The sequence below is a fragment of the Perca fluviatilis genome, chromosome 7 (genome assembly GCF_010015445.1).
Source record: "Perca fluviatilis chromosome 7, GENO_Pfluv_1.0, whole genome shotgun sequence".
In the NCBI taxonomy this organism is placed as follows: Eukaryota; Metazoa; Chordata; class Actinopteri; order Perciformes; family Percidae; genus Perca; species Perca fluviatilis.
In genome coordinates, this window is record NC_053118.1 from 24,681,402 (window position 1) to 24,804,974 (window position 123,573).

General features: G+C 41.9%; 4 protein-coding genes and 1 long non-coding RNA gene across 11 annotated transcripts; 3 read left to right on the forward strand and 2 right to left on the reverse strand.

Moving 5' to 3' along the window:
• Window positions 1-5,690: 5,690 nt before the first annotated feature.
• Window positions 5,691-9,105, reverse strand: LOC120562604. The gene is made up of 3 exons (XR_005639796.1): window positions 8,782-9,105; window positions 7,090-7,240; window positions 5,691-6,964 (listed from the first exon to the last, which is right to left on the reverse strand). It is a non-coding gene; the product is annotated as an uncharacterized LOC120562604 (long non-coding RNA).
• Window positions 7,899-48,587, forward strand: cicb (capicua transcriptional repressor b). 3 transcript variants are annotated; one of them, XM_039806403.1, is made up of 22 exons: window positions 7,899-8,123; window positions 14,709-18,679; window positions 30,704-30,853; window positions 31,013-31,187; window positions 31,735-31,846; window positions 31,946-32,128; window positions 32,990-33,122; window positions 33,244-33,422; window positions 33,830-33,968; window positions 34,287-34,384; window positions 34,517-35,051; window positions 35,427-35,534; window positions 37,291-37,430; window positions 37,590-37,750; window positions 40,079-40,269; window positions 43,378-43,848; window positions 43,933-44,249; window positions 44,375-44,532; window positions 44,632-44,792; window positions 45,016-45,150; window positions 45,966-46,097; window positions 46,399-48,587. In XM_039806403.1, exons 2-22 carry the CDS (start codon window positions 14,848-14,850, stop codon window positions 46,686-46,688), a joined length of 7,800 nt encoding a protein of 2,599 aa, XP_039662337.1. In that variant the 5' UTR covers window positions 7,899-8,123; window positions 14,709-14,847; the 3' UTR covers window positions 46,689-48,587. The 3 variants fall into 3 exon arrangements, with proteins under 3 accessions (XP_039662337.1, XP_039662335.1, XP_039662336.1); XM_039806401.1 differs by having other exon boundaries at window positions 34,517-35,534; XM_039806402.1 differs by having other exon boundaries at window positions 34,517-35,534; window positions 44,641-44,792.
• A 188-nt stretch (window positions 48,588-48,775) lies between these two features.
• znf526 (zinc finger protein 526) lies at window positions 48,776-55,825 on the reverse strand. 2 transcript variants are annotated; one of them, XM_039806404.1, is made up of 8 exons: window positions 55,638-55,825; window positions 54,631-55,132; window positions 54,273-54,442; window positions 53,303-53,398; window positions 52,403-53,208; window positions 52,158-52,293; window positions 49,620-51,206; window positions 48,776-49,381 (listed from the first exon to the last, which is right to left on the reverse strand). In XM_039806404.1, the coding sequence occupies exons 2-8, from the start codon at window positions 54,923-54,925 to the stop codon at window positions 49,208-49,210; spliced, it is 3,264 nt and encodes a 1,087-aa protein (XP_039662338.1). In that variant the 5' UTR covers window positions 54,926-55,132; window positions 55,638-55,825; the 3' UTR covers window positions 48,776-49,207. The 2 variants fall into 2 exon arrangements, with proteins under 2 accessions (XP_039662338.1, XP_039662339.1); XM_039806405.1 differs by lacking the exon at window positions 55,638-55,825 and adding an exon at window positions 55,448-55,606.
• Window positions 55,826-56,129: 304 nt separating this feature from the next.
• Window positions 56,130-86,035, forward strand: gsk3ab (glycogen synthase kinase 3 alpha b). Its single transcript, XM_039806407.1, has 11 exons — window positions 56,130-56,351; window positions 56,457-56,642; window positions 71,589-71,776; window positions 72,026-72,109; window positions 73,281-73,391; window positions 79,502-79,632; window positions 79,929-80,133; window positions 81,513-81,608; window positions 82,202-82,388; window positions 82,524-82,601; window positions 83,210-86,035. Exons 2-11 carry the CDS (start codon window positions 56,468-56,470, stop codon window positions 83,275-83,277), a joined length of 1,323 nt encoding a protein of 440 aa, XP_039662341.1. The 5' UTR covers window positions 56,130-56,351; window positions 56,457-56,467; the 3' UTR covers window positions 83,278-86,035.
• Window positions 86,036-90,107: 4,072 nt separating this feature from the next.
• znf574 (zinc finger protein 574) lies at window positions 90,108-110,155 on the forward strand. 4 transcript variants are annotated; one of them, XM_039806679.1, is made up of 11 exons: window positions 90,415-92,152; window positions 92,306-92,337; window positions 92,499-92,656; window positions 99,416-100,571; window positions 100,674-100,882; window positions 101,204-101,383; window positions 101,616-101,710; window positions 105,376-105,470; window positions 106,900-107,048; window positions 107,356-107,643; window positions 109,135-110,155. In XM_039806679.1, exons 1-11 carry the CDS (start codon window positions 92,085-92,087, stop codon window positions 109,732-109,734), a joined length of 3,030 nt encoding a protein of 1,009 aa, XP_039662613.1. In that variant the 5' UTR covers window positions 90,415-92,084; the 3' UTR covers window positions 109,735-110,155. The 4 variants fall into 4 exon arrangements, with proteins under 4 accessions (XP_039662614.1, XP_039662616.1, XP_039662613.1 ...); XM_039806681.1 differs by having other exon boundaries at window positions 92,099-92,152; window positions 92,306-92,348; XM_039806680.1 differs by lacking the exons at window positions 90,415-92,152; window positions 92,306-92,337 and adding an exon at window positions 90,108-90,193.
• Window positions 110,156-123,573: the final 13,418 nt, after the last annotated feature.

The window sequence follows — 123,573 nt, forward strand, 5'->3', positions numbered from 1 at the left end:
TATTGTACATTTTTATTAAGGTTTCATCACATAAATGAATGTGGGGGAGGTAAAGAGGTGCCCTGGTTTGGAAAAGCTTAGTAACCACTCATTCTTCATCTTGTCTCTAATACAGGCAGGAATCTTTGTGTCCAAGAACGCCTGTCCATGAGAGGCCTGTCTTCAGCTCCGGGACATGACGTGGACCCTGAGGAACAGCTGAGTGGTGTAAAGTTACTGTGAACAAGAATGCAGTGAGCACAAGGGCCTACTGTTCTCCGTACTGCATCTCGTATGCATCCCGGCCTTCTGTGCCACCACTTAAATGATGCTATGACGTGCTCTCTTTGCTTTTCCTATAGTCATTTAGCAGTGACATGAAGCCGATCGCATCAATATACAGTGGCTGTTCAGGCTTCAGAATAAGTTTACAAAAGAAATATTTTGATATTTCTGTCTTTTGTGGTGGCATCGCCCCTTAACTCAAATCAATAAAGGTTTAATCTACAGGTTTAATACCAGTGCGGGCTGGCATGATCTCCCCGAAATCCTAAACCTTGCACAGTTTGTGTGCAGCATTTATCAGATGACTCCTAGCTGCGTCCTCCTGTAAGCCACAGGAGCAGACTTGTCCTCTGCTGACACGTGATACACAAAGAGCCCCTCCATTCCTTGAATAACACACTCTGTAAGTAAAGCCTTAAGAGCCTAAAGAGCACACACGTTCAGTGGACAAAACTAAAAGTACAAATCTGTTCCTAGACCACTTGTGTATAAAATGCTTTTATAGAATTAGCCTCAGCCCCAAGTAGACTGTATAAGTTTGATGGCTAAAAAACAAACATGCTTAAAAACCTAAATGGAAATTTGAAAAGCAGAATCAGACATAATTCATAGAATCCTAAATGTGTGCTAATTAGATGACACAATCAGGTACAATACATGTTAAAAATTAAAACATTATATGAATAAACTGAGGCTGCACTTCAGTACAGCTAAATGCTAATGTCAGCATGCTAACAAGCACAATGACAATGCAAACATACTAATGCTAAGCTGGTGTAATATTTACTTTACTAGGTTTACATATTAGCATGCTAATGTGCTAATTAGCACTAAACAAAGTACAGATGAGGTTGGTGAAAATGTCATTAGTCTTTCAGGTATTTGGCCATAAAACAAAGTATTGGACAAATTACAATTGTGGCCTGATGATGGAGATGAAAAGTCCTGACGATAACGTGAATGTGTGTCCAAATTTCACCTAGAGATTGCAAATCTAAAAAAATCATCCATGCAGACATGTGGCTAATAGAAATAAGTAATCTCAAAGTTGTGTGTCTTTGCTGAATATTTTAAATCCAAGGCCATCTCTGATAACTCCGTCTCACTTTAGGTAACAAGAATTCATAGCTGCAGGGATGGAACTGGGTGGATAATTTCATGGTAGTATTAGTTTTATTGTTGGTTTTAATCGTTTTATTGGAGCGCACCATCTCCATGACTGCAAAGCTTTTGTTTTGAGAACCTTTTAGTCTTCCAGTTTTCTATTTCCATCACTTGGCCAGGGTTTGATGGGTCATGCATGTCTGACTGGGGTGGGTGAGAGGTCAAGGTGAGGGTCAGAGGTTATGCTACTGTGAGCGTCTGCTTTAAGAGACCCCGAGGTGAGAGACATTCCTGAAGTGGTTCTGGCTTTGTGTGGAGTTAGGGTTAGTTTATGTTTAGTTTACAGAATGTGGACAGTGGTAAGAAAAAGATAAGACTACTGCTGAGCTTTAGACTAGTTCATTCAAAATAATGTACTGTTTTGGGCAAAGTATACGTTTATTTTATGTCAAATAACCACTATATCCACTCTGTCAAGCTAAGGTTATATCATGCTATTCCTTTTTCTTTTCATCCAGCCTCACAATGTTTCTCCACTTCTCCCGTTTTCCTCTGCTGCTGTCTGTACCTGAGGCCGATCTGACAGCAGAGCCCAGCAGGAGAGGAGGGTCTCTGGTGTTTGACTGACAGACCAGTGATGAGCGCCCAGAGAGAGGGTGAAGGGTGAAGGTCAGAGGTCAGGCTTCCATGGAGAGGGGGAGAGCAGAGCTGGGGGAAACAGAGAGGGGGACTCGCTAACGAGGTGGGGTGGTCATTGGGGTTGCATGCAAGGAAAAGAGATGATGAAAATCTGCATTGAAGTGGGGCAATGGAGCCACTGTAACAGCAAATAGTTATTAAAAAGAACAAAGGATAGAAGGTCATATAAACATAAGCAACTATTTTAACACCTACATATAAGTCTTACAAATATTTTAGAAAAATTAGTTTAATTTAGAAAAATTAAACTAAATTATATTAAATATTGTGAAACTGCAGCCAACAGTGTTCCTGTTCACATTATCACATCTAGAGGGCAACCCCAGTACAGTACGTACACAAAACAATGTGTAGATGCATGCTGTAAAAGCTATACTCCTCTTCGTAGGCCTACGTGTATAAAATCCAATTTCTGATGACAGAGCTAGATGAAAAGTTAAGGGATCGCCAAAGTTATTATAATTCTCCCTGAGAGGGGCATGAATGTCTATACCAAATTGCATTGCAATACATGCAATAGTTAGATATTTTACTCAAAACTTGAATATTATATATTATATAAACTTGACATTACAAGCTGCCCACTGATAACAAGCAATGGATATACAATGCAAGCAATGGTGGTGGGCCTTGTTCCTGATGATCACTTTTATATTCTCCAGTGCAGAGCCTGCATAAATGCAACAGTAGTCCAGTACTGTTCACATATGTAATGCACATGCCTGGCTAAGGAATCCTTGTGTAGTTGAGGCTGTACTGCTGTTTGGACAGTGCAGCCAGTTTAAAAGTTTGTGTGTGTTCAAGGTGTTCCCTGCCATTTTCAATTCTTTATTTATCCTTCCGTCGTATCAAATAGTCTTCCAAAGGGCACTCAACAAAAGCAATCTGCAACCTGTCTTGTACGGCACTTATAGTTTGTTGTTTGTGACACACCTGTACCTAGCTTGTAAGACTGCAGCTCCTCCATCCATGGATAGTGAAAGGCATCCCTTAACATATCCAGACTAATAACATGGCCCAAGTCGATATACTGGCTATTAGTTTATCACAGACAGACTAGTATCAGCATACAGTATGTCTGACAACAAGTGCAGGAGATTTGTTTAAAGGCGTGATAGAATGATTATATAGGGTATTTCACACTGTTCCTTATGGTCTCCTAATGGGGTATGTAACATTGGTTGGGCTGAAAATGGCCTGGTTGATATTTTATGGGCCCTTATGCATCCCTGTGTTTTGGCCCTATTTGTAACAAGAGCTTTTCTTCCAAATATGGTATGCTCATGAATATTTAGATGAGCTGCGCGCTGATTTGTTGAGCGAATCCCCATACACACATATAAGAGACGCGCGCTGATTGGTTGAGCGAATCCCCATACACACACATTAGAGACGCGCGCTGATTGGTTGAGCGAATCCCCATACACACACATTAGAGACGCGACAGAATCTCATATTCCACTTCTGAGAATTTTTTATGCGAGAAATCAACTATATAGTGCTCAAATATGGGCTGTTTTACGAAAATTGATGGCTAATTGCAAATTTGGTAAGACGTGTCGGACTTTAGGAGCTCCACACAGTCTGACGAGAAAGCGGCAGCCTGCTGGGCTCCATACCCAGTGCAAAGTCACCCTTTGTGGATTACTGCACTACGGGGCTCTGCGGCCGGCTGCCGGCATAACTGTAATATAGTTACAGTTTGAATTTCGTCACGGCACTTATATCACAGCTACTCCAAGGTCTTACAAAGCTAACGTTGTGTCAGTTTTCAATGTAAGGCATTTTTATGAACGTCAGCCGTTTTGTTAGGAGGAGCAGCTAGCTAGCTATATGTCCCATTCAATACAATGGGAAAAGATCGCTGCTAGCTAGCTACACTTTCGGCATAACTATAGTAGCTATATTTACAGTTTGAATTTCGTCACGGCACTTATATCACAGCTATCCCAAGGTCTTACAAAGCTAACAATGGTGTCAGATTTCAATTTAATGAATTTTTGTGAACACTAGCTAGGGGTTTTGTTAGCTGCGACTGTCCCTTCAATCCTATGTGTACAGATTGCGGCTAGTTAGCTTCATTTTCGGCATAATTCGAGTATATTTACAGTTTGAATTTCGTCACGCCACTTATACAACATCTACCTAAAGGTCTGATAAAGCTAACAACGGTGTCTGATTTCAAGTTAATGAATATTTGTGAACATTAAGGGTTTCGTTAGCTGCGACTGTCCCTTCAATCCTAGCTATGTGTAGCTACAAATCACGGATAGTTAGCTTCATTTTCGGCGTAATTCGAGTATATTTACAGTTTGAATTTCGTCACGCCACTTACACAACATCTACCCCAAGGTCTTATAAAGCTAACAACGGTGTCCGATTTCAATTTTATACATTTTTGTGAATTTCAGAGGAATTCTAAGAGGAGGCTAACTAGCTCTCATTGATAGAGCTCCATCCAGCTGCAGGCTCTATCAATGAGACTCGTGGACAAGAGGCGTTTATTTCACCGATCGTTTGTTTAAATAACTCAACACATTATAATTACACACATTAAAAGATTAACTGAAACCTGTGGTAAGAGATTGCTGGCGTAACAAGCTCGCTGACTGCATTCTCACTCACATACACCTGGCATTTAGCAAGAAGAGGGGAGCTGCAGGCCCTGGAGCTCTGTCCAGGCAGCGGCGGTTCGTAGTCCATTAACCCACAAAACGGTGACTTTGCGCGGGTATGGAGTGCTGTAGGCTGCCGGCCGTGACAGAGCTCCATCTACCTCACAGCAGGCCGGGGTCTGTGAAGGAAGGCAGGCCGGGCGGCGAGGCAGCTACACAGGCAGCACCAGCGCTGAACTCCGACACACAGAATTTGCAATTAGACATCAATTTTCGTAAAACGGCCCATATTTGACCTCTACATAGTTGATTTCTCGCATAAAAAAGTCTCAGAAGTGAATTAAATGGTAAAATAGGATATGAACAATGAATACAATTTCTGAGATCTGGCCGACCTAGATTCAGAAGACTAACTGATCTCAGGTCAGTTGTGTAGCCTATGCAAATGTTGGGGCGTGACAAGGAGAAAGACTAGAGCCAAATGAGGAGGAGCCCCATAGTTGACGTCAACTAGGCGGCTCGTTGAGATTTGCCCGTTTTCAGAGGCAGTTTCAAATTGTGAGATTTGCAGAGGAAAGAGGTGTCAATGGGATTTAGAGGTTCTATGTATGTCCTAGTTACCCACTAAACTGTCATTATTCAACTATGGAAAGTTAAAATTGGTTTTGCATTCTATCACCCCTTTAAGGCAGTTCAGAAACAGGGTCTCTTTACATAGTTTGTCCACCAGAGAGCACTGACAAGTCTACTTTTAAACTGTAAAATGTCCTGCTCAGTATATATCCTGGTCACGATTCTTTAATACACAAAATGAAGCTCATCAATTAAAACTCATCAAACTTACCAAAAATGTTTATGCTGTGTGTTTATCTAAAGCCAATCAGCCAATATATTTTTATTACATTTTTAGACATCCAAACATCAGTATCAATATTGACCTCAAACATTGAGTATCATCTATGATTTTTACCAGTAGGAGCACATTCATCTTACTGGATTTGAGCTGCAGATACTGTCTCCCTCCAGAGCTCCTCAAAAGAGATTTTGGGATAGAGGACAGACATAGATGACAAGAGAACGATAGAGATCTATGTAGTAAAAAGCTTGCAAAGACACATGTTCTGATTGAAATGTTTTAGTGTAGTAGTTGGTTCCCAACCTTATTGGCTTGTGACGCTATAATGAAAGAGAAGCAATGTCTACTCATGACTCATAATGACTAAAAATGTCTTGTAAGTAAGTAAGTAAAGTTTATTTCTATAGCACATTTAAAAACAGCTCGTGCTGACCAAAGTGCTGTACATAGCGCATTAGCCACAGAGTAATAAAATAAAAATAAAACACACGTACAAATCAGTGATTTAGGCTAAAAAGGACATTGAAGACAAGCACTTAATTACAAACATAGCAGGATAAGACAATTAAAATGCCGGGAAGGCCAATGTAAAAAGATGAGTTTTGAGCCTGGCTTTGAATATCACAATTGAAGGGGCATTTCTGATGTCAGGTGGCCGTCGGTTCCACAACTGAGGGCCAGCAACAGAAAAGGCTCTGTCACCTTTTTGCTTAAGCCGGGACCGTGGGACATGGAGGAGGCCTTGGCTGGAGGATCTGAGGGACCTGGGAGCTACGTGAAGATGACCCCTGGGATATTTCCCAGTTTGGAAATTGATTTTAATGGCATCCTGAGTAAAACACAGTACCTCATTTAACTTTGTGTGGACAAATTGTTCACTATTAAAACATGTAAGTTGCAGTGCTTAACAATTACAACTAGATGTCACTCTACATCAACATTTAATCAACATCAAGCCTCTCCATCCTCCATGTCTTTCCTCCTCTCTCAACACATACATGCACAAACACAGGCAAGCACACATACGTGGTAAACATATTCTTACCAAATATACAGCTTCCTTCTGCAAATCAGAACTTTATCTCTATCTCTTCTCTCCCATCATTGAGCTTGAGTGAGAGATCAGCATCCATGCATCAAATCACACCAACAGGGGGCGCTGCTCATGTGAGATCCCGCATGGCCGTCTGTCTCAGCCTGTCTGGTTTTCTACTACACACAGAACAGTGGATTATGTAATGTTTACTATTATGGCAATATATCGAGATAGTGTGCTTTCTCTTCTTCTATTCACTATACAGATGAGATGATATATATCAAAGTTATCCGACGTGCAGGTGCCTGTCTCACGCACGTGCCATCATCTCAAGCATGCACATCTTTCAGTCAGTTCTCAGCACACCGTTTTTTTCTCCAGCACCACTGCCTGCAAGATACAAACATGGGGTTAGCCGAGTTTACGCCAGACCACGCCCTCTCGGTCCAGCTGGTGGCAACACTCGTGATGACATCACCGCCGCGTGCACCCATTGGTCCTGAGACGTTGCACACCTGCCCAATCGTCTGCCGGTGAAGTGACGTCAGCCGAGACCGGTCCCGTTCGCTTTCATTGGAGTGGGCGGGGCAGAGAGATTACCGACGTCAGAGCCAGCGGGATGCTGCGCCGTGATTGGCTGATTGCGGTGAAAGTCAGCGTCTGTTGCTGAGAGAAAAGGGAGAGGGAGTGAGGGAGAGCGGTTTGCAAGGGGCACCGATACGTCGGCTGCGCCACATAAGAGTTGTCCAGCTCGTAAACAAACTTAAAACGCGCACTCATGCACAGTTTTCACCTGTGTCAATGCTTTCGCTCTGTTTGCCTAAATAATAATAATACAAAATAACAATTGTAATGCACGCAATGCAACAGTTTGGATACTGGGCCACAGAGTACAGACAACCGCATTGTGGTGCTTTAATCCTGCTGCACCAACTTCTATGTTGAGAAGCAGAAGGGTTGATGCATTATCACCGTCTGCTCAGGAATGGCACTTGTGCTGTCAATTATGGTAAACATACTCCTTTTCAGAAGGGGAGGGGGCATTTGTGCCTTTCTATTGGCTCTCAGTGATTTGATCCCTCCTCTCGGCCCTCCCTCATGCTGTTCCTATGGTTCCCAAAGCTCTTATTGGATACTGTAAAGTTTGGGACAGGACACCGGTCTGGCTCAGCATCCCCGCCACCATTGGCTGGATCCCCCCGTCTGTCAACTGGACTTTGACAGCCCGCCACGCCCTCTGGTCTGTGGCACTGGCGCTGATTGGCTACTGTACCTGTCAGCGACCTCTGATTGGTCGGCTTGCCCAGCTGTTAGTGGTTCATTCACCATTTTGTGACTGTAGTGGAAAAGAAGACCGATAGTTTTTATAGCCTTGTTTGAGTTTCTGTGGGGAAAGACATGTTTTGCGGACGAAAAGTAAAGTGTGAGTGTGGACCGCGCAGTCGTCAAAGCCGACAGCAAAGGGATGTTACCGAACGTTGTGCCAGCTCTCCTCACCAGAAAATAAGACCATAAATCTTTCTCCGGCGAGGGGAAAAGCTCTGTTTGGGTGAGTTGAAACTAAGTTAGGAAAAGGTAGTGAAGCTCCACTGACACGAATATTAAATGTTCAGGAGCAGCCATTTAGCACGAGACGAGAATCATCTGCCAACGGTCGGTCTGTTGTTCCGAGACCGTCCGAAGAAATGGAGTGACGAAGAGCCGAGAGAAAGGGGAGGGGTGGGGGATGTAACAGCCTAAAAACTTTCTCAAATGTTTTACCGCAGTCCCACGGACGACCGGGAAACATGTTCGCATTCCTCGGGTGACATTACAATATTGTGGTTAATGTTGAGTACTTTTCTTTGACCTTAGCTTTGGAGTTTTGCGTGGAGCAGCGCTAGCGTAGTAAAATCAATCGACCTATTTGCAGCATTGCAGCCCAAATGTTTACTGATAGCAACGCAAGCTAATTCGGTGTTTATAAAATAGACCTGGGACAAAGTAGAAAAACAAGACAAGGCGTACAACGTCCCGTTTCCTTGTGTTCTGGCTGACTGTGTCATTATGTGGGTACTAGTAGTCTGCTACCGTTGCGTACTACGACTACTACAACCACCACCACTACTATTAACGTTACTGAGCTGCTTACTAGAGCGAAACACCAACAAGGAAAGATTCCTGCTTTTCCCTCAAGTTTAAAAAAAAAAAAATCAGTGTCAGCTTACAGACTCCATTAAGGAAGCTTCTCCGGAGTAATTGCGTGTATGCACTAGGTATTGTGGATATTTGCATGCCAAACGTCGTTGTATGAGGAAGAATTAGGCCCGTCTTGTTGGTATAATAAAACGTCACTTGAAACCGGTTGTTTGTGTTTGTTACCAAGCGGTCTAAGTGACTGCCTCGAGTCATAACACTGCTTTGACATTGTGTAGCGCCTCTCGTAGTACTCGCAGCGCAAGGAAGCCGGGCTAGCATTCTCGGCTTTTCCCTCGCCGACACTCCACTTTTCTCCACTGCAATCAGTGTCGATGTACCGTTGACATCTCTGACTGGGCAGTTTTTAACATTTTTAACATATTTTATTTTTGGGTGGGGGGTGCATTTTCAGTCACATGAATTTAATGCTTGTTGTTTTACATTTGGACTTAAAGTGTCCTTATCTGTCCTGAAGATTCATGCTGTTGCATGCATTCCTCATATCTTCATCATTGCCCTTGTTGAGGCGGAAGACATCTCTCATGGTGTAGTGGTCATTGATGTAGCATTGGCAGTTCTGCCATTTGGTCCCAAACAGGAACAGTCACCTCTGATCTCTGCTACAGCCTCCTGACCAATATGGGCCAGAATGCACAAATTCCAGGCGTCAGTGTACCTCTTTTATTGATATAATTTCCACAGTCAAAAATGCCACCCACTAAACAGCTGCCAGTATTCATACTACGTCACAATGGATGTTCTCCATAACAAGCGCAGTCACATACTTGCATGCTCACACACTTCACAGCTTGGCCTCTTGCTACACCTTCACAAAGTGTTTTCTTTTACTTGTCTCATGTTGCATGTATGATCACGTCCCACCCACTCATGAGTGCATAAACCAAAGTCTGTGTGTCTGTGTGTGTAAGTGTAACAGAGAGCATGTTCTTATTTTGCTGTTTCATGTGTGAGTGTGTTCCCCGGTGACCCAGTTAAGGGCAAAACTGCCCTACCATGCTGGAGTGTACGAAGGGCCACGTAGGCTTCACTATCACATACGGTCTTTCTCTGTGGTACCATTGTGCGTTCTTTCCTGTCCATCCCTGTCCCCGTCACTGCAGCCTTGCACCCATACAGACACCCATAAAATGCTGTTAGGAGAGGGATGAGCTGCAGTGTGCCCGGTAACTACGTATACACTCACACTGACATATAGTGCAAATGCAGCGTTGAACAAGGTAGGCAACCTGAAGACAGCCGCATACAGTCATATCCTTGTGTACTATAAGAAGCTCAAATGTCCCCAAGTCTCACACACACACACACACACATACATGTACACATACACACACATCCTGTGCCATATTGCGGTGGGGCATAGGCTAAATTCTCTACGAATGACTGGATAAACTGGCATCAAGTTGGAGGTTTGTTATGGTTGTATAGTCCAGTATTAAATACTGAACAACTTATTCTTCTTGTAATGTTGACATTGAGATGAGATTTCCTTATGAATGACTGTTCTGTGTGTGTGTGTGTGTGCGTGTGCGCGTGTGTGTTTGGCGCATGCATGCTCCTTTGTCTAACCTACTAAGAAATCACGATCAAGATGCATGAAATTGTATATTTTTAATCTTCAAATGTTATATCATAAAAGTCATTTTTATTTATTTTTTTGTTTCTTTTTACAGAAAAGCAAAAATTATACCAGCCAGAGTGTTAGCTCCTGCATATGTGTGTGTGGACGGGTGTTTTTACGGCACAATGAATGTGTGAGTGTAAGACGATATATAGGTCCAAGGGAGATTTTAACAGTGTATGCATGAATGCACTGTAAATTCCAGGGAGAGCGTTTAGTATGTGTGTGTGTGTGTGTGTGTGTGTGTGTGTGTGTGTGTGTGTGTGTGTGTGTGTGTGTGTGTGTGTGTGTGTGTGTGTGTGTGTGTGTGTGTGTGTGTGTGTGTGTAAAGTTTGTTGTTGCTATGCTGTGGAGGGGGATTTCATTGTTTGTATGTGTGTGTGTGTGTGTGTGTGTGTGTGTGTGTGTGTGTTTGCTGTTTAAGGAGTCCAGTCCAACGTCTTTGAGACGATAGCCGTCGATTATCTGTCTATTCAGGATTTACAGTAGCTTTAGACCAGAGCAGCAAATATCTCACTCTTAACCTGCTCTAATGCTGGTAGGTGCAGACGTCTTGAGTCACCTAAATTATGTCTGAGTTCCTCTCTGCTTCGTCTGAATGCAGCCCAGAGGACAATCCGGATTCTCCAACCACTTTCTTTATATTTTTCGTCCTAATAACCTATGCAGTAAAACCAAAGAAAAGAGATTTAGATTTTGACATGGTCTTGGCATCTTGGATTGTAGCTAAATAAACATTAAAGATCTGCAGTTATTTTCAATTTAGGGGATATTTGTGGAGCACACACTGTGTTTTGTTTTTCATCTTTTGAACTATTAAAATCTGATGCATTTTATTATATGGCAGCACTGAAATTATATTATTATATAGATGCCTCCTGCATGAATTCATATACTTTCCCCTGTAATTTAGTGTAACATATTTAGTGTGTTTAACAACATTGGTATTTTGTCTGGAATTTCAAATGGAATTCTGTGGCTAGGATGATAGCTTGTGACTGATTCTAGGGGTGGGAATCTACAAAAGCATCACGATATGATATCATCATGATACTTGGGTCACGATATGATATTATTGCAATTTGAAAAAAAAATTACAGTATTCTGCGATATATTGCAGTTTCTTACTTTTTTCCAACTTCAAATTATTGCCAATTTCAAATGAAGTCCTCAAAAGGAAACTTTGTCAACATCTGTTTTATCTAAAAAGATAAATGTCTCTGTTTGTTCATCTCACTTCAATTGTATTACTGCAAAATGGGATTGCCAAGCAGACCAACTGACCAACACATATTTAATAAAAGATCGATACTTGGCATCTGTGTATCGATACAGTATTGCTACGGAAAATATCGTGATACTATGCAGTATCAATTCCCCCCCCCACCCCTAATGGATTCACAAATGGGTACACATGGTTGAAGAGTTAAAATGTTTAACTCTCAGTAACAAAAACTTATGAGGATGATAAATAAATAGTTTTGAACTTGTTACAAACTTGCAAAAAAATGCTCAGCACTGTAAATAAAGAAAGGTCCAGTTTAAAACTTCTTTGTTAGCTACATGTTGTGCAGTCCGGTACCTTCAAAGTTACAGAATGCTAATACACACAAATGCCTGCTACTGGCTTATCAGTCAAAGCCTAGAGAATTTTGGAAGGCCGTGAGCATGAACCATGTTGCACAACACATTTTTCTATGCTAAGCACAGATCCTCCCGAGTCATTCAGTCAACCCAGACAGTCAGTCAAGTGGCCCTGACTCCTTCCTGTCTTTTCCAGTGCAGTACAGCAATTACAGGACCAACACTCCCGTTCCAGGCCTCAGCGTCTACTCTAATGAAGGAGTACTTGGCCTGGTGCTGGTAGGAAGGACATTCATGCAGTCCAAATTTTCTTTCTTCTTTCCGTTGCTTTGTCTGAGATAGATGATTTATACAAAATGTACTCTAACTAGAAAGGGAGTAATAACTTTTTTTTTTGTTATCAGCACTAATATTAAAAAGTATGGCTGATATTTTGGATTGTATATATTCATTGTGTTAGTCTTACTACACTGGAAAGCTTTCAAAGATCAAACTGCTTTGGACTTACTTCATATATGTTTAGTTCTCTTTCGTACATTTAAAATGAAGTAAATGGTGATCATCGTTTTCGGTTGCAGACTCTTACAAACTGTTTTGTAGTTGGTAATAGTTAAGCACAGATATGAACAGAGCAGTGTTTTTCAAATGGCTGCATCTGCAGGAAGCATCACAGTTACAGTACAGTAGGTAAACTCCAGATGTGAAGTCACACACATGGTGCTAATTCAATGAAATTTTGAAACTTCAGTATCACTCTTATTGGTATCTACAGAATTTACCATGATAATGATCAATGTCTGTATATTTCATTACTGTGCGTCGCCAATCCGTAACAAAAATAATGAAAATGAAGGACTGATAAATTCTAATGAAATGAAAGCCTCTATGCCTGTTTGTACAGTAAATACTGTGCCAGCAATGAGTGTGTAAATGACTTGGGTTGTTTATTAGTCATTCAGGACCAGGAAGAGATGCTTTTCTATACTGCAGGAAGTGGAAGTTGTGGTGTTACTGGTTTATGTTGTGTATTGTTTGTTACAGCGAACAAACTGTTAACAACAAGGTCACCTTATGTATGTGTGATGAACTTTTCCAATGTCTAGGATGGGGACTGTGAGTATGTGTACCGTATGAATTTGTCTGTGTTCTTGTCTGTATTTTTAGGAATGCGGACATTAGCACATGTGGATGAGTTGCTAAGCTTAGTCGAGGGGAGCACATATGCACACGTCTGTGTGTGTGTGCGCATGTGTGTATTCAGCCTGTAATCTTGCATCAGTGAGTGTGCCTGATCCATTGCCATCCTTTTAATTTCTCTCATTTTTGGCATATCTTACTACGGCAGATTATTCCAATTATACTGTCTTTTTGTAGAACTGTGTGTGTGTGTGTGTGTGTGTGTGTGTGTGTGTGTGTGTGTGTGTGTGTGTGTGTGTGTGTGTGTGTGTGTGTGTGTGTGTGCGCGCGCGTGTGTGTGTGCGAGAGAGAGAGAGAGAAAGAGACAATGACAAAAGAAGACTGGGAAAGACTGAGACATCGAGAAAGACTGAGAGAGAGCCAGCGAGTGTTAGAATGACTGTGGAAATTCCCAATGACTACACAAGAACAGCCTATTTGAGCAAACAGCCAAACAGCCGCATACTCCCACCTTTCTCTCTTTCTATCTCTCTTCTCTTTTTCTCTTTCCCTCACTCATGTTGTAGGGTGACCTCACCCAGGCCAGTGCCAGCCCTTTTCCTCCCGATGGAAGTCAAAAATAAATGCTGTATTGCGATCTGACGTTGAAGACGCAGAATCTAGTCTATAATGCATAGCGTGAGAAAGCTTCTCTGTGGCATTTTGAACTAGCTGGAGGAGTACAAGTGAGTAAATCAGGCGACCTGTGTGTGTGTGTGTGTGTGTGTGTGTGTGTGTGTGTGTGTGTGTGTGTGTGTGTGTGTGTGTGTGTGTGTGTGTGTGTGTGTGTGTGTGTGTGTGTGTGTGTGTGTGTGTGTGTGTGTGTGTGTGTGTGTGTGTGTGTGTGTGTGTGTGTGCATTTGTAATTAAAGACATGTAGGCCTCATTAAAGGCACACACTTGGATACTGGAGTACTATTGGAGACAAATTGAAGCGAGTGACCTTGGATGTTTACATTTATTTCTTTCCTTTTTTCTTTCTATTGTATTTGGCCCGATTTTTTTAATCTTTTTTTCTGGCCCTTTATTTTAAAAGAGTAAACTATCCCATTAAGTGTTATCATACTCACACAAGGTTAACCATATTACATTTCAATCTCTGCCCAGGATTACCTGGGAAATAAATCAATAACTCATCATAACTATAAAAATCCACTTTTTATTAATTATTAAGTATTAGGCTAAATATGGGTCTAGAGAAGAATACTGACTTATAAGAAAAGCATGTCCTTTATTTTTTTTTAAGCACATTTTTAAAATGTTGCTGTCTGGTTTGAAAATGGTGGTTAGCAAATGTTGAAATTAAGATTTTATGTTTGGAGTGTACAAACTGGCACTTATAGACAAGCGCACACACAGACACTCTTGCATACACACTCTGGTGGATCAGGCTGACATGGAGAGTAAATGAGAGCATACGTCAGATCTTGAGCCAATGTGATAGCCCATGCAGTGTAGCATACTTCCAGGTATGACGTAATTTTTATTCTCAGCAATATTTGATTATAAAGATAATAAATGACCACCTATCTTCTGTATCTATCTCTTTTGTTCCAGCTTGCAATACAGAAGACAGAAGGACAGGAGAGAAGGAAAAGCACAGAAAGACAAAAAAAGAGTGCCTTCGAAGTTAAAAAAAGAAAAAAGAAAAAGAGGAACGCCACAAAATCTGCACTTTGTGAACAGTGAAGAGGAGATGAGACCATTAAAGAAACACAGAGGGCGTTCTCCCCCATTAACTAGAGGCAGAGGGGGGCGAAGGAGAGGGGGCTCACAGCCCCTCCAGGAGAAAGACCCCAAAAGAGTCAAGAGGGAGACACTTGTCAAAACCACACAGCATACACCCAACACTCCCACACACAAACAGACCCTGCCCACAGTTGCCAACTCTAACGAAGAACCAATCACAAACAGCAATACCCCCACGATGGAGGAGTCTACTGAGCTGAGGAAACCTGTGGAGTCAGTTGAGAAGGAAGGTAAGAAGGCAGAAGAAAAGACAGAAAAGGAGAAGATAGTGGGCACAAATGGAAATAGTGCTGTGGCCACTGAATCTGTAGCATTTCCTACCTCTTCTCCAGCGCCACTCTCCACAGCTACGCCCCCTCTGGCCACCAATCACAGCCCCAATTTAGGCTCCGTCTCTAGTAGGAAAACAGCCACCTTTAAGGCCCGCGTACCCAAGAAAAAATACACATATGAGCACTTTGCTAACGCAAATGCCCTGACTACCATTCCTACCTCCAGACCCGCACACATACACAACAGTTATTGCAATATTAACAGCAAAATAAGTGATAGTGTGAATACGCCCAATAATAATTTCAAGAGTAGTAACAATATTAGTAATAGCATTAATACAAGCATTAATGTTAGCATCAATAGCAGTACTAACAGTAACACTACAAAAGGTATTAACAACATGACTAATAGTAGTGCTGGGAGCCATAATACTTTTATCAATAGCAGTAATAGTAGAAGTAATAATTGCTCAGGTAATCAGTCATCAGTCTTAACTGTGGATAGTAGAGATACAGAAGCAAACTGTTTTGTTTCCACGGAGGATAAAGCCCTCAGGACAGCAGATTCCCAAGCTGGGGAAAATGAGTCAGAGGGGGCCCATTACTCAGTGCGCTCCTCGTCCACTGATACAGCTAGTGAGCACTCCGCTGACCTAGACGTGATGGAAGCAACAGGACAAAGCCTTCATCAAAAGAACTCCAACTACCCAGCTCCTCTCCATAACTTGCACCATAAAGAGGCCAGTCCTTCAGAGGGACTAGCCGAAGTTCTGGCTAAAGGCATGAAAAACCAGAGAGTTCTTGCTCGTCAGATAAAGAGGACTATGGAGAGTGGGGTTAGGGCTACAGGGGACAGAGGGGTTAAGGAGATTAACTCATGCCCCTTATTATCTGTGTTCAGACCAGGGGTGGTGCGTAGGGTGAGTGGAGGTACTGTTGAAGTCCAGCTCCAAGGAGAGGAGACTCTTTTTAAATACCCTTTCCATGGTGGAACCGTGATGACATCGTCATCAGGGGCTGAGAGCACTGTGGAGTTTATTTTGGATGCCCCCCCACCTGGCATGGCACCGGTGGCAGTCAGGACTCGAGTGTGCGTGCCCTTTGGTGGAGAGGAGGGGGGTCCTCTGCTGTACAGAGAGGGGATTATCACTCAGGTGGACCCCCACCCCGGTGTGTCATTTCCTTACCAGGTGCTTCTAAATGAAGACCGAGAGACTCTGGACAATGGAGGGGTGGGGGAAGAGAAAGAGAAAAGGAAAGCTAATGCTCGGACTGTGTGGGTGTCCCGACAAAGTCTGAGGCTTCTCACCCCTCCTTGGGAGGTCCCACATTTGGATGGTGGGAGGGCAAAGGAAAGAGAGCGGGAGAGGGAAAGAGAAGAGAGGGAGCGGAGGGAGGAGATGGAGGTAGAGAGGGAAGTGTGCCAGTTGAGTATTGGGATGGGGGTGCTGGGAGGGGGAGCAAGGTTAGGCCATAGTTTTTCACATGAAGGGGTTGTAGGTGGGCATCCCTATGTAAACGCACATCCACCACCCCATTCCTCCACCGTGACATCTAGTGTAGGTGGCAGCACAATTCATGGCTGCGGAGACAACTACTCTGACAGAGAGAGACAGAAACAGCCAAACACTCCAGAAGAGGACGTTGAGGTATCTTGTTTTAACATGACCCTCACTGTTGATCCCAAGCCAAATGCTGGGACCTCTCAGCAAGTAAACATCGTCTCCAGGTCCAGTTGCTACCCCCCCTCCTCCCCCAACCTCTCTTTGGTGCGGGGTCTGGAACCCCCACACTTCTCCACCCTACCTACTCCTCAGCCACCCCGTTCCACTGCCTTACTGGTGTCTGAAATGAACAACACCACTCCAAACCTACCTCCATCAAAGACCACTCCCACTCAGACCCCGACTCCCACTTCTGGTGGGGGGTCCTCCTCTACCTCCTCTCGCTCCAGGACTCCCCTCTCATTGGCTCAGCAGAAATACAAGAAGGGTGATGTGGTGTGCACCCCTAATGGTATCCGTAAGAAGTTCAATGGTAAGCAGTGGCGGAGGCTGTGCTCCAGGGAGGGCTGTATGAAGGAGTCTCAGCGTCGAGGATACTGCTCAAGACACTTGTCCATGAGGACCAAAGAGATGGAGACAGCGGGGGGAGGAGGGGGAGGAGGAGGAGGCAGCAGCTCAGGGACAGTCACCCCTGACTTGCGGGGGAGAGCAAGCAGTGAGTTTGAGTGGGACGACACATCAAGAGAGAGCAGTGAGACCGGTAGCAGAGGAAACTCCAGACCCCGCTTGGTCCTCCCCTCCCTCCTCCCCCATGACCTGTCGTCACGCTTTGACTTCGATGAGTGTGAGGCCGCCACCATGCTTGTGTCATTAGGGAGCTCCCGCTCTGGCACCCCCTCCTTTTCTCCCATCTCTAACCAGTCGCCCTTCTCCCCTGCCCCCTCTCCCTCACCCTCCCCACTGTTTGGCTTTAGGCCGGCCAACTTCTCCCCAATTACCGCCTCCCCAGTCCTCCAACACCGGAGGCACAGGCAGCCCAGTGGGACAGGGGGCAGTAAGGTAACAACCCCAGCTGGAGGAGGAGAAAGGGAGAGACACACTTCAGGTATCCAGCCCTCCTTCCACAGCAACCTGATGTTTACAGTCCCCATGAGCCCCAGCAAACGAAAGTCCGACGCACCTCCTCCACCACCCCTCCCCTCACACCACCATGATTACACACCCAAGACAGAGCTGGAGCAGGGGGACCTTAACTCTTTCAGGGTGCTGTCCCCCCAGACATCAGTTTCACATTCCCGCACACACACACCAACTTTCTCCCGACCCAGAGGAGTGACCACCCCGTCCTCCAGTAGGTCACCGTCCTCCACTGCTGTCTCCCCTCCTCCTCTGCTGGTGTCTCCAACTCCTCCTTCTCCTCTAACTCCCGATGGAGGGCCTCATCGTGTGGTCCCTGTATCCCAACAGGCCTTGCGGGACTCCCCTGTCATTGTGAGAAATCCCGAAGTCCCACTGGCAAAATTTACAGAGTGTCCCTTAGGAAGAGGAGGAGGTGGAAATGAGGGAGGGACAGATAAAACCTCATCTACAGACATCGGCCTAACACCCCTCACCCCTCAGCCAATTTCAGGCCTCCAGATTCCCGTCCCCATTAACGCTGCTGCAGCCACAGTACCAAATGGCACCGTCGTTTTGCGGAGCCCAGCCCAAACTCTGGTGCTTGTGTCCCCGACACCCTCCTCCCTGCCCACCACTGACACCCCTGACACCCCCCTGCAGGCCCTGTCAGTTACCGTCAGCACAACAGTCACAGCTCCCGCTCCAAGTAGCACTGACAGCTCTGTGGAACGAGAGGAGAACAGCGGGACAGGGTTTGGGGGTGAGGTCCAGCAGCCAGTTCCCTGTCACCCTTCTCCCACCGCTCTGCTGCCCCTGATCCTCCCAGCTGAAAGCCTTCACCCTGTCCCACGAAAGGACATCATCATGGGACGTCCTGGCACAGGTGAGAATTGCTTCATACGTGTGGATGTATTTTGTGTACAAAGTCAGTGACTTTGAAGGAACGAGGATACACTTTTGGAGGCTATGGAGATTTTAGTCGCAATTAGGAAATTGGGCTGCAGTTAGAAAACAGGAGATATATGGAATAAGCATATTTAATGCTGTATTCTGTGCACCTTTAGACATATTCCAATCACATTATAAATATGTTTAGTCTCTGTTCCAAAAGAATATAACAAAGCAAAACTCCTGAAATATATATTGTCAATGAGAAAATAATATAGATTAGAATAGAACATTAATAAGGGATAATGTGTTGAATGTATGAAATCAAATTGAATGTATTATAGGCTATAAATTCCTTATTTCAATTTTGTAAAATAATTACACACAATTCTCACACAGTATACTTTCTTTTATTATATATTTTTTACACAGTTTTTTTATATTTAAATTATCATTCAAGTCAAATTATTCCTACATGACACCAAATTTCAGCTCTGTATACAAAATAAAAATGATGGAAATACATTTTTTATGAACCCCAATTTTTGGAACCTAACAGCCTCGTGGGGAATATTTTCTGCAACATCGCCAGTTGTGTGGCATAAAGAGGTAGGGGAGTTAGGTTTTTTTTTTTTCTCTGCATAATTATTTTCATGTTTTAGTTTGTGTTTACAATTGAATTGCCTTCCATAGAGTATATTCACTAAATTCAATTATAAGAAATGTATCACACCTTTTTAAAGGATATATTTTGGTAGCTGTGTGTCTCTGTAGTGTCAACTACTAATACACAGTGTCAACTCAGAATGGACTGAGGAGAAGCTGTTAACATGTCTTGAACTAGCAGGATAACCAGCATGTTGCAGTATAATACTAAGTGTAAAAAAAAAAAAAAAAAAAAAAAAAGAGGGGCAGACAAAAAAACACAAAAAAAAAAAGAAAAAAAAAAAAATTTGAAGGGAAGGGAAAGGAAGGGGAAGGGGGGAGAGGGAAAAAAAAAAAAAAAAAAAAGAAGGAATTTTTTTTTTTTTTTGTTGTTTTGTTGTGTGTTTTTTTTTTTTGTTAAAAAAAAAAAAAAAAAAAAAAAAAAAAAAAAAAAAAAAAAAAAAAAAAAAAAAAAAAAAAAAAAAAAAAAAAAAAAAAAATTTTCCTGTTAAATACAATGTAAATAGCAAAGACCTTTCTTAGTTATTTGTTTTTTCTCTATATATTTTCTGAATAATGTATTTTTTTAATTTATTTAACATAACTTGTTTGATAACACCTACAGTGTAATAGAGGCTTCGATTCACATTACCATGCCACGACCTGTGTGTGCTGATGCCCAGTGAAAGAAGCTCCAGATAGCCAACATGCTGTTGTCCCATATGGCTTCCTCTAGTCGTCTGTCCACCATCCTCATGTCTTCTGGTAAAACTAAACTAAATGCTTAACTGGTCTTGTGAGTCCCATGTAAGCCCTGATACAGGCACCTGTCATTCACCAGGTCAGGACTAGGCTTGTTGGAATCACTGCTGAGTATCAGCAATTAGTGAGTTAAGAATAATCCAAGCCGTGTGTAACTCGGAGAAAGGGAGCTCAGTTTGTCTGATGATTTTTGGAAAAGGACTATTTTACATCACATATCATGTTTAAGAGCCAAACAGTTATTACAAAGATAAAACTATCAAAGTAACAATACAATTGTTGTTGTTTTGGATTTTAAATACAAATGGAAAAGGTACACAATAGCTGGATGCAAAATTATGTATTTGTGTTCATGTGTATGTGTGAGAGAAAGTGCAAAAGAGAAAATGTATGCACGTACATGGATGTTTTTGAGTTTTCTGATGGAATTGGACTGTACTTATACAGGATTAGCTTTGTTGATATTGGAGAGTCCCTCTTATATTCCTCGTAAGTCATTATAGACAGAAACTTCATGGCTGAGTCGTAGCAATCATACACTATATAGACAAGACACAATGCCACAGCATGGATTTATAATAGAAAGGAACAGGGAAGTTCGATAGGAATCTGAAGCAAAAGAAAATAATGGGGGAGTGTAGCTGTTCCCTGCTCTAAATCAGTGCTACACAAGACATTAACATTTAAAGCAAACGTGAGGTTTGGAATGTGTGTGTGACATGTATGTAGGCCAGTTTCCATCAACTTGTTTTTGATTTTGTTTTTTAGAGAGAGAGAGAGAGAGAGAAAGAGAGAGAGAGAGAGAAAAAGAGGATTAAATCAGAAAGAGAATGAGGAATGCCTCCAAGAGGATGACAGTGTAGATGAATAAAGACAGACGTAGGAAAAGAGGATTTAACAGCACCTTACAGTACAAATCTTGCAGTTTATTTCTTTAAAAAAAAGTCTGACCACCCGATTAACGGTGTGTGTGTGTGTGTGTGTGTGTGTGTGTGTGTGTGTGTGTGTGTGTGTGTGTGTGTGTGTGTGTGTGTGTGTGTGTGTGTGTGTGTGTGTGCGTGTGTGACTTCCTGACCCTAGCCACTATTATTTCCTAACTCACTACAAACTATTTCCGCTGACTCTTACTGTGTGTATGTTCATGTTTATTAGTGACTCATGTAACGCTATAGTGAAACAAGGTGTGGGCAGCGTTCTTGGCCTCTAATACTCAGGTGGGTTGATTGTAAATGTGTGTGTGTGTGTGTGTGTGTGTGTGTGTGTGTATGTAGGATATATGTTGTATGTTTCAGTGTATTGTGTGGGTGTGTGAAGAATTTATTTCTCAAGCTTCTGTGTGGGAAAATGCTGTACTGTGTGTGTGTGTGTGTGTGTGTGTGTGTGTGTGTGTGTGTGTGTGTGTGTGTGTGTGTGTGTGTGTGTGTGTGTGTGTGTGTGTGTGTGTGTGTGTGTGTGTAAGAACATTATTCATTATAAGCTGAAAAAAGAGCCTACTTCTCAGTTCTGTTATATATGGACATATAGTATCAGTTAGTGTAATTCACTTGACCAGAGCCTTTTGCCCTTGGTGTGTACTTATCACTGTGTGGATGTTCACGTGTGACAGAGAAGTTGACAGGAAAAGGAACGCTGTCATTTTGAGTGTACGGTCCCTCCTCAGATCCCCTTTTTTTTGCAGCTGAAAGGACGCTGAACGCTGAATGAATGAATTGCATCTCTTTATGTGAGTGTGTGCACGCTTGCCTGTGTGCGGGTACATTTTTATTTTGAAGATCTTTAAGCAAGAAGCACATGTGGGTGTTTTCTGTAAAGTTAAAAAGCGTGTGTGAGATTTTGCATATGTCGTAGGAGAGTGTGAAATAACAGGGAAAGTAGGAAACACCGCACGCGTGTGTGTGTGTGTGTGTGTGTGTGTGTGTGTGTGTGTGTGTGTGTGTGTGTAATCACACGTGTGCTATATTTGTGTTTGCAAGTTTGTGTAGGTGTTAGTGTCTTTTTAACAGCTTGTGAAATATGAGCAAAAGGTAAACAGTACATTTTCTTTTAAAGGTTAATTTAATGGTTTCCAAATTATCTCAATTATGTTTGTATCAAAATATATTATAAAAATCTTGGCAATTTTTTCTGGAGTCATAGGGAATTGTTTAACAAAACAAATTACACCTATTCAGGGATAGCTAAAACTCAATACAGTACATCAAGCCTTTTAATTAAACAGAACAATTAGATGAATGAATAAAATGTGCAAACTAAATGTTTGGTATATTCCTGTGGTCAGGTAGGAACTTTGATTTCATCAGGAGTGAATGAAATCACTGTGAAGTAGCTGGCAGTTAATAAAAGGACTATATTTCAGCAAACCAATATAGTTCTAACACTACGTAAGGCGGAGGCATCAGGTTAATACATTTTTTACAATTCAGAGATAAGTAGTCGGTGAGTTCTTCCTCTCTTGTCTATGTCTGTGTGATATACATTATAATCCTGCACATATTCATTTATATTCTGTGTTTTTGTTAATTCACTCAGATATAAGGCATCAATCCTCTGCTCCTCAAGCAGCTCCTCAACTGACGCTGTCACACACTTCTTAGACAAAGCTTGTATGTGTTTTTTTTGTGTTTGTACTTTCCCACCTAAGACACGCTACGTAAGTAAATTAAACATCTTTTCAATTGTCCCCGTAACTTCCTGTATTATCAAAACTATCAAGGGAACAGGCAGAAAAGTGTAAGCGACAAGATGAAGGATGAGACCGTTTTTTTATAGTGTCACATGTGTGTTGCATGCAGTGTGTGTGTATGAGACGGAGTAACCAAGCGTCAATCATTGAGCACCGGATATGATGTGTTAGCGCCAAACGTCTGTTGCCATGGCAACAAAGCAAACATCACAGTGATGTAGCCTGTACATAACACAGAATATTCACAAATAGAAATGGCAGTGTGTGTGTGTGTGTGTGTGTGTGTGTGTGTGTGTGTGTGTGTGTGTGTGTGTGTGTGTGTGTGTGTGTGTGTGTGCGTGCCTGCCTGCGTGCGTTCCTGCGTGTGTGCGTGCGTGCGTGTATGTAGCACGTGTGCTTGTGGCACTTTCCAATGATAGACACAACCAACACGTTATTTGTGGCTCCTCTTTAGTTCGTCTTTGGGTGTTTTAGTCAACAGAAACGAAGCTGGATAATCGGAAGGTTTCCACTAATTATTTAAGCAGCGAGTAAAGTGTTCCAGGTCAAATAGCCTTTATATTTGCAACAGCCATTTCCAGTCCTACTACGGTTTTCTTTTATTTGGAAAATTACAACCTTTATTATAAGCATTCATTTAGATACTATTTTACTTTTGTAGTATTCTTGAGTGGCAACTTCCATCAGTCTAGCTCTGAATTCAGTCAGGAAAGTGTGCATGGTGTCCTTTTTATAAAGAGGACCTAGAGGACTTTGTTGCTGTAAAGGTCTTAAATGAGTGTTGTGTATTTGTTTGCTTGTATCCAAATCCATGTTTTAACAGAAACACCAGCTTTCTTTGAATGACCACGCACTGAAACTGCTCGGCATCTCACATACTGTGCTGCATGAGATGTTTCAAAATGACTCATGTCAATATCCCACAGTTAAAAATGACTGAAAGTAAAATTACAATATAACCTTAGTATATTATTAAATGTGCATAATTCTCTATCTCTGTGTTGCTCACACATGCAGTTTGTGCAACACTGAGAAAACATGTCACACTTACGTAGACATGAATACACTTTTTGCGTGCTGTTATTTTGCACTTGGGTACATATTTTTCTCTGCCCTCTCGCTTTCCCCGGTCTCATTTTATTTATTCTTTCTAAGAAATTGTGACACTTTTACATACAATTTGTTTTAACCCTTTGCTCCATCGCATTGCAGTGTTTTCGCTTCCCCTCCTCTTCACTTTGCTCTCTTCATCCTGGTCTACCCGGATACGGATACCCGGGAATAACATCCCCACTCCCTCCCGCCTCTGCTTTACGTAACTCTTAAAGCCCTGCATATCCTCCCTGGCCATGGCAACAACCACATCTGGATCACACAGCCATCTAGACTGGCACCAAAGCACATATGAAGCCCTCAAGACTTACCACAAAAGTCATATGCAACGATAATCCTGTTTCCTATTGGACAAAGCATACTTTGGGGAGATTCTGAAAATGCATTGATGCAGTGGGACTCCTAAGTCTGAGGTGGCTACAAGACCTTTACTGCATGCCAGTAAAGTTAGACTGATATTCAGATTTGCTTCTTCAATATCTCAGTTGAACCCACTTTCATTGTTCTCAGGAGATCACAGTTTTCATGTGTTCCTCACATCCCAATGTTTGGAATTAGAAGATTTTTTATTTAGCTCAGGAATGTATTTTCTCTCCTTCATCCCACTCTCCTCTCCTCTCCTTGCATCTCTAGCTCCACAGTCTTTGCACTGTTTTTTTGCTGCTGCCCGTCTGTTGGCCATTTATCTGCAGGCTAGTAGTGCCCCCAGATGGCCAAACACATACATTACAAGTTCATTCACACTGGATGGAGGGATCTGGGTCGTCAAACACTGGTCTTAAGTTTGTCTGGCATGTATTTTCCCCAATGCTAATTCACTGTTGGGAAGAGAGACGCAGTGAATCTGCATGTGTAGCCACACAGTGGAAAGTGTGTTTTGTGGGTGATGAGCCTATTCAATTCCCAGTGATTTATCATTTTATTCTTCTCAATACTCAGCAGTACAGTCTTACCTTTGCAACATTGAACGAAATAAGGTAGGTAGGAGTAGAATGCAGTTTTTTTATACTTTAACTGAAGCTAGAACTAAGCCATGATCGAGTCCAGTGTCCTAAAAGTAATCTCCAGTTTGCGTCCCACAAAGCCATCCCTCTGGGTGTCCATAAGCCATGTAAAAAGTAATTTGTTAACTTTATGTTGATGCAAAAGATGGTGATGGTCAGTGGCAGATTGGTGACCACGAGTGGCAGATTGGTGACCACGAGCGACACAGGGTCCTGTGCCCAACATAGCTGTTGCCATGGTAACTGCAAAGGACTGGTGGATTGAGTTATAATTGGACGGAGCAAAATGGTGGGTTGTGGGAGGGAGAGAGACAGCGCACAGGGGTGGAAGATGAATTAAGGGATGAGAGAGATGGGATGGGAGGGTGAGCGAAGGCAGTGCTCCGCCTGCATGGTGCCAGTGTAGGTAAAGAGGAGGAGGAAAAGTTTCTTGTGTGTGGTCACGTGGCGTTTGACTAATGTAATTGGGAGGTAGAGACATGCATACATACGCACATTAAAAGCATGATGTCTGTAAGAGGAGACAGCCACTGAAAGCCGCTGAACACCTACACAGATATTGCACTGCCAGCATGGTAGCAGGCAGAGATAGTAAAGCTCAGCTGAGGGGGAATTTCTCTTCTACTGTTTTTTCATGCCTTCTCTCTCTTACTCTTGTCGGTCTTCACCGCTTATCTCTTTTATATATGACTAAGTCCTTGAATTCTCTCTCATCTCACGTCTACCTCACCTTCTCTGTGCAGCTTTACATGCATGCAGTCAACAGATTTTCTTAATTTACATCTTTTTGTGCTTAATAGCTAATAGCTAAATAGCAAAAAAATCTTGTACAAAATGATCTATAAAGTGACAAAAGTGTGACTTTCACAAATGTTTTTTGCAGTATATTGTACATTGTAGGTGTATTCAAGCCAGGCTAAAGGAAAAACCTGATAACTCTGCTCTGAATAATTGGTCAGATGAAGTTCATTAACAAGGGCTTGTAATGTTTGCCCAGGGTTGTAACCACTGAGCAGCCACAGTAATCTCTCATCTCCACTGTGCCCTCTTTCACCCTCTTTTTTTCCTTTCACTCACACAGTCAAGCTGTCCAACTCCCTCTGCTTAGCACATTGTGTTCACTGGGTTGACTTGTTAAAAGCTTGGTGCAGTTGATAAGCCTTAATCTCTTATTCTCTGTATCCGTTTGTCTCTTCTAATGCCTATTAGTTTAGCCCTGTCTGGAAACCCCCAGTCTTAAAAGAAGTACAGACGGGCTCCCCATATTTTTACGTGACGCAAGATGCTTTACTGATGCTAATGGCCTGACAAGACACAGCAGAAGGAGCCTAGGTACACTGTAAATGTGCTCCTTTTTGTTTAAGATGTTAGAATATTACTTATCTTGTCATGTACGGTACGTATAGTAGCACGTTTAACTTAGATTTCTCAGTGTTTTTTTTTTTTTTATTAGAGAAGTAAAACCCAGGACTGAGAGGGTTAACTTTTTTACTACTGAGGAATGCAGCTTCAAGTGGCTCTCACAAACGTATTGGTCAGTTACTGAGCCCCTGATGGGCTGTCTGACTAGTAGTGGTAATTAAGTTCCTCCCAGTTTTTAGTTTATCTTATGGATAGATGAGCTAAGCTACCGGTAAGCATGGCTTCTTGACTCATACAGCATGATGGAAAACTATATCATGCATACAAGTCTACTTCCTTTCTGCCATAGCTGTGTTATATCTAAATAATATAGGTATCTTTAAATGATTTCCCTTTGTCTCCCTTTGCCTCTCCCATCTCTGGCCCCCCACGCCCTTCCTCCTTTTAAGAGAAGTTCTGTTTTCACAAGTTGTTTTCTCTCCACCCACCCACCCTCCTCCTCCATGTCTCCCTCCCTGCCTCTTCTGCTGAAAATGACTCCAGTCTATTTTTACCCTCTGGTCCTCTCCACCCATTTTCCCTTTCTATCTAACCACCCCTACTCTCCTGTTTTCAATTCTCTTCTTCTCTTTCTTTCTCCCTCTGTCCCGTTGATTGTTGCATCAGAACATTTAAAATTATGTCTGGAGGAGGCTCATTTGCATGATGGAGAGATGGAAAAAATGTTTGGGGATTTAAAAGGGCTTTTTATGGTGGAAAGTTACAAATAATCACTTGCCTCTCACTGCTAGCTGCATTCCTAAAAGCAAAGTAGTATTACCAGAGAAAGGGTTTATAATCCATCTCAAAAGTGAATTTTGCTGATTTATAATACAGTCAGCATTTATGTTTACATGGAACAACTTTAGAAAAAAAGTAGCGCACCGAATGACCCTGCATACTCATATAGGTGTAATGGGCGTGGATGTGCATGGTCATCTTAACCTCCCCAGAACCCTCATCAGCATCCACCCCCGTGCAGATTGCATAAAAAGACCAAAAGCAGCGTGGAAAGTAGATAGCTCACCAGCGCCTTCCTGCAACGGATGGTCTTTATGGGTATTGATGCAATAATAGAGCGCTTGTAAAAGGGAGGGATCGTGTCTAACTTCTGTTAGGCCATTGGTTGGCCTACATCTTGAATGTCGTCTTTTGATTGGTGGTTTCACGCATCCGTCAAGGTTTACTACGTCTCCACTTGCACCAATGACATGACCGTGGGGTGGGCTTACTGAAAGAAACATAAAAATACAAATTTTTGATTAATCACTTGAACGCCAGCAAGTGTTTCTATATAGACACAATAAAACTATATGATGTTTATTTATTTATTGCTGTATATTTAAGATAAGTGCAGTTAATGTGGCTAGAGGAGCAGTTGGTCATAAAGCCAAGTGAAATTTGCATATGACTGGCATTCCAGTGCACACTCCGACCAATCAGGGTTCGCGGCGGGCAGATGACAGGTGGCTGCATTGGCCAATAAACAATTGGAATACGCCGAGGAGGGCGGGACAAGGCTGGGCGAGGTTGACAGGACGGGAAGAGGAGGGGGCGAGTGCAGGGAGGGGGGTAACAAGCAGCCTAGCTTACAACAAGAGGAAGAGGGAGGGAAAGAGAAAGAAAGGACCAAGGCTTGCGCGCGCGAGAGAGAGAGAGAGAAAGAGAGGGAGGGAAACGAGACAAAAATAAGGGAGTAAACTCGGGCTGGGAGCTGTGGAGATGAAATACAAGGACTTTTCTGGACCAAAACAACACTCGTGACATCAAGTATTAACTGAACTGGACGATGTGCGCACCGATGTCGTCCCTACGAAGTGGCTAGCTAACCTGCTGCAGACGGACGGATCTCACCAAAGGCTTTAACCTAACGTTGCTGTATAGCCCCCCCGTCGGGTTCAGGTCCAGTATTCGGGCATCTTCTACCAGCCACTCGTTTGCTGCTTTGTGGAGGAAAATAACTGCGATTCATCCCCATTTTTTGTCCTCGCCGACTGGAGTCAGGAGTCCTCACCGTGGTCGCTTTTATCGCTGTGTTGTAGACTCATCAGTTGCTAGCTAACGTCAGGTCTGTGGCCAGATTGGCCAGGTAGGATATGGGCTGGTCGATTAGAGACTACAAAGTGACCAGTTAAGAGCTTGGAGTAGAGACGATAGTGTTTGGTAGCTTTCTTGATAATCAAACTGATGGATAGTGGGCTTGTAAGCACTGGGTGATGGATGAATGCACCAGATTTACAGTCAACGAAATCTGCTAATGCCCAGTAAACAAGGATAACCCGAAGTTGGTCGCTATCGTTTTATAGTCGATTTCGGATATTGGCAGGCGTTAACTGAACTGTCAGGTTAAAACAGGTGCATAGTACAATTCTGAGAGCAGGTTATAGGAAAAACAAGTTAGTTAGTATTTGGTGTAATGCACTTGTCAGACAGTGCTCGCAGGATTATTTTGGCAGCCAGTACCTGTTAATACGCATTCGTAGTTGAGACATGAGAACAATTGCGTTTCTTTTGCCTCTGTCTGTGCGGCGTGTGCACGACCAGGGGCGTTCCCGAGAGGTTGGTCCAATTTGGAGCGGTGCGCTTGAGGCTCCGGTTGTTACGAGAGGCAGCTAAATTGGCGTCTCTGTTGGTTTATCATATGAATCAGAAAGTATTGAAGGGGAGTAAGTAAACAATGGCCACTTGGACAACAAGCAGTTTCTTTCGCAGCTCTTCCAAGTTAGGCTAATCACCTTAGCTTTGATCGCCCCAATTTGCTTGTTGCAGTGTAGTTTTGCCTGATCGAAACCCTCTTACAGCAGCCCTTTAGCGGTTTCAGTCGGGGGCTTTGCTTCTTAATAGCTGCCAAGCCCATCTGTATGCAGCTGTATTGTAGCGCAGAGCAAGGCTTGACATGGCCCAGAAAGACTGCGTAGTTTCCGGGCGGATGTTAAAATCCAGGCCGTGGATGGGCTAGAGGCCTTGATAACCCCTTCGAGACCAAGCTTGTGGAGTAATGTAAACAAACAGTGAGAGAGGGCATCGGGGGTAATTAGACCAAAGGGAGGAGGATCTTGCCTTCGATCACACTCGTTTCAGTGGATCGTCAATACACTGTTGCATTCTTACAAATGTAACTTAAGTATTGTATCGTTTATAGTACATTTTGTCCACTGATGTTTAAGTGTTACACGTGCGTTATTATATTGCGGCATTATGCGATACGGAGAGATGGACTCTACTTGACAGACACATTTCATTTTTACTCTCATTGGAACTAAAACGGTATCCCTCTCCAGGCCAAATCTTAAAATCCCCTTGATGCAGGTTGATGATGCTGTAATTGTTGTGAGTGATGACCGCAACCTGTAGGGATGAAACGGATACAGACACATTTGAGCACCTGTGGTCATCTGTGAGCTTCCCAGCAATATCAGCTCGAGATTTGGGATTTAAGATGTTTCTTTACCTGGATTTATGTTTGTTGTAGAAGAGCGATTTTAAAAGAACATATTATTTTTGCTGCGAGAAACATCAAGGATTTCATTCAACAATGTTCTCATCAGAGAATCCTCAGTATCTCCGCCAAGGATTAAGCATGTTTGGTTAGTCCATGTCACTTACCTTACTGTTTATATAGTATCCTTTATGCCAGATCTGTTCCATACAGCAACATTTCATTATTGTTTACTTGTAGCATAATGCAACAAAAGTGTTAATTATTAATATTGAACAGAACCTATTTTAGAAGGCGACAGATACATTCAGATTTTGTTCCTTTAAACTTTTTGGGAGAATCATCCTCAATAAAAGATTTTTTTTTCCCAAAGATGGAAATAAGGATAATATTTTACAGTCCTCCTACAGCCTCTTGCTTATTTATGGGGGTTCAGAGTGTACCAGCTTGTTATCCATCCAGCCTGTTATTTAGAACAGAGAGTCCTTTTGTACATCTGCTGTTGTTGGAGTGATTTAACCAGTTAAGTGGCTGGAGGTGGGCTACTGTGGCAGTACTGATATTCTCTGTAGTTCTCAAAGTACTGCTAATTGTTGTATTCTGCCAGGTAGTTAATTGTAATCACCTAGTATCCCAGATACTAACCAGTCGCTTACTAGATGGCTAAAATAAAAGCCAGTAGTGCTGTGCATCCAAAGGAGCTGCTGTCAAAGCAGTGAGCTTTAGTCTTACCCTGATTTTTAGTGAATTTATTTGTGGTTTGTGTCTCATTGCAAACACATTTTAAGAAATGATTAGAGTTTGTGATTGGAGTAGTAATGCATTTCTGGTGGGAGTGTTACACTGCGGGCCCTCAGCATGTAAATCTGAATGTAAGAAGGCCTGGTTCTTTTGAAAGGAGGGAAGCATTTTATAAAGCTCTTGACATCAGATGGTGTTCGTTGTAATGAACAATGCTGTTTTCCTCTGCAGTGTGGACCAATGTAGAGCCCCGGTCAGTTCCAGTCTTCCCCTGGCATTCATTGGTCCCTTTCCTGGCACCCACCCAATCAGATGCTTCTTCTCAGCCAGGAGAGGGCCAGCACCCAGTCAACCATCCCCAAGCAGCCAGTCTGAAGACAGGTACTACTGAATACATTTATTTTTTGACCTAATGACTGTGGAACATGTGTTATCACCAGTTTCATGTAATTTTCCTTGGGTTTCAATACTGTTTGTATCCCATATATTGTTTACTTTGCCCTGAACAAGTTTGTATCTTTTTTTTTTGTTCTTCCTCAGAGTGTCATGGGGTTGCAGCACAGTCACAGGAGCCTGCCGAGGCACCTCCCATTGTAGAGAGAGGTCCTCCGTCCCGGCCTCCCCCCTCTTCTGATGAGCCGCCTCCAGAGAAGGAGAAAGGAGATGCAGAGAGGGAGAGGCCTGACAGCGAGACAGAGAGTGACGTGGATGACCCGTAAGTGCAGGTTTTTTTAATAGGGATTTTATGTGCAAAGCTTTAAGGTTACATGAACACATAAAGTTAAACACTGCACATATACTTCTGTCAGTGTCTGTATATAAAAGTGGTTATGTATTTGTCCGAGTCAGCCTTCACAGTAATTTTCTCAGTGGTACTGTGTACCCACACATACAGTATGGGAGTGTGATATTTTCTGTATCCTCGTGCTAATTTGGGCAGAAGAGCTCAATACCAGAACAAAGCAGATGGGAACAAAAGCATTCCATCTCTGGGCTCTATCACTATATGAAAGGCAGTGGCCAGGCTGTCAGCCATTGAAATGGTTGAGCTATCTGCTGAATCTGCTGATGTATCTCATGGTAGATGAACTACTTGTGTTCTGTGTCTACATCTGATAGACTTACAGTTTTAAGATAAATAATACTAGTTACAAAGTAGAACATTAAGTAAGTATTAAGTGTAAGCTTGCATGTGTGTATTGTCCCCAATGAAAATATCTAATAAAGATTACAAACAGAGGGTGGTTTTTGTCTCCTTTCAGTTTCCTCCCAGGAGTTGTGCCAGAGCAGCCCCTCTCTATATCACCAGTAAAGAGACGCACTCAGTCCCTCAGTGCGCTGCCCAAAGATGGAGATAAGAGCAGCCCTGGAAAGGTAGTCTTTTCACTGCTCCCATCGTCAATATCAAAATTCTCAATGTTCTTTTTACTGAAATATGTAATATCTCTCTATCTTTCTTGCTCACTCTTTCAGAGGGAGAAGGACCACATCCGGCGACCAATGAATGCATTTATGATTTTTAGTAAGCGCCATCGTGCATTGGTGCACCAGCGGCACCCAAACCAGGACAACAGGACGGTCAGCAAGATTCTTGGAGAGTGGTGGTATGCTCTGGGACCTAAGGAGAAACAAAAGTACCATGATTTGGCCTTCCAGGTACACCGGTGCATTTACAGACAAAAAAAACACACAAACTTTAAGATTATACAAATTAAAGTGCCCATATTATGAAAAAAACACTTTTTCTGGGATTCTGGTTATTTTGTGTCTCTGGTGCATCCACACACATGCAAACTTTGAAAAAAATCCATCCATGCTGTTCTGAGTGAGATACGGTTTCTGAATGTGTCCTGCCTTCAGTGTCCTGGTGAGCTGTTCAAAATCGGCCCGGATTGTGACGTCACAATCCGAAACGAGCTGGCTAACCACAACCATTAGCTCGTAGCGTTAGCATGCTAATGCTAACGCTAGCATGCTAACGCTAGCATGCTAATGCTAACGCTAGCATGCTACCTTGTTCTCAATAGCAAAGCACTGCTACAACACACACAAGTTCACCATAATCTACAAAAGAACTACTTACATGTGCGCTCTCATTTAGAAGTCTCCCAGCTAATCCTGCCTTGTGTACCGAAGTTGGAGAAACAGGCTTTCTTTTACTCTCTAGAGTTAGCTAGCTGACATGCTCTACATCTGAGCTACTGCGCATGTGCGAGTGCAATCAAAGATAGTACAGAAGAAGAAAAGAGGTCTCACTCTGTAGCTAAAACAGAGACCAGGTGAAAAGAGGATCTGCAGCAGTGAGAGAGAGCTGTGCAGTACAACAAAAATATCGTGTTTTTTGAAAATTAAACCATGTAAACCTATTCTGGTACAACCTTAAAATACAGTTATGAACCTGAAAATGAGCATAATATGGGCACTTTAATGCTTCTGTGCTAACCTACAGTACATAAACTATATTTTTGTATTGTTTTTCACTAACTCCCTCCTTCTTATCCCTCTTCCTGTTCCCAGGTGAAAGAGGCCCACTTTAAGGCCCACCCAGACTGGAAGTGGTGCAACAAAGACAGGAAGAAGTCCAGCTCTGAGGGCCGTGGGGTACCAGGGGGCAAAGACATCAGAGAGAGGAGCATGTCTGAGTCCACAGGTTGGTTTCACTCAGCACTCAGAATATAAAACATACACATGTATATATTCCTAGCATGTCGTTAAAAGTATTCTTATACTTTTCAGTCTTTTTTAACAGTTTTCTTTTTGCCCCCTGATAGAGCCACATTCTGTGGAGCTGAAGGGGGTCGGTCCAGGACTGGTGGGCGTATCTGAAAGAAGCACAGGAAAAGGTAATGTGGGCCAGCTTACCCGTCCCCGAGCCTTCTCTCAAAGTGCCATGCACAGCCTGGAGCGGAGTGATAGAGGCAATACACAGGCCCTGGCAGAACTGGCCCAGGTAAGAGAGGAGCACAGCTCATAGACCTGAAAAGTTGATATTGTAATATGTAACTTTGCACATATATATAAATTGGAGACCATTATCACTGCATGAGCCATAAACAGTGTTCTACTGCTGTTTTTGTAAACATGACTTGAATAAAGCTAGTTTTTTTTTTCTCTCAATTGAGTCACTTTAACAGATAGTTTTCTCTAACAGAATTGCTCTTTAACATTGTGGCAATGCAATACGAGGATTTTTCTATGATAAAAGGGCATCTTTCACACTTTCACTATTTAATGCACATAAAATACACAGAAGACTGATTGACACATCTGGAATATACTAATTATTAAACATTAAGAAGAAATCACTTGTTTTAAAACCATCTCTGCTTCAGGGTCACTTACTTTTTTTTCTCCCAGATGTGTGGGGACAGTGGCAGTCAGTTTTCGAGTCATGCCCCACCCCTGTCAAAGTCCCAGAGGGGGGTCAGCGAGGACATGACCAGTGACGAGGAGCGCATGGTCATCTGTGAGGAGGAGGGAGATGACGATGTCATTGGTGAGAAATCAGACCTACTCTGCTCATAAAACCGAATGTTAGAATAGATTTAAGTGTTAGTACACTGCTTCCTGTGTTACTGACCCACTTGGTACATTTCCGACAACTGCATGTGGATTTGTTATTCAATGGTACAATAAGATTATATATAGCTCATGATGTTGCTAAATTGTGTCCAGTTTTTGACCACTTCCATGTTTTGATTTTAAAGACCTGATGGCATTGAGAGCTGACTCAGACACTAAGCACAGTTGATTGGATTATAAATGGCAAGGATTGTCAAGTGTGTAGCTGTAGTGTATTTTTTCTTTTCCACAGAGGACCCTTATCCTAGCAGTTCCATAGACCTCAAGTGTAAGGAGCGGGTGACTGACAGCGATAGTGAGAACGGTTCTGGAGACGAAAGTGATCGGAAGGTAACCGTCTTGAACAATCATTTTTCTCCTGTTACTGAGATTTTCAGTGTATCTTGTCATTTTAAAGTATTTGCCCTAAATTACTCTATATCCATGTTACCTCAAGATAATTGTCTCTATCTTTCTTTTCAGAGAGTTTTTGCTCCAGTCATTTGCTCCTCTGCATTATCATCTTCCTCACACCATACCCCTCATGGTAGGAGTGTCTCACTGTCCTCTTACCCCAGCAGCAAGTGTTATGATGAGGGGAGATCAGGAGGGGGAGGGTTTTCAGATCACAGGAGGAAGGATAGAGGAGAGGGAGAGGGAGAGGGTAAGGACACATTTGGGGGAGAGGGGGGAGGAGAAGTGCAAGCCACATCACTCTCCCTCCCTTCTGGCCATTCAGTCATCTCCACTTCTCCAGGTGGAGGGCATCCTTCCTCATCAGTAGGTTCACTGGGGGGGAACCCACTCCTGGGCATTGGCGCTGTAAGGGTGGCTTCTACGGTGGTGACCAATGTAATGCGTCCTGTTATCAGCACACCACTCCCCATCGCCAGCAAACCCAGAGATGGAGGCACATCATCTAGCCCGCATCCGCCAGAGAGGAAGTCCTTGACTCCCCATCAGCAGCCACAATTTCTGATTGGCTCAGGATCAGGAAGCGGGGTCCAAGCTCCAGGTGGTGGGTACTACTCTTCATCATCACCTAATCCTTTAGGTGCAGGCGTGGGCCCTGGTGGTGTAGTGACTAATTTGGTGTTAGGAGGAACTCTGTCTGCTCAACCTGCTGTACAGCTCATCACCCCTTCCCACCACCCTCAGCCCTGCCAGCAGCAGGCCTTTTCCTCCTCCGCTGTTTCAGTACCGCATAGCCAAACCAACGGGCCACTGCCTCTGTCCCTGCTTCATCCCCAGTTCCTTCCTGCCTCTTCCCTAGCATCCCCTGGGGGTAAGGCCATCACACAAGTTCAGTACATCCTGCCCACCCTACCTGCTAATCCCAAGAGTCCACCTCAGCAGCTCAGCCAGCCAACCAGTATCTTCAACTTGCCCACAGCTCCACCCACACACATGTCCCTGGCCAATGGAAAGCAGCAGGGGACAAGTTCACTGACAGGCTATACGTCCAGCTCAGCAGTGGGGGTGGTTAGCCCCGGAGCTAGAGGTGAGTTTTAAAACTGCAGTCATCTCAGTAATTAAGTAGAGTCATGGCAAGGTGCATATACAGTGCCTTGCGAAAGTATTCGGCCCCCCTTGAACGTTTCGACCTTTTGCCACATTTCAGGCCTCAAACATAAAGATATAAAACTGTAATTTTTTGTGAAGAATCAACAACAAGTGGGTCCCAATTATGAAGTGGAACGAAATTCATTGGCTATTTCAAACTTTTTTAACAAATAAAAACTGAAAAAGTGGGCGTGCAAAATTATTCCAGCCCCTTTACTTTCAGTGCAGCAAACTCTCTCCAGAAGTTCAGTGAGGATCTCTGAATGATCCAATGTTGACCTAAATGACTTATGATGATAAATAGAATCCAGCTGTGTGTAATCAAGTCTCCGTTATAAATGCACCTGCTCTGTGATAGTCTCAGAGGTCCGTGTAAAGCGCAGAGAGCATCATGAAGAACAAGGAACACACCAGGCAAGTCCGAGATACTGTTGTGGAGAAGTTTAAAGCCGGTTGGATACAAAAAGATTTCCCAAGCTTTAAACATCCCAAGGAGCACTGTTAAAGCGATAATATTGAAATGGAAGGAGTATCAGACCACTACAAATCTACGAAGACCCGGCCGTCCCTCTAAACTTTCAGCTCATACAATGAGAAGACTGATCAGAGATGCAGCCAAGAGGCCCATGATCACTCTGGATGAACTGCAGAGATCTACAGCTGGAGGCGGGAGACTCTGTCCATAGGACAACAATCAGTCATATACTGCACAAATCTGGCCTTTATGGAAGAGTGGCAAGAAGAAAGCCATTTCTTAAAGATATCCATAAAAGGTGTCGTTTAAAGTTTGCCAAAAGCCACCTGGGAGACACACCAAACATGTGGAAGAAGGTGCTGTGGTCAGATGAAACCAAAATCGAACTTTTTGGCAACAATGCAAAACGTTATGTTTGGCGTAAAAGGCAACACAGCTCATCACCCTGAACACACCATCCCCACTGTCAAACATGGTGGTGGCAGCATCATGGTTTGGGCCTGCTTTTCTTCAGCAGGGACAGGGAAGATGGTTAAAATTGATGGGAAGATGGATGGAGCCAAATACAGGACCATTCTGGAAGAAAACCTGATGGAGTCTGCAAAAGACCTGAGACTGGGATGGAGATTTGTCTTCCAACAAGACAATGATCCAAAACATAAAGCAAAATCTACAATGGAATGGTTCACAAATAAACATATCCAGGTGTTAGAATGGCCAAGTCAAAGTCCAGACCTGAATCCAATCGAGAATCTGTGGAAAGAACTGAAAACTGCTGTTCACAAACGCTCTCCATCCAAACTCACTGAGCTCGAGCTGTTTTGCAAGGAGGAATGGGCAAAAATGTCAGTCTCTCGATGTGCAAAACTGATAGAGACATACCCCAAGCGACTTACAGCTGTAATCGCACGAAAGGTGGCGCTACAAAGTATTAACTTAAGGGGGCTGAATAATTTTTGCACGCCCAATATTTCATTTTTTATTTGTTTAAAAGGTTTGAAATATCCAATAAATTTCGTTCCACTTCATGATTGTGTCCCACTTGTTGTTGATTCTTCACAAAAATTACAGTTTTATATCTTTATGTTTGAGGCCTGAAATGTGGCAAAAGGTCGAAAAGTTCAAGGGGGCCGAATACTTTCGCAAGGCACTGTAGCATATTATTCATTGGCTACTCCTAATACAAAGCCCATTCTCCCTTTCTTTTTCTGTGCCTCAGTGCAAACACAGTCTCCAGTGCTCCAGGGCAAAATGCTTGTTCCCATGGCAACAGTACGGACAGCACCAGCCCCTGCCCAGCAGTTTCCCATTGTGGCTCCACCTCTTCCGGTCCAGAACGGTACTCAGACAGGAAGCAAGGTCAGTAAGCACTTCACTGGAGACACTGAAATGAGAACTTTGTAAATTGTGTCAATTTTTTTCAGTAACAAATCATAAACTCACCACATACATTGCCCCCCATTTACACATTTGTATTTATCATATTCCTTACTTTATGACTTTCTTTTTGCATGCCAGATCATCCAGATAGCTCCCATGCCTGTGGTCCAGTCCCAGCTGCCTCAAGGTGGAGCAGTCCACCCTGCCAGCCCCTTCCCTGTAACAGTTGGCACAGCTGCTGTGGTGGCTCCAGGATCAGCCCCCTCCCAGGCTGTACTCCTGCCACCAGCTCCTACCAGGTAGAAAATAACAAACTACGATGAAAGAATGAATATGGATCCTATACCTCTTTGTGCTTTTCGTTCCACACCAGGGCAAGCTATACACATACCATAACAGGAATACTATGTCAAACAACTGTTTCAATAACTCCAGGCTTATAGTTTGTACTAAAGTGGTAAACGTCACCACTTAGGTGCACCAGAATAAACAAAACTAAGAGTGCATATTAGTTTTCAGCCCCAACAGTTATTCTAAACTGACTGTAAAATGCTTTTCTGTAATTGCCTGCCAAGCACCCTTTTTATTTTCATAAGACTAAATCCACCCACCTGGCACTGAAAGAAGTCTATATAAAGGCTCTTTCAGACATGCACTTCACCTTGTAAATGTATCACTTAAGCATGTGGCTATCATGTTTGCATAAGTATTTAGAGTTTATCGGAACACAAAATGTTATGATCTAAACGCCTGACTTGCTACTGCCTTAAGATAGCTGTGTAATCAATTTTAAGCATCAGCCCAATTATCATTTCTAATGCGCAAGGAAATTAAATCTGTTTAATATACCCTTTTATGAACAAAATACTGTACACGAGCCAATTTTAAGATCGGAAGAGAGGTTCTCTTCTCATTTCAGGGAATAATTTTTTTTATACTGAAGTTATTTTCTATTCCATTGCAAAACGACAAAGCAAAAAAATGTCTCAAAGTCCCATTGGTCAGATTACCAGCCTGTTTGCCCTAAACGGTTTCTTTCCTTCCAGCTGCCTAAATGATGAAAATCCAGCAAAATGCTTTACCTACAAGTTTAACAACATATGAGCAAAATGAGAAATTAGATCAGAGCCCAAACTGAACTTAAATATGTTATCTATTTTCCTTTCTACAAACTTAACTAGAACAGGGTGGGTGCTGTCGGCATGTGTTATGTGCGTTATTTTGTCTATTAAAGCGCTGTATCTCTCTCTACGTAACACTCGCTCTATTATGGAGAGATCTGTGTTTGAAAGCCCAAAAGCTTTTTCTTTAACAAATAGATGAACCTAACAATGTTACAGATCAAATGTCTAAAAGGGGCTATAAACAAATTATGTGCCAGTAAAGCTTGACTCAGCTCTGGCGAACAGGCACCCATTTATGAACATATGCCCGGCCTCACTTACCCTGGGCTAATCTCAGTAGTGGCTCCATTATTCCTTGAAAGGATTTACATAGAGTAGAGCTACAGAAAAAATGTGGATGAGGCGTACTGTTTGCATGTCCTGTGTACATGCTTAGAATAAATATTTAAAAAAAAGGAGTTCCAACACATGGGCAAACATTTGAAAAGATGGACCAGCTTTGACCATTACTGCTTTAGTGCTGTGCTTTCTTTTTTCAGAATATACTACTTTTGTAGTTATTAAATGGGAGACAGCAAGCCATTAATGGGACTTGCAGTGATTCTGAAAAAAAAACTAAAAAACCCTCCATAAAACAAGTAAACATCACTTAACCAAAGATAAATCCCTTGGAATAATCTTGGACTTGGAAATTGGGTGACCATTGCACAGAAATTGTGTACTTAACCCAAAAATAGAAAGCAATCAAAATGAGTGTTTACATGACAATTTTCAACCGCTGGACAGCTGATCAAAGGTGTATTCAACAATGTTATTGCGGTTATTAGTGGGATAAAAAGCTCCATATAAACACAGATAATCATCTAATGAAGCCTTTCCATATTACTGTTGGTGTTCTTTAAGTTACTTTAAATCTTTTTCTAATCTCTTGTAGTTTATTGATTTAATTAACTACAGTTACATTATACTGTAGTACTTGATAAATTATACTTTATATAAAGAAGTTGAATTGTTTGTTATGGCAGGGATGTCCAGATTTCTCAAAGAATAGCGAGCAGACAATACGAGAAACAAAAACTCCAGCAGGAGTGCAACTGTAGCAGTGCAGCTCTATTCTGGATGTGTTAGTCATGCTGCTGGTGGCCCAAGTTGCCTCTGCCACCCCCACACTACCTCTCAGCTCCTAACACACACACACACACACTCACACACACACACACACACACTACACAACACACATATAGCACTAGTCATCGAGTGCTGCTCACTGTGATGTACACTCACCCAGTGACCCTCACTGCAGCACTTATTTTTTGTCTTCCTCTTTCCTTGTAATCATGCCTCTGTTCCTCTTATTCCTCCTCTGGCTCTTTATTGTACCATAACACCTTCTGTCACCTTTCTTGAGATTTTCATCTTCACTCTCCTGTGCCGTCTTCATTTTTATTCCTCCTATTTCTCTCCTCTAATCCCCTCTTCCTTTTTCTGTACCTCCTCGTCCAGGATCACCTATGTCCAGTCCACTCCAGGGGTCCCATCCACTCTGCCTCTGGTCTCCACGACAACAGGTGCTTCCGCCACCCAGCAAGCCCTGCCGGTGACTGGATCTGCATATGTTCCATCGCCCCTGGCAACACTTGGGTTCACAGCCATCGCACCCCCTGGACAGACGCTAGTTCAGCCACTGATTGCGGGTCAGTGTTGTGGAGAGCTCATTGGTTCTGTTCTTTTATAAGTATTGTGTGAAATGAGCTATATGAACTACAACAGCAGTAGGAAAATGTTGCGGTAGGCCCCTTGGACAAATGTTAAAGTTTTCCATTTCATAGCTTATATTAAAACTTTTACATGTTCTTCTTATAACTGTACTGTGGACAACAATGTAAATGCAAGGCTCATTTAAAGCTCAATAAATATAACCTAATAACATCAAATACTGCGCCAACACAAAGAGAGGCATCCACACCACAGATACCATAGCAGTGCAGTGTTTCCCACAGATTAGAAAGCAATTTGTGGCAGGGGGGGGGGGGGCGTCGTCACCCCGTATACTTATTTTCGTAACAATCAGGTATCAAAAACTGAGGAGGACACGCTGTTGGATGTTGTCCTCCTATCCTACTTCAATGCTTAACAAATCTAGCTCTTTCCCGTGTTTCCTTTAGGATTTTTTTTAGCAGTGGGGGCAGGTCCAAACACCCCCCCCCACCATGAAACGGAACGGACACTTCGCTGCAACACAAACAAATATATTTATCACCTCTATTCACACACACAATGAGGCATATTTTCAGTTGTGATTGACCTGTATTTTTTGAGTTACTATATAGGCCAACTTTGATCTTGACATATAGGCTAAGCGTTCTGTAGCAAATAACAATAAACCCACTATTAATTACATTATCTTAATGCAAAAAATACAAAATACAAAATACAAACGTGAGCAAGGGCGTTGAGCCATCGCTATTATATTGAATCAACAGCCACGTGCAATTTAGCTCGCAGGTGAAGAATACGAACAACGAAAATCACCAGTTAACTTAATTTAAATTTGCAAGACCAGGCTTAAATGAACTGACAACATAAATTATACCACTAACAGTTCTCAAGGATGTACACACACAATCTCAACTGGCTTATCATCCGGACTAGGGCTGCTCCCTCTTGGTCGATTAGTCGACTAATCGGTCGTTTTGGTCTTAAGTCAACTTAGATTTCTTTAGTCGATTAGTCATGTTTTATGCTTTTTTCATGCTGAATGACTTATTTCCAAGAAACGTACGAGCACATCTCGGGTAAACACAAGAATTAAAGTGGTGCTTTTGCATGACTCTTTGCAGAGAAACTCAGATTTACAGATCTGTCGATTAAATCAACTAATCGATTAGTCGATACAATTGAATGAGTGTTCGTCGACTGAGAATTTCTTGCACAGCCCTAATCCGGACAGCGTCTCTTTTTTCCTTTCTCCCTTTTTCTGCCAAGTGACCGCGCTGTTCTCCGACATGCACTCTAAGAATGTAGCCCTATTTCTGATAGCGTGGGGGGCAGAAATGTTGCCGTGGGGGGCTGCTACGGTCAAATCAACATAGAGGAAACACTGCTTTCTCTCCCTGACCCTCTCTTTCACTGGTTGAAGCCTGAAAATATTGTAAACAAATTAATAACATAATTAATTACACTGGTCAGACTGTTGAGCTCTGTTTCAGACTGATACCTCCGGTTCAGGCTGGTCCTTATCCTCAACACGTGTCTTTTTCAGTCGTGGAAAATACTTTTCAGTGCTCATCTGGATTGAAGCAGCAAACTTTCAGTGTAAGAGTAAAAAAATGACATAACATTATTTATAATACGTTTATTTGATTCACAGCTGCTACATATAGTGTTTTGACCTCGACAACCCAACTAGATTTTACCGCAAACTTGCAACTAGTTAACATAAACTAAACATAAACTATGGTTATGTTTAGGGTAAAGGTGAGGGTTAGCTGCCTCGAAGGCGACGTTGGGATGCTAAAAACACCAAACACCGCACGGTGGGAGGAGCTGTGTATGTGAGCGAGACACAAGTGACAGAGAGACGGAGGAGAGCAGGGAAAGGAAATGCAGCTGAACGTGTTTTAAATAGCGTTAAGAAACAAAAAAAATAATAACGAAACGCAATGTGCGGCAGCCGGTGTTGATAGTGCGGCGCACCGCTACACATTAGTCTGTGTGGGAAACACTGGCAGTGTCCAAAAGAAAGTTCATAGTATCCATACTGCATCCTGAATTTATACAGTGTATCTACTGCAAACTAATCGTCATAGTACATACTTTACCATTTTATACTAACAGGACTTATGTGGGGCGTCAAACTCTGACTTTTGGAACACCACTGCCATTAAACATCACAAATAGACTTAATTCTTAATCTTCTTTCTTCCAAGATCTTTCACCACCATCTGCAATTTATTTAAATTTTTTTTTCCAGCTGTGAGCAGCTTCTCCATTTGCTGCATTGTGGGAGAATAGTGTCCATCAACAGCACACACAAAAATCTAGATTATTCAGTGTGCATGCAGTCACTTTCTTCCATGTGAAACGCTACTGTATATACTGTACATACACAATACTGTACCCTATGAATTCAAACCTATTCAAATACCACGACTTTGACTTTGACCAAAACAGATTTGTTTCATTCAACCATAATCAAAGTGGGCCAGTGTTTATCATGGGTGGATAAACTATCAGTTACATCTCCAGTCTCGTAGTGCAACACAGAACATATATTTGAATAAATGAGTAATTTCTTGCCAAATGAGTATTAACGAAGGCTGCTTGAACTCCAAAAATCTGCCCTCGGATACATTTAAAAAAAAAAAAAAAAAGTTAAATACCTCAAATTAATTCTTATATGAAATAAAATGAATAAACAAACAAATGAGTGTTTCCATTGCGCCTGTAAAACATTTGCCGTCCAATGATGATTGCTGAAACAAATGGCCCATACTTTAACTTGCTTGTTTAATTGCTGACACCTGAACTACAATATCTAAATTTTTCTCTCAAAATCTTTGGTGGTCCGTTGTTGATGTGGTGTAGGACTAGTTAAATACCTCACCATGTGTAAAAGCACATTCACAAAATCATATCTGGACCAGCAGTTGGCAAGAAGGACTGAATCACTGATTTGTTATATTAATCTGCAATAAAGAAGCAATATGGACATTTATTGATGTGAACATGTTATAGATTATCACTGTACTGAAAATAAAAAGAACATTTGGCCTCTTTGGTCTCCTGTTTCCTTCATCCAGGTCAGCCACCGCTCCTAGCCACAGCTCAGTCTCCACAGCCCTCCATCTCAGCCCCTGCCTCCGCCTCCGGGGGCCAGATAGTCACCGCCATCTACCCTCCTTCACCTAGCGTCACCATGGCAACAGGTGTGGTCTCCATGACAGCAGTACCCCCCAGCGTGGTCTACTCCGTCTCTAGCCCTTCCAGCACTTCCCCACACATCCTGTCCAAATACACAGCAACCCCCACTACAATCACGCACCCACATCCGCAGCCACATCTGGACAGACAGGCAGACAGGCACCTGCCTCCGGACAGACCTGCAGATCGACAAACTGACAGACAGGCTGAGAGGCAGACAGAACTGCCGACACATTCGGACAGACCTCTGGAGAGGCAGGCCTCCACCAATAGCAGCTCAGTGGCTCCTCCCAGTGGTTCAGCTGTGTCCATAAGGCCCTGTAGTCCTCCACTTCAGCTCCAAACACCTGGTAGGGATGCATGTATTTGATTTGTAGGGAATTCGTTTAACAATATTATATTAATTAACTTGTCTTCATCTTTGTATTTTGCAGGCAGTACACCAGGTACACCCAAACTAACCCAGCTTTCAGTCAGGACCCCTCAGAAGGTGAAGGCAACAGTGGCGAACATCCCCGTAGGCAGCTATGAAGGAGGAGGCCGAGGAAAAGAGAGAGAAAGGGAAAAGGAAAGGGAGAGAGAAGCTGCAGCCACTAGCCGCTTCTCCTTTGATCCTGAGCTTGCAGGGCAGACGGGGTCTCCATCAACTCATCCTGCTGAGGAACCGCCGTCCTCTGACAGAACCCTGGAGGGCTCCAGTGTTCCAGACTCCTCTGACACACGACACCGAGAAAGCACAAGCACCAAAGAGGTGAGAGGAACGTCACGTACTGACTTTCAGCTCTAACATAATGAGGCGAGAGTGCCCAGTTGCTGTCACTGCGCAACATCATTTGTGACTTTGTATAAAAAACTTGAATTGAACTTTCTGTGCAGACTGGATGGAGAGATTCCCTCCCCTCCTCACCTCTCCCCCCTCCATCAGCCACGGAACCCAGCCTGCCACCCCCACAGACTGACAAAGATGGTCCTACACCCAAAAAAGTCAAAGCCCGCCCACCACCACTTAAGAAGACTTTTGACTCGGTGGACAAGTGAGTTGACAACTTTATGAACCTTGTGTACAACGTTGCAGAAATGATTTATGGACGGTGTATATATACTGTATATTGTGTGTGTGTGTGTGCCTGTTGGTCTGGCAGGGTGCTGTCAGAAGTGTATTTTGAGGAGCGCTTTGCCGAGCTGCCAGAGTTTCGGCCTGAAGAGGTTTTGCCTTCACCCACCCTGCAGAGTCTGGCCACTTCACCCCGCGCCATTCTGGGCAGCTACCGTCGCAAGAGGAAGAACTCTACAGGTTTCACTCACATGATACTCTGACTTCATGCTTTTAGACTACTGTAGAGTTGTTTGGCGAGCAGCAAATGGTTGCTGTTGTTTATGGAAGCAAAAGTAGAACTCTCTCTAGTGTTTATTGACTTTAGGTTCATGATGCTCCACACAGATTTTTGTGATGACTCCTGATACATATGGAGAGTTAATCTCTGCTGATAAAGTTTGTTTCCTCTGCGTGCTTCTAGATTTGGACTCAGCCACTGACGAGCAAGTCTCTCCTAAGAGAAAGAGTCGGCGGCGCTCAAGTTGCAGCTCAGAGCCCAACACGCCTAAAAGTGCCGCCAAATGCGAGGGGGACATCTTCACCTTCGACCGAGCAGGTAACACGCAGGAAGGAGCAACGACTCTAATGTATTTCAATTCGGGTATTTTTTTTTATTTGTCTTTTAATTGTTAGTTTATTGTTGTGCGGCGTGCCTGTTGTTTTGTTTCCAGTCTAGCTAGATCCGGTGTGGTGTTGTAGTTTTCTAACGTTACTAGTTGTTGCAACAGCATGTGGAAAAAAAACTAAAAAGTTTGCTATGCCAAAAATAACATTAATCTTGCGATAAAAAAAATCGACGCCGTTCAAATGGGTTTGGGTTAACGCCTTTAATAACGTGTTTAACTGACAGCACTAGTAAAAATAATAAGAAACCGGTTAACAACACAAAGCTTCCTATTGATCTTGTAATGGAAGACTCACTACTGACCCAGTCTATGCATTACAAAGTTATTAAATCTTACTATTTTTCCTTCTTCTTTTTCCCAGCAATAAAAACATAAGTGATTGGTATAGTAAAATATGTCCGGTAGGTATGTAGGATGGCTAAGAAAAATTTAAAGATGCAGTTGAAAGCTCTGGAAAAAGTGAACCTTGAATGAAGATTTTTCTTTGTTTCTTTTTCTTTTTTTTTTTACAAACAAAAGGACTGGTTTGAAAATCAAAAAACAATCTCTGAGCTGGATATAAGAATCACTGACTAGGAGAAACGATTTCACCCAAACGTTACTATATTGCTTTCCTGCTTGGTTAGTCGCGCCTCTCGGAGTGTATCAAAGATGATGGGGCCTGAAGGGACATAAACAAAGATCCTCAGTGTTGTAACTAGTTATCTGAAGACTCAACCTCTCCACCGGTTTGTCCCTTACCCAGCCACAGACGGAGAAGACATCCTGACAGATCTGGAGTTTGATAAGGTGCCGTACTCCTCGCTGCGGCGAACACTGGACCAGAGGAGAGCACTGGTCATGCAACTGTTCCAGGAGCAGGGCTTCTTTCCATCAGGTAAGACACACACACACACACAATCTCTCTCTCTCTCTCTCTCTCTCTCTCTCTCTCTCTCTCTCTCTCTCTCTCTCTCTCTCTCTCTCTCTCTCTATATATATATATATATATATATATATATATATATATATATATATATATATATATATATATATATATATATATATATATATATATATATATATATATATATATATATATATATAGAGATATAGAGCACGCACACACGCATGGATTCAGAATGAGATTCCATTTGTAGACATTGATTTGTGTTTTTCTTTTGTTATCGTGTTCCCAGCTCAGGCCACTGCAGCCTTCCAGACAAGATACTCTGATATATTTCCCACAAAGGTGTGTCTGCAGCTGAAGATCAGGGAGGTCCGGCAGAAGATCATGCAGACGGCTGCCCCCTCTGATGTCTCTGGTTTAGGCATCCCTGACTCAATTGGCAACCTCCCTGGACCTTCTAGCTCCCAGTCAGGAGAAGGATATATGAGAGGAGGTGGGGACCTGCAGGATGAAGACATGGAGCAAGGGACAGAGGGGAGCCCAGAGGATCCTCGTGATTCAAAGGACTCTTCTAGATGAGAGATGCTGACAAATTAGATTGACGACTGTTGAAGTGACACCTTTCCATCCCCTACACGCTTTCACATGCTTTTTGTTTTTGTTTCATCCACACTCTTAACTCTCCTCTGATCAGATCCTAATTTCTTTCCATCCTCAGCGGCCAACCTGTGAGAGTGAGAGATGTCTGAATGCTATGTTGGGCCTTTTCTTTGGTAATGTGTGACACTTGTACCAAAAAAGGACGTGAAAAACTAGTGGTGTAAGAACTACCACATACACACACACTCACACACCCTGCAAACTCTTAATTCCCTCACTTGGATTAGCACTCTGTATTAACCACCTTGGAGAACGCTCCCATCGATGCCAGTGAATGAAAGACCATTGTGTACAGCTGCACTCATTTGCCTCGATAAAGAAAGGGTTCTTCTTTTGGACGGAAAGACCTGCATAACCCATTCTGAGACGGTGAAAAGTCAGCAGTTTTAAAACAAGGACATTATATGTTTTGATATTCGTTTTTTAATAGTGTTAGAGGAGCTAAAGCAGTAAGTATCTGCTTGAGGAACAACCTGTATTTAGACTTAACTGTTGTCAGCTTGTCTTGTTTCTGCTGACATTAGGGGGCTGGGCCCTCAACAGCCGGAAACTATTTGGTTGAACAAGAGAACTCGTTACTGTGGACCTGGAAAGATCTTTTTTTCTCTATTTTATTGCTCCCGTGTAGACCTTTAGGGGAGGTCTACTATTCCAGGAGTGACTGAAATATTGACTGACTTCTGGCAGTGCCATCATTCCTGAAATTACGTGTCTGGCCAAGTCCTCCCTTCTTGCGACTGACCCTATCGCATGCCAGTAGGTAGGAACTGAGCATTCCTGTGCCTCTCACTCGCTAGCCATGAAGGAAGGAGGCGGGTCAGAGTCAACGGGCACATCCTGGCTCTTAGTCGTAGAGGTCAGGCTAATGTGGTCTGAATCCTCTATTGCCATTTGCCAAGTTTTATTAACTTTTTTAAACCATTTGATTTGTATTTAACATTGTCATATTCAGTTTGTTGTTGTACTATGCCTATGGTTATTCTTATTATTACTACATATATCATTGCAGTGAACTCCAGTCCTTAGTTCTGTTCTCATTTCTGGCAGATGTTTTTCTTCATTTCTGCCAACGGTTGATTTCTTGTACTATTTGTTTTCTAAATATACTTTTTGGGGTAGGTGAGAGAAGCTGCTCCACACCTCTACAGTTCCTCCATTGTAGTCTTCCCTTGCCTTTCACCTCAGCAAGGACCTGCGGTGCAGTTATTTTTATTTTACATTTGAAAGAGGACGACAAACACGACATGGACCTTTTTATATTCTTTCAGCAGTAATAAGCCCTATGTTTTTAGACCACCCTGTATGCCTCTCTGTCCCTTGCTAAGTTTGATTCTATAGCCTCAACACTTAAACTGTACATCTCCTTCCTCCGCCTCTTCCCTTACCTCCTTCCTCCCTTTGTCACTTTATTGCTCTCTCCAGACCTCCTTTTTAGACGAGAGGAGAGAAAACTGGGGGAAGTGAGGGGAGGGTAATGAATCAAAGAGAGCTGGTAGGATCTAATACTGGTTGTGTCTTTGTGCAAGACTTGGTTGTGTATTGTAAATAATTACTGCAGAGTCAATAGACTCATTATATTATTAAGGAAAAATCTGTCAGTGAACATAAGTTGACTTTAAGACACCCATTACCGAAGGTAAAACACGTGAAATGGAAAAAAACAATAAATATGGCTATTAATGTTTTGTGTTCTACTCCTTGTTTCGCTGTTCCAGTATACAAGAGAGGAATTTATATGAATAATTTAAGTTTGTATCTGTATCTTTCAGTATGCAAATAAAAATAGGTGTTCAATTAAAGTGATTTTATCGCTGGCAATGTGAAAAGTTTTCCTTAAGCAGATATACAATACGTGGTTCTAAAATTAAGCATCATTTTTGTCCCAGCACCTTTAAAATGTAACAGGAGCTCATACAAATAGGCTACATCATCTCTACAGTGTACAGTTGACTATGTATGTGAACTTTGAACATATGGTTGTGTTGAATGAACACATGGGTTACAGGTTTATCACCTTAAAAAAAACATTTTACATTTTATTGAGTTCAACTATTTTCAACAGCACTACCAAACCTGAAGACAAATCACATCCATTTTGTATAAATGATAAAATTAATCATACAAATCATCTTCTCATCTGAGGCACAACCAATGGTCCTTATTCATGATGAATGTCATGTCCTTAATTTTAGTAAACTTCATTCCTGCTCCCTCTCATAGCTTTGTAGGGAAGATTATTTACTTTGGTCTGTTTGCTGAACTCAATATCAATTTTGACATTTTGTAGCATTCTTGTCCAGTGCATAATTATCTGGTTCCAGTAAGTCTGAACTGAATATTCAACCTCAAAGTAGTCAAATAGTCAGTATTAAGACAAGTACTTAACTCCTCAATTTGGCAGAATAAACTTAATTTTTTTTGTCCACTTAAACTCGTCCTCAGAGGATCTGCAGTCCGTCCACGGCGACTGTGTCCATAGCGAGGCCGTTCTCCAAAGCGGTGTGATAAATCTCCAAGGCCCGCTCCAGAGGCAGCGCTTCTCCCTCGCTGGTCTCAATGATGGCTATGGTCTCTCCAAACTCATTACACATGATAGTAGGAGTGCCCTGTGTCTGAGAGAAGAAAACCAAATTCAGAATAATTCAACATCAGAGAGTACACGGACACATTTACAGTTGCTGATTAAATGTCATCCTCTCACTAATTTGAACTGGCTGAACTTTCACCTGAAATAGTTTAAAGGTTAACTTATAGAGGACTAAACTTCCTCCCTGGGTCCCTATGGCACCCAGCTCGTTGTTGGCTTCACGCAGGGCTTTAGGGATGAGTGAGTAGGATGTACATTCTGACCTGCGGAAGATCTGAGGCTTGGATCTGGATGAGCTGAGGCTGCCCGTTAGCTAGTTCCACTGCCGAAGCGTCCACCACTGCCGCAGCAGAGCTGGTCTCCATGGCAGCGTGGGCAGCAGCCTCTTCATCCAGCCTCTGCTGCCTAGCGTGCGTCTTTTTGTGGTTCCTCAGGTTGGAGAAGGTCTTGAAGGCTTTGCCACACTGCGGGCACACATGTGGCCGTTCGCCTGTGTGTGTCCGACGGTGTTCAGCCAGGTGCATACTCTGGACAAAACCCTTTCCGCACACTTCACAGCGAAATGGCCGTTCCCCCGAGTGCGTGCGCAGGTGCTCTCGCAGGTGTGTGTTCTGACGGAAGCGTTTGCCGCACACTTGGCAAGGAAATGGGCGCTCACCCGTGTGGACCCGCTGGTGTAGTACAACTCCAGAGGAAGACACAAATAGTTTGCCACAGATAGGACACTGGTGGGCTTTGGGGCGCTTCCCGGTGGCGCACCGCGACCGCCCAGGGCCTAAGGCGAAGTGGCTCAGTCTGTGAAGTCGCAGATTGGCAGGAGAATTGAGCTTCTTCCCACAAACGTTACAATCTAGACCCCCCCGCACAAGACCGGTTGAGTCCCCTGATTCGGTCTCTGCTGTGGTTGAGGTGGAGGGCTCGGAAGTCAACTCTGCTTGGTCGTTTGTCTCTTTGCCCTCTTTTGTCCCTGTGCCAGCTTGCACCAGGGCCGGGTGCTGCTGCAGACAGTGGCTGTCTCGTTGCCTCCTAGTCAGGAAGCCAGCCTCACAGTGAGGACATGGGAAAGGGGCCGGGGCCCCTGGATGTTGAGTGTAGCGATGTGCTGCTAACTTGATAGGCCAGCGAAAGGTGGCGGGGCAGTCCGGGCAGCACAGTGTTGCAGCGTTGGAGTGCAGCAGGCTGTGCTGACGGAGGTTGGACGACTGAGAAAAGGAGCGGTGGCAGACGTCACAGCGGTATGGGCGCACACCGGAGTGGATGAGATTGTGCCTCATCAGATTGGCCAGAGCGGAGAAGGTTTTGCCGCAGTCAGAACACTGGAAGGGCCGCTCACCGGTATGAATGCGGATATGGTTGCGCACGTGGATTTGCTTCTTAAAAGACTTGCCACAGATGCCACAAAGAAAGCTGCGCTCGGTGACATGGGTCTTGCGTCGATGGTGAACGAGCTGTAGCTGGGAGGTAAAGGTCTTAGAGCAAGAACGACAAGAAAAGGGCCCTTTGTCCGATGGCGCAGCTCCAGCTGCGATACCTCCACCAGTGTCCTCCAGGGGAGCAGGGTGTGTAGCTACGCCAGACTTGGTGGCGTCCTCCACCTGCTGGGGGTCACTGGTGTTGCCTAAAAGTGGGGCAGACACCTCCATGTTGTTGTCCTCCCCCTGCTTCTCCACTTCACCTCCTTCCACTGTGGTCGGACAACTTTGTATTGGATCTTCTCCCAATTTTTCCATCTCATCCTCTGTGAGAGGGGCCAGCAGGCTGATCTTTGTCTCATCCGTGAGACTATTCTTCTCTCTTGCTCTCTGTAGGATGGCCAGAGCAGAGGGAGATGCTCTTCTTGGAGCTGAGACCTGTACAAATAAGCATATTGTGTCAAATTGAAATGTCATACTACTTAAAGTGATGGTTCAGAGTAATTTCACCCTAGGGTCCTTTGCACCACGACCTCAAGCCAAACAACCCCCCAGAAGCTTTTTTCACCTGGGTCTAACATTGGGAGAGTTAGCGTAGAGTAGCGTTATCAGCTGAATAGCTAAGTGCAGGCGCTAACGGATCCAAGAGTGTATCTTGTACATTACCCCACTAATAATGCCCAAAATTATACCAAACTTCTACACTAGTACAAATAGGTTATGTACTCATAAAACGATGGATTGTAAAGTTTGTAAGTACACCAGAAGTTTATGTAAATAACACTTGCCTGCTGGCTTCTGCTCTCTGCTGTTGTTGTTGCTGCTGTAAGACGAGTGCTTAGGGCCGTCTACAAATTACAACACCGAAAAGAGATGCAACAAAAATATTTTTTAATTTAACTTTTTTTTTTTTAAGTGCTGTAGTACAACTAGCAGGAGACAAGTTATAATTGAGGTAAGTTTGGAGACATTACCTTATTTAATCATTAAATTAAATATTTTTGTTGCATCTCTTTTCGGTGTGGTAATTTGTAGACGTCCCTAAGCACTCTTACTGCCCGGTAGTAGCAGAGACCAGAAGCCAACAGGCAAATGTTATTTAAAATAAACTCCTGTTGTACTTACAAACTTTCCAATCAGTACATAACTTCTTTGTACTACTGTAGAAGTTTGGTATCATTTCGGGCATTATTACATAGATACACTCTTGGATCCATTAGCGCCTGCGCTAAGCTATTCAGCTGATACACCGCTACTCCAAAATGCTTCGATCCAGGTGAAAAAGCTTTCTGGAAGTGTTTAACTCATCGGTGCAAATGACCCTAGGGTGAAATTACTCCGAACCATCACTTTAACTTGAGGTTGTGGGGGATATGCTTATTTTACTACCATGGAGACAGGGACGGGCGTGCCAGGTGGATCTCGGTTGAGGTGGATCCTACGGTGGTAGAGGTACTTGGTCATGTTGGTGAAGGTTTTGTTGCAGAACTGACACTTGTGAAGGGGATCTGCAGTGTGGGACTTCCTGCAAAAGACCGGGGTGAAAAGATGAAACGGACAGAAAAAGAATCAAACGTTCAAAAAAATATCAGCTGTTAGTTTCGCACAGTTATGTAGGCTGCTGTGGTGTTTACCTGTGCATGATAAGAGTCATCTCAGTGGTGAAGCCATTGCCACAGTCCACACACAAGTACCTGGCCACGCCTGAGTGTGTCCGCATGTGTGTCTGCAGTGACGTTGCCTTCTTGAACACCCTGCCACACTCTGGACATTCATGGGTGCCCTGCTCGTGCACACGTTTGTGAGCAGCCAGCCGGTTGACGGAGGTGAAGGTGCGGCTACAGAGCTCACATTGTTGGGGCTTGGCCCAGGCAGCTGCTTTCTTCTCTGCTACTCGAATCCTAACGTCCTCCACCTTCTCTGTAGTCTCTTCCCTCCCTCGAACCTCCTCGATGCCACTCATGACGCCTGGCTCTCCACTCTCTTTGTCCTGAGCCAGGAAGTGCTCTCCCTGGTGCTGGAGGAAGTCCTCTGGGGTCTGGAAGAGAAGGGAGCATTCTGAGCACTCATAAGGGTGGCTGACCACCGTCTCTGTTGGCTGCTGCTGCTGCTGCTGCTGGGTGTCATCCTGGATCCTGGGAGCCAACCTTAACTCCAGTCTCTTCCCCCCGTTCTCCAGGACCCCCAACTTTCTCGAAGAGCCTCGGCCCACAGCAGGCAACAGGGGGGGCAGCTTGGAGCGTCGCTGACTGGGGGTGGTGGAGTTGTCTGCCAGAGCTTGAGCTGTGAGAATCTGCAGGTGCATTGTGGCAGAGCCGGGGGTCGCGGTCACTGGAGGCAGCAGGGAGGAACGGGAGGCTGCAGCAGATTTTGAAACAGATTGACGTTTCTTCTGTTGTTGTTGTTGTTGCGGTTGTTGCTGCTGCTGCTGAGCAAGTACCTGGGAAATACACACAGGAATGTACAAACTGTAAAACCCTTCATCTAGTTCTCATTTAATTCCTCTGTTGTGATGCGTTTACAATCACAAGTACCTGTGCCAAAATCTCCCCAGCCTGCTGCTCACTCAGCACATAGTTCTGCATATTGTTCAGTGGAGTGATGGTGCCATCCGACTGTAGCACATATTCCTGTTGCAAGGGACAAAAAAAAAAAGCTTATTATATTTGTATGTAGTGCTACAGAAATTAACTTCCATTAAGAATATCACAGATGCTAACAGTTCAGTGCCGACACTCTGATTCAGGTCTTTTAGTTGAGTTTAGTTGAGTATCAGATGCTTTGGAGACTACATGTCTGCTGTTTGGCTGGGACACCCATCCAAACTAGTATTCTCTAGAGTTACAGTGCAGATGTAGCAAACCAATCTGCGCTGGCCTACACAACGCAGAGAGCCACTGAGATAAATGTTTCCCTTCAAAGCAATTTGAATGCATTCTAGAGCATAAGGGCCTGACCCAAATGAAATGAATGCAAAGTCAATGACTCAGCACAGTGAAACATTTTTATGAGTAAATTAGGGGTTACCAGTAATACTCCTCAAATTTACAGTTGTTCCATTGTCAACTTCACTCTGTAATGAGATCTGACCCAGTATTAGTCTGCCAGTTTGGGACAAAACTCCCAATACAGATGACAATGCACTTCACACTCCACATACGTAAATCGAGTTCTAGGATGTGAATGAGTTTGCAGAATATAACCTACATCATTACATCATCACACATTTGATTGTTTTTACTGCACAATAACATGTTATTGATGCAACTACATTCAATTCAGGAAGCAACCTATTTAAACAAACTAATGGTTACTGTGTCTCCTAAAGAGTGTGGCAACAACAGTTGAAAAGCTTATTGAAGTACTGCACCAGTCGGTTTATTAAATTACCAATAAAAGACTACTATAGTATTCATACAGTAAAAGGTAGATTAATTCTACTTTCCAGATTAGAACGCAAATGTTTTAGTTATTCGTTAAACTAGTTAAATAAGTTTCCCTTACCAACATGGTCTCTGTGTTACTGTGTGTGCTGCTCCTGCTGTGGGTCCGCCGGTGCTCCAGCCAGGTCTCAGGTGAGTCAAACAGAGCCAAACAGTCAAGACACTGGTACTGAACAGGTCCCGCCATCTCACCCTCTGACCGTTCCTCTGTCTCCAAAACCTCACACAGCTCTGGAGAACAAACATACACACAATATAAAAACCCATACATTTACTTCCACAGAATAGCATGATGTTGCATCATGCACATACTATCTACTGCACAATATTCATATATCAACCTATTTTATAGAGTCTATGATCTCAACACACTCCAATTTTTTAGTCTTGCTCAAAATACACACAATCAAATGTCTCACCTTGATGCTCCACCTCCATCCCCGCCTCTCTCATGTGCATCTCCTGGTGCTGCAGCAGTTCCTCTGGGTTCACGAGGAGAGCCCCACACTCCAGACACTGGTACTGCTGGCTTTGCCCCATCTCTTGGACATCCTGGATGGCCATTGCCTCTCCTTCTCCTTCTCCCTCTTGGCCAGTGTGGATCTGCTGGTGGATCAGCACATCCTCAAGGGTGTTGAAGAGCTGGTGGCACTCACTGCACATATACTGGTGCTCCACATACACACCCTCTGCCTCCTCCTGCTGCTCGTCCATGCTGGTACTCTGTGTGTGTGTGTGTGTGTGTGTGTGTGTGTGTGTGTGTGTGTGTGTGTGTGTGTGTGTGTTGGCCTATGTAGGTTGCAAGTGTATCATGGAAGACTGTGTGTGTGACAGGTGATGAGTTGTTGTACTGAAAATTCACTGCTGTGTCCGTGAATGAAGACTGCTTTTGTCATCCAGATGGCCAGTGTAAGAGCACACCTGTGGTAAACAAACAAAAAATAAAAATGACATAATATTAAATCAGCAGTTATGTAGCAGCCATCAAATGATTAGCATATGGTTTCAGTTTTTCTCTCACACAACCCAAACAGAAAGGTACACGTCATTAAAACGTAACTAAGACCCAGTAGTGTTGACACAGATATTATGGAACAACCCCGCGTACAAACATCGCAATTTTCAGCCATTAGCCAAATGAAGGCCCCCTAATGCTAACAATACGACCATAGTCAGCAGAACCTCGCTAATCATTGTCTGATTTTCCTCACAAATGTGATTCATATCTTTGTTTACAGTGTGTGATGGCATATGGAGAGCTGTTGGCGGCGCTCCCTCCGATATTGCACACCAGTTTCTCGGCACCGCGGTTTCCTGACAGCGGCTCCCCGGTTCGTCGGGCGGTCCGTCAGGCGGCGCTACCCACTTTTCCCCGAAGCTCTCTGGCTACGACGGCGGGCCCTTCTTTCCCTTTACCTCTACTTACTCTCGTTGGACAATCCCTCGTGTAGTCATCACTCTTCGTTCACTCAAGTGTGTGCGTTTTTGTTAGTCCCTTGTCACCATCTGTGGCGTGGAAATACTAAAATATGAATGGTGTCCGTGGGGAAATTGCATTTCAATGCGTGAAATGAAACGTTTGCCCGCCGATCTCCTCCATTCTTGTGAAACTAAGCCCCGCCCAATGCGGTAGTCTCCCCATTTGAGAATCTGTGATTGGACATGCTGACTGTCAATCCTAAACTGTCCTGATGGGCATTGTAGTTTTTTTTGTCGACCGTACGAGTACAATTTTCCCCGAGCCTTTTTAATTTAATTTTGATTTAATTTTCAGTATAATTTTAAGTTATGCAATTTTAAGTTAGCTACTTTATGTGCTTTGTCGGATATTTAGAATCATTTAGGCGTACATACATTGTTGCTTTGTTTGTTTAAAAAGAAACGTTGACACTGTGTTGGCTAACCGTATATGTCCATAACCCAACGTCAAAGTACCATTGAGGTATGCATTGTGATTTTCGTCGTAAACTCAATTTCATATTTTCTTTAGTACTGTAGTGTGGACTCGAAGCCCCCAATAACTCATTTTCCCAGTAACCCTTGCGAGCTTTACGTCGTTGTGCGTCAACTCCCCAGTCCCCCCACCATCACCGTTCTACAGAGGAAGAAAGGGGGAGACGGGCTACCTATACAGAACGCTGTAAGTGTAGTTTATATTTATATCGAATATTAAAATACACTTATATATAGCTTAAGTTTGTGCCGGTCTGGCTGCTAATAACGTTCAACCTTGCCCCGGCTTTAGTTCACACAAATATGAGCGGCAGCGGGCGGCCCAGGACCAGCTCCTTCGCTGAGCCTCCCGGAGCTCCCGGATCCGCTGCAGCCGGTGCCGGATCAGCAGTAGCCGGTGGAAGCTCGACAGGAAAAACTGGGGCTTCACAAGCCAGTGGAAGCAGCTCGTCGAGCTTTGGGAATTTGAAACTGCCTAGTAAGTAGTGTTTTGTAATTACATCATAAGCACAGTTTACATGTTATTACAAAGGCTCGGACTGTGCGTTACTTTTTAGAGAAATGTGTCGGGAGTGTGCTTAATTTCGATCATTGTCGCGGAGCTAACCTTTAGCCAGCAAGCTGTTAGCAAACTTAAGTTAGCTGTCCAGCTAACGTTAGCTGTGTTTTTCATTAACTGTTAACGAACCATTGCAATCAAGGGCTTTTATCGCATAGCTAGCATTATCGTTAGCTGCTGGTGGCGAGATTTGAACTATAACGTTATATATGATATTTCGACGGAAAATAATGTTATGTAAATGTTTTCGGCAACATTACCTAACATTATCTTTGCATTATAACCCAAGAATAGAAGTGGTGTTAGCCGTCGCTCTAATATATTCGTCATAATATCAGATATGGAAGCTAGCTAGCTTTCTAACGTTTGTAAAGAGTAGTTTGAAATTGTCTTAACTAACTTTTTAGGCGTCATCCTCGGTCCAGTCTGATATTGCACAAATAGTTTTTGCCAAACTAGGGTTGCGATATTATACTTCTTCTGGTAGCCAGAAGAAATAGACATTGAAATCAGTGAAAATATCCCAAACTAGTTGAGTTCCAGATTCTTATTAACCAGCACATGGTTACTTTACCTTTTTTAAACTAATCTAACTACTCCCCTGGAGGTCTACACTTATGCATATGTGAAAGCATCTATGCATGGGTTTAAACTGCTGGTCCAGTATGTCCACCTCAGGTCATCTTTCATCAAGAAAGTGAGATTTCTAGCTTAGTAAAGTGGAAACAGTTTTACAGTAAACCTTTTTTTTGGCACATTGCCTGTGCAACTCTGTCAGCATCCCCTAAGTTCTGAATTCAATTACATTTCTGTGCACCTTAGAGGAAGCCATTATTCGCTTAGGTAGGCTGTCTACTTTCGCACTGATGGTTGAACATGTTCACTATCTTCATCATTTTGAAGCCTCTACTGGAAACCCTGGCTTGCCAACAGCAAAGTCCCTACTGTTGGTTTTGCTAGTGTGATGATAATAACTTGCAGAATGCTCAGGGGTCATGTCGCTATGCAGCGGTAGCAGTTGGCTGAAGATTTGTAGGGTTGGACAGAGGTGTACAAAATGACATACTGGGAGAGACACAAGAAAATGGTATCACAGCTCTTCAAAACAGGAATACAACTGCTATTTGGGGCCTGACAGAAAATAATGTGTTATTAGGACAGGTGAATTTGCTAACAAAGATGAATGAAATGAATGGAAGTCAAACATCAAAGGCGACTCCAGCTGCTGTGTAGTAAGTCTTTGCTAAACTTAGTACATGCAGCCAATCAGCAGATCTTCATCAGGTGATTTGGCTCATTCACATCCGACTGTTCCCTTGTTCAGTTTTCAGAATATCTCAGTCGTGGTCACCAGGGTCTGTTGCATTTTGTGAAAGCATTGTTCTTGTGTCAGAGCTGCCTGGACCCTGACCACTTTCTTAATGTGCATGAGGAAAACTGAGCTTGAGGCAGGGTTATGTCTGCCTGCTCAGACCTGGTCAGATGCTGTGTAGCAGCAATGTTAAGAAGGTTGCTTTCTGCTACTCTACTCTCTGTGATTTTGCCAGTACTGCCAATCACACAAGACAGATGTCACTATTAACTTCTATTTACTTTTGTCAGACAACATGGCAGCATGTAACAGGGATTTGATCAATGACTTAAGTGCAGCAGTGAAGCAATGTCTGTACTTGATTACCGGTAGCATTAACAAGCCAGTATTGAACCACTACTTTATACTTCTTCAGTTTTCTGACACAGAAAGAGAAAAATATGTTAACCGGAATAGGGATGCACTAGGGGTGTAAACAGTTAATCGACTATCGATTAATTGTCGTTAAGAATTTACTCGATTAAATTAATTGTCGGCAAACTGAACATTGCAATCTAAGACAGTTTTCAACAGGACGTAGGCCTAATTGAACGTAACACGAGATTCTCACGGGCGGCGAGAGACCCGACACAAACTTGAGGCGGTCAAAACGGAGCGGAGTGTGGGAGCTTTTCAAATTAATTAATGATGACAAAGACGCCCAATGTAAACTCTGCGGTACTACGTTTAAGTTCAGCAGCTCTACGAGTTCGCTAAGATACCACCTTCATAACTTGCATGCAGCCATGTTGCAGGGAGGAAGTCTGTCGCCTTCACAACCTACAATCGCTGCTGTGGTGGGAAGGCGAGTCTGTGACCACAGGAAAGCGGAGGGCATTACTCAGCGGATTTGCGGCATGATCGAAAAAGATATGATGCCAATTAGCACCACTGACGGTGAGGGATTTCGGGAGTTATTACACTACATGGAGCCAGGATATAATATCCCTTCTCGGCGACCATTACTACCCACTTGCGGAAGCACGCTACAAAAACAAGAAGGCTGAGCTAAAAACACAGTTAGCCGCTGCTAATGTGGCTCTGACGACGGATTGTTGGACGGCACTGACTACAGAGAGCTACATAACAATCACTTGCCACTACATTGGAAACGACTGGCAGGTAAAGTCAGCAGTGCTTCTCACGTTAGAGAGACCTACAGCTGATAATTTAGCTGACAAACTCAACCAGGCTGTGCATAATTTATTTTGTTAAACTACATAAATGCCATTATCTGTACCGTATCCCAACTGGTACAATAAAACATCAACTGAGCAATATAACATGCATTTGTATTCAGAATATAAGCAATATTTAGCTTTTTATGTTAAAGACACTATTGATACCGTCAGAAATTTACATTCTCAGGAAAAAAGCCGCGTATCAGTTAATCGATCGATAAAGTCAGTCAACTAATGATTAATGAATTAATCGATAATTTGCATCCCTAGGATGCACCGATCCGACTTTTTCAGTCCCGATACCGATGCCCGGGCTTTGTGTATCTGTCGATACCCGATGCCAATCCGATACCGTTGTTAAATTAATAATAAAGTGTATACCTTATACCTTCTTTCCACCATGTGGAAGAGACTAAAGCCACCAGACCTTCCTAACTAAACATTACTTTCCTAAATAAGACAAAATAACATGGATGTAATGTATTGAATTCTTATTTGTTATTTAAAAAACAATTGTGCATTCAAATATAATGTAATCAAACTTCTTAAAATAAATGTAAACAATAATGGGCCACCTTTATATTGGTTTATAATGGTTTATTCTACTGTCAGGAGTACATAGAATATCACAAAAAACATGTTAATGTCATCATGTTTACTAAAAGCTTTGATTACTAAAGGGTTTGGTTCCACGACATTATACAATAACTTTATATGAAGGAGAATCCATCAAACAGTTACAGAAGCGAAACATTTTTATTGTGCAAACTGCAGAGTAGTAAAATAAACTCAAATCGAATGAATACACATACAAACAACTTTAACATTGTTTCCCTTTCAAAACAAAATAGTTGTAAGATAGTTGTATAAACACTACCTTGGCCACAGGTAAGTTAGGTTGTTGTAGTGTGGTTGTAGTGGGGGACTGAACGTAGCTCCGCTGTCAGCCTCCTTCGCTGTTTGAATAACGTTAGCAGGTTGGCGGGCGTATTTCAGCGACGCAAGACATCTTAAATCCAGTGTTTTAATCATTGCTCTGAACCCGTCTCTCTCAACGGTCTGTAGCGGGACTGTAGGTAGATTGCATTCATGATGTTGCTCCGCTGCATGCTTGAAGTGACATGTCTTTCACGTTAGCACTGTAACGTTAGCATGGTAATGTTAGCACGGTCGAGTAACGTTAGAGCAGGGGTCACCACCCTTTTTGAAACTGAGAGCTACTTCATGGGTATTGAGTCATACGAAGGGCTACCAGTTTGATACACTCTTCTGAAATAACAAATTTGCTCAGTTTGCCTTTAGTTATATATGATTATTAATGATACTCATCTATGTGAAGACACTGATCAAGTTAATGATTTCTCACAATAATTACCAACAATGACTTAACAAGGTGGGAAACGGGGCTGAAACAATTCCTCGAATAACTCGAATAATTCGATTACAAAAAATCCTCAATGCAAAATGACTCGAAGCTTCGTTAAATCAATGTTACCAACGTATCGCTGACGGACGGTGTTTCCGCACAGAGCATTATTACTGTCGCACAGACGCAGCTCAGTCTGCTGCTGGCGACACATGCCAGAGCGTAAATAGCGAGGGGCTAAGAGAAGAGACAGGCTGGAGAAAACTACAGAAAGTGTCCAAAGTTTGGAATCAGTTCAAACGTAATTAAAACTAAAACTCTGTACAGTGTGTCTACTGCAAAATCAAACTAGCTTACCACGATAATAGCACAACGTCAGTGCTTCAGCATCTCAACAGAAAACATGGAGTCTAACTTAAAGCTGCTGTAGGTAAGATTGTGAAGAGCCAGGACTTTGCTAACAAATTTGAACATCGACAACTTCTCAGTCCCTCCTCCCTTTCTGCTGCAGCCCAAACCGTCTCCTAAGCCCCTCCCACACAAGGGAGTTTGACAGAACTGCCGGCATGTCAGACAACATGTTCAATAACTAAACACCAACACACCGTTAACTTTACTCACCAACAGTAAAACGATGCTAACTAGCAGGCTAGCGTTAGCCATTTCAGCATCACATCTGACCGACCACTGTGCTAACGTTACAATTATTCTCACCAACGTAGCTTTGTGGACTTTTGACTACTAATAACCAAGTGAAAGATAAATCATTCATAGTAATTATGTTACCTGTTGAGAGGAAATGTGGCTACATCTGCATCGTTCTTCAGATCTTTAAAATCCCGCAGCTCACGCCACCTCTGAAAAGCCACTCCAATATTCACCCGAGTTTAGGGAAACCTTTCTGCAGCTCGTGCGCAGGGAGGGGGGAGGGGAGAACGCTCTTATATGCGAGTGCGTGCCTGAGCAGTGATTGACAGGCAGATAGACCCCCCCTGTGGCCCTGATTGGAGAAAATCGACCAGGAGCGGTGGAATTTTGCCAATCGCACTACAGGCTGTAGGAGGTACCAGAGGAGCTGGATTTTTTTTATTTATTTTTTATTTTTACATAATTCATGTAGTTCTACTGGAACATAGGGTCAGTTTCAGCAAATATGACAGAAAGTTAGTTTTATAAGACTTACCTACTGCATCTTTAATCCTCCATTCCACGAAGAGGACCGACAAAAGTAAATCACAGAGTCGTATGGACGGTGGAACTACACTAAACGTAACAACTACCAAAATCAACGACTAGAAAATACGTAGTGGTGACCACGATCTGATCTAAAGAGCTGACGCGTTGACTATCCCTTCGGAAAAACAGCTGATTGTTGCGCATCTCTCTCTCTCTCTCTCTCTCTCTCTCTCTCTCTCTCTCTCTCTCTCTCTCTCTCTCTCTCTCTCTCCCTCTCTCCAGAGAAACAGCTGATCAACGATCTAATAGCATAAGTGTAACAGAGCTGTGTGACATTATAATCAAATATATAAATGAAAATAGGTTGCGTATAACTAATATTTACATATAGGACTACTGTATATACAGATCAGTCTCAGGTTGAAACTTGTAGTTCTGAAAGTTAAGTTGCACAACTTAATGTAATGTTTGTGTATGTTTAATGTATGCCTTAGTTTGAGGTTGATATCATTTGAAAAAGGATATCTTTAAAAACAATGTAACATGGCACTTAAATGCACTTAATATGTTTAGTTTTTTGAGAGATGATATTGTAAGCAATGTAGGCAATACAAATGTCGCTTTTTCCGAAAATGTTGCTTTTTTTCCTTAGTTTGGGTTGTTTAAAAACACAAAAAAAATGTATCCGATAAATTGCTAGATTAATAGATTACAAAAAGAATCGATAGCTGCAGCCCTAGAAACGGATAATATCAATATTCAATTTTCATTTTTAGAACAGGCCTGAGGGCTACTCATGTGGTCCTTGAGGGCTACCTGGTGCCCGCGGGCACCGTGTTGGTGACCCTTGCGTTAGAGCGACGGGCAACAACAGTGGCTAAATTATGTCAGATTTTTTTAGAAACAAAAAACTTGAACAACGGACGGCTCCTCTCTTGAGCACGCGTTGTTCTGGTGTATCTCCGGTCTTTCTTTATCCTCTAGCTAACTTTCTTCTTGGTTCTTGAATGTGCAGTAGCGACCGGAGCCTCTCCCAGCTTAACAGACTGTTATGCTACCTGGCTAGCTAGGCTAGCAGATGTAATGTAATGTTACCCAGCGGTGTACATTTGTAAATGTAAAATGATTAGTGTTAGAAACAGTTTCAGTCACAAATTGTTATATTCTATAGTGTTTTATCCTTTTAAGATAGTTAGTTGTGGGTTATTAATTGTTGTCTTATAAAGTTACTACCATGAGTGAGAAGGGTACGCAGTTAACAGGGGTCCCGGTTCTGCGACGGAGGAAAAAAATCGATGACAGTGATCGCGTTCCCCCGCCAGGAACCAAGACACCGCGAAAGACTCAAGCGGTTGCGGTTACATTCGGTCTTGACATACTATTAGGCTCGTTCGAGATGAGCCAGATCTGCGCCGAATCGATCACCGGCGATCGCCGCCCAATGCATGCCGGTTAGATTTGTGTCCGACTTGATCCCGACTTGCTCTGACGTCATGCACACGTGGGCAACGATAATCTCACGAGACCAAGACGGCCGCAGTTCTGAGACGCAGGCAGCACAGTTGCTTTTTACCAACTGCAAGAGCCAGGTGGACGCGGCGGACCCAGTGCATGCTGGGAAACGCCGGCCTCTCAGCTGATCGAACAGCTGATTGGTTCAGAATCGACTCAACATGATGACGTTTTATATAAACTTTTTATTGATTTTGAATCGGAGGGATTTTAACTGCTATTTGTCTGAGGTAAAGGCTTATTCCGTACAGAACACATGCTGTGTGGCTGATAGTGACGTTTAGAAGTCAGAGAGACTAAATCTGTTCAGATTACAGATCATCTACAGTCTGTTGGTAATTAAAATCAGCAACAGATCGCATGTAGAGCATTTTGACAGCTACTCTGTCATCATAAAAACAACTGGAGACTGTGTAGGAGCTGATATAGGGGTCTGATAACATTTTATTAAATCGGAATCAGACCACCACTGTTTCTGTCACTTCCTGTTCAGCCTGAAGGCTGCTGGAGTCAGCTGGAAAACTGTCCGACTTGAGAGCGGATTTTTGTCACCGCCTCCGGCTGCTGCTGCCTGCTCTCGTCTACTTTACAGGCGAGGCGCAGTTCATCTCGAACGAGCCTATTTACACACTCCTACTGACCGACAAGACTCACGCACTGGCCACGGTTACGTTCGGTACCCTGGTGGGAGGTCTCCTCATGACAGCCTACCTACCACGTAGCAACATTCACTTCTCTAACATTTAACTTAACATAACTACCAAGATAACATGACGTGTATTTGTATGTGATGTACTTCCCCATCGATAATGTGTGAATTGCCATGAACACAATCCTCTAAGATGCACCAGAAACAAGGCTTGCTTAATAACTCAAACTTGCCGAGAACCAAGACACCGCTTGATTACATTATACTCGAGCGGGCCGGCCGGTTGCACGGTTACATTAGTCTTGAGCGGGCCGGCCGGTTGCACGGTTACTTTCGGTCTCGTTCCGTAGCCTGGTGCGTGGTCTAGGTAGCTCCTTTTCTGATTGATTCTACCACCACCACTCCAGTGGAGGCGCTAATGAGCTAGATTACTACACACACAGTAGCAGAAGAATACCAGCTACACACAACGGCACGAATGAAGTAAAAGAAAAAAAACAGGAGTGAGTCGGTTCATTCACGTATGGCACTCGAGTCTCCCGGTTCAGTGACACGAGTCGGGTTAATTAACCGGCTCTTCGGTCAGTTCGTCAACACTACTAAATGGTGTCATCGACAATATTAAAAGACACTACTAGTCATCATTGAGAGGTGACCGTTGAGACTGACCAAAAATATATAATAACTTCAAAGCCTTTAGGGATGATTCCAATAATCAGTGTTAAGTGATTAGAACTGACCAAAGAAATATCAGTCACAAATTAATTCTTAGGTCTAGGTATCGTTTGAAATCATTTAATACTTACAATTAAATTAGAAACGGTCTGATCAAATATTAAGAGTATGAATCTGAGCAAGCAGGTTTCAGTACTCTGTGCTTAGGTCATCTTTCGTATTGCACCAAAAAAGGTTTTATTCTTGGCCCTATTATTCCTGTTCTACACTGTGTTCACACATGAGAAACCCATGTTAAAGTCACTGGGTTTACCTTGTTTCAGTTACCGATATATTTTAAAAATTGTCCTACTTACTACTAAATATTTATGTACCTTTCTACCACTAGTTACCAATTTCAAAAGCATTTACAAAATCCTATTTGTCTTTGTCCTGCCTTTAAATCCTGAACTGACACACGCACGCATCATTAGCAGTATAGTAGATGGTTAAGAGAAAGGATGCACCAATACCGATCTAGTGGTACTGACGTTATTAATGTCATCCATCTCCCGGTTTAAACAGCTGATCCAGTACATAAATCCATCTCAGGTTATCTGGATTAACGGAAGTACATTTGCCTCTCACCTTCCGCTCTCTGTGTTTTTCCCATTCTCAAACTCCCTTCGATATGGGAAATAATAACAAACTTCGAGGTAGCAAGCCACATGCTGAAAATGGCAACTTTTGAAGAAAATTGTATTATTATTTTTATTATTGATTGTGCAATAAGGCAGGCCTGCTTGGTTCTTTCGGTGAATGATTGTAAAGATATACAAAGAATAGCCTATGCATACGGCGTTTACTATCTAACTGGGACGTTTTGGGACTGATTGGCAGGGATTTCTATGGACAAGTACACGCAGCGATACACTGGTAAGAGCAAATTACTTTTAACAATGTATCCAGCTAATTTAAATAACTTACGTTACTGTATTGTGTGAACAGTTTAGGGCTGCACAATTAATCGAATTTTAATCACGATTTTGGTTTCCCACGATCAAATTTGCGTGATCAAGCGATATTTAAAATGCGTCATTCCCTTCATAGAACAGTTTTTGCAAAGCCAATCTAGCGCTCCATAACTGTCTGATCACATGTCTCCATGAGCCAATCAGAGCTGTTCCCTGCCTGCACCGCGCAGCTTAGTTTCTAGATGTAGACAGTCACAGAGGACAGAGTAACGTGAGGAAAATTCCACAACAGGTAGCAGTCGGTCATCATAAGCCGGTCACGATGTTTACCAGTTTACCAGTAAACGCAACGTTTTGTCCCGTCTGTGTTGTTTTTCAGACAACAGCAGTGACCAGTGCTAGTTTGTGTCTTTTAGCTCATAGCTTTAGCAGCAGACTGTTGGACGTCCGCTGTTGGAATCCTACAGTGAAATACAGACACACTACACTGTTTAGCAGTCAGCATTTTAGCCGTGTTTAATCCAGTTACTGCTGTGGCTAACGGGAGGCTAACGTTACCTGCTGTATAACGTGTTATTAGTGTTTACTAGCATGACATTCAGCGATGTTTATGTTGCCTCTAACGTGGGTTTCGGAGCATCAGAGCGCAACGCAGACATGTAAGTGTCAGTGTAATGAGCCACAGAAATCCGCGTAGCTATTTCGTCTGGTAGATACCAGGCACCACATGCGCCGTTAACGTGAACAGAAAATTGCGTTGCCTGTATCTTTCACGGCAAACATGCATGTGTGGAAAGCGGTCGCACAACAGCTGAAATGGCATACTCCTTCACAGTATCCTTCAATAAAGGAGGAGTGTAGCACAATATGGATGTAAAAGCAGTTATAATTATATAATTATGTGACAATAAAATTTGTTTTGGCTAAAATCAACAAATAATCGTGATAATTAATCGTGATCTCAATATTGATCAAAATAATCAGACCAGTGTGACCAATACACATTAAATAAATTTTCTTGATCAATGTCGTTAGGAAATTCAGTGTGTCAGTGGGCCTTGGACTCAGTATTTAGTGCCACGGCAATCATAGCAGTCTCTGGCCTCATGTTACCTTACATAAAAATGATCCCAATCCATGCATTATGGTATAAAGACTTTAAATTTAGGAAAAAGAGAGCACCATATTGGATTAGCATTTGTCGATGCAAAGTGCTAATCCAGTTGAAGTGAGGTATCGTAATGGGAGAGAAAATGTTGGATCAGCAAAAGAAGAACATAAACAACAATAGCTGTGCAGTATAATTTTCTGGTCAGCAAATTTAAGGACCATTGATAGTTATTGGTATAGTATGTGTCCCTGCTTGAGGTCTGGTACATTTAAGCATCTTCCAGTGTGGAGGATGGGAAATGTGTATATAAATGTATTAAAAGGCACCAATAGCTTTGGAGTGATTTATCCAAGCCATGGCCAGTGTAAATCCATCACTAAGCAAGGTGCGGTTATAATTTCTATAGGCCATAAATGATAAAATATAATATAAAATATAATTTGTCAAATGCTGATAATTTTATCAATTTAAAAGTGTGCTTGAGTTTACACGTACAAACAAGCTCGAAGCTAATTGCCTTTTAGTGTGGGTGTGATGAGAGTCACTCTGCTCATCCCTTTTCTCTTACTCATCAGGCTTGTGTTGACGTATCAGAAACCAAAGCTATTCACTGACAGCTGGGCAGAGTGCTCATCTTTGCATTCATTATTCAAGTGACTATCATGCCACAGCTGCTCCATATTTAATGTGCTTCACTCTGACTTAACTTGTTTAAAAGAGTGTGAAAGTAATGCTAAAAAGGAAATACAGAAGAAAGTTGTATTGTGGATCTGGAAAACAGGAATGTGCAGGAACCACTCACTTATCTCGGCATAGAGATCAGATCTAGGCAAATCATGTGGCTATGCTATCGGCTGCTGTTAAGGCCTGCTGATAACTTTGAAAAACTTTTGGCTAGAAAATTGCAAAAAAAATAGCAAAGTATACAGTTGTCTTTTGTCATCGGGAATCAATTGGAGAATCATTTTGTCATCAATGTTTTTCATATAGACAGAAAAAGCAGTTGATAAAGCCAAATTACAGTCTTTTTTTTAATTTATGGGAGAGATCAAAATGCTTAATTTTCTGACATCATTTTGAGAGTTGGAGACCTACTAGAGATCAGGAGGGGTCCTGTTCAGACAGGCGAAGTGAGCAAGCCCAGGAAATGGAAGCACTTCTGGGTGTGCTTCTGTCCACGCAATTTTTTATTACAGGCTCTGACAAGCCTTTTGGCAATGGGCCTCTTCTATGCTGTTCTTCCCCTCGCAGTGTGATTGCTTCTGGTGGCGATTTGTCAAATAATTTTTGACCCAACACAGGCACGGGCGTAAAACACTTAACTTGACCCTAACTAGAGCTGTCAGTTACAGTTACATCTTGAACATCTCACTTTTCCTGATTTCCACAAGGTCAAACATTCTGTCCTAAATGAGAATATTCAGACAGCTGACAAATTAATGGAAAAACCTGAATAAATGAGTGGAAAAAAATATATAGAATTTAGATGCTTCCATTTAGGTGTACTGCATTATACAATTAAGCAATTAGCATACTGTCATGCTCTGTGGCATATATAAAAATGTAGAGCGGGCTCAGTTAACCTTGATCACCTATATCCTATGATGATACTTTTATATCCTCATAGGAGAGGTCTCTTCCAGGATGACAATGCCCCCATCCATAGGGCACGAGTGGTTACTGAATCGTTTGAGGAATATAAGGGGAGAATTTAGACCAAGGTGTTAGACTGAGCTCTCCACCACTGTCATCTCAACACCATGAGGGAATTTCTTTTGGAAGAATGGTGTTCATCCCTCCAGTAGAGTTCCAGAGACTCGTGGAATCTACGCTAAAGCGCATTGAAGATGTTTTGGCAGCTTGTGGTGGCCCTACACCTTACTAAGACACTTAGTGTTGGTTTTTCACTCATCATTATGTATTATGTACATGACTTCCTTGAATGAGGTAATACCATAAAACATGTACTAAATACAACTACATGCTTAACTGGCTCTTACACATGGATTACATCAATTTATCCCTGGGGTATATGTATATTATTGGAATGGGGACGTTGAGGTAATTGAGATTGCAGAGGTGCTGAGCTGGACCTGTGATTGAGACTGTAACCAATTCAGAAAGACACAGAGACACAGGTTAAACCTGTTATCTGAATGGGTCAACACACATCACCCAACCTGGCTTTGAGACTCTTGTCCTGAACTGGGTTCAACGTGGGTTGCAGGGACCTGGTCCAGGCACTCCTGTTTGGAATTTGTTACTGGTCGGGCTGTACCGAATAGTAGAAGTTTCATTCATAATGTTGACATTCCAATTCTAAATCAACATTTGAATGCTGCACAGCTTTTTATTTTTTTGCATGTTTATTAATTCAGTTAAAAAAAAATCTGCAAAAAAAATAAATTAGGCTACACTAATATTAGTAGTGTTATACTATTTGTAGAATTTGGTTCCAGTGGTGGCTGCATAGGATTGTGTTCGACTTGTGTGATCCAAACATTTCCAATAACTCCAGTGTTGTAAAGTCAACCCCTTTTTCCAGAGGGGTTGGGGACAAGGGATGTTTAGGGGGAGATATCATTGGTTACTCAGGTTTTAGTGCTCAAAAAAACATATTTTTACAAAAATTGATAATTAAAAAAATTCTCAAATGCCACGTTAAAACACCAAGACCTTGAGGAACACAATACAAAATCCTTGCTGTGATTTGGGGATTTCTGCAAGAATTCATTTTCGGTGGATTTTATGGCAGAACTTCTGTTCTAGAAACTGCTGAGAAACCCTCTTATTCGTCAATATACCTAAGAAAGCAATGCATCTTTTGAATTACCTTGGTCTCTAGTTTGAGGTTGTAAAGTTTCATGAGGCTGTAAAGTTTTATGAGGCTGTGCTTATCCTCAAAGTCACAACCGGTCATTTTATACAGTTTTTCAAAAGTTTCAGAAAATGGTTTCACTAAATTAAAATGGCAACTATGTAGACTAACATCATCACACATGAATACAACTGAGCTAATTGAATCAACAAGAGTCTCCGCTTTCTAGTCATGCCAAATTTATGCAATCCCATGATCCCAGTAAGTAGACATTTTCAAAGACACCATTTTAGAATAGGCGCAAATAACACATTTATACTGCATGAACAAAACTGCACAGTTATTGCCCAAACTGCATGTGGTTAGCATAAAGTGGGCATATCTGAAAATGGGACCATGGGATCATGGTATAATCCATATAATCCATTTTTATTCAGATATCTCGAGGTGAGAGGTCAAGGAACCCCCTTTTAGAAATGTTAGCATGACATGGTACCATTGGATTCCTAAGATTGTTTACTTAATATGACACTAATGTTCTCATTCCAGCTCCAAATTTAAGCCTGCTATAGCCTCTGAAAGACAAAGTCAGCCAGGCCCACTTGCGGGCCATTGGATTTCCAAGAAGTTATTGTATTTTGGAATTACATGAGTAATATTTTATTTTAATTGTAGCATGTTTGGAATACTGGTGTAGTCTTGAGTCTCTGTAATTGTGACTAGGGCTATTGAAAGAATTCTGAAAGTCGAATGTAAATCGGTTAGCTAATTTCACTCTTCTCATGTCACGTCTGATGAACAATAAGTTACGGGAGTGAGAAACCCAAGGCATTGTGAGCTAACGTTACGTACCGAGTAACGTTAGTACAGGGGGGGAGTGACGGGCTGCGGCTGGAAATCGGAAGGATGGGAGATAGTTTTAATATGACTTCTTAAAATCGACACCCACCGAGCCAAAATGCTTGTTATCAATAGTTAACTTGTTTTGGTTTCCTATCTGCGTCGCGAGTTATAGGAGCTTAGCTGGGAGCTTGAAGGAGACTGCTAAAGTTAATGTTAGTAATGTCAGTTAGCGACTTCATATATTACCTTCTAACAGCTGTAGTCTCAATAACGTGACACTCTGCAAGAAACAAGTTGCTTATAAATCACTAAAATAGTAGTGGCAGCACCAATTGGCTTAGGTATCAATGCCGTTATAGCTAACGCTATTTTTACTTAGTATGACAAATCGTCTCGGCTGTGCTTTCCAACATGTCATTGTGCTAACCAACCAACGTTAGCCTTTACAACCGAGCCGCTTCAATGCACTTGTTAGATAATGTTTCATTAGAGTTCTGTTGATTTGTGTTTTTGTCGCTGTGTGCGTGGTAGAAAATAATGTAAACGGAGAGCGACGAAATGCAATGCACCATGACGTAGGTCCCCTTCAAGGCCAGGCCGATGTTGGAAGTCCCTCTAGCGGACAGAACGTGTAACAACAACCACATACTTATAGTGCCATTGACAATGCATAAGCTTGAGTAGTGTAGTACATATTTATAACAGGCTGCATTTGAGCATTAACTATTTGAATATTATTTGAATATTAAAAACAATAACAAATGAAATTCGAATGGTATTATAGAGGAAGACTGACTGCTCGAATTGTGACAAAAAGGGATTCATCTTTGACAGTCACATATGAATGGGTATAACTTGTGTTGGAGGTGGGTTGAGTAGGCCTGCATCATATATGTGTCTTCAGTATGAAAGGGGGTTTGGGCTAGTTTCACCCAGGGGACCAGCTCATTATCAGCCATTGAAGTGTGTCTGGAGTGGAGCCACCACATAGATCACAGCCATTTAGAAAAGGAGGAAGGCTTGTTAGTGTTTAGCTTCCATATCTCAGGGACACATATGACATGGAAAGGCTAAACTGGAGAGGATCATGTCACAATGTTTATCACATGTCTAAACATCACTTTATCTATGAAAAATGCAGTGCCTTTTCACAACAGAATGTTTGTATGTTTTAAATTTTCAAACTTTCAGGATTTTTCTAACAAGGTGTGTTTGTGCTCTCATCCACAGGAGACAGTGGCAAGGTGACGACTGTGGTAGCCACACCTGGCCAGGGCCCCGATCGCCCACAGGAAGTGTCCTATACAGACATAAAGGTTATAGGAAATGGCTCCTTTGGAGTGGTCTACCAGGCTCGGCTCATTGACAGCCAGGAGATGGTGGCAATTAAGAAAGTTCTCCAAGACAAGAGGTTTAAGGTATGTTTAGAAGAGCTTACGGTCAGATAATTACAGAAAGCTATAAACTTTGCATCTACATAGAAGGTTGTGTTGGCTTTTGGTAGACGCAAATGACTTTTTTTATTGCTCTTTTACTCTGTGGATTATCATATGACGTTCTTCAGTAATTTTCCTGGATTATAGACCTGTGCCAGTTTGCTATGTCAGTCATATTTTTGCACAAGTCACAATTTTTATTTATTTATTTATTTTTTCTTCTTCATGCAGAATAGGGAGCTGCAAATTATGAGGAAATTGGACCACTGCAACATTGTGAGGCTACGTTACTTCTTCTACTCCAGTGGAGAAAAGGTGTGTATGCACTGACTTGACGTTTTATGCCGTATGAATCAAGTTTCTAGGTGAAGCACTCTGCCTCCACACCCAGCAATTTAATGGTGCATGCATCATTGATGATTCATAGACATGTTTTAGACAAGGTGATCCTGGTCTTTATTGTACATTCAATTTACAGTTTTAACTTAACATTCAAAGGGATTATCTAGTACTTTTGCCAAATTGCTCTGATTACCATTGTGGTTTTGCCATCAATGTATCTGCGTCTGATACTTTATATGTAAGCCATGTGCAATGGTGCATAGTGCATTTTGTTATTGTTTTTTAACTCAGCCACTGTAAAAAGTAGAAATTCATGTATCCTATTTCAAAGATTGTATAGTTTATGAATTCAGTTTTATGTAGGGTTCAATAAGCTTTAATATCCTACCCTGTTTTTGAGTCAGACATGATTTACACTGAAGGGTTTTTCCCTACCATCACAGCCCCGTAGCTAAATGAAAATGGAAAAGTACTATGATGAAAAGTGCTATTTCCACCAGCTTTGTCTGCAACGGTTGTCGTTTTACACACCCACAGCACGCACACTTGTTAAAGGGATAGTTTGGATCTTTTGAAGTGGGGTAGTATGAGGTACTTATCCATAGTCAGTGTATAACCTACAGTGGATGGCACGCCCCAAGTTTGGAGAAGCGGGCAGGAGTCCCGACACGGAAGCTAAGGAATGTACTGCTGTGGAATGTATTTTGTGTGAATATGCATAGTTTTTAGTAAAATAACATCAAATTCAACAGCAAAACCCTGCACTGCATTGTACTATATTTACTATGGCAGGCTTGCTGTGTTTACACTCATAATGATGGATGTGTTTTATTACGTATATCGTGTAAAGGTTGTGTAAATGAGCAGCATCAACAGCAATTGTTTATTTTAATCATTGTTTGCACTAAATATTCATTTAAGATAATAAGTGCAAAGCATAAAATAAATGTTTTCATATTGTCTTTCTAAAAGCAATCTTCAATCATATAGCTAATCACTGCATACAATAATTTTTTGTTTATGTACTCACTCCATGTACAACCCAACATATTTTATGAGATTGGTTTGTTTTATAATCATAACATCACTTTTACATTCCACCTCTTAATTATACAGCCCTCTTTCCTTTTTTCCTACTTTCCAGAAAGATGAGGTGTATTTGAATCTGGTGCTGGACTTTGTCCCTGAGACAGTGTACAGGGTGGCTCGGCATTTCAACAAGGCCAAGACCACCATCCCCATCATCTATGTTAAGGTATGTATACACACACACACACACACACACACAGATGGTTTTGCTGCTGGGCATTTCCCCCTAACTGCTTTGACCACGCCATTATAGGCATCAAAAGGTTTATTCAGACGTACTTCATTTCTGTATGTATCATAAGTGAAAAGTGCTGTTATAATCATAGAAGCAAATATACTGTCGGTTGTTTACAGGCAGACTTGTCCACAACTCTTGCAGAGGTTATGTTTTCACCCGTCTGTTCCTCTTTAATAAAGCAGAGAATGGAAATTAAGTAGACATTCGCTGGGTTCATTTTGGCAGTTATATTTCATGACTCACAGAAGGTGTCCCAGCTCCAATGCTAAATCACGGTTTCTGCTGCTTTTATGATCATACTGGCCAAAGTATAAAAGTGTGATGGAAAACTAGTAGGGACAATATAGCCTTGAATTATCACATTTCTTTCAGTACTTCCCAGCAGTGTATAATGGAAATTCCTAATGAAATTATTAGGGCTGTACTGAAAACCATATTTTTAACTTGAAAGCTTCGGTACTTAATCAACAGTGATTATTCGAAGCTACACAAACTCCTCGGCAGTGTTTGTGTTTTTTTTTTTTTTTTTACCTTCATAGTGTTTAAAAAGTTTTTGTTGCAGTGATGTTTCCTGTTTACTAGGGGTGTAACGGTACACAAAAATCATGGTTCGGTATGTACTTTTGAAGTCTTGGTTCATTTTCGGTACAGAGCGCAAAACTCCCAACAAGTAAAAGCAAAAAAATTAGCTTGTTGTTTATTATTAACTTTTGTAAATAACAAACTTAAATTAATTGTAATGAATATAGGGGGGTATGACTTTCTGGCTGAAATGTGTTAAAACCTGTTTTTTCAACAACTGAATGTGGTCATAGAGCCGATGCTATAAAAACACCAATGGCGTTTGTTATAGCTTTAGCCCGATCTGGGGCCTGTTGCACAAAACCAGGATAAGGGATTAAGCCGGGATATTCCAATTACCCTGTATGAATTTAGCCTTGACTTGGTTGCACAAAAGCAGAGGCACCTAAGTTACCATGGAGATTTATTCTGTGCAGTTAGCCTGCTCCTGACCAGGCTAACAGACAGGATTTATTAATCCTGGAGCCTTTTCTGTTCACTCCGCAATGGTTTTACATCATTATTATTATTATTATTATCATCATCATTATCTGTTGTTATAGGTTTTTATAATTGTACAATCCTACCTAATTATAGTCTTAGTTCACTGGACCAGTAACATATACTTGAGGCTACTGTACATTCATGAAACAACAGGGAGAGGACACCTCAATGGTTTTTGACCTTATATTTTGCTGGGGGGAAATAACTGATGAATACATTGCTTACAGTCATGTTTAAAGTGTGCATTAAATCTATCACTTAATTATCTTTATATTTTATAACTTTTTCAGTTATCCTGGATTTCTTCATTCTACTTTTGTGCAACAGGCCACGGAATTACCAGCAAAAGTATGTTTAAATGCCAAAGGGAGCTGCGTTTGCACTACGCTTGTTTTTTCTCCCTTGTAGCCGTGATATTCACATTCGTGTGGTGGTTGTTTCAAGCGAGTTAGCAAGTTTGACGTGTTGGCAGAAACATACCTAATCACTCTGAGCAATGTCTGCACACTATTTTGTCTTATCCACTTGTTTTTGTCCATTGTATTTCATGGTCCGGTACAAATAAAATGTGTTAACAGTAATGTTATAGACTGACGAGCCTGATCTCCGGTCACATGATTGTCCACTGCAGAGTGACGTCAGGTTGCTTTTGTCCAAAAGTTGAAAAGGTCTTAACTTTGAAATAAATGGAAAGACCTGCGTTTTTGCCGGACTGTCTAACGGGTGACAACCAACACAGTGTTTGTGAATGAATGCTCAGCCAGCCAGCGTCTTACTAGAGCATTAGCGTTATGAACGGTCGTACTATCTTTACTTTTATCAAATCGGCTGAAAACAACACCAGACTGATACAGTATAACCATACAGATGTCTTCACACATCAGACTGCTTGCTTTTAACTCAACATTTCTCTACTCTTGGCTGAGATGGACGACATAGCGGTGCATAAATTAGCCAGCAGCTAGCGGCTTAATACCGACAAAGCGCCACACTAAATTTCAGCCCGCATGATTCGAAATTGAAAATCAGATACCTACCTGTCGAACAAATATTTGGATCCAGCCCTAGAAATTATTAATTACTTAAATGATTGCAGTCTGGATCTGGATAAGCAACAGGAAATGTATGGATAGCTTAATAGGAATATAATGGGATCTGTTTGAAAGACAGCTGCTTTACAATTTGGAGAATCTTTAGCAGAGTTCTGTGCTCTTTGTGCTTTCGAGGTTTAAAGTATACTACTGTAAATATTTAATACACAATATGCAATACTGACATGGAATCACTGATATTTTCAATTGGACTAATGGGTTTAATTTGGACTTTTGTGCTTTTTGCATTCATTAGTGGCAGGTTTCCATGCTTGGTCATTATCTCTCTCTGGGATAACATTTATATATTTCATCCTAGTCTTTTGAATTGAGTTTCATCAGTTATTGAGCAATTTTTTAACACCGTGCAGTGGAAACTGAAAATAAAATTTAGTTCAGTTATTGCCGGTGGATGTCAAACAACCAAAGTATTTTCCTGTTTGTTTTTCACAGACACCTCACTGTTTAAGGATTATGAAAGCAGAAAGGGAAAGATGGCCCCATGGGAATGAATCTGTTTGTAATACACTTTGTTCCCTGTCTAAAAGGGTGCTCATTTTAGAGAGAGTTTGTGTGTTTACGGTGTCTGTAGCAGCAGAGAGAACATTATAGCTGTCTCATGGCCCATTTCCCTTCCTCAGCCTGCTGCTCCCCTGCCGCTTTCAGATGAATACTGATCTCTATCTCTCTCTCCCGCTTTCTCTCCTCTCGTCATCCGTACGTCCTCCAGCGACACACTTCTACATCCCTGTCCCCTGGGTGTCCATGTTTATGCCTTGTCGCTCATTGTTTCCTTCTTCCTCACCCCTCTCTTCCTCTTCTCTCTCTCTGCCACCTTTTTGAACATCATCTCTCATCCCTTCAGTCATCTTGTCTGTAATCATTTTGTAATCTGTGGCCAGCCTGCTATCAATGCATCATGTGGGTAATAATGGTGATGATGACAGTGATTTGTCATATTAATATGCTTACCATCTGCATTCCACAGAAACATTAAATGGGTGCAGACTTAACTGTGTGAGTAATTTTTATTACAGAATGACATCACTGACCTAGGAGATGTGTAGACTAGTGTTAATTTTGTCACCTATTTTTTTTTCTTTAGTCTTGTGCCAAATGTCCTTGTTAGTTTTAGTCATATTTAGTCATTTACATGATTACATGTTTTTTACATTAGAACTCAAGGTATCTTAGTCAAGTTTTAGTCAAAACATTTTAGTCTTTTTTTTTCTTTTCTTTTTTTTTAAATAAAACATTATTTATGAGATTTATTTCTGATAAACATTTCAGTCAAATAGCTATGACACATTCAGATTTTTTTGTCAATATCATTGTACGTAAAATGTGACCAAATAACGAGCCTCTTCCTTATTTCACCAGTATATTCCTGTTCAATGACAAAAACAACTACTGGATGGGAAAGGGGTATTTTACAATAACTTTGAATTCAGCACGAGGCTGGCGAGGCGAGTTTCAAGTGAATGCAACAGACAATTGCAGTTACAGACTGTAGTCGTGCGTCTCGGTGTTGGAATCCTCTACAGTGAAATGCAGACAAACTTCTACACCGTTTTTAGCTGTCAGCATTTTAACCGCGTTTACTCCAGCTGCTAACTGTATGCTAACGTTACCTTCTGTCAAGTGAAGTGTTATAGTGACATGCGGCGATGTTTCAGTTGCCTCTAACGTCCGTTTTGGAGCATCAGAGAGAAGCGCAGGCATTTAATGGGCACCGAAATGAGGCACCGAAATCCACGTTGCTGTTCGGTCCGGTAGATAACGGTCGTTAAGATACGGGTGCCGTATTAGCACCGGGTCTCAGTGAGTATCTCATGATGAAAAAGATGATTGTAGACAAAAATGAAGAGATATTTTTATTTTATTTTATACAAAACATTTTAGTCTCGTCTTTTTTTGTCAACAATAATGCATGTTAATTTAGTCTTAGTCAGCGTTTTTGGACATTGGTGCAGTCTCGTCATCATCTCGTCTTAGTTATGTAAAAAAAAAAAAGGTCGTTGAAGAACATATTTTCTCGTCTGACCAAATTAACTCTCAGTGGTAACTGAGAGTGGGTCTGGGGAAGGTTCATTGACAGTTCATTTCCAAAGGGGTGTCACCATAGACAGTATATAAGGGTGTCACCAACGGACGCCACTCAAATGCCTCTGGGCGCAATGGATAGTCCTTCAACCAATCAGGACCAACGATCCAGGTGACGCTTTTCACATCCAATATCCAACTAAAAAAATTTGATTTTGGTTTTTGTCGTCCCTCCACGCCCTACTTTTTCCTTGCAGGTGTTGCATATTGGAAACTTGTTATCTTCTGCACATATGCTGAAGAATGTCCAAACCGCTGACATGTTGCAGGTTAATTCACGAGGTTCCCTACATGTGCAAGAATAGCGCGGACACGCGCTTCACACCGCGAGCAGGTACGCGCCACACACGGCGGAGAAGTTGAGAGAAAGGAAAAAGAGACTGTCTCTATCAGTGTGTGCGTGCGTCCTTGAGAACTGTAACTAGTATAACTTCTGTTGTCAGGTAATTGTAGCGTTGACCTCCATGAAATTGCCATATGTCAGACTGACCTGCAGCTCGCCGGTCATGGCCAAGCACGTGAAGCACGGCTTCGGTAGCAGTCATGTTGAATGTAAACAAAAAACGGTCGTGATTGGTGTAAAGCCCGCCTCAGCGGTTGTGATTGGTGCCTCAATTTTGAGAACATTGGAAATGGGTTTGAATGGGCTCTTCGCCAGACTGACCTGCAGAGCAAATCTCAAATTTGCCGGAAATTCGTCAGGGTTTACCCAGGCTAGAAATTAACAGTAATGTAGACAAATGTCAAATAGGGGTTTGATGAGGACAGTTGCACATCTTCTGGGATAATTTTTCACTCCTACGTTATTTTGTTGTAGAAACACACCACTGCAGGCTGCATCAGACACCATACAGCTGCTACTTTCAACATGCACCTACACAGTCCACTTAAAAACACAATCAGGGCAGATATTGAAGTGACTGGCACATGACGGAAATATAAGTTCACTGGTTCTCAAACTTTTTGGCCTGTGATCCCTTAAAAGTGTTACCTTGCGACTGATCACAGTACATGTGTCTACAAAATTTTATTAGTTACACAGAAGAGTGATTACCAAAGAGGTCATGTTTTCAGCTTGGTTTGTTTGTTTGTCACCAGGATTACTAAAAACTGCTGGCTTGATTTTCATGATGGGACAAGGTAGAACCCATTCAATTTTGGAGCGGATACACAAACTCTTTTTCACTTTCTTTAAAATTTATAAATGGGGCATTTGTGCTGCATTCATGTGGTGTTGGAATTATCGGGGAAAATCAGTTTTTGTAAATCAGTTTTTGTATAGATGTATGTTATACATCTATAAATGGAACGTGGGATTGTTGCGACAGTGGTTTGTGCTCGCAGGAGGCTGTTCAATCCTTTTTATGGAGTACAGTAGATAGGAAGCTCCTCTTATATTGAGCAAGTTTTGATTTTAAAAACGTAAATGACCTTAATAGAATTATTTTTTTTTTTTAATTGGTTAGGCCATCAATCAGTTTTCTGCTGCTTATCAAGGTCCAGATTCCATTAATTTAATTAATAATTTGTATTAGGAATTGTTTGAAAAGGCTTGAATGTAAGCGGTGAACCCTGCAGAAACCCTGATTGAGCACTGGAGCCCGGGCACTTCTGTGAGTCATGAATCATCTGACTAAACATGAGACCAGGGAAAAGACATTACAATAGTGAACTTGGGTGTCCTCAAATGCTTTTTTGCTTTTCTTCCCTGGAATATCTGTATGATTCTGTCAAAGTTGTTAAACACTGTCAGGCATTCTCTCTCTGTCCCCCCCTTAGGTGTACATGTACCAGCTGTTCCGCAGTCTGGCTTATATCCATTCCCAGGGTGTGTGTCACAGAGACATCAAGCCCCAGAACCTCCTGGTGGACCCAGAGACGGCCATCCTCAAACTCTGTGACTTTGGCAGGTTAGTACCAGACTCTGACTCTGGACGTGTCTGTCTATCTTTATCATTCTTTCCATTGTTGTGACTGTCTGTCTCAGTGTGCATGTTTAGTTGGCTGTCTGTTTGCGTAGCCATCTCTTTCTCAGTCTTGATCTGTCACGTCTTTCTTACGTCTGTTTTCTTTGCCAACATGCTGTGATTTTGTGAAAACAAAGAAACACTGAGAAATGAAAGGTTCGTGTTGACGGGCGTTCCCCTCCTGAACTTTCTCTCTTTCTCGTCTTTGTCTCCTTCATCTCTCTTCTACCATCTTCTAGTGCAAAGCAGCTAGTTCGGGGGGAGCCAAATGTGTCCTATATCTGCTCACGGTACTATCGTGCCCCAGAACTCATCTTTGGTGCCACCGATTACACGTCCAACATTGACATCTGGTCGGCCGGCTGTGTGCTGGCTGAGCTGCTGCTTGGCCAGCCCATCTTCCCTGGGGACAGTGGTGTGGACCAGCTAGTAGAGATCATCAAGGTACAGTAGGGATACAACAAACAGCGGCTGAAAACCAACTGACTGCACAAGCAGCTAGATAAAAGGAGACATGGTGGAAAGTGCATTTGTAAGAACTATGGAAAAAGAAGCATTTATTGATACCTCACCAGTCAATGAGTGTACTTGTATTTAAATATAGTATTTGAATACATTTAAATGCAGGTATCATTAAATGGAAAACCGTATATATCCAGAAGGAAAATACAAGCTGTATACTTAAAGGAGAAATCCTGCGCAAAATGAACCTAGGGGTTAATAACATATTTGTACCCACCGTTCTCTGGGATTTGTTTTCATGCTAATTGACTGTGACCAGTTTTAGCGCAAACTGCTAATTAGCTTATAACGCTAGTCGTCGGGGCACTGGTGAAGTAAAAAGAAATTGCTATTTCTATACCACTAACAAGGCTCAAAATAGCACCACACTTCGATGGTAGCATAATGAGGGTCCCTACATGTAAACCGAAGCATTGAGAACTTTGTTTTGTGTGTTCAGGCAGTTTATTAAAGGGGTGATAGAATGATTATATAGGGTATTTTACACTGCTCCTTAAGGTCTCCTAATAGGGTATGTAACATTGGTTGGGCTGAAAATTGCCCGAATGCTATTTTATTAGGCCCTTAACTACCCTGTGAATATGGCTCTATTTGGAACAAGAGCTTTTCTTCCAAATATGGTATGCTCATGAATATTCAGAATGAGCTACGTGCTGATTGGTTTGAGCAAACCACATAGAAACACATGGGAGACTCGACAGCAGGCCTCATATTTCAGACACTGCAAAGTTATACATTGTTTGTTGGGCTATTTCGTTATTAAATTCACTTCTGAGACCTTTTTTAGCGAGAAATCGACTATATAAACTCAAATATGGGCTGTTTTACGAAAATTGATGGTTAATTGCAAATTTGGTAAGACTGTGTGTCAGAGTTCAGCCGCTGGTGCTGCCTGTGTTGCTGCCTCGCCGCCCGGCCTGCCTTTCTTCACAGACCCCGGCCTGCTATGAGGTACTTGGAGCTCCGTCACGGCTGGCAGCTCACAGCACTCCATACCCGCTGTTTTTTTGCGCTAATGACAACCAAATGCCGCTGCCCTGACAGAGCTCCAGGGCCTGCAACTCCCCTCTTACTGCTAGCTAAATGCTCAGTGTATGTGAGCGAGAGCGCGGTCAGCGAGCTTGTTTTGCCAGCAATCTCTTACCACAGTTTCAGTTAATCTTTTAATGTGTGTAATTATAACATGTTGAGTTATTTAAACAAACGATTGGGGAAAAAAACACCGCTTGTCCGCGACTCTCATTGATGGAGTCGCAGGACATATGGTTAATATTAATGAATCTCTTCATCCTTGTTTACAGGTCCTGGGGACACCAACAAGGGAGCAGATCCGGGAGATGAACCCTAACTACACAGAGTTCAAATTCCCTCAAATCAAAGCACACCCTTGGACAAAGGTATGTTCCCACTACTGGGGAATATTAATCCTGGTTAGCAGTTATGTAAAGTTTTACAGTTCCTATATATTTATACTGTATATTATCTCTCTGAAACAGATTTTTTTTTCCCCCCCTCTTTATGGGTTAAGAAACTGGAATTTGATGATTTATCTCTACATACAAGTAGACTTTTAAAAACACTGATGCTGCCACCCAGTATTTTTAATTGAAGCTTTAAAATACAGAAAATTAGTAGCATTATGACACAGTTCAGCACGTTTTTGCTAAATATTATCATTTACGTTGCTTATTGTCCCAGACTGGATAATGAGACTTTGAAGTTGATATTGTTATGTTTGAAGAGGTGTATAATTCAGGGAACTCGGATACAGTAAATTTAGCTCATGTATCATTTCCCTTGCTGTAGTTTCTGTTGCCATGGTCACACAGCGAGCCGCAACAAAATGTTGCCATCATTAACTTTGAATTCAGCGGCAAAGAACTGTGCACGAGCGCGGCAGCCACCCTACCTCTTCTGCCTCTCATGTCTGAAAGCATCTTAAGTCTTGGATTTACATAAACGCACATTTCTAAATGTCTCTCCCTATCAGGTGTTTAAGCCTCGTACCCCACCAGAGGCCATTGCCCTCTGCTCTCGACTGCTGGAATACACGCCGGTAACCAGGCTGTCTCCCCTGGAAGCGTGTGCGCACGCTTTCTTCGATGAGCTGCGTCAGCCCAACACCCGCCTGCCCAGCGGACGAGAACTGCCACTCCTCTTCAACTTCAGTCCCGTTGGTCAGTTTACCTCTCTGTCATACTTTATTCTGTGTTTGACTTCTGATGACCTCCACATAGTTTTCATGTTTGGTTGTCAAGTCACTGCACATTTTATATGTAATTAACATTTGTTTGCCTTTTTTAATTCCTCAGAGCTGTCTATCCAACCCCAGTTGAACTCCACACTCATTCCTCCTCACGCTCGTGCACAGACATCGCCTGCCTCACATGGTATGTATTTAGATCAACATTTTTAGTCTATACAAGATATAAACAAATTACAAACCGCCAAAACTAATCTCGAACAAATCTAACTCACTGCCAGAAGTGATGTAGTCTTGGACATGTCCAAAACATATGTAATAGGTTTGCAGGGCCTTGTTTACATCTGTCTGGTGTGGGTTCTAACTCTGGTCAAATTACACTATTTTGAATGCTGTCTATTTCATTGACAGCCGTTTTGAGGAGAATTTTTTATTTTTTTTTATACATTTAGTCATGTATTTATTGGCCGTTTTTTATTTGGCTTTTTGTCATTAAAATAGTGTGGGAATCAAAATATCTTTTGTCCACATGGTACATTCTGGCCTTTATGACCCTGACCAAAAACTAAGCTTAACCACAGTCTGAAATTTAACCCTGAGCCATTTTAACTTAATCCTGCAAGTAGCGTCTGCCCAGACGTTGAATGTCCAAAGACTACTTTTCAGACTTTTATGCATATTATGTGACAGACATTTATATTTATTTAAAGTTAAGTATCATCACTGAACTATCTATTATTTCTGTGAAATTAGCTTTGTGTTGGTGACAAGTGTGCTCCCTCTCTCCCCCTGCAGAGGGCAGTGTGTCAGACAGTACCGCCCAGCCCAGCTCAGCACCTGGATCCATCAACAACAGCACCTGAGCATCCATCCCTCTGTCATCCTTTCTTTTTGTCTTCCCCATTTTCCTTTTCTATCCTCTGCTCTTCTCCCTCTCAACCTTCCTCCTGGCTCCAAACCCTTAAAATAGAAAAGAAATAACTATACACACCCACATAAACACTCAGCTTAGCTATTTTCCCTGAATTTTAACCATTTCCAATAGAAAGCAATTTCTGTGGCTGCTAGCTTCAGGAAGGTGTATGGTTGTTTTATGGATATTTAGGTAGCCACGCTTGGGCTTAATATAAGCTGCAGTTCAAAGTCTATGGTGGCCCTTGTCTGGCCTGTTAGAATAAAGAAAATGTATGTTGGTTGGGATGTTGGGGAGATGAGGAGGGGGTTGTACAGGTTATGTGGATTTTCTGTATTATAATCTACAGTTGACTTTTATCCCTTTTTTATGTTCATTTTATTTGCATTAGCGCATTTTATGTGTGGCCGTGGTGCCATTGAATGGGGTCCTGATTGGCTATGGAGTTGAGAATGAGGGCCATGTGTAAGGCCTGACTAATGTTGACAATCATCCTTAGTGGGGTCAAAAATGACACCCTTGTAGTGTACATGTTTGATCGTACAACCCACTGAACTCTTCTCAAGTATTGTCAGTTCACCTAGCCCAATGGTGAACAAATGTAAAGAATTTTTTTTTATCTCCGAGTTTGATACCAGACAGAAAATATTGGCTGATTTTGGCTCATTTTAGATAGAGGTGGTTTTAAATTTTATTACAAAGGAGGGCACCACAGCCTGTCTTTACTTTACGCGTCTTTTTGAATATTTGCTCCTCAACTGCCTTTTTATGTGAATGAGAGGGAGCAGAGTGCACATTTTCAGTTTCTTCTGTATAAGCTCATGTTTGCATTGGTTAAGCTGGAAACCATGCGTTTCATGTTAATTCTCAAGTGAGTAATGCACATCTCCAAAGGGAGTAAAGAGGAACCAAAGGGGCAAGTTATATGTACTGTCCAGCTGTTAACATAACTTCACACAGAGGGAGCAGTTAGTTTGGGGCTCCAGTTGCATCTGATACAGAAGCCTCAATGATGTCTCGCATGTCATCAACATGGTTGCCTAGCACTGTAGGGTGAAAAGTCACCTCATTAATTATGTCACGTTACGGTGTTAAGTTTCATATCTGCTTGATTATGTTGAAGATTCAGGTACAGAGAGACTACTGGCCGTTTTCACTGCTCACCTGGCTCGTCATTGTCATTTCAGCTAGTATACATAGTTACTTTTTGTGCAGGAGGAGGACTGAATTAATTTAGTTTGGTTTATGAGAGAGATTCGTTCCCCTTCCCAAACAGCCTGCGTCACTCTATCATGTTCTTCTTGTCCTGTGGTGGTAGTAGGAACTGATGGTGAATGATTTACTCAGCCTAACAGTCCACTGTCAGCATGAAGCAGTTTTCTTTCTTCCAACCACGCAAATGTGCATGTTCAGCCCAAGTTGACCACACTATGTTACTTCCACTAATCTCAATAATAATCAGACCTGAAATGACGCTCAAACCCCAGGAACCCAACAGCTTTTGGAGCCTCCCCTTCCGTTCCTTTTTGTCCTCCCTCTGCCTTCTGCTTCCCTCTTTGCTCCTTTTTTCACTGCTAAACTGTAAATATCAAGTACCTTTTATTTTATTTTGTTATTTTTATTATTGTTATTATATTGTTGTTCTTGTAATTTTTTTTCTTTAGTAGACCGGTGCAGCAGCGGCCGGACTGTTTATCCTCAGTCACAGTCTGTAAATACAAGTTCATTTCAGTCCCTGGTTCAGAAGGGGAAAAACAGAACAAAATGTTTCATTTTTATTCTCTCCCTCCATTTCTCTCTTCACGACTTTTCCTTTTCCCCCATAAATGTTGTCATAACTGTTTTATTTATTCTATTGTGTTTTTTTGGGTGGGGGGATGGATCTTTTTCCACTGGGGTGGTACAATTGAGTGGTTAAGGTTTTGTTTTTTGTAATTCCAAATTTTAGTCCAGCAATGTCACATGTAAAACGATTTCACATCCAAGATACTGTACTGAGATCCAGATGTTGGTGTGTGTGTGTGCGCTTTCCGATTAGTAGTCTTGTGTGTATGCAGGTGCACATGGTAGCCAACAGGTGGAACTCCAGTTTTTCATTTTAACTTCAATGTGAAGGGAATGTTACAAGCCTCTGGATCTATGGTGTTGGGAGAGAGCACGGATCACCGTGTGTGTGTGTGTGTGTGTGTGTCTGTCTGTGTGTGTGTGTGTGTGTGTGTGTGTGTGTGTGTCTGGAGGAAAGGGGAAATAATGAATCTGTCCATTGACATATATCATCTCCTGTGTCCGACCGTCTCCCATTTTCGCTTACTGTATGTCGTACGAGTGTGATGGGTCCTGTTAGTACTGTGTGTATGCTTCACAGATACTTCGTGAGTTTCTTGAGCTGTGTGTGTGTGTGTGTGTGTGTGTGTGTGCAGACAATGGACATTATTCTCAGTACTCCTGACTTCCTAAATGAAGAGCTGATTAAATGTGCTATTTTAATGCTTTTTTTTCCATCTTCTGATCTGTCACACTTTGTTTTTTAATTTGCTGTGACCCTGCTCTTTTATCACCCTCACATCTGAGGGTAAAATGTCATTGTTGGGAACAGAACGGTTGGAAAAAGGAGATGATTAACAAGGAGAGAGAGGGATGGAGGGAGAGAGACAGTTTTTGTTTGTTGGTATAAATAATTAAACTCATTAATAAAGTGATGAAACTGTTCCTGTCTCACATTCATTATTGAATTATGCCTGAATAAGTTGAAGCATGTTAACATGACCTCAGTGGGGAAATAAGTTGTAATGATATTAAAACAGCATGTTTATTGATAACTCTCTTGTCCTGTGTATACAAGGAAGAAGCTTGTTTGTGTTTTGCTTAGTACTAGGTGAATGTGTTCAGTCTAATTACCACACGGCATTTCTATCCCACATAGTAATCCAGGAGAGATGCACCAATATGGAATTTCAGGGCCAATAATGAACAGTTATCTGTTTGTGGCCAATACAATAACCAATAATATTACTCTTCCCCGTCTCTGGTTTCTTCAGTAGCAGGGAGGGTTTACCAGTAGTGAACAAGGTTATGAGATTCTTTACAAAACTTAAGTGAAAGTACTAATGCCTCAGTCACAAAAAGCTCCATTACAAGTAAAAACCCTACATTTAAAATCTTACTTAGTACAAGTACAGAGGTATTATCAGTAAAGTGTGCCTACAGTAAAACTGCTCATTCTGATCATTATAGAACATAATTATCCACTGACATCAAAATAAAATACTAATATAATAAAATATATACATATATTATACGATAATAATATACACTAATATAATGGCAACCAACCTATCCCCCTTCCTATATTGCAGTGTAATCATGCTACATAATGAATACTTTTACTTTTGATATTTTAAGTACATTTAGCTGATATTACGTATGCACTTATGCAACAGCATTTCAAATGCAGGACTTGTATTAAGTATTTTCACACGTGGTAGTGGTACTTTTACTTCAGTAAAGGAAATAACAGTATTCACTGCAGAATAACAGTAGTTATGAAATATTCTAATGAAGTGAAGATCCATGTACTAAAGATGATTTTGTTGTGTAATTCTAGCTGATACAACCCAGCAATCCTGAGGATGGATCTTCCTGCTGGTAACTCGGGATGCAATCTGTTTTCAGTCAAACACCACAATGAAGAGCAGTGTGATGATGAGGATAACTGCTTATAGGCCTTTCTCACAATGAATGTTAACTAATTGTACTGAATACAAAAATGTATAAACATATCAGGTATGATTCATAGGATTTACTTTAGCTTTGTACGAAACCTTTTCATGGAGGGACTAATGAAATGACGCTGTCGTTACGCCCTGAAGTGTAGTCGGTCGGATCAGCGAACTGTGGAAGGGACCAGATTCAGCATGATGAAATCACAACGGTTGTTATGGGAACCATGCTATTGCAAATGTCAGTGAAAATGTTTTTGACCTTGACTGATGAAATTTTGCACTGCCATAGTTTGATTATACCAGAAGTGTAAACAGAGGGAGGCTGGTATTTTGTGGTGGTGGTGTACTTCCATATGTCTTAACTCTCATCTCTCTTTTTGACATGCTCTCACTTTTGTTTTAATGTTTCCAAGCATCACATTGAATTCAGGTCTCATTTGACTTCAGCATACACCTCAAACATATCTGGCTGAATATCTTTATGGTCGCTTAATAAGGACCAAGGAAGCCTGTCTCAGAGCAACTCACATTTTTCATTCAGACCAGAATCTGCCGTTCCTTGCTGTAAAAGAAGAGCTGGGTTTAATGAAGTCTCAGGGTGTCTGTGAACTTTCTTCTTTCTCAGAAAATATTTATAGGCTCTGGCAGAACCTTTGCTGCCCGGTGCTTGACTAAAATCTCTTGGTTACCTTTAAGTCTGCCCCTTAAGTTCAGCTCAGATAAATTAATACTTTGTCCTTGTCTGACCTGTCCCTGTCCTTGGTCTCTATTCATAAACGCAAAGTCAAGTCTTATGTTGACATTTTGCATTGATCATTGTTGAAGAAAGATTTTGAAAAAAGTTAAAAAGTTTAGTTACACTTTACTTGAAGGTATCTACATATGAGTGACATGACACTGTCATGAATGTGTCATAAACATTATAAACAAGTCAAAAACGTTTATGACATAACGCTTCTTTTAGTATATGTCATTCGGTTTTTGTCATGACAAGTTAGGGTTAGGGTTAGAGTTAGAGTTCATGTGTCATGACTGTGTCATGACAGTGTCATGTCACTCTTATGTAGATACCTTCAAGTAAAGTATTACCGAAAGTTTTAGCAGGGCAATGTCATTGTAGTCTGGGAAAACCCTGACGAACTTACGGCAAATTTGATGTGATACTGGGTGAATAATGTTTACGTTTTTAAAAATCAATCATATATGATATATATATATATATATATGTATATATATATATATATATATATATATATATATATATATATATATATATATATATATATATATATATATATATATATATATATATATATATATATATGGTATTTATCCATCATTATAATGAGATTCACCAAATCAGATATAGTAGAGGAAAGATTATCTAAATAGAATCTTGAAAAACATTATCTATCAAGACATGGATGTCATTCCAAAAATGTAAAAAAACAAACATGATCTATGGTTTCTGTTTCCAAAACTGAATCTATTTTGTTGCAAAACCCTAGTCGGATGAATAAATGTTAGTTTTATAATGTGTTTCTTTCTACCTAATAACTCTCCCTAACTGATACAGGTTTATAGTTATGAATGATCCCTTCCACTCTGTTATTTCAACCAAAAAAACATAAAATTAAGTAAATGCTCCCAAAACACATTTCATTGGAAATATAATGAGTATTATTGATAAAAAGATATGTATGAAGGGGGAACTACAGGTGAGTCTCTAAATATCAATGTTCATATTAATATGTCATATAGTGTTTGTATCCTCTAATTTTGAATTAGAGAAAAATGATTAACCTATTTCCACAGGAGAACAGCATCTGCGCTCACAGGTCTAAATTAGGTGGAGATGAGAAAACAACACAAGAGATGAAGAGGAGGAGGAGCAGTCTCTGAACTGTATCCTTCAATGAAAAACTGGCTGCTAAGTCGTCATCAAGGTGATATGGTTGAATAATGTTATCCTGCGGTGTGTCGGGCAGATTGCACAGTTTCTGTGATGCCTGAATGACCCTCGGCCCCAGCCCCTTTGGCTGAATGCCTGGCCATCTCTTTAATACCATTTGGAGTCTTAAGCAGTCTGGAGGAGCTGCTCATCTTCTCAATGGGGTACATAAGGGCACTGTGTAATTCTGGGAAATGAGGCGAGTGTGCTATACTATGACTGACTTCTGTAGCCTATAGCCCATATAAGGAGGGTAAATCTGATAAGTGTAAAGCTATAGCCTATAGGGTAGATTCAACAAACCTCTGTAGGTGTTCAAGTGCAGTTGAAGTCATATGAGGCAGTTATTGCTGACTTTCTTCAGTTGCAAAATTATCTTTAAATTAAAGAACATCATATGTGTAATCCATGGACCAATTCAAACGGGATCAAAAAATAATTTGTCTTTCCCCCATTTGTCCTATGAGGTCCACCAGAAGTGAAGGGACTTTGCCTCTCTATACCTTTACAAGTCATGAATTGTTTACATAACAGCTTTCATGTCAGCAGATCTGTGTCTATGACAACTAAGCAAACTCCAATCCAAGGATAACGACCCTGTGATACGGTTCAAAGCTATGTAAAAACAAAAAGCTTAAAGTGGACCTTGAGTTGGGAGTGTTTTGTCAAACTATTATTTCTTATATCGGTAATTAGGATAAGCATAGACAACAACAGCACACACTGCTAGAAGGTATGACCTAAAATGATTCCTAATATAAGTAGGCTATGCTATTATCAGTAAAATGTAGGCCACTTACAGTCTAAAATGTAAATGTATCTAATCTATAAGAATGGATTAGCCTATTTTATAGGATGTGTTTGACCTGTATCTGCATAGTAACTAGTAGGCTAACTACAGATAACTGTAGTGGAGTAAAATGTACAATATTTCCCTCTCAGATATAGTTGAGTGTAAGTACAGAGTATCAGAAAATGGAAATACTCAAGTACAGTATATTTGACTGGACTGCACTGACCCTGCTGCTTCTATACTGGCGGGCTTTTGGACTACAAACTCCCCCAGTGTTATGTGTAGTCGAATACTATTGGTTTATGAAGTGACCTACACAGCCAATCAGATCGAGTCTTCTAACATGCAGAAAAAACTGAAGTTGTCGTTCTATTTCCTCGACCGTTAACGTCTGAGTGCGGTGAGTTATGTTGAATTAGTTTTACTTATTTTATATGAATGCTACTTTTTCGGTGACATATTTCACAATGATATTTATGTATGGAGGTTTTCAACGGGGGGAGACAGCTAATGTTAACTTTTAGTCTGTCGCCGCCATTATACCACCGAAGAAGCGTATCCCGCCCTCCTTCTTCGGTCTTTTCTTCTTCTTCTCCTTGGTACTAGAAAGTAAGCACCACTGGTCCAAGTGGTAAAAGGGGTTTAGTCGCTGGCTAATTTGGTTTCTGCACCCGCTATCAAGGAATGATCTGACGGTTGTTTTATTAGCTTCCGAGCTAGCAAGACAGCTAGCTACCACGCCGGGGGCACGTTAGCAATGTTGCTAGAAAAATGGCCATCGTTGCATGTTAGCAACACAGTAACGTTACTGGTCAGAGATAACACAGTTAGCTGCTAACCGTTAGCTTTGAGTCGCTGTTGAGTTGCTGTCGGTCGTGCGAGCTCGGGTCAGACCCCAAGCAAAACGAGTCAAAGAAACTAACATGAGGATTGTTATTAGTCGACGATTGCATAAACTAGGAGTAATTGGTATTGTTTCTCGTTCCCCGTGTCCCCTTGCGAGTCAATATCGGGCTGACATTGTTCCTGCAGTAAACACTCATGACTAGCGTTAGCTAGGTTATCCTGTCATGCATGAAAGTTATTCAATGACATATTGACTAACTTTGATTGCTTTTAGGCAAATGTTAATTCATTCAACCTTTATTTATCCTCGAGAGATCATTAAGGGGCGACCCTCATTTACATTGTCATCGAGTCAAATTACCGCCTGGCTCAATAATAAATGCACATTGTAAAAAGCAAATTACAACTAGTGCTTACAGGTAAATAGGTAAAAGCATATGCAGACCACCTCTCATCTGATGGTTTAATGTTACTGCCAGACGGAGGTTGTAGCAGTGTTGCACAAACCAAGCGGTTTGAATCTGACCATCTGTACCCACACAGTGTAGCTTCTGCTGAGAACAAGGGCGTAAACAGACACAGACTTCACTAAACTATCATCCCTACATGGTGCAGTGGGGCTTTATTATGCCATAATTGACGGTTTAAATGATGTGGTTATATTCTTTCTTTTTGTACTATAAACAAGACCCATAAAAGACCAAAACAACAATGAATGTATCTCACTTAAGTATTGCCTGTGTAGCAAATGCGTGATAAAGTCTCATAGACCTTCCTTGTTGTCAGAGAACTGTTAAAACACATCAGAGAGTCACGACATTGTACTGAGTGACATGTTACTTCATTACAATGAATGTGGTTACTGTAGTATATTGTTGATCCCACAAACACGTCCTGCTGCTTTAAATACTCACTAAATCTGCAGTTGCAAACAGCCCCCACCTTGGACAAGGTGCCTTTTAAAAAAATATAATAAGAATTTTTTTATATATATATGTGTATGTGTGTGTGTGTGTGAGATTAATTTTCAAAGATTTACAGTAGAAACATGGGCTTGTAGCTGAGTGTCACACAGACATGCTGGGAAGTTGGAAAGCATTAAGAGACAGACTAACAGCATTGTTTTGGTCTTATGGGATTTGTCGATGATAACACAAATATGGAATATCGGCAGCTTTATCCTTTAAATCATAGCTTTGTCTGCCAATTAAAATGATCAACCAGAAGGTGTGTCACATTGAAAGGTATTGATGTGTGTCTTTTAGTGTGTTTCTTTGATTTGTAAGGTTCTTTATTCAAAGTATCTGCTGGTGCAATGTGAGGTCTGATTGTTATCCAGTGAGTGGGAAGGATTGCAGACATTGTGTTTGATTAAAGCTACATTCAGCAGCAGCATGAGCTAGACTGCACTTCCAGCGGGTCCAATTACAGCACATATCTAATTGATGTTGGAGTTTAACGTCTGCCCGGCCCATGAAATGGCAGAGAGAGAGAGAGAGAGAGACTTGGCAAGGTCTGTACCTGAGCAACAAACTGCATGGTCAAAATAACAATTAGCCCAGGCTCAGCTTCATGGTGAGTCATCCTGGCAACCCCAGGGTTACCCTCCTGGCGCTGTGTCCAAGCTGTTGTCTTGATAATATATGCAGACTCTTCTTTTCATCAGGAGAGGGCAATGTTCACAACCTAACTTCAAATGTAATGTACTGGTGGGTAGGCATCTGTTCAAGGCTCACATTGTCATATTACTTTCAGATTCTAAGCATGCTGAGTTTTGTGAACTGTTTCACCTTTATCCAAATCAGTTTTGCATTGCTGCGTTTCTTATGAAATGTTTTTGATTTCTAATCCCCTGGCAGCCATGGAGAGTTCGTCAGTCTACATGTGCTTCCCTTGCTACCAGGAGTTCAACACCCTGGAAGAGGTGCTCGAGCACCAGTTGACGTGCACAGCTGAAGATGAACAGACGGAAACACCTGGAACCAACGCTGTCACTATTCCACTGCTACAGACTCGGGTAAATACTGGCACAGTCAACAATTTCTATTTATCATTATCTAGATTTTAGCTGGGAATAGAACCGAAAAAAAACATCAATATTGTGGTGGTCTGGCCTGAGGCTACATTTACATTGCTACATTTTGGTTTAAAAACGAATATCTTTTGCTACCTTTACACCTCACATTCACACTGCTCTGGCGTTTCAGAGCCCCTAAACTGTAGAAATTTGAAAACACTTCTGACTCTGTTTTGGTTTGGAATCTGCGGGGTTGTCTTGCAGTCTCAACGGCCGCAAACGGAGACCTTTGGCAACACTGACGCCAATGTTTTGCCGCCTGATTGGCTCATGACGTCTCGCTCTCTGAGACTAAGCTACTAACGTTACCATGGCAACTACCCCGGCACGCGCATGCCCAGTATACAAGAATGTTCATGCTGTTTGAAAGAGTTCGCTTTTTCTCAAAACTCCACTTAAAAACCAAACGTAGCAATGTAAATGTAGCCTGAAACAACCAGCAGTGTGATTGCATAAAAGCCTCTGACTCAGATCTGGAGAATGATCTTGAAGTGACAAGTATAACTTTAGTAATAAATTGACAATGTTCTGCTACTCATCATAGTAATGGTGACCTTGATCAGAGCACTTAACATTGAGTTGTTTGCAAAGATTTACCGACTCATTTCAAGGGGTTGCTGTGTATTAATATCTGATTTAGGTGTACGCTGACATCATATGTTAAGTCATAGAATAACCAGTAGGTGTATTTTTGCTAAGATAGGAATAGTGCTTATTAGGGAATGAAAAACAGCTATAATATACACCCCACTAAATTAGTTTTAGCTAGGTGTACCTAATATACTGACAACTGGGCATAAATGGCAACGATGATTTATTTTTGACAATGTTCAGTTGAGATGCATAAACGCGCCGTATGAGTTTCCAAAATGATCTTAAATTAAGTCAGGGCTCCAGACTAACTTTTCTCACTAGGAGCACAGTGGCCCCCAACTGAAAATTTTAGGGGCACAACCAGAAAAGTTAGGGGCACACACCGTAAATCAACATGCTAACCAAATATTCACATTTCTACTAATTTCCACTGTATTACTAATAAATAATTTGATAATAGATGCAGAAATTACAATGTGCTGTTTCAAATTCAGTGTCACTTTTGAATATGCAACATATAAGGTAAACTGACAGTAAAAAATATATATATATTTATATTTTGTTTATTATTGTATTTGTATATTATTTTTTAGCCTGTTTTATTTTCATCATGACCGTTTTTAATTGCTCTTTAATGTTCCATGTAAAGCACTTTGAATTGCCTTGTTGCTGAAAGGTGCTGTAGAAATAAAGTTGCCTTGCCTTGCAACCTCAGCCTGTCAGTCAGTCCCCAGGGCATTGAAACCACTGTTGTGCCTGGCTGCTCGTCTCCGAGGAAGTGTAACGTCAACAGCACCGCGACCGCTTTCGGCTCGCCATTAATATCATATCGCAGCAAACGCTGTCTGCGTGAAGTTATGAAAAACCGTAACCACACTTGAAACCACTTTATCGGCATTTCCGTGACCCACTGTGACTTCAACAAAACTGCAGAGCCGACGTAGTTTGCGTTTGTGTCGGAGCACCGCTCTCTGTCAATTTTCAGAGAGGACAGATAAGCTTGCGCTTACGCGCTCTCAGGTACCGAAATTTCAACGTTTAACGTGTAAAAAAGGGGGCAAATTTACTGGTCGCACAATGCGACCATTTGGTCGCAGTCTGGAGCCCTGTAAGTAAAAACTAATATCATAAGCAATCACATGTTTATATGTTAGAAGACTTGTAAACCATACCTTTTGTAAAATGTCAAGTTTGTTTTATTCAAAGTCTTTTTGAAGTCAAGTGGTCAGTAGACATGGAGATCTTGACATTAAATATAATGTATTGGGCTTGAATGGCTGGAACAAGTACATGTGCATACTTTATACAGGTAAACGAACCTATTTAAACCAAATATCTGGCACTAAGTCATTGCACCAGTACATCTGTCAGACCTCTATCTTTACCCTGATGAATTGGCAATGGCTGTGTAGTAAGGCCTGCGGATTATTTAACAGTTTTCGAAGTACTTAAGTGCTACCTGTCTAGGGTAATGGCAAAATAACACATTAGCACGTTGTTTATCAGAGTAATGACTTACTAGTGAGGCAAACAGGTGTAACTGGCAAAAGTGTGGCAGCGCTAAAAGTGGATGGATTATGGAGTGTTGGACTTTAAAATCAGGCTTTATTTTACAGAATCTATGAGCGCATGACGTAGATTTGAAATAAGCTCTGTTATATCATACATATCAGGTTGTATATATGATACAGTCCAATAGCAACATGGTTAAAATAAATATGTCTGTACTGCATTTTGGGCATACATTTGATAAATCACAGTATAGGTAGAAAAATTGGGAGCAGAAGGGGATGACGTGATAAAGGTCGCAGGCCAGATTGAGGTCAAGGATGCCACATTAACGTGGTACATGACAATAACAATGAATAATACTACTGTATGGTTCAGTATGTAAATTCAGTTGTATTTCTATGGTTTTGCCTCATAGTAAATTTGAGAGGTCTCTGGATTTTTGCATTGTATGATTTAATATTTTTTACATTATGTGTCCTGTTTGGTATATATTCTTTTGGGATGAATTTCATCGAAATGCTGAGCTCTATTCTTTCTAAATTTTGCAAAGACGTTTATTTGAATTGCAGAATTTGTAAATTGTATAATGGGGCAAGTTATTCCAGTTAACTTTGACATATTGAGCTCAGTCTTGGTGCAACTGGCACTTTTTTCTTTAACAGCTTTAGAAAGCCCTCGGGGTTGAAAGCAGTCATTGGCTCTCGTTTGGCAGTAGGGCGCATGACTGTCTGAACCTGTGCCTGAACTTCCATCCTTACAGTCTTCAACATATGTCCATAAAGGACCTTACACACTCATGACAGACAAATTGCATCCTGAGTCGCAAGCGGGAAGAGGAGCATGAGAAATGCATCAGTCAGTGCCACCCTTTCTCCTGATGGATCGCTCATTGGCCTTCTCATAGATGAATCAGCTGGAGAAACACTATAAAACCTGGCGACCTTATGGCTTCCTTACCCCCACTTTGGTTTTAAGCTGGTTTACTGCAAGCATCCCCACCTCATTGCCATCATTTCTGTGTATATAATGTGACATTGCTATGAAACAATGACTTTTTATATCTGAAATGGAGACAAAGGGCTCTTTTAACAAATGTTTCTTCCCATTACTTAGATGAGTGATGGAATTTAGGGAACTATAAGGATAGGACATAAAAACCAATGTGCTTTAGTGTAACGGACACTTAGTTTTTGTCTCCTGTATCTGTAAGTGAGAGGATCAAGCACTAAAGGAAAATGTTGCAGAAATGTCTCCTCAAAACGGTCCACTAAACAGGTCAAGGTTTGCCTTTTCACCTTGCTCTGACTAAACACATTCACCCCTTCTTCTGATTTTCATTTTGGACCAAAGTATGACTCATCTGCTGCATCTGCAAACGTCCCTATCGACATACTAAAATATGCACTTCACCATTAGAAGCTCTCCAACAATGATTTAGTAATTTGGTAATAAAATTCACTAGGGCTGCTCTCTGAAAGCTTAAATCCTTTTCTTAGTTGTAAAAATTATAATACGTTAACTGCATGGTCATGTGTTGTTAGACCCTAAGACTCGAAATGTATGTGTATTCAGTCTTCGTGCACTAGTTAGTGGCTTGTTACCTGCCTCGCTGATAATGCTAATAATAATCAGAGGCGTTGCATAGTAACTACTTTTAGTAGTTTCATTAATTGTTATCAACAACAAAACGTAAGCAGCAGATAAACACCACAACCTGTGCAATACATTATTCAAATAAATAGAGAGCTTTGATGTAGTCTTCTGCAGCAAGAAAAAAATATTATGGCAGGTTTATATAGCATTAAATTAGACCGTCCGTGAGGTCAGTTTCTAAGTGGGTGCAGACAAACCTTGAGGGAGAGTTAAGGGTCTTATATACTAGGCGCAGCTCAGCTGGTGCGTGCAAATGTGACGTCATGAGATCGCTGTGACTAATTATACCCACGCTGGTGCAGTGTTCTCCTGAACACCGGTGGCGCTAATGAGCAAAGGCTACCGACGTTGCTCTTTCTACGGACTACAAGAAGAAAAAAAAGGTAAACAACGGCAGAACTGGCAGCAGCATTTCCGTCAATACTTCGATTTGATTGGATGACCTACTTGGTGGGATCAGGCCTTTCATTCACCATAAAAGAGCCTTAACCCAGTAAGTTTACAAGACAGACTTGCAGTCACTCTGAGAGCGAACTCGTTCAGGCTTCCTGTTTCCGCGCAACCTCTGCTCGCGCGCTATAAATCGGGAATGTTGGCAGGAAATTACGTGATTTTGACGTCACGATGGCGCGCGCCACCTTGGATGCGTCTAATATATACAGTGGGGAGAACAAGTATTTGATACACTGCCAATTTTGCAGGTTTTCCCACTTACAAAGCATGTAGAAGTCTTTCATTTTTATCATAGGTACTCTTCAACTGTGAGTGACAGAATCTAAAACAAAAATCCAGAAAATCACATTGTATGATTTTTAAGTAATTAATTTGCATTTTATTGCATGACAAAAGTATTTGATACATCAGAAAAGCAGAACTTAATATTTGGTACAGAAACCTTTGTTTGCAATTACAGAGATCATATGTTTCCTGTAGTTTTTGACCAGGTTTACACACACACTGCAGCAGGGATTTTGGCCAACTCCTCCATACAGACCTCCAGATCCTTCAGGTTTCGTGGCTGTCGCTGGGCAATACGGACTTTCAGCTCCCTCCAAAGATTTTCTATTGGGTTCAGGTCTGGAGACTGGCTAGGCCACTCCAGGACCTTGAGATGCTTCTTACTCCTTAGTTGCCCTGGCTGTGTGTTTCGGGTCGTTGTCATGCTGGAAGACCCAGCCACAACCCATCTTCAATGCTCTTACTGAGGGAAGGAGGTTGTTGGCCAAGATCTCATGATACATGGCTCCATCCATCCTCCCCTCAATACAGTGCAGTCGTCCTGTCCCCTTTGCAGAAAAGCTTCCCCAAAGAATGATGTTTCCACCTCCGTGCTTCACGGTTGGGATGGTCTTCTTGGGGTTGTACTCATCCTTCTTCTTCCTCCAAACACGGCGAGTGGAGTTTAGACCAAAAAGCTCTATTTTTGTCTCATCAGACCACATGACCTTCTCCCATTCCTCCTCTGGATCATCCAGATGGTCACTGGCAAACTTCAGACGGGCCTGGACATGCGCTGGCTTGAGCAGGGGGACCTTGCATGCGCTGTAGGATTTTAATCCATGACGGCGTAGTGTGTTACTAATGGTTTTCTTTGAGACTGTGGTCCCACCTTCTTCATGATCATTGATGCCCCACGAGGTGGCAGAAGACAGTGAAAGTTGCAAATTTTTTTGTATAGTTCTTTAAAAATAAAAAGGAAACTTGTTTTGGGGAGAATAATAATTATTACTATTAATAATTAAAACACGTCCGTCGCAGGGGAAATGGAGCAGCAGCCCCCCCCCGCTGCAGAGAGCCGACAGTATTGAAACAGCAGCAGCTTCAGTGACTTTATAGTGAAAAATCGTTACAGCGTACATTGATGTTAAAATGTATACAGGTTGGCAGGACGGTCTGAAATGTTTTACACAGTCTTTCGCTGTACGTTTTGTTGGTAAATGTGAGATGTTCGAGTCACACACCTCTCGTCTTCATAATGGAAACAAGGAAATTACTTTGACCCGTTCTCACTCCCGCTTGGTCAGTGGCTGCACGTGGGACTACTACTGTCGCGAGTAATGAAAATGCGATAGGGGGCCCCGGCTGTCAATCAATATCTTCCAGTTATGCGGGCCCCTGATTGGTCCGGGCCCGTAAGCACCGCTTACCCTGCTTACCGATAGTTACGCGTCTGACGTTATGCTTTTTCAGACATTGGGATTGCATGGAGGCAAAAAAATAAAAAATAAATCTATATTAAAAACTGGCTCTACTTCTTGCACAATGTAAAAAACGCTTCATTCAGAATGGTAAAGGCCTGTCCACTTATCAGAAGAAGTGTGTTTTTTTGTAACAACTTTATTTTAAAATGAAACCTCTAACATTGCTAGGTCGCTGCAGTTATTGAGTGAGGTATTAGTTTTTGGTGAGAGAAAAAAAAGGAAATGCTATCGTATCAGCCAGACCACATTTGTAGGTGGTCTTCAGTATTCACACAACTAGAATGCTAAAACAAAAGCCCATAAATCATTAGAGTATGTGAGAAATGTTGAACTGTCGTAATTGAGAACGTTTCAGACATCTTTAACCTTGACCTTGATGTTCTGTTTTTATCATCCAAATAGATTGAGGGAGCAAATGTAAAACCCTGTGGAGTGACTCATTGGACCCTGATGGGCCTTTGATAGTTTTTCGTCCAGGCTGAAGCCTTATCGTGGCTGTCTGGAGCTCTCAGAGGGACCTTGGATCTAAACACATGCTGCTCTAATTGACCTCTGTACCTCTGAACACTGACTTCTTATCCCTCATCTGCCAGAAATAATAAAATTAAAACTCTGCAGTTTGTATTTACTTGATTCAGCTAATGTTTAGTATTACTAGGAGTCATTTCCTTTGTACACAGAAACAAGTGAAACATTAAAGATAATCTCTTTCTTCTTTTTCCCTCCCTTGTCTTTGCAGCAACAGGTAATAAATATATCAAAAGCAGCCCCACAGACTCAAGTCCAAGCAGTACACCCCTCCGTGCAACCTGTTGTCAAGCAGGCTGCAGTCAGTGCAAGTGTGACATCAGACCAGCCCAGAATCCTCTACCAGTGTGGGGACTGTGATGAACTTTTCAAGAGCCTGGACCTTTGGCAGCAACACCGTAAAGAAGAGACATGTCAGCAGTCTGCCTCTGGGAGCAAGCTCCCCGACTCAAATACTGAGCCAGAGACCGCTTCAGCTCAGAGCTCCCATACAACTTCAAATCCAGATGAAACCACATGTGAAATCCTTAAACCCGAACCAGTGGATAATCTCATAGCAGAGGAAGAGAGTCAGCAAGTTGCAGAGACCTCTTCAGCTCAGAGCTATGGTCCTCCTGTTTCTGAGGTGGCCGCCTCGACCTCGAATCAAGAGGATTCGTCTCCCAGGAGGAGAGGGGCAAACAAAAAGCCTAAGCCTGAACCAGTGCTGCTGTGTGTGGACTGTGGCTCATGCTTTGGCCTGGTGTCTGAACTAGTGGCCCACCGTAAGACGCAGCATGGCTTTGAGGAAGCTCTGCACCGCTGCTCTGTGTGTGGGGAAAGCTTTCTAAACACCACACTTTTTCTTTACCACCGTAAGCAACACCGGCAGAAAGGCGAAGAAAAGGTGGTCGTGGATCCTGAAGAGACATCAGAGGAAGTTTGTGCTCAGAGCAACAGGACTGATGAGCAGGGCCAGGACGCCACTCCCTCCACCACTAGTGTCACCTCCAGTTTCACACAGCCGGATTTTTTCATGTGCACCCAGTGTGGGGAGAGCTTTAGCGACGAGGGAGGGCTGGGCACCCATCGTATGCAGTTCCATGGCCTAAAGGAGCCACTACATAGTTGCCCCCAATGTGACGAGACCTTCATGAACACCACCCAGTACCTGTACCATCGCCGGCAGCACCGCTTCACGTCAGGGACAGAGGTGGCGGATGGAGCTGAAACTGGTGTTGAAAAAGTCCCCACTAAACCTCAGGATACCCCACAGAGCTCAAAGCGGCTGCTTTCCCCGCCTGCCTCTGCTAGTGAATCAGGTTCACCCCTTCCTAAGAAAAGTAGACCCTCTTTCAGAATCCTAAGTGGCATAAGTGCACTCAGAGGTAAGTGGTATTATTTGTTTTAAATCCCATTTGGGGGAAAAAATAAGGCATCAATGTCGCGGAATGTTTCGGTCCTTAATGAATCGTTTTTTTTGTTGTCAGGACACAAAGACACCAAAGACGAATTGGAGGCCAGCACTGCAGCAGACTCGGACAACACCAACCACCCTCCACCTGCCAAGCTGCTGCAGGACTGGGCACGCACACCACTACCCCATGTTTGCCCCTACTGTGGCAAAACCTTCACTCGACGCGTCTTCCTCCGCACCCATGTCTACAGCCACACCGGAGAAAAGCTTTTTACGTGCAAGGTGCCAAATTAAAATGTTATCAAAATGTATCCTTTCTTGAGCCTGAGGGATAATTTCCTGTGATGGAAATGTCATTCACGCCATGCAGCAGACATTGTTGTGATGATGCAATGCTTTTGAAGTGTTAGGTAAGGTTTGAGGCAGATTCTATCTGAACCTCATTATATGTGACAGATTCTCCAGTGTCTCTGCACAATTGAAATTGTTTTGAAAATTATAATTTGAGCAAATGGAGCCATATGCAACTTTATTTTCCTTACAAGATGTACTGTTGTAAATACAACTATGGCACTGATCCTGATTGTTGTTGTTGTTGTTAAGGTTTGCACAAAGTCCTTCACTAACTCCCAGAGCCTGCTGCGCCACAGCATGAGCCACACGGACAACAAGCCCTTCATCTGCGATGTTTGTTGCAAAAGCTTCTCCCAGGCAGCCACCCTGAAGAGACACCAACGCATTCACACATCGACACAGCCTCGGCGCAAGCGTGGACGCAAGCCGGTACAGTCTCTGTCATTTTCAAGATTTTCAATCTCATGTATAAAAAAATTAGAAAAATAAAGGCTACATTTAAATTAAGCATGTTAATCAACATTTGTTTGAAAATGATTCTGATTTGTTGTCACACTTTTTAAACTTTTTTTAAACCAAATTTAGAAAAAAGAGAAACATTTTTGGTAAATAACTTGCTGTGAATTTACTGAGACCTTGACTTCTGTGTCCCTCAATGCAGGTGTGTACTTTGGACAATGAGGGAGCGGCTCATCTCTTCTCTTGTCCTCACTGCCCGTCACGGTTCAACACAGAGGATCAGCTTGAACATCACAAGTAATAACACAACATCAATAACGCTTTAGTAACCTCCATTATTCAGCATCTTTATTTGCAGGAGTGTAGGTGGAAATGACTCCAACACATCTAACTTACATGTCATGCTGTATGTCATTATGTGTAACACTCTAACTAGCTCTAAACCTCTGGATTCCCATATAGACCAGAGATTGTCAGTATTCAACCATTTCCAGCAATATTGATGGCGTAAATGCATTAGAATTACGTTTCCTAACGGAACCCAGGACAGGATTTAGATAAACCTCCTCTCCCTCGCCAGGAGCTGTAGTAGCTGAGCCGTGTCTGACTACTGAGCAAGACCTTAAAGCTGTGTAGCCAGCACACTGACTGAGATGTCTGGGTGCCCTTGAGCCTCAGCCACATATGATTGACAGACAGAGGCCCAGTAAATTAAGATGATAACGATAGCAACCCAGGACGGGGGGGGAGAGCCTGGTCCTGTCCTGCCTGGTTGAGCAAAGGGGAGAGGACATACTGTTTGTGTATTTGGCTTTGGCTATAGCACATTTAAGGTAAAATAAAACCGTGTCTGTAAGGTTAAAGCACTGACTTTAGGCTTTACTGTGTGTTTTACCAGCAGGTTATCAGTGTTATGGCTTTTCAGTTAAACTGCCGATAACATTTTCGATTAATCGCCATTAATTGGTCTATAAAATAACAGGCTCAAATGTATTATTTTGTGCCAAAACAGTCACAAAACTCAACTGCATATCAGCAGATGAAGTTTGCTCATACGTCATTTCATACACGTCAAAAAGAAACTTTAAGTTAAAATCGTTTTATTTATTTCCAAGGTCAAGAATGAACCTTAAGCTAAACAAATACATTCCGTTTCATATTTTAGAAGATGAGGAAAAGCAGCATCTTCTCATTTGAGAAGATGGAACCAGCAATTGTTTTCGCCATTTTTGCTTAAAAAAGGGCAAAAAACAATTCAGTGGATTATCAACATTTTTACATATACATTTTCTTTTCATCGACAAATTTATTAAAGTATTGTTTTAGCTCTAGTCAGTGTGTACCTACGTGTAATGCTGTACATAAAGCATTAATCCTACTCATTAAATAACATCTGGCTGGGAAAAGAGGTGACCCTGACCAAAATTTTAATTCTCCCAGCTGCCTCAGGGTCAGCTATCCCTGAAATATTGATTTCTCTTGTCTATTTAATAGGGAACAAGAACAGCCCTCCTATACAGGCATTGAGAGGTCCTTGCACATCACCTCTAGCAATCCTGCTTTACTGACTTTAGTGACTTGTGTAGTTAAGTGCGTTTGCTGCAACTGTAGCAGTATGAAATATATAATACATATACGTGTGTGTGTGCAATATCTACTATTGGAATATTATGTTTCCTAAACTTCAACATCATACGTGTTTGTTCTGATTTTGAGAAGCTGCTCAAAGAAGCAGTATTTAATTTTTTCCTGCTGTGAAAGCAGGCCTGATTCAGCATTAGGTGAATGCATCCTAACACTTCTCCCCTAAGGCTGTATCCAGTGTAAATTTAGTCTTTCATGTAACTCAGACTCCTCCCAGTTTGCTGCTTAAAAAAAAAAAAAAAGTGTTATCTCCTTCCGTTTTACACTCAGCTAATACCCCTTAAACAACCTGAAGCACAGCTAAGCACATACTTACTGGTAATCCTCATACGAGTCACAAAGAGGGTGGCAGCTTAAAACCAAAATATTTCTCCTGTTTATTACATTTTTGTATGTCTGTCATTTGTGACTTTTTAAGTCTTTTATACTGTGTAATGTAATTGTTTGTATGACTATTGCCTGTCCCTGTGACGCATTTTTGGCTGGACCGCACCGCAGGACCAGCCCTACAACCTCAAAACTCTGTCCGGTCCCTGTTAGGGCTGCACGATATTTTGTTTCTTCGTCTACATCGCAATGTGTGCATGCGCGATAGTCACATCGCAGGACGTTGCGATGTTGACGCTACAACTTCTTTGCTGCTTGATAGGAAAGTAAACTTTCACCGTTCCTTTTACATGATTGTTACCGGCGACCCTTCCCCTTTAAGACAGGTGGTCATGTGACCTAACGTTAGTCCGACAGGGTTTATTGTTATGGGAAGTGATGCTCTCCCGTGTGTAGAAAAGTACCGTAAGCGGCAGCTGCCACAGACACAGTGATGCACATGCTTTTCCATGGGTAGTGAAGCTACAGTAGTCAGTGTTTTATGTTCACTGGAAAGACGAAATAAACCACCTGATTAATGCAACGTAATCATCTCCCGGCCATTTTCCACCGCAGGAAGCTGCTACCAGCCAGGCTAAAGCTAACATAGTTAGCCTAAAGAAACAAGGTGTCTGTCCCAACTGACGTTACGGTTCGGAGCCGTGGCGCTGGAAATGTAACACTAATCTACAACAGCAGTCTGTGTCTGATACACGTAATTTACACTGATTTAAGTGTTCTTGAATACACAGAGTAGTTCTTGGACACACAGTTTGTTGCTAGTGTGTGACATGCAGGCTCTGCATGTCACACACCATGCATGCATTATTAATATCATTCACTTTAGCCTGGATTGATAGTATTATATGAATACAATGGTGTCATGTCAGTCAATCAGTGTATTTCTTCCTAATGTCCCTCTCCAAAATGACTTCACTTACTTGCTTTGGTGTTTGTAAAGCAAGTTCAACAAAGAATGGTTCACATAAGATAATTTCCTTTTTCGTTTTTATTTTCTATGTAGATGCACTCCCCTACAAAATCACCCCAGTAGTTGAGAATGATTTAGTATTTCTAAATAGGCAGTCTTTTTTTCATATCGCAATATATATCGCAGGGGAAAAAAATATCCCAATGTCAGCTATCAACGTGCTGTTTAAACACTCTGAGCAATAAAACACAACATCTTTGTAGCTTCCATGTTTTTGCCCACATTCCGACTTAAAGCTCACAAACCCACCGAAGTCGGAAGAACGACCAGAGACCGTTTAGAAATGAGATGCCCCAATTTAGAGTAATTTCCTGTATCTGTGTCACGTGGGTTCCGCCGCTGCCACACCCCTTTAGGAGACTAGCGGCAGGTCCTGAGTCTATTGATTCCAATGGGAGAGGTGAACGTTAACACAGATCACCAAGGTAAATATTGAACCAATTTTTCACAAGCCACATATCTCCCGAACACTTTGTTTGAGACCGGCTTCTGTCTCAGGAACAAACTCGTGAAATCTGGCAATACAGATCCGCTAACGTCAACAAGTGTTCTTGAACGCCCTAGAAATGTATTTCCCGTAATGATTAATATGGATTTTAGCTGTGTAAATATCTAAAGTTAGCAAAAGAAATGAAATTATGGGAATATGACTTCTCATCCATCTGCACAACGTTCGCTAAACTTTCAAATGAGGCCGCGCCTATTTAGGAGACAGGAAGTGTGTACCGTTTCATACCATTGGCACTGCGTGTAATGCGCTTTCTTTAGTCATAGAGAATCTTTAGAACGACTTCCCAAACATACACGGTCCAGCTGTGTACAAGGTTTTGACCTAGTCTTGTTTTCTATCTGTCCATGTTTCTTTTTGCAGGTGAAACAAGTTTGAAATTTATCATTGTCAGTAGTATGCTAAATGGTTAAAGCACTTATGTGAATAAGTGTGTTTTTGTGTATTAAACAGACTGCTCCACACCAGCCATCCATTCCCATGCCCTGAATGTGGAGAGGCCTTTAAACGGAGGAGAGACCTGGACCTGCACTCACTCACTCACCAAGGTGAGAGTTCAGGGCTCAGCCTGACACAATGTTGTTCTCCCCTTAGCAGGAGCAACCTGAAGCCATCAGAAACAACATACAGCAGTCATCTGGACTGTTAACTGTTAATATCCTTTCTTAATTCAGCTTTTTGTGTCACATGCTTTCACTGTGTGTCCATTTCCATGAGACCAAATATGGCGAACAGTTCAGGAAATCAGATACAAGCCTTTTTGCCTGCTTGTAATGGGAACCAATTAGATACTGTATGTTTGTATCATATCAGTACAGCATGCAGTGAATTACTATTGATTAATGCAAAGGCGATAAATGCTCCCATCATCTTGCCTGGGTGGTCTATATTGTTTATTTACAAACATACATCCATGTTATACGTATGTGCATTGTTCCGCCGATGCATTAGGTTAATTAATTTCCATTGATTTGTGTCTCATTTGGAACAAAGGATGGAGGTAAATTGGGTCGACATGTTGACTCTTCGTCTTAGTCAGGCGGGGCCTTGGCATGGCAACCTCATAAGTTAAGCTTGAAGAATTGACATGCAGCAGGGGTCAGAGGTACGTGGCTCCTCTGAGAGAGACGATTGGAGCGATTGATCTATTGATCAGTCCAGGGCCATAGGCTGAGATTGTCCTTATTAAAGGTTTAATTAGAGGGTCCCAATGGGGAGCAGAGTGGGTTGACCCCACAGGAATAGACACAGATGGTTAGCAATCTGCTAGCAAGATGTTGGCGTGACTGCAGAACCATCAATGTCAGCGATTTCCCAGCCAGGTTCTCAAGGGCAACCCAGTGAGAGTGTGGTTTGCTTTGCCAAAATACAACTAGGGCACCAGCTGATCAGAGCTGAAATGATTAGCTGATTTAATTGATTAGCCAACTGACAGGAAAATAATCTGCAACAATTTTGCAGATTATTTACTTATCTTACCTAACTTAAATACAGGCTGAACACTTCTTCTGGGTTTTCAGTTTTCTAGGATTTGCAGCTTTTTCAGTTTTATATCACTGTGAATTGAATATTTTCAGGTTTTGGCCTGTTGGTTGAACAAAAAAAGCAGCTTGAAGATAGGACCTGGAAAATTGACATTGTTATAGACCAAATTATTTATTGGTTAATGTGACGTGTCAAAATGTCTTCAATGGAAAAGGCCTATTGATAAATCACTAATTACAACACAAGCTCATGCCAATATTACGTACAAACTCACCTTGTGTGTTCACATTATAAGCAACCATTGTTGACACTGAAAACCTGACTACATCTGAATCACCAGCCATTTGTATACGTACCACCTGCCACTGCACGATTGTTGGAAGGACAGCGAGCAATCAACAAGCTCAAAAAACCCATCCGATATTAGCATGGCACATAGTATGATGACAGAATATGACCACCTGCCTAAAACCTGACACTGTTCCTTTGCAGACAAGCAGCCAGCGACGTGTCTTCACTGTTCATCCCAGTTTGTGAACCAGTCAGTGCTGGAAATCCACATGCAGCGTTGCCCTACCTCAGAAGAGGACAAGAACACTGGTCGTGGACGGGGTCAGGGCCGGGGACGTTGCACTGGACAGGTTGGGAACCCAGAAAATAAAAAAATAAAAAAATTCTAGCAGGTTTTACTTCTCCACTGTAAAACTATATTTAGCTAAATCTTAATTGACAGATTTGTTTTTAACAAGGGTAAAACAAGCACATAGATTGCGCCTTTTGTTTGTGATCAAACAGTGACGTTGTGTTACGTCTCAGTCAGACCATGAAGACACCGACCTTTTTTCTTTTCATTAATTGTCCCCCTCTGTCCATTCTCCATCTCTATACGTTATGGTTTGTCTCCCTCCCGTTTCTTTCTCCTTCCTCGCTTTATCCTTCCTCCCTCAGGTTGAGTGTGACCTATGCGGCCACCGTTGCATGACCCAGGAGGGCCTCGACCTCCATCGGTTGTCCCACACGGGCCAGACACCTCTCAAATGCCCAGTGAGGCCTTGTCGCCGCCGATTTACCTCCAACAGTACCCTGGAGGAGCACGTGCTGGCCCATTTCCAAGGAACGCTCGGCAAGTCCAAAAGCCGACCCCGCTTCCGCTGTCAGATTTGCCACAAGGAATTTGCCTACAATTCCACCTTCAATGTTCACATGAGGACGCATACTGATGAGAGGCCCTTCGAGGTAAGAAGAAAGGTGGTGTGTGTGCGTGCGTGCTTTGTATAAAAAGGGAATTTCTTTCAGTCATCATATTTTGTCCTTTTTTATATAAGACTTTCAAACCCTTTAGCACCTGTTTTTCAAATTGACATCCAGCATTGCCCCACCCCCCATGGTCACACCCGTTCATAGCTGTGGCTATCTCTCCGGTTCTGGACCCTTGCCATTTGTGCAGTGTGTGTCCTGCGGGTGTTTCCTCCCTCCCTGTGTACCTGTGATTAATGACAGGGCTGAGTTAGGGCCTGTCATCTCCCCTCTGTGCCTGTTACTATTTTGGGACTCTCTCTCTCTCTTTCTCTCTCTCTCTCTCTCTTTCTCTCTCTCTCTCTCTCTCTCTCTCTCTCTGTTGCTCTGGTGACGAGGCAGGACATCAACTATAGACCCATCCAAGCCCATCACAGCACGTCGGACTGTAGAAATTGATTTAACGTTTGTGGCTTTGCTTTGAGCCATATCTATCAGGCATGCTAAGGATCGAGGTTCAAGGAGCATTGGTCCTCAAAACATGGGGATGAATTTCAATTTAAATCAAATAATCTTATGTATCCTGAAGGAACGCCTATATTTACTGAGTATATAAAGAGCAAACTCAATGGGAAAGGTGATTTTATTACAGTATATCTGACAGAGATACTGACAACAGGGATTACAGATTCAATCTGAGTGTCCCCCAGTGGCAATCTAGACTGAGCACAACAAAGTCATTCTTTTGTAGTGCTTCTGATTTAATCAAGTTTCTGGTTGTAGTTCATTGCCTGCGCTCAGATGGTAGCAAGCAGAGAGCCGATGTTTTAACAACAGAGCCAACATTTCTTTCTGGTGTCCCCTGTGTAGTTGATTATACTATACCATACACGCTTGTAGAGCTGCAACGATTAATTGATTAGTTGATCAAGAGAATATTAATTGGCAGATATTCTGAAAATCAATCGTTTGGGTCATTTATCAAGCAAAAATGCTAAATATTCTTTGGTTCCAGCTTCTTAATTATGCATTTTTGTGGTTTTCTTAGTCTTCTATGAAAGTAAACTAAATTGCTTTAGAATGTTGGGAGGATAAAATTAGGTATTTGAAGACATCACCCTAAGCTCTAGGACATTTTTTCAGTTTTCTGATGTTTTATAGACTAAACAGCTAATCAAATCTAATTGAAATAATAAGCAGATTAACCAATAATTAACTTAATTGTTAGTGGCTGTGCAACACACTTGTGTGGTTATTATTGCGGTGTATCTGTCTTCCCCATACCCTTTTCTCTCTGCTCTTCCTCTACCCTAGCCAGAAGTGCTGCATCTGCAGAAAAATACAAAGAGAGGTCTCAGGAAATATTAATTGCAGCAGAGTTTTGTGCATTGGCACTGTTGCAAACATATCTGTACTTTTTTGCCATCCTCTTACCTTTTATATTTTTTTTTATGTTTTACACTTTCCCATTCTCCTCCATCCCGCCACCAGTGTGTCACATGTGGCAAACGCTTCCGCCAGCTGCCCCATCTGCAGGACCACGAGCGCATACACAGCGGCCTGCGACCTTTCTGCTGCTGGATTTGCGGCAAGAGTTTCAGCGTGGCCGCCCGGCTCACCGAGCATGCCCGCACCCACAGTGGGGAGAAGCCCTACCCCTGTCACCACTGCCCTGCTGCCTTCCGCTCTCGCTCCAACCTGGATAAACACATCCGGCTACACGGAGACCTGCCTGTGGAGAACGCTGAGCAGGAAGCACATGCAGCTGAGGCTGCCCATGTTCAGAAGGTGCTGGAGGGGGCCAAGGTGCTGTCTTCTCTGGCCAACACGGGGGAGATTGAGTCTGGCTCAGTGCAGACCATCTATGTACTGCAGGGGGCCGAAGGAGGTACTGAGACGGTCATGATCCCGTCGGATCAGTTCAGTGGCATTGACGGCACCTCACAGGTTGTCATCCTGCCCTCCTCTGTTCTGGGAGCTCAGGGCATTACTGTTCCCACAATCACCATGGATGGAAATGAAATCACCATGGTGGAGACCAGCCAGTCACCGCAGCATGCCATTGAGTTCATTGTGGAGGAGACTGTGTAAATGGCAGATTAAAAACTATTGCGGAAAGAGCAACAAAGTAGAGAAAGATTAGTTGAGAATTTCAATTGTTAAAAAGTTTGCTAATTGAAGCATATGGAGTTATTACCTAATTTTATTTATATAGTTTGATAGGTTTCGAAGCCAGTTTCAACAAAAGTCCTGTAGTAATACAATTTTACTTTTCTTGAACAGAAAATGTAATAGCATTGTTCAAACAGTGTAAAACTAATAAATCAAAGGTTCATAGACAAGTGAAATTGAATGTACCTTCAATTAGTCTTTCAAACTGACTGAAAAACCGATCGACCCTCAGTTGTTTACAGATGTGTATTTATGGCCCCTATTTATTAGGGGAAGACAAGTGGGGCCCCATTAAATGTCTTCTGTTTTCGTTATAATAAAATGCTTCAGCTTTCACACTTTTGCGCGTCCATCAATTTATGACACAAGGGTATTGCCCCCATCCTGTCAGATGGGATGGACTTTATAGGTCCTGCTGTCAATTGCCACTACTGCCTTTTGACAAACAGTATGAGTTCTGCTGAGAAATATACAGACCCACTCAGCACGTGTCGGCGTACAGCTTTTCAAACCACTCTGTTTCTCTGTCACACGTACACTAATGTTGCTGGAAGGCAGAATGAAGTAGAATTGTGTGTATATATCAACCCTAATGTTCTAATAAAAATAAGACATTATGTTATTGATTGGTTTTGTGCTCTAATTAAATACAATGATAACAGGGATACGGCAAGATTTATGATGATTTAGCTGAAGTACAGCATTATGCAGTGGCAAGTAATGCAATGAAATTATCCAGCACTTGCTGTATAGTTATCAAAAATAATGATCCTATTTGTGTCTAAATGGGAAGAGGCATAATATGATATAAGTTTTGCCAGTGCTGCAGTAGCCTATTATAGGCTTCTAAAGCGCAATTTATGGCTGTCTCTCACCCAGTGATTGCTGACAGGGGGGGTTTGAAACCACACACACGCAGAGGCACTCAGTCTTAGTTTGTTTTCATGTCATGGAGGGAGAAATTCTGATGATTGTGCGAGGGACTGAAATGGGGAAATGGCAGCTTTTCTGCAGAGTGAGAAGCATTTCAGGAAATAGAGGGCTCCTGAAGAGCAAAAAGAAGCCAGTGCCAACAATCTAGCTGCTCTTCAATCCTTTTCTGAGAGAGTCAACCAGCAACCAGTTGATAAATACATGATTTTTCCCTAGCAAATCTTGAGAGCTGATATTTTAGGGGAGTGCCATTCATCATACCTGCTGCTAAACATTGAAACTGAAAACACACCAAACACACAGACCTGTAATTAAATTGTAGATGCCGGAGGTGAAATCATGAGCAGCCTGACTGAAGTATAATGATCTATTTGCTGACGACAGTATATTATCTGTGTCCATTCCTTAGCTCAGACTTAACATTGTGCTTTTGTTTTTCTTTTTTTTGTTCTGGGTCGGTGATGAGCACGGATGAACAAAATTCAAAGATTTTTCCCACTGTGATGCAAAGTCTTGAAAACCAGATTTCATTGTACTTTAAATTTTACAGAGTCCATAGTTTAACCTGTATCATGATGTCAGGAATGTTAGCTGACATGCCTGATCTGGTTTTACTTGCAATGTGTCTTGGTTGTTAAATAGCAAACACCAAACTGAAGAAATATAGCTGAATTCAGCTATGTTCCAGTGCACATTCAATGTAATGGCAATTTGGTCACATCTTCCAATAGTAATGTAACAGTAGTCAAGGAAATGGCATGGTTATATATTATAGTAATGACATATGGAGTTGTTACTTTTTAAATACATTCAAGGACACCTTTTTGATAAAAACAAACACATCAGTTCACAGGAAATATGTTTAGTGTTACTGAAAACTGGCAAGTGTTCAACTGAATAGCTTTTCTATTTTGCACCTCACTGATGATAATACACACAAACCAACATGCAAGTAAATGATTTATAATCAAATCATGCGTGTACATAGCTGAGAGGAATATAAACGACTGTGTATGCTCGCATTTGTGATTTCTAAAATTATGTATTTACATTATTCATGGCATATATAGGCTGTAGAAGCAGGCAGGGAACGTTTTTATCTTGTAACATAACCAAATGAAAATGACAATTATGCAGATTCATGGGGGTAAAATAACAATATTTAGGAATGTTCTTGTTACAAATGAAAACAATGATAAACAAGCACACATGGAGTAGCTGCCCTCACCCTGGGCATCCCTTTAGATCTCACCTCTTTTTATATCATAAACACTAAAAATACCCAAGTGACCCTCAGGAGACGAATGTGCATATTCAGCTCTCACAGCAGTAAACTCGCTGACATCACAGTGTCCCGTGCAGGTGGAGGACACCACGAGCTCTGTTTCTGGATTATGTTTACACCTCCAGGTAAGAGAGGAACGTTAGTGGAGCAGATTTTAAATGTATAAACAGGTTTAAAACTGTTAAGTTGCTTTGAATTTTAACCGGGGCTTTTACAAAATACCAATATTTGTTGTGTTTGTTTTAAAGTGGTTTATGTAAACCCTTTGTCGGATACATTAGTAACGTAACGTTATAGCGGCCGATGACGTCTCAACCGTTTACTTTTAATTTGCGTATATTTAATAATATATATTTAACGATATAACAAGTAAATTACTTTTACCATTTTCAACCATATACCCACTACTTTTAGCTACCGGTATTTCAAATGTTACCTAACTTTTAGCTAGCTTTAGCTTTTTCCAGTGGCGGAATGTAACAATACTAACCTTAAAGTCAACGTTACATTAACAAGTTAACAAAAAATGTATTATACGGTACTTTACCTGAGTATTTCCATTGTATGGTACTTCTTTTCTACTGCATGTATTATAAAGCTGTAGTCCTAACGTTAGTTAATTTGCAAATTTAGATTATTAATACGAAATATTAAACCAAGTAGTAAATTATGATATTATCGGTTAAGCTTCCCCGCAGTGTAAAATCAACCCCACCCAGCTGCAACATTAAACTGATGTACACATTAATAATCCAGTAATATAAAATGTATTATTCTGAAATGGGCCATTCTGTATAATGAGTACTTCTACTAGTGGTGGTAACAATACTTATATAAGTATATAATATGCTAATACTTGTGTAAAGTTAATTTTACTTGAGTAATATTGTGAATGCAGGACTTTTACAAGTATCATGTGTTATGACACTGCAGTATTGCTACTTTTACATCTGAATGCCTCATTAACTACTGGCTATGCAAATCATAATTTCCATTTTTTTCCAGTGAGTTGAGCTTGATACTCCACATTCTTTCCACTTGCCTCCTGGCAACTGCAAGTATCCCTGGTTGGGTCACTGGTGTAAACTCTTGTCCAAAAGGTTTATTTTCCGGCGCAAAAGACACCAATAAATGAGGAAATACTACTGTATTATCAGTACTCTTGCCTTCCGGTTGAATATAAATTGAATCATTTTCAGTCTGCAATACTGGCTTCTAGTACAAGGTCTCCAGTAATGCTATAATGATTTGTCGGAAGGATACACTGCAAATGTAAGTGCAAAACTAGGCTACAATATCCTGGAGGTATATTATAGTAAATTGGAATAAGAAATATAGACCTACAGGAAACTTCTATACGGTCTACATAAACCCACTTACCACTGAGTCCCCAGAGATGTATTAAAGTCATGCTTTGTTGATGGCAATTTTATGACATCTTGGCAAGTTAAAGATGCTGGGCACAGATTTGTTTCCAAGGTAACATGATTTAAAATTCTGTTTGCTTTCTTTAAAAACAATAATTGCAGTGTTACTGTGTTATAATGTGTAATGTGTGTGTTATAATATCTTCAAATGCTGTAGGAGCATGAATGGATTGATTGATGTGTTTATGTACACTAATAATTTTGCCCTTAGCATTTCATGCAAATCATGTCTCAGTTAGATGTGATGGAGAGGAAGTTGAGTTCGTCCAGCCCTTAAACAAAGAACTAAAGAAGCACTACACTATTTTTCTGAGAGATACAATACAAATACCTCAGCAAAATCATCATGTAGTCATTAAAGGTCAAAGATGTTACCAGTGAAATTCACATATAGCGGTAATGCTACAGGAAAAGGAAAATACCATACATCACTTTAAGGTCAATGTGCTTTATGTGCAGTGCTACACCATATGTCTCTGCAAGAAAAATAATACTGTTTTTATATGGGAGACAGACATATTTTGTTAAGTTATATTTGTAAATACACTACCTGAGAGATGTATGCAGAATCTCAAATGACAATGGTTGCACCTCTGCCTGGGGTGTGTTATATTTTTGTTAAAAGTCAAAATCATGTATCCATATTTAGATTTACCTTAGCGGCTCTACTATACTGGTATTACTTTCTTTTTTGCACATGCAACCCATGAGACGTTAGGATGATTAAGATTATACAATCCCATCTGCAGCATCATTAATTTGTAGATGCATTTCACCAGACTTAAATACTGTATATTTAAGACTGTATTTTGTTGGCTGTCTAAAATCAAAGAATCAACATTTGGTCTATCTATTGTTAAATACCATTAAATATTGATATTATCTATACAGCGATTGATGTTATTTTTTGTGCTCTACAAGTGATATTATATTATAATACTGTAGCTCAGGATTGAAAAACACTTTTTCACTTATCTTATGATAATCCGTTTAAAAAAATAAAGTCTGAGTTAGGGGGCGTGCAAAAACATGATGTAGTTCTTTGTATTTGACTAAGTGAGCACACTTACTCAGTCTGCTACAGCTGACTTCCCAACTCTATTATCATATCATTGTTATTAATGTATGATTGACCTATTTAAGTAATGGTATACGTTTATCATTCTCTATGCTTTGTGATTACATATTTATTGCTTGCACATGCTTTCGCTCCACCCTCTGTCCTTCTCTTATTTTCTTTTTCTCCTTTTTCATCATCACTTCCCCGTTTTGTCTCTCTGTCTCTCCCTCTCTTACCCCCATGCGACATAGCCTCTGTCTCTCTCTTTGCTGAGGTGGCTGTACCTGCTGTGACTTTGACAAAGTAGTCTCCATGCGTGTGTTTGTGTGTGTGTGTGTGTGTGTGTTTGCGTGTGCATGCGTGTATGTGTGTGTGTTCACGCGTGTGTGAATGCAAGGGTGCACAAGAGTGTTTGTGTGCATGCACTGCTTGCACTTGCTTCATTTTTAGTTTGCAAATTTGTCTGACTGTTGCATTTGTTTAAATGTGCATTGAACACATGCAGTGTTGTGTGTGTGTGTGTGTATGTGTGTGTGTGTGTGTGTGTGTGTGAGAGAGAGAGAGTAAGCATACTGCAGTATACTTGCACCTACGTCCACTGCTTATGTCATACTATACACTCATCTGTTCTGTCCTCCATTCTCACTTTTTTCATCCTTGCTCTCTTGCTCACCTCCTTTTTCCCTGTGTGCTCCTCTTCTCTCGCACTCTATCCTCTCTCCCTTTCGCTCCCCCACCTCTCTCTGCTTGTCTCCTCCCTCTCTGTCCCCTCCCTCATGTTTCCTCCTTCCTCTCTCTCATTGATAGTGAAGCATTTGTGACTAGAATACTGAGGAGCTAATCATTATTCCACGAGCACAGAGCGCAGTGCTCTGGCAGAATGTCAATTCTCCCCCCTCCCTCTGTCTTCCTCTCCCTCCCTTCTTTTACATGCTTTCCAAGCAATAGTTAACACAGGAGCCACATTTCTGTTCTACAAAGAGAAAAGTAAGAAAACACTCTTACAAATACAATTTGCAAACACTGTGCTCTTAACACCTGCAGCAAAGTGTATGTGTAATGGTGGAGTAAGGTTTACATTTGTGCTGCGGATGGTATTTGGAGTGTGTGTGTGTGTGTGTGTGTGTGTGTGTGTGTGTATGTGTGTGTGTGTGTGTATGTGTGTGTGTGCATGATACGTAGTTGTTATGTAAAAGCGCTCCACATCAATTTGTCAAGAGCAAAGTGGTGTAGGATGGAGATGAGAGAGAGACAGCTGTTGAATGCATATTTAGAGAAAGGAGGGAGACTGAAACAGAGAGTGACAGCAGATTTTCAGTGGATGCAGTGAGGCCTGAATTGCCAGAGATATTAAGTTATTTTTCCTTATTGTGTTTCTGCATGTTGGATTATAAATAGTTTAAACATAAAATGACTGAGGAAAAATCGCAGCCAGTCACTCTCGCAGAGCAGATTTACTATCACCTAGTCGTGCTGAAGACCAAGAGAGGGGTAAATTAGACAACACACACACCCACACACACTGGGACTGCGGGGCGTGTCATTGTGTGTGATGGAATGGGAGAGACAGCACATGGAGACTCCTCCTGACTTCCTAAAAACTGCAGCTGTGGGTCCCAGCCACCGGTAAAGCTGTGTACGCAACCCTCTCTCACACACACACACACACACACACACACACACACACACACACACACACACACACACACACACACACACACACACACACACACACACACACACACACGTGCACATAGTCTAATAAATAATTTTTACTTTGCAAGTCGGACGGCATATCTAAATGTACACGCACGCACACACACACACACACACACCAAAAAATGCCATGGCCTAAGGGAACTTCTGGCGTGACATGGCTGCAGCCTAATAGGCTCAAGCATGAGTGAGTAATAGGTGTTCCAGCACTGTCCGCCCACTGGACAAAGACATCTTGAGATGCGCATTATTTTATGAGATGCAAAGTGAATAGGTGAAAACATGATGAAGCATTGGGTGGGGGCTGTTTGAGATCAAAGTAGAAGAGACAGCTCAGCATTGTCACATACTATATTTGCTTCTCTGTTTGATTAGGGGACAGCTTATTGGATGAACCAGAGTTGATGTATCCAAAGGCTCAAATCAGAGGGTAATAGTCAATATGAGAGACCCGAAGGCCCGAACCTTACATTACGTCACTGTGTAAATAAGATTTTTGATTGGACTGGAGCAATGTGGATTAATTAGTAATACACCCATGACAAATTTAGTTGTCATTTTGGTAATTTAAAATCTAACAGCAATCTTGTAACTGAATATAAAAAAAAAAAAAAAAAAATCAAATATCACAAATATCACTGTAGGGCAACACAGTGTTGTCACTAGCAATTAAAGAGCCACCTCGTGCACAGTGTGACAAAATCAATAATTCAACACACTGTGGTGAGTTTAATAGCCTTCGAGGACATAAAATGCTAAAGGAGCATCACATTGGGGCTGCAAGGTTAAGAAAACGATCTTTATTGAAAAGGCTTCTTGGACCGACCAGAGCACCAGAGAGCAACAAAGGCATCATAAGGCCAACGTCCCAGTCTCGTTAAGGGGTATAAGACAGCGTAGCGTGATAGAAGTGGGATATGGGAGTTAGGCAGTGACATCATATAGTGTGAGCAGTTTCTCTGGAGACTGCTGTCTGCTTGCAGTGGGCTCATGCTGTTGTTGAGTTGTGCCTTATATGAGTGAACATTATAAATAGTGAGAAGGACGTCAGCTCCGTTCAAGGCAGTCCCACATGAAGTGTCAGGCTGCTCTGGTGAGAGGAGAGATGATTTTCAGCAATGTGAGTGTAACATTACAGTATGTGTGCCCAGTGATGGAAGAACTATTCAAATCATTTATTTAAGTAAAAGTAGAAATACAACAATATAAAATATACTCACTGTGTACTCACTGTGCAGCAAGGCCCTTTCTGGAGTATTGCATTACTATCATATATGTATTAATGTGTAAATAGCATTCTTATTGTGTAGTCATTTAAAGTGGAGATACTTTTATCTTCTTTATATACTGTATAATAGTATGAACTGTACGTCTGCATGGTAAATCTATGAAAATGCATCACATTCTTTTAACATGTTAACATACTGATAGCATGTTTTGTATGTGAAATTGTAATCAAAAGGGAGCACTGGTAGCCGAGGCGTTGGTGATGAACAAAAACTGCAACACAGTTGCATGCCATTCCCCATCTCTCTCTCTCTCTCTCTCTCTCTCTCTCTCTCTCTCTCTCTCTCTCTCTCTCTTTCTCTTTCTCTCTCCTATCATTTCCTGTCATCTCTCTACTGTCAGCTAGCCCATACAGGCATAAAACGACCCCAAAAAAAATCTTAATTTACAAATGAACTAGTAACTATTGCTTTCAAATAAACGTGGTGGAATAAAGACTACATTTCCCTCTGAAATCTAGTGCAGTTGAACTAAGTAGCATAAAATGGAACTTCTCTGTACAACTCAACAGAAATGTACAGTACTTGATTAAAGTTACTTACTTACATTCCACCACTCTGTACGCCTGCATACATGTTTGATCTAACCTCCTGCTCTGATAGGATGTATGCCTGTATGTGTATACCTCTACTTTCCCTGCTTGTTTGTGCATATCAGTGACATTATGTCAATATGTGCCTCAGTATGGGAGCCCAATTCTGTTTACATCTGATTCTGCTGTGTGTGTGTGTGTGTAGATATACTGTATATATGTTTGTGTGTGTGTGTCAGTGCGTGATGTGTGTCATAGGGTATGAGGCGAGTCGAGTAGTGTGATAGTGTTTGTCACCCTGAGCATGTAGCCATGTCAAACTCTGTCAGGATAGTTTACCCTGGCAAGGGATGTAACACATCCCTATGATTACTCTCTCTGTTGGCTTGTGTGTGTTTCAGATAGTGTGTTTTTTTCATGGCCAGTTTTTTGCCCTTATTTCATATGTTGCAAGCACATGGTACTGACTGAGAGGGGGGCTGAGTTGATATTAATCTTTGAAAAAAATACCTAGGAGGAGAAGAGAGAGAGAGAGAGAGAGAGAGAGAGAGAGAGAGAGAGTAAAGGAGTGGGTGTTGGGAATGAGAAGGGAGGGAGGGGAGAGAGTGGGAGGGTGCAGTGAGAGAGAGAGCTGATTAGATTGGAGAAAGCCAAGGAGGTACGGGTATACTATTGAGCAAGGGGAGAGACAGAGGGGGAGAGAGGCAGAGGGGAGGGTGACTAAGTGAATGCAGTTTGCTGTCGCGTGTCGCTGAATCACAGCGAAGTCCACACACAGGCGGACGTTTTGGACCTGAATCAACAAATGGATACAGAAAAACTGGATGTACACTGCATATGAGGAGACAGTAAGAGAGGAGGAAGTCTTTTTTTTTCTCGTATCCTTTTATCTTTGCATCAGATACTGCTGTGAGGAACCCACAGGGAGGGAAAGGAAAAATAGCGGACAACATTTCTCTCTAACACCCTTGGAGCTGTGAGCCAGAATGGAGTCGACTGTGGGACTCGCCGGGATTGAATATATGCTCAGTAAGTATTTGTATAGGCTGCAAATAACAGTGTATGAGCGTGTCTATGTGTGTGTGGATTGGTGCCTCTGGCTTGTGCACTGTCTCTGATGCTTTTTTCATGAAGAAAGAGAAAATAAGAGAGGAAGAAAGGAATGCAAATTCAGTTGTGCTGCAATGTCTCTTCTTTTGTGATATGCTGTTTGCATCACTGAACAGCTTTTCACCCTTCTTTTTTAAACAACTACCCCAGACTTGACACTGTGTGTTTGTGCCTCTTCCTCCACAGTGCCGGTGTGTGTGAGTGTGTGAGCTGATATTAGCAGCCCCATTGGTATTCAGTGGAGGGAGCTCCAGGATCTCGCTGCGCCTTTCCCCAGGATGGGATCACAGAGCGGGGATTGTGCTCGCCTGTGGAGAGCCTGCTGAAATGGGTGAGTGTTCGTCCTCCTCTCCCTCGCTTTTTCCCTCTTTCCATTTTCTTTCACCTGTTATTTCTTGTTTCTTATATCCCTCTGTCTGCCTCCTTTTCTTCAGTCTGCAGTTATGTACATAGCATTTTCACCAATGATGGTCTTCCCTTCGTTTCCTTGTGTCTTTCACCCACTCATGCTGTGCAATCCACTTCCCTACCACTCCCCCACCTGTTTCCCTCCATCTCTCCTTCCATCCTCTTTTCATCCAGCAACCCCCCCACCCCCCCATTGAGACATAAACAAGTCTGTCCAGTTTGATGGATTTGGACGAAATCTGAATGGCTCACTTCAATTTGTTGCTTCTCTCCCATCATTCCCTCTTTGCTTTTTGTCTCCTCCTCCCTCTTGGCCTGTGTCACCCCTTGTGTCCATCCCTCTCTCGGTCTATTCTGTTTGAATTCAGACACACAAAGACGTTTGATTCTCTTTGGTGTGTGTGTGTGTGTGTGTGTGTGTGTGTGTGTGTGTGTGTGTGTGTGTGAAAGGATTGCTTTTTCTGTGTCAATCATTTTTATAGCGTTTCATGTTTGTTCATCTGTGACACAGTGCAGAGAGGCAGAGATGTATGTTCAGCCTCGGTGTGTGGGATTGGTGGAACATAAGGTTATGAAGTAGATCAATGTCTTTAATTGCTTCAGGCATGACAGCTGTGACATGTACACACACACTCACACACGCAGGCACATGCTGTCACTCGTTTGACACGCACCTTTGTCTTTGCTCCTTGCTGATCTACCTTCTGCACACCAATTCACACCCACCTACATCTTTTGCACACACACACACACACACACACACACACACACACACACACACACACACACACACACACACACACACACACACACACACACACACACACACACACACACACACGGTCTCATCCTAAATGGTCCTAAGAGGATATGGGTGTCACAGGAGGGTCACATCTGTCCACACAGCAGTATTGATTGCAGCTGATACACTGAATGGCCTCTAATTTTTCATTTTAAATGGACCATCACCTCACTAGACTCTGGCAAAAGGAATAAGTCACTAAACCTATTTAATGATTGCATTTTGTTCTGTTAAAAGAAGCAATATTGTCACTGCATGGCTCTAAGTTCATGGCTACATTTAAAGCAATACATGCTTTCTCTGTGCTGTTCTGAATTAGAAAGGTATTCATCATGCAGCTGTGAGCTTTTTGATTAGAATTCAAAATTACTTTTGTATATTCAACAGGTGCAAACCTGTTGGGTAGTTAGGATTTGACATTTTGCTGCTATTTTCAGATTTAGGTAACGTTTTCAACAAAAGGCAATATGATTTATTAGGAAATGAAAAAAGAAAAACTCAACAGGCATCCAAGTCTGTCTAAGCTCAGGCCAACATTAGTTTTGCCATCTGTAATCTGCATACCTGTCTACCTGGGATATTGTTAGTTTGAAGGGATATGTCTTTGCACAATATAAGAGAGAAGAAGAAGAAAGAAAGAAGAAATTCTTTTTCATGTTATTACACATTACACACATACATGCAAACATGACCTATATACATGAATTAATTGCAGAGATGTCAGAGTGACGGGGCTGCCTCACAGGATGGCGCCCGAGCAGTTGAGGGTTTGGTGCCTTGCTCAAAGGCACCTGAGCTACTGCCGCCCCAAGTTACACAAATGTGACATTATGCATCATGGAGATGAAAAGTTGATCAAAGTGTAAACTAAATCTGACCAGACTCCCAAAAGGCACTAATCTTGATTTGCTTGCATTAAATGCAAGAGAGCACGATCACATGCCAACGTTAAGACCTTTCAGAGCTCTCAAATGCTGCCTGAAAATCTTACAGTTTAAAAAGATGTCCTTGTGTTACTCCTAAATCTAAACTCTGTTCAGTTCAGACATTTGTTCATTTTCTTTATGAGGACATTCTCTATACTTCTTTATTCTTCTGTTTATTAATATGTAGAATAACATTTCTCAAACAACAGTGCTGCTCGATGATTAATTTAAGAGAATGTATTATTTGCATTTGCCCTAAAACCTAAAAGAAAAAGTATGAATAGTAAAACTCAAAAGTACAGTTTTACCTCCAATTTTAAGTCCAATTGCTTTTACAGTAACAAAATGTTTCAAACCATGATCACTGTATTGTGTATTTTACCAAAATATGAGTTACTGATTATTACTACTTTCCTATTAGTTCAATTCTAGTCTATACAGGGGCTTTCACTCAAACTGATATATAATTTGTTAGACTGCAAGACATGTTGCCTTAAATACACTGTAGAAATAACTCTATTTTGTTCCATAGTTTTCATGAGTGGTGCCTCAGCTGTCTCACTTGAGTGACAAGCTAGTGTTGCTACAGTATAAGGCAGTTGCATTTTACAAACAGTTGTTTGCAAACAGCCATATCATTTTGGACCATTTCTCCATCTATGGTGTGGAATCCAAAATGCTTCCTCCAATTACCTCTGAGATTATGTCATGATTATTCATTCAGCACAGCTCTCATGTCCCTCTCTTCCTTTTTATGTCAGCAAAGAACGCAACAAAAGTTCACTGAGGGTAGCACGGCTTGCAGTGGAACAGAAGGACAAAAGATTTTTGGGGCATTTTAGGCCTTTAATTGACTGAAGACATTATAGGGTAGAAAGAGGGGGTTTGACATGTAGCAAAGGGCCGTGGGGCGGAATCAAACCCACGGCCACTGCGGTAAGGACTGAGCCTCTGTACATGGGGCACACGCTCAACCAGGTGAGCTACCCAGGCATCCCAGGGACAGTGTGTTTTAGGAATGACCCCACTGGATTACAAGGCACATCCTATTGCAATTCTACAATGCACATTTTTTATTCTTTTACATCCTAACAGATCAAATATTTTATGTTTTCCCAAGTACGAATGCTAGTTTGAATTTTGAATAAGAATTACACCAGGCTGTCTACACCCGTCAAGTATGAATATTTGACTTGACCAATGCTTTGAGCCTGGACTGCAGTCCTCCAGCTGCCTCAGGCACATTCACCAGTCAGAGGTCTCGCTCCGGCCTTCAGTGTGCTCCATCACATGCATCTTGGATACTGTGAAATGTGTTGGACAGCTAACTTGGAATTGAAGAAAAAAACAGGAGAAATGATTGAAAGAAAGCAGGCTAGGTGTAGATATAAGATTGGATATAGGGAATAGAAGAGAGATGTGACGGGGGAGAGTGTTTATAGATAAGCTTGTTTGGGAGAGAGTGAAAGGATCAAATGATAGCGTGAGTGGAGAGGAGGAAGGAGCCAACAAGCAGCAAAGTCGGAGGAAGAGTGACAAGGACGGAATAGACAGCAGGATGACAGGCAGGGTGGAGTGTGACGAGGAGGAGAATGACGTACGTGATAAGGCAGAGTGACACAAATGTCACCATGCTAACCTTTTCATGCACTCTCACTCTCTTTCCTCTCTACTTTGCCCCTCTTCTTCCTCTCCTTCCAGATCTGAAGCCTTGCAGAGATGGACACCAAATGGGCAGCATGGAAGCCAACATCCACCCTCCAGCGACTAGCTTTCCACACCTAACCGCCTCCACCATCTCCAGCCATCAGCTCAAACCATCCCAGCAAAGACCCCACATGCAGAGTTGAGGACGGACAAGCTAGACTGAGATACCTGAAGCCGTCTACAGGAAGTAGAGAAAAGCAGAGGGTGACATGCCTCAGAGGAGTTAACTAACAGCAAACCAATCAACCTGTTGAGCATACGATTGACTTCATCTGAAATGAAATAGGCTGCAGTGATGCTTGAGCAATGGTATGGAGCTCTTGGACATGGTCTGGATTTATCGCCCGGATATCCTATCAAGATTACGACACTTTCCTGCACACCTCAGAGCTGGGCTACTTTTCCAGATTGGCTTGTGGGCAAAAGCGAGTAATTGAAAATCCCCCCTCGAGAGGTTCTGATTTGTTGTGGGGTAGGAAGGCTTTTTTTTTTAAGGAAAAATTATTTTAAAAAAAACAACAACAACCTCCCTTTATCCCACATTTTTCCCTTTTTCGCCATCTTT

Coding starts and splice junctions, on each gene's coding strand:
- cicb (XM_039806401.1), top strand. CDS start 14,848: ATGAGACCATTAAAGAAACACAGAGGGCGTTCTCCCCCATTAACTAGA. Junction 33,423..33,829: donor CCCTGGCAGAACTGGCCCAG/GTAAGAGAGGAG, acceptor TTTTTCTCCCAG/ATGTGTGGGGACAGTGGCAG. Junction 37,431..37,589: donor GTACTCAGACAGGAAGCAAG/GTCAGTAAGCAC, acceptor TTTGCATGCCAG/ATCATCCAGATAGCTCCCAT.
- znf526 (XM_039806404.1), bottom strand. CDS start 54,925: ATGGACGAGCAGCAGGAGGAGGCAGAGGGTGTGTATGTGGAGCACCAG. Junction 54,443..54,630: donor GATGGAGGTGGAGCATCAAG/GTGAGACATTTG, acceptor TTTGTTCTCCAG/AGCTGTGTGAGGTTTTGGAG. Junction 51,207..52,157: donor CGCCCGTCCCTGTCTCCATG/GTAGTAAAATAA, acceptor TTATTTGTACAG/GTCTCAGCTCCAAGAAGAGC.
- gsk3ab (XM_039806407.1), top strand. CDS start 56,468: ATGAGCGGCAGCGGGCGGCCCAGGACCAGCTCCTTCGCTGAGCCTCCC. Junction 71,777..72,025: donor TCCAAGACAAGAGGTTTAAG/GTATGTTTAGAA, acceptor TTCTTCATGCAG/AATAGGGAGCTGCAAATTAT. Junction 82,389..82,523: donor CTTCAACTTCAGTCCCGTTG/GTCAGTTTACCT, acceptor TTAATTCCTCAG/AGCTGTCTATCCAACCCCAG.
- znf574 (XM_039806679.1), top strand. CDS start 92,085: ATGTTGGAGTTTAACGTCTGCCCGGCCCATGAAATGGCAGAGAGAGAG. Junction 92,657..99,415: donor TTCCACTGCTACAGACTCGG/GTAAATACTGGC, acceptor TTGTCTTTGCAG/CAACAGGTAATAAATATATC. Junction 101,711..105,375: donor GATCAGCTTGAACATCACAA/GTAATAACACAA, acceptor TGTATTAAACAG/ACTGCTCCACACCAGCCATC.